At 34.4% G+C, this 144,179-nt stretch overlaps 11 protein-coding genes, 3 long non-coding RNA genes, 1 other non-coding gene and 4 pseudogenes across 21 annotated transcripts in view; 9 read left to right on the plus strand and 10 right to left on the minus strand.

The window, feature by feature from the left end:
• LOC108823974 (uncharacterized) overlaps positions 1-1,584 on the minus strand; it is a 2,173-nt gene extending 589 nt beyond the window's left edge. The window contains exons 1-4 of the mRNA XM_056995113.1: positions 1,456-1,584; positions 864-1,007; positions 632-772; positions 80-188 (exon numbers count right to left, since the gene is read on the minus strand). Coding sequence (XP_056851093.1) covers positions 80-188; positions 632-772; positions 864-956 — 343 coding nt within the window. The 5' untranslated portion in view covers positions 957-1,007; positions 1,456-1,584. The remainder of the gene's footprint in view (positions 1-79; positions 189-631; positions 773-863; positions 1,008-1,455) is intronic.
• Positions 1,585-1,654: 70 nt separating this feature from the next.
• Positions 1,655-3,605, plus strand: LOC108826113 (protein phosphatase inhibitor 2). 2 transcript variants are annotated; one of them, XM_056995114.1, is made up of 4 exons: positions 1,655-1,800; positions 2,447-2,565; positions 2,880-3,067; positions 3,166-3,605. In XM_056995114.1, exons 1-4 carry the CDS (start codon positions 1,784-1,786, stop codon positions 3,397-3,399), a joined length of 558 nt encoding a protein of 185 aa, XP_056851094.1. In that variant the 5' UTR covers positions 1,655-1,783; the 3' UTR covers positions 3,400-3,605. The 2 variants fall into 2 exon arrangements, with proteins under 2 accessions (XP_056851094.1, XP_056851095.1); XM_056995115.1 differs by having other exon boundaries at positions 1,657-1,800; positions 2,880-3,068; positions 3,173-3,605.
• Positions 3,606-5,813: 2,208 nt separating this feature from the next.
• On the minus strand, positions 5,814-7,454 carry LOC130500277 (uncharacterized). Its single transcript, XR_008938891.1, has 2 exons — positions 6,130-7,454; positions 5,814-6,032 (listed from the first exon to the last, which is right to left on the minus strand). It is a non-coding gene; the product is annotated as an uncharacterized LOC130500277 (long non-coding RNA).
• Positions 7,455-10,224: 2,770 nt separating this feature from the next.
• On the minus strand, positions 10,225-11,546 carry LOC130500278 (uncharacterized). 4 transcript variants are annotated; one of them, XR_008938893.1, is made up of 5 exons: positions 11,259-11,546; positions 10,944-11,189; positions 10,686-10,862; positions 10,568-10,620; positions 10,225-10,455 (listed from the first exon to the last, which is right to left on the minus strand). XR_008938893.1 is itself a non-coding variant. In XM_056995117.1 (5 exons), the coding sequence occupies exons 2-5, from the start codon at positions 11,007-11,009 to the stop codon at positions 10,413-10,415; spliced, it is 348 nt and encodes a 115-aa protein (XP_056851097.1). In that variant the 5' UTR covers positions 11,010-11,184; positions 11,259-11,546; the 3' UTR covers positions 10,225-10,412. The 4 variants fall into 4 exon arrangements, 2 of the variants coding, with proteins under 2 accessions (XP_056851097.1, XP_056851096.1); XM_056995117.1 differs by having other exon boundaries at positions 10,225-10,464; positions 10,944-11,184; XM_056995116.1 differs by having other exon boundaries at positions 10,225-10,464.
• A 12,701-nt stretch (positions 11,547-24,247) lies between these two features.
• On the plus strand, positions 24,248-26,931 carry LOC108824747 (uncharacterized; the record flags this gene model as incomplete). The annotated part of the gene is made up of 11 exons (XM_018598140.2): positions 24,248-24,399; positions 24,488-24,574; positions 24,660-24,789; positions 24,864-25,103; positions 25,185-25,327; positions 25,432-25,623; positions 25,685-25,778; positions 25,860-26,028; positions 26,101-26,211; positions 26,294-26,390; positions 26,785-26,931. Coding segments are annotated over 11 exons (1,473 nt in total), but the record flags the coding sequence as incomplete, so codon positions are not given.
• A 3,531-nt stretch (positions 26,932-30,462) lies between these two features.
• On the plus strand, positions 30,463-32,162 carry LOC130499482 (uncharacterized). Of its 2 annotated transcripts, XR_008938346.1 has the most exons (5): positions 30,466-30,843; positions 30,930-31,402; positions 31,474-31,531; positions 31,681-31,800; positions 31,871-32,162. It is a non-coding gene; the product is annotated as an uncharacterized LOC130499482 (long non-coding RNA). The 2 variants fall into 2 exon arrangements; XR_008938345.1 differs by having other exon boundaries at positions 30,463-30,843; positions 31,474-31,800.
• Positions 32,163-39,097: 6,935 nt separating this feature from the next.
• On the plus strand, positions 39,098-40,567 carry LOC108827912 (uncharacterized). Its single transcript, XM_018601425.2, has one exon. The coding sequence runs from the start codon at positions 39,184-39,186 to the stop codon at positions 40,519-40,521; it is 1,338 nt and encodes a 445-aa protein (XP_018456927.1). The 5' UTR covers positions 39,098-39,183; the 3' UTR covers positions 40,522-40,567.
• Positions 40,568-40,611: 44 nt separating this feature from the next.
• LOC108827911 (homeobox-leucine zipper protein HDG7) lies at positions 40,612-43,985 on the minus strand. Its single transcript, XM_018601424.2, has 9 exons — positions 43,925-43,985; positions 43,543-43,727; positions 43,335-43,452; positions 42,701-43,249; positions 42,521-42,622; positions 42,215-42,427; positions 41,618-41,780; positions 41,158-41,513; positions 40,612-41,081 (listed from the first exon to the last, which is right to left on the minus strand). The coding sequence occupies exons 2-9, from the start codon at positions 43,716-43,718 to the stop codon at positions 40,689-40,691; spliced, it is 2,070 nt and encodes a 689-aa protein (XP_018456926.1). The 5' UTR covers positions 43,719-43,727; positions 43,925-43,985; the 3' UTR covers positions 40,612-40,688.
• A 2,258-nt stretch (positions 43,986-46,243) lies between these two features.
• On the minus strand, positions 46,244-47,926 carry LOC108827913 (uncharacterized). 2 transcript variants are annotated; one of them, XR_008938601.1, is made up of 5 exons: positions 47,706-47,926; positions 47,356-47,500; positions 47,123-47,226; positions 46,855-47,036; positions 46,244-46,598 (listed from the first exon to the last, which is right to left on the minus strand). It is a non-coding gene; the product is annotated as an uncharacterized LOC108827913 (long non-coding RNA). The 2 variants fall into 2 exon arrangements; XR_008938600.1 differs by having other exon boundaries at positions 46,244-47,036; positions 47,706-47,921.
• Positions 47,927-55,618: 7,692 nt separating this feature from the next.
• On the minus strand, positions 55,619-56,970 carry LOC108824748 (homeobox-leucine zipper protein HDG11-like; annotated as a pseudogene).
• Positions 56,971-61,552: 4,582 nt separating this feature from the next.
• Positions 61,553-62,211, minus strand: LOC108826307 (protein 108-like). Its single transcript, XM_056993739.1, has 2 exons — positions 61,812-62,211; positions 61,553-61,709 (listed from the first exon to the last, which is right to left on the minus strand). The coding sequence occupies exon 1, from the start codon at positions 62,121-62,123 to the stop codon at positions 61,836-61,838; it is 288 nt and encodes a 95-aa protein (XP_056849719.1). The 5' UTR covers positions 62,124-62,211; the 3' UTR covers positions 61,553-61,709; positions 61,812-61,835.
• Positions 62,212-69,164: 6,953 nt separating this feature from the next.
• LOC108826890 (E3 ubiquitin-protein ligase BIG BROTHER-like) lies at positions 69,165-73,250 on the plus strand (annotated as a pseudogene).
• An 18,206-nt stretch (positions 73,251-91,456) lies between these two features.
• On the plus strand, positions 91,457-91,975 carry LOC108824751 (uncharacterized). The gene has a single exon (XM_018598142.2). It carries the CDS (start codon positions 91,457-91,459, stop codon positions 91,973-91,975), a length of 519 nt encoding a protein of 172 aa, XP_018453644.2.
• A 2,108-nt stretch (positions 91,976-94,083) lies between these two features.
• Positions 94,084-95,109, plus strand: LOC108823994 (ethylene-responsive transcription factor ERF025). The gene has a single exon (XM_018597315.2). It carries the CDS (start codon positions 94,162-94,164, stop codon positions 94,849-94,851), a length of 690 nt encoding a protein of 229 aa, XP_018452817.1. The 5' UTR covers positions 94,084-94,161; the 3' UTR covers positions 94,852-95,109.
• A 4,425-nt stretch (positions 95,110-99,534) lies between these two features.
• LOC108823634 (dehydration-responsive element-binding protein 1D) lies at positions 99,535-100,531 on the plus strand. Its single transcript, XM_018596886.2, has one exon. It carries the CDS (start codon positions 99,631-99,633, stop codon positions 100,276-100,278), a length of 648 nt encoding a protein of 215 aa, XP_018452388.1. The 5' UTR covers positions 99,535-99,630; the 3' UTR covers positions 100,279-100,531.
• A 19,572-nt stretch (positions 100,532-120,103) lies between these two features.
• Positions 120,104-121,183, minus strand: LOC108824752 (uncharacterized). Its single transcript, XM_056994739.1, has 5 exons — positions 120,998-121,183; positions 120,880-120,886; positions 120,289-120,798; positions 120,214-120,218; positions 120,104-120,133 (listed from the first exon to the last, which is right to left on the minus strand). Exons 1-5 carry the CDS (start codon positions 121,181-121,183, stop codon positions 120,104-120,106), a joined length of 738 nt encoding a protein of 245 aa, XP_056850719.1.
• A 2,842-nt stretch (positions 121,184-124,025) lies between these two features.
• On the minus strand, positions 124,026-124,111 carry LOC130500521 (small nucleolar RNA Z195/SNORD33/SNORD32 family). Its single transcript, XR_008939142.1, has one exon. It is a non-coding gene; the product is annotated as a small nucleolar RNA Z195/SNORD33/SNORD32 family (small nucleolar RNA).
• Positions 124,112-124,185: 74 nt separating this feature from the next.
• Positions 124,186-124,257, minus strand: LOC130500557 (small nucleolar RNA U31b; annotated as a pseudogene).
• Positions 124,258-128,982: 4,725 nt separating this feature from the next.
• On the plus strand, positions 128,983-132,771 carry LOC130500042 (uncharacterized; annotated as a pseudogene).
• The last annotated feature ends 11,408 nt before the right edge of the window (positions 132,772-144,179 follow it).

The raw sequence follows: 144,179 nt of genomic DNA on the forward strand, positions 1-144,179 counted from the left end.
CTGGTGGATAGGCAATTTATATATTTTAGCGTTAGCTTTATAATGATGTTTGGAGTCAACATGCATGTGCAAAACTCACCTAGAGCAGATTTTGAGTCTTCAAAGCGAGATGGGCAAGCTGCGTCGATCAAATATATCAATGCGTGTGCTTCTTCATAATACTTCTCCCAAATCGAACGCAAACCAGGCTGCCATAAGGCATGGCTATTATTATTAGATTACAAAGACTACTTCTTTCACAATCAACAAGCAGTCTAAACAATGTTTTTTTTTCCTAGCTCTTATTCAAGATATCTCATACATTCTAACACCTATATGCTTTATCAATGATAAAATCTTGAGCTCTCTCTTGGCCCATCTAAGTCCATTGGCTGTAGCAACAGTAACAACGTTTACAATCGTTCAATGTGTGTGTGTGGGTTGGACATGCTCAAGATGAGATATAGTGGTAGGAGGGCTATAACTATGGTTCTTTGTGGTCCTCTAGTGACTAAACAAATGGGTAAACGTTGTTGATGTTGATGCTGCTGCTTTCTATGGCCTAAGCGGACCAAGAGAGAGCTCTTATGAAAGGCTCAAACACAATCAATCATATATATGTACCTCAAGGGATTGAACATTTCCGACTTACCTGACCACCAAGGTCCCAGAAGACGATTTTAGCATTGGCGACTTCAATACGACCGATGTTAAGGCCAACAGTAGGAACAATACGATCATGTGGAAGACCTTCAGAGATTGAGTAAATCGTCTTCAGTTTCTCCAAAAACGTCTACACAATCCAAAAAAACGAGCAATGCACATTTGAGATGAACCTTGAATATTTGTTGTTGGGAGGAGGAAATGTAGAAATGGTTATTTACCGTTTTGCCAGCTTTGTCGATACCAAGAATGAGGACATGGAACTCAGTCTTGCTGAACATGTAAGTCCAGAGTCCATGCATTAGAGAAAACATCACCTTCCTCTTCCTTGGGATTCTTTTAATTTACTTGGATCTTCTCTTTTGCTTTTACAGAACAAAATAGAAAAAAAATGGAGCTAAGAATGTAGCATCATTGTGGAGTGCGAGAGAGATCAAGAACATAACTTGGCTTCTTTAAAATAAGAATAAAAAGTAGAAGAATGAACAAGTAAAATGGTGGGATCTAACTCAGAGAGTACACAATGCAACATCAAATCTTCGCCCCCCCCCCCCCCCCACTAGTCCTAAATACATTACACAATTATTCAAAAAACCAAGTAGCAAGAGACATCAAACAACCAAAAATCCATTCGCGATATGAATAATAAAGGATAGATCTCTAAGGATTAGAAGAAGGAAAAAAAAGGGGTGAATCACGCAATGACCCATTCGCATTCTAACAACAGTAGCCTTAGTGAGCGAAGAGCTATAGATCAAGACAAGAATCTCTGGAGTCTGAAAAAGTAGAAAAGAAAAAATCGAAGATCCTTACAGGTGTGAAGAAGATCGGGAGAAGGACAAGGAGAGAAAGATCTGGTTTTGCACTCAACTCTGTCTTTGTTGGATCGATCGTCCCCTTTGAAAAAACTTGTAATCCCGAATTCCGAAACTACCCTTACTCGGGTCTCCAACGCGTTTCCATCTTGAATTGTAAAGGCAACACGTGGCGAGATCTTAAGTGCTGTGATAGTCAGAAAAAAAAAAGCGGACGGCTTCTCTTAGAATCTCTTTGATTAGGTAATCGTGCGTCTTCAACACGCCCGCTGAAGTCTTTAAAACTTTTGTTTGCGATCGAGAAAAAAAGTTTGTGGAAGAAGAAGATGGGTGATTCAAAAAAGTAAGTGTCTTCTCCGGAATTTATTATGCTCGGAGGATCGATTCGCAGTTCATTCTCTCTTTGCTGTTCTTTAAATTCGATCTGGTAGCTAGAAGGGGGGTTGTTTGTTTCTTACAAATCTTTCTCGGGATACTCTTCTCTTCTCCTTGTGGTTTCCTGTCGGAACTGCTGCTCGATTCTCTTTAAAAAAGTTTATGATTTGAGCTCTCGCTCGCTTGTATCAAAGTTAGCAGATTGGCTTTTGTTTATTCGCCTGTCAATAGTGAACAACCATACTTACTTGCTGTTTTAGAACGTTACCTTGCATAAGCGTATTTGAGCTTTATTTCGGACTTGTGTTAGTTTTGTATGATAGATGTCGATCTATTCTATGACTCCTTTGAAACTGAAATGGATGAGAGGGATGTATTATTGTTAGAGTTTATGGATTTTCAACTTTCTCTACTACTACTACTCTGTCAACTTCTCTTTATTAGTTTTATAGGTTCAGATATTGGCTTTGTTCTGTAATCAGAAATAACCTTTTGAATAATGTCGTTTGGTTTCTCATGGGGGTTGTTGTTTCTATAAGTCCTACTGAATATTATTATTAGTCTCTCGGGTGCATCATTAAAGATGTTTTTTTTTTCTTTTTGCTGTGTGGCAGGGGGCGTGTACAATGGGATGAAGCTAATATAGTGGAAATTGAATCTAACAAACCTGTTAGGCAGAAGATCACTGAACCTAAGACTCCCTACCACCCTATGATCGATGATGATGATGATGGTTTGTCTATTTCTCTTTCTTTTGCTTTACATCCAAGTTAATTCCAGATTTCATATATATATGCTTGTCATCATCTAAACCTAATCAGACTTAAAGCAAGTGTAAGTGAAAATTGTATGATTCTAAAAAGTCCTACTCATCTAGAAAGAGCTAAACTCTTTTCTAGGGGAAACTTGTTCTTACTATTGGTTGGTTGATTTGAAAGTCTGTCTTTCTAGGTGTATGATTAGCTCCAGATCGTTCTGATAGTTTTTAATCCACGAAACATAAATTTAACTTTGATGGTGTTTCCTGATTGATTGATTATATACCAGGTTCTCTGTCTCCTAGAGGAAGATCGTTTGACGAATGCGTTGATGATATGCAACGTGCGGAAGAACTGAGGAACGTTCTGAACGAGGCAGCAGCTTCGTCAAGCAGAAATACTAGTCAGGGGTCTGGTTCTGGTGGCTGGAGCTCGTCTGAGGAGGATGAAGCTGATCCAATGGATCAAGATGATGAAGGTGTTGTCCTCCTCGAAACTAAACAAACTATTAACTTCCATGTTTTTATTTCTTTTCTTTGATCTCATCTCCATATGTTTCTGTTTTTTGTGCAAATGACACAGATGTGGATGATGAGAAAAACGCACGTTTCAACGAACTTAGAAGAGTACATTACGATGAGTTTCGGAAGGTGAAGGAACTAAGGTCCTCAGGGTCGTTCTATGAAGAAGAAGAGGAAGAAGATGATGGCGCAAAAGGCGGTAAAACAGAGGCAACAACTTCACGTCACACTACTAAAGGCGTTAACAAAGAGGTAGATGCAGCCACTACTGTTTCATCCTTGAGTTGAGATCAACCTCTGCTCAATCAATTGTGTACTCTCTCCTCCATGTTTTACAGAGTTACCTCTCGATTAATCTGGGGTTTACACTAATGTTCAGCCTTTTAAAAAGAGAACAACAAAGAAAATGAGCAAAAAACATTCAGACTTCTTTACATAGCATTTTAGTGTAATTTGGTTCGGCAATGTCATTTTAATACATTTTGTTTTTATCACTTTCTGAAGGTTGTGTTTTCGTTTAAAATTGTGTATGAATGTGTTATTGTCTTTTAATTAAAAGGAAAATTTGACTTACATATTGATATCAACACCAAAAATTAAGTTTATAACCGTAACAACATTTTGGCTATAATATTTTTTGTATAATATGTATAATGACAAAAATTACTTTTCATTCTCTGTTTATTTTTACTCTCATTTCAATCGTTGATTTCTTTTTCCTAGGACTTTTTTATTTTCTAAAATCTTTGTTTTATTCTATAATCATTTGCAAGTTTTATGAAGTTTTTGGAAAATGCATTCTTCGGGACACTATATATTCATCATCAGATCTAATAACTGATCGGCTTATCACTTTTTTCATATATTTGTTTGGCTTTACAATTTGCTGATTTTCTGTATATGTGGATTAAGATTCAGAGAACGCGTCGGACTGTCGAAAAAGATAAACAGTATATGTTACTTGGTACTATTTTATTTTATAAACATAGAATAGACATGATTTCTTAATGTTTCAAGAAAATATGAATTTGATAGTGTGTTTGTTTAATTGATGGTGATTCAGTATAAAGTTTTATGTATCAAAACTTTATACTAATGTAAACACTTTTTTTCATGAATACTATACTATTCTATTCTATTATCTAAGAATAGTGTGATCATCTTCCTCCTCCTCCCCATCCCCCTCCCCTACTCCTCCTCCTCCTCTTCTTCCTCTCCTCTCGTCTTCCTCTTTTGTCGCGGCAAGGCATCACTATCACACTTTCTTAACCAATAAATGATTTACATTGTGATGTTTTTATGTATCAAGTTATTTATACTATTTATTTTATAGATATAGTATAGTATAATTTGTATTATATGGCTCAGAGGATGATCTGCGTGATGAAAACGTATTGGCTTGTAGTTTTCCTTCTTATTTTATTAGTTACCAAAAAACTTTTTTCCTTTTTTTATATTTTGGTGTTCTATTTTCAATATTTTGATGACATTGGTTTATAATTTTTTTAAGTTGATGTTTGAATAAAATTAACATTTTATAATCAATACTTTACAGTTCAATTTTAAAAATCTATTAATTAATATTATAATTGTTGAGGTATTTGGTTGGGGTATGATATATATAGGGTTTAGGGTTTGATTATAAAGATTAGATTGTATTTTTTGGTTTTATTATTTGGTGGTCTAATTTTATTTTGTTAATGTAGAATTTGAAATGTTATTAGTTAGGAGTAGTATATTTTTCTTATAAGAATATAATGTATTTAAAATTAAGATTTAATGTATTATGTATATATTAGTATGAGGTATTTGGTTTATGGTTTAGGGTTAAGATTTAGAATGAAATATATGATTAAGTTTTAGAATATATTGGGATTTAAGGTTTAAAATTTATATTATAAGTTTGAAATATTAGATTCATGACTTTATATGTAGGTTTAAGTTTAGGATTTTGGGTATTAAGATTAAGGTAGATTTAGTGTTTAAGATTTTGATTTTAAATTTGATATAAGATTTTCAAAAATAATTAAATTTTAGTTTAAGTTTAAGACTGAAGTTATATTATGAAAAGATTGAAGTTTAAAGCTTATGTTTAGGGTTTAGGGGTTTTTTTAGATCACAAAATAAACAAGAATCAGAATCAGAATCAGAAGACTAAGAGAGATTAACCATCATAAACAAAACTTTTTTTGTCATCTATATACTTTTGTTTAGTTATTAATTTCTACAAATGTTTTAGGATTAAGGTGTATATATAAGATTTAGTTTTTAAGATTTTGATTTTAAATTTGATATAAGATTTTCAAAAATAATTAAATTTTTAGTTTAAGTTTAAGATTGAAGTTATATTATGAAAATATTGAAGTTTAAAGCTTATGTTTAGGGCTTAAAACATGTTTAGAGTTTAGGTTTTTTTTTTGTTTTAAATCACAAAATAAACAAGAATCAGAACACTAAACGAGATTAACCATCATAAACATTTTGTCATCTATAACTTTTGTTTTAGTTGTTAATTTCTACAAATGTTCATTTTGAAATTATTGTAAGTGTTGGATGTTGGAATTTATGACATGTTTAGGGTCTAGAACTTGATATAAAAGTAGTTTTTATTGTTTTATTTTTAATCTATTATTGCCGAAATGTTAATTGGAACATAAATTGTAGTGCTAAAGGTAAATCAAAACGCTGAAATTTGATCTCTATATAAAAATTTAAATTTCATTAAATTTCCAAAATATAGACTATTTCATATATCATCCAAAATACACATAAACCAAAACAATTCCTAAGATTGCTAAATCTACGAACCAATGCCTCAACAAACTTTAACATATCAAAATCAAAAACCTAAATCATCCTTTGAAGTGAATGCAAGTCTTTGTGGTCTTCATCTAATGGGAAGTTGCTTTGAGACTAACGCACTGCCAATACAACAACAGAAGCAAGCACAAAGAAGAAAGTGATCATACAATCCCCAACATGTTCTTCTTTTCAAGTACACTTGAAGTCAGTACAAACTGAGAGGATGATGATGAGAATCCGAATCCACAGTCGCAGCCTTCATAATCTAAACCCGACGCCGAGACCCGGCAACGAAGATGCTCCGGAGCAAGGATTCTGTTTTCTGGTACCAGACCCTTGAAGCTTCGTCACTCATCAGGCTCTTCACCATTCCTATTGAATCAATACCTAGCAGCCTTTAATATGGGTTCAGTCATCTGCAAAAGATATGAAACTTAAACTCAGTAATAAGAGCTACGATCAGATCATCGAAAGACAATTAAGATCTCAACACAAGCTATCAAACTGCAGTTTCAATACAGTCCAGTCACAGAAAATGGCGATTCAGACACAAGACAAGCTCCTCTGATGCAAGTAACTCACCAAACAGCAACAAGTTTTGTGTATGAGAAAGCAATCTTGAAGAAAGAAAAAACAAACATTCATAATGATAATTAAGAGAGACATGAGCTTTCAAATTGGTTCAGACATGAGCTTTAAAATTGTTCTAAGCTAAAGGAACGAACTTTGGCCATCATCAATGAACAGAACAGCTTTACGCTCCCTAAAATCAAACATCAGCATAAGCTAATCCTTACAATGATACTAAAACTATCTCTTAGACAGAGATATTCATACAAAACATAACTCATTTTCTCAGGCAAGATATATACGATCTCAAACCTCCATAGAAACAGAAACGAACACAATGAAAAGCAATGCCAAATGCTTTGGCCTTTTTCAGATAATACGCTGGATTCATATATCTCCATAGCCCAGAACCAGTTATCGATCTACCTCTTGCAAACAAATCCAATTTCCCCTCAGATACAAACATCATAAGCCAGAGACTGTGTTCATGCTTAGAGGGTCAACGCTCAATTTCTTTCAATCAAGCTCAGAGCCAAAAGAAAAGAGTCTTACCTTAGAGGTAACATGTTCCCTGAAGTCTTACCTTCGAATCAGAAGCACCAGAAATGTCCGCTTCTTCTCAAAAGAAACAGAGTAACTAAAAGAAAAGGTGAGACCAAATCTAAGGGAGAAAAACTAAGCAAAGCCTCAAAGGTACAAGCTTTAGCTTATAAACATACAAGAGACGTTACCAGGCTTGCAGAAAGGTCGCCGATGTAACCGTCACTGAAACTAAGAATTGTGAGTTATGTGTCATATGAGAATAATGTAGTAGATAATGGAGAAATATTTTATGTGTCATATGAAAAAAATAGAGACTTGAGGTTTTTCTTTTCTTCTGAAGAAAAAAAAATGAAAAGACCAAAAGAAAATTTTTACTAAAACCAAATATTTTGGTGGCAAAAGTGATTTTCACTATCTGGCACTCATGAATGTTACAAGTATAAAAATTGGAATTTTGTCTTCCTGCTTCGTAAAAATCCTGAAAAATACTAGGTAGCCTTTATTTAAATGCTAATAGAGCTACACATCTAACCACCTTTTGTAGCAGTTTGTGAATTTGTGCTACTGTGATGTGCTATCAATACTCATATTTCTTGTAGTGAGAAAAGATGACTAAGCATTATATTATGTATTATACAAGGAATGTGTTTGTGCTGAGAAATAAAACAATCAGTTTGCATATCTTTCTCTCGTTGATAACAAGAAACAATGTGGAAGCATCGTAGCCTAGTGGTTAAGGTTTAAAGGCTTCTACATCCAAGTCTGAACTTCAAATCTCAGACTATGCAATTTCTTGCAGATTACAGTAAATCCAGGTTTTAAATCCGGGAGAGATTGATTTATTAATGCAGACCACAGAAAAAGATGTACAAGAGATCTTCAAGATAGTGCAAGTAAATATGGTCAATAGTTGATCTTCATAGGACGGTTCAGATGATGCAGTTATGCGTAAATCTCATAAGGCATATAGTATTATCGGTTGTTGAATCGTCTATGTAATACTTCTCATAGTTTCAATGTCATAATAAATCAGCGTTAAAAATAAAAACAAGAAACAATAAGAAACATATATATATATATATATATATTATCTCACTATCTTTGCTGACCCCACATACAACATAAAACTACTCTCTCATCTCTCTCTCACATCCCATTCATTCCGGATCTCCTTTTATTTCTTTTATACAAATATATATTATAACTAGGGTCGGCCCGCCCTACGGGCGGGATATAATTATTGTGTAATATATATAATTATATTATCGTATACTTTCTTTGCAATTTATATGTTTATATTCCTAAAATTTATTATTTAATGTTTACAAATTGATGAGTTTTGTTTTGGAGTATATGTGACTTATTAGTTTTGTGGCTGTCCTTTTGCTACTAAAGTTGTTTATTATGTTTCAATATATTATTTTTTAATATTTATCTTAAGTATAAATGATATTGTTTTACTTTTCTATGAAATGTTATTTTGTAATATCTTTTAAGATTTTTTATCATTTTTTCTGTTCAATTCTTTTGTTGTAAAAAATTCAAATTTACTTGCAGTTTTACTTTTTTTTCCGTTGAACTCCTTTATTTTAAGATAATCAAATTTTTTTTTTTGGAGTTAACTAAACCTTTTAATATGATTTTTGCGATTATCAATTCAGGTATGTTCTATTTTTTATTATGTCGGTATATATAGTTTGATTTGTTTGTTTTAAGTTAACTAATTTCATTGTGTTATTTTTGTTTGTTATTGAGCTATTTTACATTGTGTTTGTTAGACTATGCAAGAGTACATATTTTAAGTCTATCAAAATAATTGATTTGAATTTTTTTGTTAAAATATCTTTTATAGATATTCTAATGTAACTATTATATTTTTTGGCTTTGCGTATTTGATTAATGAAAACATAACCGTATTAATTTTTATGCGGTCTGCCATTTTGTCAATACAACAGTCGAAGCGAAAGTAATCTATGTTTTATTAGTATTTTCTATTTGATTTATTTGGGAATGCCGTTATTTTCTCCTCATGTGGTTCTATATATGTAGATTGTAAATTATTTAACTATGCTGATTTGTATGAATTTTATTTATTATGTCTGTTATGTTGATTTGTTGAGCGTGCAAGTCGGTTGGTTTTAGATATTGGAATGAATACACAATAGTTGGCAAAAAAAAAAAATACACAGTATTCTTAAACTTTTACTTAATTTCATGAATGCAAAATTTTCATTTATTTATAGTGATAATATTAGATTTGAGTGATCGTCGCAGAGGAGTCACATTTTTGCGGTAACATCTTTCTTCCCTTTCTTTGAGTTTTCACTTGTTGATGTTCTTTCGATAATCGTTGTACTAACTACTAACATTGGTCTTAAGTAATTGTAAATCAGATAGATATATCAATATAGTCGTCAGAAATTTGTAGACCTAGATAATATTTGTCTTCGATAAAAAAAAAGATAACATTTGTCTTTATATAAATGGTATCCCTTGCGTACTTTGTTATAATACCACAATCGTAGTGTAACATAAGTTAAATGCTAAGCATTAGACATACTAATTTACTTTTGATGTTACGTTGTTACATGCCTCAATAGTTTTCTCATAGAGTCCAAGTTTTTTTTTTGTTGATGAAAATTTTATTATAGAAATGTTAGATGACTGAATGCAGTTTAAAGATAAAGGCTTATAATACGTTAGTTATTTTACAATACTTAAAGAGTCTGCATTTTCACTTTTTTTAGTTACAGTAATAATATAGTGATTAGTGCCTTAGTGTGTAAGGCTAATTTTTGTTTTTTCTTCTTCAAAGTAAATGTGTGGTGCCTGCACTCTCTCTCTTGCCTTTTTGTGTTGGTTATACTATGTCTCTACGAAAAAATTGAAAGTTAGTGTTATTTCAGTCGAGGGTAAAATATACCTTTTTAAATGTTAAACTAAAATTTAAATAGTTTCTTCTCAGCGGTAATATGAACTTTAAATAATCTAGTATTTTATAAGGAAAAGGTTTATCTTTCCAGTAAGAAAAGAAAAATAGAAACATAAGAATAACCAATTGCTAAGATAAACTTAATCAGTACGTTTAAATATTTCTTATATATGATATTTTAACAGTTTATTTAATTACTCATTTATAGTTAAATTAGTAATTAACAGAAATAGAAACATAAGAACAAACAATCGCATATAGTTAAATTATAGCTATGAAGAAATGCACATAATCTGCTTCAACACCATTGAAACATAAGAATAATCGCCTGACAGTTTCATTAATTTCTTGATTTATAAACTCACTTGTACACAGATGATCCTCAAGATTAACCTTATGCATAAACTCGGACAGAAGAAGCCATTGTTGATCTTCCAAACGACAACCAATCAGTTTAACTAAGTTTGCGTGACTTAATTGCCCCAAGTAGTTGATCTCTGTCCGACCTCACAAGTCACAACAAATCACACAAACGGGTCACAGAATTAATCAATGAAAGTTTGAGATTGGAGTGACATAATAAAAGAACATAACCAAAGTTATGTGTACCAGCCATTCTTGGTGACCATGAAATCCATCAGAGTTAAGACGCTTGACAACAACTACAATATTAATGCTGGATTTAGAGTAGTCTCATCGATCAATCCTCTAGTCAGAACAAAACTACCTTCTCGGACAACACATTCTGTTCTGAAGTTTCTGGTTGCAAGTATGAGTTCGTTGAAGGTGTAGGTAAAGCTCCCACCGTGCACTTTGCTAAGTATCTCTCTTTCTCCCTTATGTGCTGCTGCTGATGATGATTGATCACTCTAAAGATGAAGGTAGTAGAGACCATTTCTCTTATCTGCACAAACACACACAAAGGTTGACTAAAGTCAAAACGAAGGACAACTGAAAAAGGTGGAGACTTTTTTATTTAGATCACCTGAAGATTCTCACAAAGTTCATTCCTTTTCTGAGAACCATCATTAATAAACTGTAAAAAGATCATATTTGCAGAGAAACAATTGAACACGGAAACTAAATCAAGAACCCATTAATATAAAATGGAAGTGAACGAAGAATAAAATCTTAAAAGGAGAAGCTTTTCCACACTGACAAACTCCTACGGTGGTGTTACATTGCTCGACCTTCAAGCAGCGAGGAGAAGAACAGAGTTTTCGATTCTAATCTGAAAAAGTTTTTCGATTAATATGAGTGTGAAGAAATGGAATGATGAATTTTGTGGGTACAAACTCACCTATTTATAGCTACATATTCAGAGAACAGGAGATAGTAACGGATGCAGTGAATGAGGAATCGTGGAAGGAGTGGAGAAAAGGAATTAAGAAGTTTGTAATGACAACGATTGAATGTACCCCGTAACGGTTCCGGTTTCCCTTTGTCGGCGAGAAGAAAGACAGACGAATCGACGCGAATGTCAGCTCGCAGCAGAGATAGGACGTGAATATTCATCTCCCATAACACTCTCGAAACTCCATGGTCAGTATTAGGAAAAAAAAACAGTATAAGGAAAGAAGTTGAGAACATGATGAACCCTAAAAAATCGATTGTAGGAAACGAAGACAGTGTCTATTAGGCTTTGATAAATATTAACCCACTTAAAAGGTCAGCCCATTGCAATTAAACCCAACAGAAGTCTATCGAGAAAAAGAAAAAGAACGACAGAAAGTTGGACACCGCTACGCATCGTTTCATTTAACTGGGACACGTGTCGCGCCATCGTCTCTCGAGTTTCCACGCTGGCGTCCTACGTGGCTGCACAGGAGAGAAGGAAACTGTATTATATACTAGGATAAGCCCGCCCTACGGGCGGGAAGTAGATCAGTAAATAATTTAAATAATCAGAATAAATATTTAATATTAGTTGTTATTATTTGAATTATACATATTTGTTAAAAATTATATGTTATTTGATTTGAAGACTAAATAAATCAAGTTATCTGAATAATTGGTTATACTTTTTTAAATATAAATACTACCTATTATGTTGGGTTAGAATATGTTTTTCTAATAAACCATGTTATCTGAATAACTGGCTATGATTTTTTAAAAAATATTATCTTCGTTCCTAAAAGACGTATGTTCTGGAAAAAAATTGTTTTAAAAAGATATATTTTTTACTTTTTTAATGAGTGATTTTATGAGAAATTGTAAGTTTCAAAAAAAATTAATAGTATTTATTGAATTTATATTGGTTAATAGTTATGGAAAATTGTTATTCATAAAAAAGTTGCATTTATAATCAAGATTTAGTGAATTTTCTTAATATATGAGAAAAATCTAGGATATTTATTTTTTAGAAACAGAGGGAGGACTACTTATTATTTTTAAAATGTTAAAATGTTTTCTTTTGTTTAGTAATTTATGTTTTAATTATAAATTAATAATTAGATGTGGTTTTACATCATTTCTTGTAATTTCCAGAAAACTTTTTCATTTTTGTTAGTAGAAAAGAAACAAACTTGTAAATGGATTCATAAATTTTTATTTCATTTACTTTTTGTTTCATTTATTTTTTTAATTTTTTTATTTTGTTTATTTCATTTAATTTTTGTTATGTTACACTTTTGTACTAAATTCAGTTTTACTGTAGGATTTTGATAGAATTTTATTTGTGTTAAAATATATAATTAATTATAAAATTATTTATGTAATATTAGATGTTTGCTTTCTACATGATGCGAGTACGCCTGCACTTGATATACACATTTTTTTGGTAACATGTTAAGCTAACTTGATATACATATGAACCCAAGTATGTCTATCTTTTTAACTTTTGCTATAAATCATCCAAGTATATCTACAAAAGGGTTATCCCATTTCTTTTTAAATACAACCCAAAACAACCGATAATATGATTCAGAATTTGACCAGCTTGTAGATATTGACGATGCAAAAATAGTAAGAAAGCCTGAGATGTAAAATGGCAGTGAGAGTGACTAAACTCTCACACTCAGGGGTAGAAACCTGATATCAATGCATATGAGCATGTGTTATACTCCATATTATTGTTTTCATTCCTGAACACAAATCAGGAAGAAAACATATTGATCTTCAAGTACAGAATCCTAACCAATGTAAGAGGATAACTCTTCCAAGATTCAGTACGCATGACCAGGGTCTTGATCAGATTCTTACAGTCATTCACTTCTTTTGAATGTCTGGCAGGAACCTGCAAATTCAAAACTGCATGTAATAAAAGTTGCTAGATAATCTGCAAGATAAGCTAATTGCTTATTAAACAACATATACAAAGCCATCAATAAGAATGCATAATGTTTTGTAAAAACACAAAAAGTGAAGTACGTAACCAAAGAATATAAGGAATAGACACTAATTACCTGGACAGGAAGTTAAAGTTGGCTCTCAAAGTGATCCGATCCTTTCCCATCTCACCCTCCCGAAAAAGCTATACATCACAAAGCAGGAATAGGTAAACAATTTAATGAAATAATATAGTAAAAGAAATAGTAATAATAATAATATAGTTGTGAAGAGAATTAGCTCAAGAACATAATTACCTGAGAGATAGTTCGCTTGAAAGTACTGAATTTTAACAAAGGCATCCAAGATGCGTCCCTATATACAATGTTGCATGAGAGTTAATGGGTGGTGAAGCCAACCAATTCTAAATTATGCGCTCAGTGAATGTTTACCAGTACAATCCGTGCTTCATCCATTAACTGCTGATCAACACCTTTCTCGTATTTTGGGTCTACCTGAATCCAAAACATCTATTTTAGCTGACACCCAGAGTGTGAGAGTGGACTTATGATATGGAAACATGGAGACAAATGTTTAGCTGACACAAACAAACATCTCAAGGAGATAGTGGACCTAACGTAAGTGAGATTCGTTTCTTACCTCCGACAATAGCAACAACCACCTTAGGATCAACACCAGAGTCAGGACTCAGGCGTGCAGCAAGCCCATTAAAAACACTTGGGCAGGCCGGAGTGTTCCTGCAGCAGAAAATAATAGTTACACATCATTTTAAAAACAGAGCAGTGACATGTATGTTCAAAAGGCACTCAACAAAATCGAGAAATTAGATATACCTATAAATCCAGAAGGTTGACATGCGGTGTTGAGTGCTCTGGGTCTCTTCGTTATAGATTGTTTCAAGAACATTGGCCAGTCCTGAAATCAGCGATGAGGATAGATGATTTCACAATTCTTCTGGGGAAAAAATTGAAGTGTTAGTTGTGATTATGATGTTCACGGTATGTAGACCGACCTTTTTATAGTTGTAGCTGCACCGCCTTGAACAGAGGGTAAGATTCATTGAATGATAAATCGTGCTAGCAGTGGATTGAAGGAGTTAAGAGGTCCTTAATGGCAGTGAATCAATGCATCCCGTAACTGTTTCGTGGAGACGAAACAACACCAGGGCATCTCGATCCAGGGAATCTTCTTCACGATTCTTCTCAAAACGATGATATGAACGCTAAAAATCTAAAAGTCGCCATTGTTGAAGAAGGAAAAATCGGACAATAAACTTAGCTTTTGATTTTCTTTGATTTCTTTTATCAGTCCAAATAACCTAATGTAAGCCCGACAATGAAAATAAAATAACCTGATACGAAGCCCAACATGAAAACGTGATAGTCCAAGTTGAAAGCAGCAATTTTTTAAAAGACAATGGACACGTGTCAGCGTCTCCTGCAGCTAATTGATGACGTGTCACGCTCTGGAGAGAGGGAACTCTATTATATATAAATAGATAGATAGATAAATCATCTCCTTTATTTTACAACACCATGTTATTTCTGAGTTTTTTCCCAATAATTATCGATGCCTTCTAAATTCCTTCTGGTTTTGGACGTTAGTACGCTAAGTTTGAGGATTATGATTCAGGTCAAATTCTGATTAACATGAAAAGATTTGTAACGGCCTAGAACCTCTAGCCCAAAGTTTCAATTGGTATAAAAGGAAAGCCGATAGGCCTACGACTAGAGATGGCAATTGGGCTCTCCCGTCCCGTACCGTCCCGTCCCGCTGCGGGTTCGTCTTCTGGCGGTACACGGCGGGCCTGTTCCGCGCGGGATGCGGTCCTCAACATAGCTGCCCAATCCCGTACCGCATTCCTAGCAAACCTTTGCGGGCCGTCCCGCGGGATAATAAATAATACACTGTCTCAGACAGTCTGTCTGCTTCTTCCTGCACTAACACACAAAAACAAAAATGAATTTTAGCAGACCACAAACATAAACGTCATTTACCATATAGTTATACGATCAGAACATTGAGTTAATGACAGTACAAAGTAAACAAGACTAGTCTTGTATCAAAAACATCCCTTTATGCGACTTTGTTATAACAAAGTAATACTGCATTGTTTTGCTATCTAATGTGTCGTGGTAGGGTTTTAAAAATATTAACTAATTTTTTTTTTAAATTGATAGTTTAAAATTTGAACGTGCAATGCCAAAAAAATAATTAAAACTTCCTATATTTTCTCAAACGATATTCATCAAACAACAGAATGACAGATCAAGGCAAGACATCAAGTTCTCCTATCAATTCTTAGTAGTTCTAAGCAAGGTAGCGAGTTCTCCTATCAATACATCAAGCTCTACGCAACACATCCAGTTCTCCTATCTATATACTGAGTTCTCCTACCAATTCTTAGTAGTTCTCCATTCAATTCTTACTAGTTCTATATACATCGAGCTCTAAGCAAGACATCCAGTTCTCCCTCTACACAAGACAGCGACTAACCTGAGGTCCTGAAGGCTGAAGCTGCTTCGGTGAAGAAAACGAGGTTTCATTGCTTTCTTTTTGTTTCAGGTGAAGAAGACGAGGATTCTAGATGCGGTACAGGTGGGATCCCGCAGATAAGGTGGGCTTTCCCGCTTTCAACCCGGCACCGCACAAGGCCCATCCCGCAACGCCCGCTTTTTTGCGGGTATTGAATACTTAGGCCCAAACCCGCCCCACACCAACCCTTAACGGGCTGGGCCCGCGGTCCAGTACCCAGTTTTCCATCCCTACCTATGACCCATTAAGATTAAATGCACGGTTTTCTATCATTTTCTTAATAAATGCTAGATTGCTAGATGTATATTTACATAGTGCATGAAAATGCTCATACTGTTAAAGGACTTAATAAATCATTGTATTGATATGAGAGTTTGTTTGTGAGCTAATCTGCTAGAAAGAACTAAACAACTAGGATATTAGATGCATGAAACGGATTAGATGAATGGTTTCTAGGATGAGACTATGTGTTGTATGTGGTTGGTCCTGAAGTGTTCAACAATGAAAAGGAAGTGTGTAAAGTGATGTGATGAGATGTGAGTGGACTGCCGGTTGGGCAGGGTGATAGGCGCTGTATGTATGGGCATCAGTCTTGGAGGGACAACAGAGGCTGTTTTGTGTTTGGGCAGTTGTCTCTTAGTAAGGACAACAATTATGTGTAAAATATATTAAGATGAAACATGTTAAGATGAAAAAAGATTCAGTTATTTCGGTAAAGTTGTAAAAGCCAAAATAACCGAAAACCAAACGGAATAGAACCAATTTTTTTCTGGTTCAGGACCAACCTAACTTACCGAAACCAAAAATGGCAGACCGAATAAACAAAAAAATGGAACTGCAAGACCAGTTCAAAAATCCAAAATAATCAAATATTTAACCCATGTTCAAAAAAATAATATTTAATATATATCTAATCTATTAAAACTGAAGTACAAATATTATTTAATCCTGAGTTTTGCACAATAATTACGATGACATGCCATTAGTTATAATTAAAGCACTGTTATTTAATACATTTAGTAACCGATTATTCCGGTGGCCAATACATTATTAATGCAATCTCATTCGCCAGCCCATTTTTGTTTCACAGAACAACTACCAGCCCATTTATATTTCAAACTCATAAAAATTTATATGTAATCCAGTATATTTTAGAAGTGAAAGATTTTAGCACTATTAAATTTTGAAAGTCTCAGATTCTCAACGTCTGTTTCCAAATGAAGTACCAAACTAAATAATTATATTTTTAATTTTTATATATGAAGATGATCCTGGGCCATGCACGTGGAGACTTGAACAAGTTAAACATCATTACATTTAATTTCAACACAACATTGAAACTAATAATACTCTTTTCCTTCCGAATTCAAGACTATTAGAAAAAACCCATTCCTACTTCTACGCAATGACAACTAACTAGATTATACCATAACAAAATTAAAGCTTTATATATATTTCAAATCAAAATAATAATTTAAAGTTATATCAAAAATTGATTCAACATATGCATATATTAAAAAATTTACTTTTACTAAAATATTTTCCAATAACCATTATTGAAGAATGTTTACAATATATATAAGAAAACTACAATAAAAAGTCAAATTTCATATACCAACTTAAATTATGATTTTTTTCATTTCACATTAAATTTTAAAAATATAATATATATAATTATTTGTATGATCGTACGTATAAAATACTATTAATTATATGTTTATTCTATTTTTAAAGGAAAAAATAGATTCTGAATTAGGGGTGGGCGTTCCGGTACACATTCAGGTTCGGTTCGGGTCTGTTTGGGTTTCGGATTGCCAGGGTCAAAGATTTCAATCTCATTCGGATATTTCTAAAATTTGGTTTGGATTCGTTTCAAATCTTTGCGGGTTCGTTCGGGTTCGGATATTTCAATCTCATTCGGATATTTCTAAAATTTGGTTTGGATTCGTTTCAAATCTTTGCGGGTTTGTTCGGGTTCGGATAACCCATTTAAACTATTTTAAAATTTATATGCTTTACATTTTTCAAAATATATAAACAAAATAATATGTTACATATAAATTTGAATAACATATGTTAGAATACCTAAACTTAACATATAAATTGGTTTGATTTAAATATTTGGATAGAGAATAAATAATTATTTTAAATATATTTGGTGTTTTGAGTATACTTTAACGACTGTAGATATTTACATATGACTATTTATATATATTATCAATTATTTAAACCAACTTAGTATCATATATATATATATACATATATAAATCTATTTCGAATGCATTCGGGTATCTGAAATACTTGATTCAGATGGAGTTCGGTTTCAGTTCTCTAAATACCAAAATTTTGAATAATTTAGATATTTAATCAATTTCGGTTAGGATTTGGTACTTCTTTTTGGATCGGGATCGGTTTGATTTTTTGGATTTGGAATTTTTGTCCAATTCTAATATTGACATGGAAAAAAAATAGTAACATATTTTATAGAAAATACACCCGCACGGGCGTGCGGGTCAAAATCTAGTCTATATTATTAAAATTGAAGTACACATTAAAGATGTTTGGAAACAAGGATAGTAGAATAAATGAGATATGTTCGGCAACATGAATAGTAGAAATGTGTACTTTCTTTTATTTACACATTTAACTCAATAAATTAATAACAAATGAGAATTACTTAGAAACATAAATAACATATTTAATACTTCTTTTTATTTAAACATTTAGCCATTGTTTTTATAATAAATTAAACAACTTTCTTTCTATATTTCTTTTTATTTACAATTCTGTCACTATATTTACAATTCTTTTTATTTACAATTCTTTATGGTGAAAATAAAAACACAAACTGAAATATAAATAGTATATTATATATATTTTTTTTAAAAAAAAATAGTTTTATTACCTTATTTAATTTACTCAAATATAAAAATTTCAAGAGTTTAATTTTCAAAATAAAATATCATAAAATTAATAATAATTCATAGAAAACTAATGCAAAAAAATTAAAACTTTGAAACATGGATAAAAGAAGAAAAAAATAATGGCTTATGTTATTAATAAAAATTGTAAATCCATTATATCAGTTTTTAAAATATACAAAATGGACTAATCTAATTACCTAAAAGTATTGTTTTATCTAAAATAATCATAAAATAAAATTAAAATTTTATATACATATTTCAAATCAAAAATAATAATTTAAAATTGATTTATATCAAAAATTGATTTAAAACATGCATGTATTCAAAAATTAATTTTAACTAAAATATTTTCCAATAACCATTTTCTAAAAAAATTTCAATATATATAAGAAAAATACAACAAAAAGATTAATTTTATATACCAACTTAAATTATGCTTTTTATATTTCACATTAAAATTTAAGAATATAATATATATGTTTATTTATAAGATGATACATATAAAATACAATTACTTATATGATTATTTATACGATGGACCAATTTTTTTGTTTTGACGTCGAAAGGCTATTCTATTATTTATATGATGGACCAATACAATTAACTATATGATGGCATATATACGATAAATATTGACTAGGGCTGGGCGTTTAGGTATCCATTCTGGTTCGTTTCAGATCTGTTTGAGTTTCGGGTTTCAAAGGTCAAAAATTTTGGCCCCATTCATATATTTTTAAATTTCAACTCGAAGTATGACTAGGGCTGGGCGTTCAGGTATCCATTCGGGTTCGTTTCAGATCTGCTTGGGTTTTGGGTTTCCTAGGTCAAAGATTTCAGCCTCATTCAGATATTTCTAAATTTCAGTTCGAATTATACTCAGATCTTTGCGGGTTCATTTCGGGTTCGGATAATCCATTTAGATTATTTTTCAAAATTCATTATATATTTTGAATTTCTTAAAATCTATAAATAAAATATTATATTGTATATAAATCTGAATAACATATGTCAGAATACCTAAACTTAACATATAAATTGGTTTGGTTTAAATTTTCGATCAAAAATCAATAATTATTTTAAATATTTTTGGTGTTTTGACTTTTGAGTGTACTTCCACTATGTTAGATATTTATATTTGACTATTTTATATATTTTCAAATATTTTAAACCAACCTAAAAGTATCATATGTATTCTGGGTGTTTTTATATACATTAAAATTAAAAATAATTAATATATATAAGTATATAAATCTTTTTCGGATACATTTTGATATCCAAAATACTTTGGTTCAAATTGGTTATGGTTCCGGTTATCTAAATATCAAAATTTTGAATAATTTGGATATTTAATCAATTTTGATTTGTGTTTGGTATTACTCTTTCGGATCGTGATCGGTTCGGTTCTTCATATTTGAATTTTTTATCCAGCTTTGATATTGACATGAAAAATAAATAACAATATATTTTTAAAATATACATCTGCACGGGCGTGCGGATCAAAACTTAGTTTAAATTACACTGTAAATATTTAATTAATATAGAAATATGTCACATTGTTTAAACAAAATATTAATGTAAAAGTATTGTACAGTTGCGTTCTAAAATTATTTATTTTAACAATAAATCAAATCAATATATTGATTGGAGAGGAAATAAAACAAAGCCAAAGAAGTACATAGTTTACCAGAGACACTCTATGTGTCGAATTTATTATAAAGAAAGTTTCACTAAGATAAATACATTCAATAACTACAAACAAATAATATATTTCATAAAAGTGAAAAATAATACATGTGCTTTCAAAGCGCGGATCAAAATCTAGTATATCTTATTAAAATCTAAACTATTAAAACTGAAGTACAAATAAATCTTAACCCTGAGTTTTAGTCAATAATTACAATCATATGCCACTGTCCTTAAACACAGTAGTTTTATACTTTCCTTAACCCATTTATTTCCTACTGAAACATACGCTAATAGTTTACAAAAAAAAAAGAAACATACGCTAATACCTTTCCTTTCTGTTACACCATAAATTCGTGGGATTGGTTTCGAATAATATAATATTGTTTCGGGCATATTACACCTACATGGTGCAGATCATAATCACTATCGTTTTTTTTTTCTTTTTTCTCGAAATCCATGAGCTATTATTTTTTTCGGGTAAAAGAAATGTTAAAAAATGTTTTCCAATAAACATTGTTAAAAAATGTTTTCAATATATATAAGAAAAATACAATAAAAAGATTAATTTCATATACTAACTTAAATTATGGTTTTTATATTTCACATTAAATTTAAGAATATAATATATATGATTATTTATAAGATGGTACATATAAAATACTACTAATTATATGATTATTTATATGATGGATCAATAATTAATTATATGATGACATATATATGATACATAATAGTACTAGGGCGGGACGTTCAGGTATTTCCGATTCGTTTTGGATCTGTTTGGATTTCGGGTTTCCGTAGTCAAAAACTTTAGTCTCATTCATATATTTCTAAATTTCAGTTCCAATTATGACTAGAGCTGGGCGTTCAAGTATCCATTCGGGTTCATTTCAGATCTATTTGGGTTTTGGATTTCCAGGGTCAAAGATTTCAGTCTCATTCAGATATTTCTAAATTTCAGTTCAAATTATATTCGGATCTTTGCGGGTTCAGTTTGGGTTCAGATAACTCATTTAAATTATTTTTTTAAAATTTATTATATATTTTGAATTTCTTAAAATCTATAATAAAATAATATATTGTATATAAATCTTAATAACATATGTCATAATACCTAAACTTAATATATAAATTGGTTTAGTTTAAATTTTGGATCAAAAATTAATAATTATTTAAATATTTTTGGTGTTTTGAGTGTACTTCCACTATGTTAGATATTTATATTTAACTATTTTTATATATTTTCAAGTATTTAAACCAATTTAAAAGTATCATATATATTCTGGATGTTTTTATATACATTAAAACTAAATATAATTAATATATATAAGTATATAAATCCTTTTTGGATACATTTTGATATCTAAAATACTTCGGTTCGAATTGGTTATAGTTTTGGTTGTCTAAATATCAAAATTTTGAATAATTTAGATATTTAATCAGTTTTGATTCAAGTTTGGTATTACTCTTTCGTATCGTGATCGGTTCGGTTCTTCAGATTTGATTTTTTTATCCAGCTTTAATATTGACATGAAAAAATAAATAAAAATATATTTTTGAAATATACACCCGCACGGGCGTGCGGGTCAAAATCTAGTATCTTATTAAAACTCAAGTACAAAATCGGAGTGTTTGAAGACTTAAATAGGAGAATAGCAAATTTAGTACTGTTTGAAAACTTGGATAGCAGATTAAATGAAAACTGTTTGGAAACTTGGATAGCAGATTAAATGAAAACTGTTTGGAAACTTGGATAGCAGATTAAATATTTTCTTTTATTTGCACATTTAACCAATATTTTTACAATAATTTAATTATTTCCTTTTTGTATTTCTTTTTATTTACATATTCTGCCTCTTCATTTAAAATCATTTTGAATTAATTAATTATAATTTCAAAGCTTACCTAAACAAATCAATATTCATATATTGACCAAATCGAAAATTATTTTCTTTGGGGTGAAAATAAAACACAAACTGAAATATATAATGTATATTATATAAAACAATTTTTAAATATAATATTACCTTATTTAGTTTAGTCAAATATAAAATTTCAAGAGTTCAATTTTCAAGAAAATAAAATATCATAAAATTAATAATAATTCATAGAAAATTAATGCAACAAATTAAAATTTTAATTTTTAGTATGTTGTTTCATTTTAAACTAAATTAACAAAAAATAACAGGTTAATATATGAATAGTAAATTACATTAAATTACATCAAGTGATAAAACTTTTAATATAATATTATGTACAAATAAAAAATAATCTTAAAACATCTATATTATAAAATAATATATTCTACTATATATGTCAATTATAAAACATTAAAAATATACATGAAACTTTTTTATAAAACCAGCGGGTTATGAGTTTACGTTGAACACAAGTCAAACTAAATATCTGTGCAGATTAATATATGATTTGTGGAATTTCCTTCTTTTTTAAAAAAAGTCTACACAAGTTATAAAATTATCGAAACAAACTGCACAAGTTATAAAATTTTAGATAGAATATTATGTACAAAAATACCTTTTGAAATAATTTAATAAAATAATATTTTATTTTTTCACTGAATCAGATTGATCAAGACATCAAAACACCCGTTCAAATACAAATCGTTATCTGGATATCGTGTTTATAGAGTTTTAAAATTAGGTAAATACAATTTGGATATTGTAAAATTTCCGAGGGTTTTAGTCGGATCATCTTCTGTCCGGGTAGGTTTCTAGGAGACAAAAATATGTAAATAAACGATGTGTTTAAAAGATCATTAAATACTTTATAAAAAAATCTTGTGAGGGTCAAAATCTAGTTTAATAATTAATAGTCAGTAACTGGACTAAGGAATTGTGACTGACCGGTCTACTTATGTGTATGAAATATAAGGATACAACTTTCAAAAAAAAAAAAAAATCCAAAATATGTAAACTCAAATTTGACCATTGCTTGCCATTTAGGACTGGGACGGATCGGATATCTGGGATATTTTAAGGTATCCGGATCCAAATCTTTATCTTGCGGATCCATATTTTTATTATCCTTATCCGGATCCAGGGTTCTCGGATATCCGGGTATCAGATATCCTTCTAAAAATTCTAATATCCGACGGATATCCAGATCCGGATTCAGATCTTTAAAATAAATAAAAATAATATTAAAATATATAAACTATTAACAATAATTTTAAAATAAAAGTATATATAATATTTTTAGTTATATCTATGTTTACTATTACAAAATTTATATAATTATATATATATGTATATATTTGTATAGAAATAAAAATATAATAAATAAAATTAGTTCTTTATATATATATATATATATTCTTATTTTGAAATAATTATTAATAAAAATTACGGATCCTGATATCCGGACTAAAATATCAAGATATCCGAATTCAGATTTGGTTTGACCGGATCCAACATTTTACTATCCGAATTCGGATCCGGCCTTTTATCTGGATATTCGGAGCGGATTTCGAATCAGATTCGGATTTAAATCCGAATCTGGGATAATAAGTCCAAGGCCATTAGTGGCCTTCAAAATGCTTTCGGTAGCCAAAAAGGAAAGAAATCTACAAATATTATTCTAAAATCTAAAATCTGTATAAACTCTGAATTTAACTGGTCCAAGCCTTAGACATCAGATTTGCTAGAAAGAAAAAAAGACAATTTCGTTTTTCCAGTTTCTGAGTAAATTTTGTTGAGAGTATGGCTACGGAAAACGAGAACGCAAAGACCAAAGAGATATATTGTCACCAAGTGATAGACCTTCATCTTTGTTTTTATATTACGATGGAACTTAAAATATCACTCGTCCAATTATACGTTTAGATTAATTTTTTTTTTCTTGTCATTTGAAGTTTTATTTTGATAAAGGAGAAGTGGTCTTTATTTTGCAGTGCCGTCAAAAGAGATCGGATGCTGTTGGAACTTGCGTGACCAAGGTGGGAACCAAGACATGTGTGTTGAAGTTTTGTCCTACGTGCCTGTTGAGCAGGTTTTGTTTTGATGTTTTGAGATTTATGTCTTTTGTTATGAGAAGAAACGTGTAAGCTCTGGTGATATGTATTGACTCGAATTAATAGGTACGGAGAGATTGGAGAGGAGGTTGCGTTGAATGATAACTGGGTTTGTCCCAGATGTAGGAAAATTTGCAATTGTAGTAGCTGCATGTAAGTCAAAATCATCCATTATATATATATATATATATATATTAAGGCACTTTTTACTGTTTTTGTTTTCTTTTTCTTTTTCCAGGATAAATAAAGGTGAGAAGCCTACTGGGATGTTGACAGCCACAGCTAAGAAAAATGGTTGCTCCAATGTCTATGAGTTCCTTAAGAAAGAGGGTTCTGACAAATACTTTTACAGGGGAAAGATGAAACCGGTACGCAGCTGTGATCCTTTGTATTGTGTCGATCATCGATTTTGTGTCTTGTTTGATGATATTGGTGTCTGCAGGAAAATGTTATTGGACAGGGGAATTGTGCTGAAGAGACAAATGATTCAAGTGCTGGCTGCAGCGAGGAGAATGCTGCGGCAAGAGCCAAACGAGTTCTCAAGGAGAAAGAGGAGTTTCAGCTTGAGGAGGTTAAGCTACCACAGGGCATCCAATCAATCACTGTTTCAAATGTTGACTTGGATCCTGATAATGCTGGAAGTGTGCTTCAGTTTTTAGAGTTCTGCTTGACTTTTAGAGAGGTATCATCTATATAATTAACCCTTTGAATATAAGAAAGGCTCACTAATAGTTCCTCTCACTTTGTATGATTTTATGAATAGGCTCTGGGTTTGAGGGACGGCCAGGCTCAATTGGTTGTACATGAGGTTCTATCTGGGAGAAGCACGGGGAGCCAAGAGTATTCGACGCTTACCCAGACGATAATCCAGTTACTGACTCTTATACTAGTAGACAGAGGAGATATGTAAGCATTCTTTTTCTTGAAAAGTATCAAACTTTCTCTAACAAATTATGCATATCATATCATATCATATCTGATCAATTTTTATTTTTAAAAATAAATTGTAGATCGGTTGGCATTGGTGCAACAGATGATAGGTGGTTCACTATTCTTGGAGAATGTCTTGCGGAATCAGAAGTTAAGCTTGATGACTTCCCTCCTCAGATGTTTCAGAAAGGCATTTCTGAGTATGCGGAGATGGATTCATTTCAAAAGCTTAAGCTTTTGAATTTTGTATGCGATGAAGCACTTGGCACATCGTAAGTTATAGAGATACATACATACATATATATGGGTTTTTTATGCTGATAATTTTTTCAGGGTGATGAGGAATTTCATTGAAAACTATGAAAACCCTAAATATGTTGAAAAGAAAAAGAAAGCAGAAGAAACATTGAATGCAGCAGAAGCTAAGGTAACAATAAAAAATCTACTTAGGTTTATACAGTTCAAGTTTAATAACGCTTAGATTCATTCTAAAACATTTCTGTTGTAGGAGAAACAACTGTATCAGAAGATAAAAGATGACTTTGCCAAAACTGAAGCAGATAATAATGGGGTTGCATTAACAATCGAACAACGGGTTGCAATTATATCGCAAATGTCTGATGAAACTGAAGAAGTTCATTTTGAAATGAAAAAGGCATTAGAAATGCAACCTAAAGGTATAAATTGGAACTCAGGTGATTGATTTTTATAACAATGTATTATGTACCTAATCTTATTGTTTTGCATAGGTCAAGAATATAACGATGCTCTTAGAACCAACCCGGTTGAACTCGATGACAATGGTCTTATTCTCTGGAATTTGAAGTCGTACAATGAAGAACCAACCATTTTGCTTCAAGGTGTGAAAGAAACATAGGAATTCTCCGTTTGTTGTGGCAAAGAGTATGTGCTGACTTTAATCTCTTCTATTTCTGGGTGCAGATTTGGGAAGCTGTAGTAACATATGCCCTCATGAAAAATGGTATTCTTTTAGCTCCCAGCAGAAACCACAGGTTGAGAAGTACATCACTTTCAAAAGGTAAATCATTTCATCTCTCTCTTAAAGTTTTTAGGTCAGGGAATTAATTATTAAGGTATGTGTAAGTTTTAAACTGCTTTTAGGTCAAAGAATTTTTGAATGCTTGTAAAGGTTTAAAATTGCTTTTATCAGTCGTAAACCAAAATGTTATATATAATATCCACAAATTCTTGCAACTAAATCATATAGTAGACTAAACTGATGCTTCACTTGAAATTAATGTAATTTCGAATGTCTTTGTTGCAGTCAAGCACTTTCTGAGCATGAAATTGTATTGTGATTTTCTTGACCTTCATGCATTGTGAACGTGTTCATGGGTTTCCATTTTCTGTTTTGCATATAGTTTGTTAGTTACATCTCAATTTTTCTTTTGAATCATGTGTTTAATATGTAGGAAGAAAAGTCTTATAGAAAAGAAGATGGAGAAGAAGAGAAAGGCTGTTACTGAGTAGTAGTGATGATTTTTTCCATTTGCCTGCAAGCACATAATACAAAAAATGTTTTTGCTAAGCAGAGGTAAAATGGTTGACTCATGCGCTCTTCTGGCATGCAATTTCAAAATTGCATTTGAATATGATCTGTTGTTTTAATTACATTTCTAAACAATCCAAAAACTCTTTCTGTACCATTTTATGCTAAAAATCTTTCTGAACAAACAATATATTTATTCATGTTATGAGTTTGATTAGTTACACTATAAACGTAGATCCATATATATATATATAAAACTTTTTATCTCACTAAAACTCAAAACCCTCTTTGCTCTGTCGTTGACCTTCGGCGCGTGCATGTTCCCTTGACGTCACTGGAGGGTTCTCTTCCTATACTCTCTTTGCTTTTCTTTGTTCTTTCTCGTCCTTTCATCTTTCCCTCTGATATGTCGGTGACCCTGGAGTATGAGCTCCATCGGTGAAGGAACTACAGCCAAAGCCGGCGCCTCGCTTAGATCTCTGGTGTTATCACGTGGCTGGAGAGGCGGTTGCAAGATAAAGGGTCGGATTCCAGGGTTTTCAGGAGGGCTGCGTTTTTCTCCTTTGTTTGGCTCTCCCTTCGATTCGGTTGCGGGTGGCGGCGCGGAACAGTTCCTCTATCAGATCCAGCTTTGATCTCCCAAACCTGTTTGCTAAGTTTGTTTTAGCGGTGTGTTTTCGGGTTTTTATTTGGGATGCTCCTTGGGGTATCTCTTCCGCTTCTTTGGTGTCAAGGAGTTCTTTGGAGGCCTCATTTTCCACAAATGCGCGTTTTTAGCAGGCGGCTTACTATAATGTGTGTTGGTGCCTTGGCGTAATGAGTGGTGATTGGATTTCTGCTGTAGGGTGTTGTTGTCTATGGCTCCACTCGAATCAGTTTTGTTGGTCTCCCTCTTTCTGTTCTCCTCTACCTGGCCTTGACTCTTTCCCATCCGAAGTTTTGTCAAAAAGCTTCATTGGGTTGCCCTCGTGATGTTTATTTTTTCTAGGGTGTTTTGTTGCCACCGGAATGTTCTCTCGACTTTCGGGTTCTCGGAAATGGGAAAAAGGCAATGTGTTTGGAGTCTTTATGCTGTCCTCAAGCTTCAGTGTCCCTCGGTGGCCCCTGTTGGAGTTTCATCATATCCCAGTGTCGATGCTGGTCCCTTGATCCCATCGGCAATTCTGTTACACTTTTGCAGGTTAAAAGAACTTAATTTGGAGTCAATGCTACTACTGTGTCAGGCCTGTGTTTATGCTTTGGGGACCGAATACTGATCATCTCCTTTACCAGTGGTAAGGAGCCACTCCGGGAATGAACACTTCCTTACATTTGCGGTCTTCGTATTGTTTTGTCTCGTAGATTATTGTGTCTGAAGTTTGACATAGATCGATAGGCGTCACTTAGTCTTTGTTGGAACAGTTGAAGCTTTTGTTTGTGCCTCTAGCAATTGTGTTGCTCAATCGGAAAAGATGGGTACCACGTGGTTAGAGCATCTTTAACGCTAAATCCCCTTTGGGGTCTCTTATTATTATTTTTTTTTACTTTTCTTTTCCGATTTAAAAAAAAATTAAAAAGGACCAATCGTGGATCACTCTGTGTTAGTGGGACCCACGAACAGCTCAAACAACTCTCAAAATACGTTTCTTCTTCCGAGACAAAAGCCAACTCTCAAAATACGTTTCTTCTTCCGAGACAAAAGCAGGCGTTTCTTCTTAATTTGCGGGACCCACCAATACCTTTTTGCTTAAAAACTCATATTAGAGACATAGATAAATATGGCCTTATTATTCCTTCCATTTCTAAATAAGTATTTTTGACACTTTTCGCGGAGACTAAGAAATTTATACAATTGACTAATATATTTCTATTTAATGTATAATTAATTAGATAAGAATGATTTAAATAAAAAAATAATTAGTTATTCAAATGCGTAAAAAAATAGATTTAATATACAAAATTACATTAAGATTGTATAATAACACTTATTTTGAAAAAAAAAATATAAAATGACACTTATTATGAAACAGAGAGTATCTTTTCTGTCGGCTTCTATTTTTTCTGTTTCTCTATGAGGTTTTCGCTAAGCTCCATTACTAGTTGTGAGGAATGCAAGTTACTTGTTTTAGTAATTTCTTGGTTTGGGATTGGCTTTGTTGATCTGTGTATATGTGCTTCAGTCCTCAGTGTTTCTGCTTTCTTTGTAAGTTTCAATTATTTATGAAAACCTTTATAAAAAACGTTATAAGTGTAAAATGTGGGAGTACTGTAATTTCCATATAACATATAGTATAATTTTCATATAGCTTTTTTTGGTGCAAGTTCTTTAAATATAGCTTTACAGAAATGAACAATACTAATAAAAACGCCTTATTATTAAAAAAAACACTGGTAAAAGATGGTATAAGTTTGCATGTTAAATGGGGTTGTACAGGAAAAAAAAAACATACACAAGGTAGTTTGCTCACCTTCAAAAAAAAAATCCAAGTTTTTCCTTCTATTGGATAATTACATTGACATGTATTTTGTAATAAGCATTATAATTGTGGAAAAAAATCATATATATATTTATGTTAATTGTTACAGAAGTTGAAAGAATATATATATATATATATATATATAGTTTCTTATAATTAGGATTATCATTCTCACCAATACAAACATGTAATAAGTTTTGTATTTACGAAGTATCTACAGTATCTAATGTATATAAATATTTTCATATCAGGTGTTCAAAAAAAGGTATCACAATAAGTTAATGAAAATATTACTTTTAAAAAAAATTGATAATAATGCTTAATTTCAAATAAATACATATCAGTATGTATAATATTTTCTAAACAGTGATGCATTGACTGTCATACCTTTTCATTTAGCAATATAATTTTGAAATTTATAATTATATTTTTAATAAACTTGGAAATATCTCAAAGGGTAATTCTCCTAAATATACATATACTATATATACAATATCAGTCGTCAAACATTTCTTTTAGATAATTTAGTTGCTAAAAATAAATTATTATCCCTTAAATATTTAGTATTGATGATATTAAATTCACCTTTAATTAGTAGATAAAATTTTATAATGCGTTAAATACTGTTACATATTATTTTTTTTGAACATCTGTTACATATTATTTAAGACTATCTAAACTATTAAAACAAAAATACAAATAGAAAACAGTCTTCAGTTTTTCTCAAAATTTACCATCTCATGCCATTTCATACGAAACACAGCCGTTTATTCGTAAAATTATTAAAGCATTGTAAACATTGCAAGACACACCCATTTGTTCTTAGTCATGAACCGTAAAATTACTTAACCATTAATAAACTCAAACATTACGAGACCATCAAAATAAAACAATTACTTTCCTACATATCTATTTATATAAAAAAATGTTTACTCTCTCCTGGTGATGCCACGTCATCAATTCGTGCACCCAGGGAGCAACACCTGTCCGCTTTAATAAAACTCAGCGTTTCATTTATTTTCGTTTCCGTTTGGGCCTCATTCTTTGTCATTGTTTTGGTTTATAAAGCCCAATCTTTGAAACACAGAGTAAATCATATGCCTGAAACGCAGAGTTTTTGATTCTATGGTTTCATCCCATTATCTTCTCCGCACAAAATTTAGGGTTCATGTTCAATCTCATTCTTATATCAACGGAAACGTCAACCGTTACACGTTCTTTAATGCATTTTTACTCCCTGCTCTATCACTCGGAATGTGTATATATATATATATATATCGCATGTGATATTTCTTGGAAAATCACTTTGAGATTTCCTATTATTAATTTATAGTTTCTAATTGCTTTGACACTGATTTCTGATTAAGCGATTCCTACTTTCATGTTTCCAGTTATATAAAGTGATTACTCTCTTTCGCTTCTCTTCTTTCCAATTTTTAAAATCCCAGGACATGGCGATGAGGTTCGATCGGTATGATCAGCTCCACAGGGACCTTCACGCCGCTCTCGCAACCACCAAATGGCAGGTTTCATTCTTTCTCTCCTTCTCTGCTCTCATACTCTCTCATTGTGTAACATTTATTAATTGTCAGTATCGTTTCTCTGTGGTCAGATGAGTTCCGACGAGCTGTTCAGTCTAGCTACGACAATGGTTTGAAAGGCGAAACTCGAGACAGGCATCGTGAGTTTACTTTCGCTATGGAGACTCGGGTTGTGAAGATAGAGAAGTCTCTCAGAGAAGCTAGCAAAGGAACTCCGAGACGGGTTTGTTTGGACGAAGATGATCAAGGTGATCATAATTAGCTTCCCCTTTCCTTGGCTGGACCATCTGACCATGAAAGGAAAAAACTTTCCAAAAGTAAATCAGCTTACGGCGAGTGCTACTGATGAGATCAGTGCTTAGATCATCATTTGTCCAACCTCCACAAAGCATTGGCGAGCCAAGTGTCCGACCTCCACTAAAAGTTCCCAGCTTCTCTGGCTTCTTGAACTATATGGAGTCTGGCTCCAAAAAATCCGTTAGAAAGTTGAAGACGTTAGATCGTCAAGGAGACTCTGATCTCTTACTAAGCAAGATCTTTCAACGTAAGATTTTTTCCCTTTTGTTTACAAGTTTCTTACTAAGAAGCTTTCTTACCTTTTAAGTCTGTATGTAGTGCGAAGAGGATTGTTATAAAAAGACACATATGGAGCAATGCAGAGGCAATCAAAATGGTTTCAATGTCAAATTCGTAGCAGATTCGTTCAAGCTGCAATTTAAATTCTTCTTGGACGTGTTCTTATAATATATCTTCTCTTTGCAATTAGACATGTGAAATAGAAACCAACGCTTAAGTATTAAGATATCCTGTTTGTCATTGCAGTAGTTGTGGAAGATCACATATGTAGAAAAAGATAGGTATGGAGGACCACTTAGAGGTCATTCGTATTCTGTATACCGAGTCTATCAACTGATACATTTGGCACCATCTACATTTTTAACCGTACGTAATAGTTCCTCTGTTATTGATTATATGTAACGTAGAAAACAATTTAACTTTTTCTTATGATCAGAACGATGTTTGACGATGAGATTCAAGGAGAAGAAAAGAAACTAAAAGACCAAGCTCTGCTCTTTCACCAAAACCAAAATATGGGAATTCTTTATCCTAAAAGAAGATGATCATGCGCAATGCAATTGTTTCTGTAAATTTGAAGGCACAGAAAGTAACACTTGAAACTCGTACGTGTTATCCACGTGAAATAGCCGAGTGTATCTTGGTTCTTTTTTGTATTTAATTCAGCTAGAGTTACAATATGTGTTTGTTTAAGACTTTTAGTGCAAGTTGTTTTCTCTTCTCTGTTATTGTTGTAAACTTGTGATGTGATCATCTTTGATAAATAAGTTAATACAACATGGATTTGAGTTTTCTTTTGAATATGGTGTAATATGTTTGAAACTGAATAGTTTACAACTATTTCTAATAGGTGAAGGAAAAACCGACAGGTCAGCCAATTATTTAAAGAATTATGTCCATAACTTTTGTTTAATTAACATCTAAACCAAATATTTTAACACAGTTTTATAAATATATTCCATAAATATTTATTCAATGGTAGATTTTGAACACAGAATATTTTTTTTTTGTCAAATGAATACAAAATAACAATAATTTCTAAAATCATGAATAAAATTTCAACACAAATCATAAAAATAAACTTTTTTAAACTTATTTTTATTATCAACTAAACGAAATATTTTAACAGTTACATCATATACATATTTCATAAATATGTTTTAACCATGAGTACGTTTTGAATCAAAACTAATTATCAATTTTAAAATCATAAATTAAAATTTCAAAGCTTTTTCTAATCATAGAAAAAAAACTATGGTAATAATACTAATATATCTAATACTTCTATATTCAATGGTACAAAATATTTTTTTCAATTGAATACAAAATAAAAATAATTGTTAAAATCATGAATGAAATTTTAACACAATTTTATAAAAATAAAATTAATATATATTTAATATTTTCAACATCATAAGAAGAGCATAAATTCAATAAAAATAGGATGTATATAGATATCATATTATCTTATTGTTTTTAATTATTTAAATACATATTAAAATTAAATTGAAATAAATATAAAATTTTATTATCATTTTTAATTTACTTATATGTTTATTTTTTAAATAACTTTTAAACCGTTGGTCGAAAAAATAGTAAAACAAAAACACATAACATAGGATTATTGACTTAATGGGGGAGGGGGGGGAGAAGAAGAGACCATTAAATTACTTAAAACTAATTTGAAACAAAAGTTATAAGAAATTACTAGATTTTGACCCGCGCTTAAAAGCGCGGGTTTTGTTTTTTTAATTAAAATCTAACTGAAAAGATATATACAGACTAACGATGCATTGATATTGGTTCGGATCCGAGTCCAAAGCAAAATACCTATTAAGATTTTTTGGATATGCGGGTCTCTGTTTGAGTCTGGATCTAACCCGAGACCGGACTGGATACTCAAAATAACCTGAATTAACATTTGTGTATATTAGATATATTTGGGTATTTCGGATATGTTTTGTATTACAATTATTATTTTTAAGTTTTGGGTCTTGGTTTTCGGTTATAGTTTCAAGCTTCAAGTAATTTGTTTTTAAATACAAATATTTTGGATATTTAGATGAAATTTTGGGTACTTTTTGGTTCATCGTATCAGATTTCAGGTCAATTTCTGACAATTTTGAGTATTCGATTATTTTGGGTATTTTTGTGTTTATTTTTGGAGTTTTTTGGATACTTTGAATATTTTTCGGGTTCTAAATATGAATCGATCCGATCCATTTGGTACCCAAAAATTACATGTAGTTTACGTGTATTTTATTATTCATCCAAACTCAAAAGAAACCAACACGTACACAAAAAAAACAAAATCAAATACCTACTTAGATCTAAATGTCAAGGATCTGAAAGATTCATACCGAAAGAAACCGATTGGTACCTGACCCAAAAATTTGCATGCCTAAATCTACTATCTCTTATTATATCTCTTATTATATCTTGTATGCATTTTATAAATTTACATTTATTATGTTTGGTGAGACTTAAGATTACTCACAGTGTTTTGGCTAATTTAATAATATAGATTTATGAGATTTTTGTAGTTTTTAAATTTATCTTAAATAACAATTCTATAAAAAAATTAGAAATCTGATTTCATTTTTTTATAAAAAGTGGTATTATATAAGATATTTATATAAATTGATAGTTAAAATTTGAATGAATAATTTTAACATCTGTTTATTTCAATATATAAATATTATTATTTTTTTAGAATTGAAAAATCCGGGATAGTTTAATAAAAATCTAAACAAACAAAATTAGTTTAAAACTCGATCAGATGTGAAATCCATACCACTAAAATAGGACAATTCTCAAATTTTAAAGAATGAAGGTATATTTATAATATTAGGGGTAAGATGGTATAGGCCATCGAAAATTAGGGTATAAGTTTTTAAATATCTTGGTTGTTACTAATAAGAGATCTTAAAAGAATATTTAGATTACGTTTTCTATAAAATCTACGATAATTATGTAAAGCTACATCAATTATTTTCAAAATCGTGTATAATACACAATCTAAAAACGTGCAGGTATTTAAGATTCCAAAAAAAAATCTCAATATTAAAGTAAAAAATATTTGTTTATTATTTCTGTTATAGGGTTTGGTTTTGTATTTGTAATTCAAAAAAATGTGACGAAAAACGCAATCTTAATTCTTATATCTAAATTTTTAATATGAATCGGATAAGATGGATAAAGAAATGAATGTATAAAATTGTTTTGATACATTAAATTAGACACTGATGCATCTCTGTTAAGAACTTGATGCTCTAATGGAAGAGATGAAATATAAGATTGCTTTATTCATGCCCCCTCTGAAAATCATTTGATCTCATTGAATAAAATGTGCGTGGAATAAACATTTGATAAAAAAAATATTAAACATCACATTGATGCCTCTCTGCAGAGAACTTGATGCTTTTAATGGAGGATGATGAGACAGATATGATGGACACATGACCCTTTTGTATTGGAACATTTGATCTCGTTTGATAAAATGTGTGTATGAAATATCAATCGCATAGGTTTGATAAAAGCAATTGTTTATACTTAATTTTTGGTTGATATAAACCGTTGGGTGTTGAAAATTATGCGGTGGGAGGTTAAATATAAGTTATGCATTTTGGTTTGTATATAGAAGGTTAGACTAAAAATGAATAGGTCCAACAACTTTGCATAAGTAGATTTTTTCAGAATGTTTTTCTTTTAATAGTATAGATAAGTGAGTTGAAACATTTCTAAAATCCAAACAATCTAACTAAAATTTAATTAAATTTCTGTTAAAAGTTTTATTTTGTATATTAAAAGTTATATTCTGTTATTCTCATCACCTTATATAAAAAAATTAATAACTAAAATATCAAAGTTCAGTTTTGTAAGACAAAATAAATGAATAATTTACAATAATTTAGAAACTGCCTGGCAACTTATATTTTAATGATAACTTTTAACATTTATATGCTAAAATGTTCGTATTTTGTTCATTCCATCGGTATACATACATACAAAATATATAACTAAATTTAAAATTTAAACATAAATCCCGGGCGTAGCCCGGGCCGACCCTAGTCATTGTATAAACTTGGGTTCCTCTAGATCTACAGAATCAAATGAGTCAATAGATACATTCCTACATACTTTTTCATAATTTTACTAAACCATCAAAATTCCATTATAATGATGCCTCGGTTAATCTTTCTCTTCATAATCAAACCCAGTATATTTTAACTTAACAAAATTTATTTGATTACATTTTAATACAAGATACCATATATTATTGTCCCACGTACTTTTAAAAAGCCTGAAGAAAACAATATTTTTATTTTATTATATATCATTATTACTAGAAATTATGTAATCTGTAATCAGTGCAAGATCAAAAATACGCATTAAGCACTAGAAATTAACAAATTCAAAATCAAAAATAATCATTTATTAGTTTTCTAAACGAAATTAGCTTGCAATATATTTTCCTATATATAATCTAAGCAATCATTATAGCAGTTACGATATCAATCAATTACCACACGATTCTTTCTTTTTAAATTCAAATCTTGAAAAAACATGTAGTCCTGTTATTACGATAATTTTTTAATAAACGAATGAATTTTCGAATAATCGATTAATGTTTAAGATAATTATTTTCGGAAACAATATAATGTACCAAATTTTGACCCGTAACAAAATGGTCCAATTAAAAAACAAATTTGGGTTCACCCAATAACTAATAGAATTTTGCTATTTCATATTCAACATTTTTATAAAGAAAACAAAAAATATCAAAAATATTATGTTTTTAAAATAAAAAGTTAAAAAATAATAGTATTTGCCAACGTCATCACCAAAATACTACTCCCTCTGTTTCATATTAGATGATGTTTTACATCAATGCACCCATATTAAGAAATCTATTTGTTTCCTTAAAATAACATTAAAATATAAGTTTATTTAATTATAAAAGTAAATATTAAAAATATAACTGTTTTTGATAAAGATAAAATTGCCTAAATATGTGAAAACATTATCTATTGTGAAACAACAAACTACACCTAAAACATCATGTAAATTGAAACAGAAGGAGTAAACACTAACCCTTGGATAAGTCAAAAACCATAAATTAAAAGTACTACACACTACATCTGAATAAATATCGGTAGGGATGCGCGAAACAAAGTCTATTTTTAATTTAAACTAGATATTGATCCGCGCGTCCGCGCGGGAGTATATTTAAAAAAATATTTTGCTATTTATTTTTCATGTCATTATTATATCATATATGTATCATCACATAGTTAATCATATTTTATACGTCTCATCTAGGGTTGGGAAAAATTCTAAATCCGAAGAACCGAACCCATTCAAAAAATAGTATCAAATCTGAACCAAAATTATTCAAACATGTTCAAAGTTTTGGTATTTAAAGAACCAAAACTGAACCCGGTTCGAACCGAAGTATTTCGTGTACCCGAATGTATATGAAATAAATTTATATACCTATATATATTAACTATTTTTAGATTAATGTTTATTAAAAACATCCAAAATATATATGATACTATTAAGTTATCCAAAATACTTGAAAATAGTCAAAAGAAAATATCTAAAATAGATAAATTATACTCAAAACAACAAAAATATTTAAATATTTATTGATTATCTATCAAATTATTCAAACCAATTTATATGTTAAATTTAAGTATTTAACATATGTTATTCAAATTTATATGTAATATATTATAGATGTTGAAAAATTTAAAGTATGTAGTGAATTATAAATTTTGAAAATAATTTAATTGAGTTCTAAACCCAAACCGTACCCACAAAGATCCGAACCAAAGCCAAACCAATATTAAAAAATTTAGAGATGCTCAAAGGGAGTGGAAATCTTTGAACATGAAAACTCGAAATCCGAATAGATCAGAACCAAACCCGAACGTCTATCCCTAATACCATCATATAGTTAATAGTATTTTATACGTACCTTCATATAAATAATCACAAATATTATACTTTAAAACATAATATGAAATATAAAAATTATATTTTTAAAATTTAATGTGAAATATAAAAATCATATTTATCAGTTATTTGGTAGTTAATTTTTTTGTTAATTATTGTAAATTTGATGGTAAAAGTTTTGGCAGGTGATTTTAGACTTAGAGGTTGATTGTTTCCAGTTTTTGAAATAGTTTTTGGCTTTTGTTTCTGAAAAAACCACTTTTTAGACAATCAGTTTTTTAGAAAAATAGATTCCCTAACATCTAGGGAAACTAGTTTTTTCAAATAACTGTATTTTCTAAAGAAAAACCAAAATCTATGTTTTTGTGGTTTTTGTGAAATCCAACGACAATTTTCTTTTTTTTTTTAATTTAAACTTTTACTATATTTATGCATTAACACATGAAAATAAATAAAAACAATAACTACTATAAACAAATCAGCTCTAGTAAAAGTCTTTGCTTAATAATATATTACTAAAATAATTTCTATTAAGAACATTTTTAAAACTTCTCAATAAAATAAAACTAGTTATTTAAATTTATTTTTATGTAAAGTTTATATGTTTTGTTGATAATCTACTTTTTCTTAAAAGACAAGATCTAAATTCTCTTGGTTTTCCCCTATGACAATATGCTTTTCTTTTTTTTTAAAAAAATCAATAATTTTAGTTATATTTTTGTGACATAATTTTCCCCTATGTATATTGTAAATCTGTTACACTTTAATTTTTTTTTGTATTTAAAAATTTAGTTATTAATTTTATATACAATAGTTGAATAAAATATAAAAATATACTCGCATATTAAAGATTATGTCTACACATAGAATTAATTTTTCATTTAAAATAGATTTATGGCATAGTATATGTATTATCAAATTTATGTATATATATGTAAGAATTACAATATTTTTATTTTGTATTTATATATTGTAGAAAAAAATTTATTAAAAATTTATATGTATTTTGATGACAGTATTTTATTACTATTTTAAAATATTTTTTTACTATTATTCTTATTTTATTCATTTTAAAAGGAAAAACCAAAAGCTAAAACCAAAAGCTAAAAAAACCAATCATGTTTTTAAAAAAAACTAAAATCTACAGAAAAATCAAAAACCAAAAATCAAAAACCAAAATCTAAAATCTAAAAATCAAAAGTCAAAAACTAGAAACCAAAATCCAAAAACTAGTAAAACAATCATCACCTTAGTTTCTTAATATTATATACAACAATTGTTGAAAATTTGGGAATGTGATACACGAAAAGTGGAGCACTAAAAAAATCCAATGAACATATGTTTATTGAGTTGAGAGATACAAATGCAGTTAGTGGGTAAATATACTTTAGTGGGCTTGTTGTTATTCATTATTGTAACAAACGTAAAAGTCTAATAATAATTAGTGAAAGTGTTAATTAAATATCAGTGGCATTTTATGGTAATTATTTTGAAAAAGTGAGGGTTAATTCTTATTTGTACTTCGCTTAATAGATTAGATGACAAACTTTGGAAAAAGGTAGGCTATTGGGTTAGATTGGTTTGAATATTGGGTCAGGCAAAAGAGAATGGGTTCGCAGTTTAACAATTTAATAGCCCATTAGATGTTTCACCAGTTAACGACTCAACCAATCCAATCCCCCCCCCAAATCACACTCTCAAAGACTGTTTTTAGTTACATCATCTCGAATCACAAAAGAAAGAAAGTAAAAGCAAAAAAGAAGAAGAGAGATCGAGCAGGAAAGCACAATGCTCGACCTCTTCGAAACCCACAGGAACCTCATCCTCCAAACCCTACTATCCCTCTCCTTAACCCTCATCCTCTACTTCCTCAGAATCCCAATCATCTTCCTCCACGGCCTCTGCACCTACATCCAACCCGAGAATCTCAACCAAAACAACTCCGGAGTCAGAGCCGCGATCCGACGTCCCTCGAACAACACAGACGATCATCCCAAACCCAACAACGAACAACTCAGACGAAGAAACAGATCCAAAGACAACAAATCCGAATTCGACGAGACCAACGCACAGATCTTCCGAATCAAACTCGACGAAGACCACCTCAGATCCCGCATCTACTTCACCGACTACAACTCTCTCTTGGTCGTATCTTCTCTATCTCTCTCCTCCTTCCTCCTCCAAAACTACTTCTCCCTAGACGACGACGATAACGGCCTTCTGTTCCCTCTCGTTCTCGGATCCATCGCCTTGTGCAAAGTCCTCGTCGCGTTAGCTAAGATCTCGATCGAGAGATCCGCGTCGAAGCGATCCGAGAAGAGACTTAGTTTGATCTTCGCGGGGTTAGGGTTTGTTTTCGGGATTATAATCAGCGCTGGTGTGTTCCCTAGAGGGTTTGACTTTCGGTTAGGCTCCGTTGACGCCTTCTCCTGTATTCTCGTGTCCTTCTCCATGGCTTGCATCGCTGGGTTCCTCTACATGCCCGCGGGAAGAAGCGCGAGGTCGTTTTGGGTTGGGACTGATCAGATCAGGAGTAATCTCTCCATCATATCTTGTGGATGGTTCGGTAGAATGATTCTTTACGTTAACTACGTTGTTTCGGTTTTCACTTCGTTGCTTTGGATCCTTCCTTTGGCTGAGATTCTAGTCAAGAGGAGTAGCAATGCTGGTGGGTTGGTTGGTAATGTAGGCTTCTCGAGTGGTGATTTCGGGAAGTTTCGTGTTTTGTGTTTGTGGCTGTCGGGTTTGTTACAAGCTATGGCGGTTCGTCCTAACCTTCAGATGTTTTTGAACGAAGCGGTGTTGTCTTGGTATCAGAGGTTACATGGGAGCAAGACTCCTGATTTGGAGTTTAGCAGGGCGAAGATGTTTCTTCATAACCATTACTTGTGTCTCGTTGCTTTGCAGTTTGTGGCGCCGTCGGTTCTTGTGATCGTCTTCCTCGGCTTGTCTCAGGTTGAACTAGGGTCTTTTGCTGTTTCGAGGCTTGTGTGTGGTTCTTTGCCTTGCAGCGAGTTCGTGGGACGAGTTGGTTTGTTGATGTCTTGGTGGGTTCTTTTTGTTTGGTCGGCTTTTGCTTCTGCGAGTCTTGTTTTCTATCGACGTGGTGTTTTGTATGTTTCTTGAGATTGAAACAAAAACAAAGAATCAGTTTTGCTAGACTTTTGGCCCATTTGTTTGTTTGTTTGTTTGTTTTGTTCTACTTACTACTTGTCTCAAATGTTACTCAACTTCTATTGTCTTCCACAAAATATTCCAGAAAGGGAAACAAGAATAGGTCTCTAGAAATTTAGTTAAGCAGGTATACTAAGAGCGGCTTTGATCTTGTGAATGGTGCAAGCGATGAGGTTGTTCACAGTTTGAACAGATTCCATGTTGAGCTTTGTCGTCGGTACGCTGTTCACTAAGATCTGAAACCCTACTGTCAGGAGACATCCTTTGCTTTCATGGTTCACAAAACCTCCATGGGTATCGATCTGATCATACCATGATGATGATGATGATGATGATCCATCAGGCGATATAGAGAAACCTGATGGAAGAAGTGCAACGTTAGCTGAATCTCCACCGCTCATTACCATATTCATAGATGGGACATCTACAGGTGCGTAAACCACAAGCGCACCAGAAGCATCACTCCATGTCTCTTGCAGGATAAGCATACTGTTCCCACTTTGATGCTTTCCCTGCGAATTGGAATTGGTCTCATTAGTAATCAAGTACCTAATGTACTGTGGAATTGACAATGGATAATAGACTCACAGCAGGTTGAAGGAGAGAGACACATCTTCCTTCACGTTGCCTTTTTGGGATGAGAAGCATGTTTTCCACTGAAGCACCATTACACAAAATATCCCACTGGTTTCTGCATTTACTATCACACAGAAACTCAAACAGTCTCTGCTGAGTAACCGGTAGCCACATAGACGTTGCAGCGCTTAAGACAACACCAGAAGGCTGAAGGCTCCTCCTGGTCAGTATCCTTGTGTCCTGTCCCACGTTCTCAGCTACAAGCTTCTCCCATTTGTGAATGGGTGATGCAGTTATGCCTGAATAGAAGCTGAGCTTCATACGCTGCGCGAGTGTTTGTGTGCTCTTGGTGCCAGCGAGTGACAAACCTATCAGAAAACATCAAAGAAAACAATCGGTTCTTACTATTGACTCTTTCTATAAAGTAACATTTCAAGATTCAAAAAGCAGCGAGAGAGAGAGAAAGAAAGACCTGTTTGGTCTTGAGAAGACAAAAGGGTTGTGTAGCTTTCACATCGTCTCTGCAGAGTTGCAAGCCACTTGGTTGCACCTAACCCAACCGAAGAACTGAGCAACTGTTGGTAAAGAGGATGGATATGACTCCCTTCATACTCTGAATGTTCAATCCACGTCACCTGTTTAAGTCAACAAGTGTTAAACCAAATGTAGTAACTAATAACAAGGTAACCCATTTTACTAAGAAAAGTTACATTGCAGATTCATTAATCCCAAGATTTTTAAGTAAACAAAACAAGATATTTTGTATTAATTATACATAGCCTAGAACTATTCCAGACAAGAACCAGGCTTTGCCTTGAAAAATGAAGCCTTGATCAGAGTTGATATTTTATTTTAATAAAAAGAAGATTCTTGTAGAGTTTTATATAAGATATACAGAAAGCCTTCAGGTTCTCAGGCTCATTGTCGACTCATTTGATATAAACAATTCAATAAAGAAAAAACTCGCACAAATCCAAGAGCCAACTAGTTCTCACAATTAGAAAAATGTCCTACAAGTTGAAAGAAAGTCAAGAAGTTACCAGAAAAAGTCAAAAAGTCAAGAAGTTACCTTGGAGCAACCATTGCCTATGTCTTCTATGATGCATCCTGAGGGGAGCCTCTTTAAGCCATCATAAGACTTCAAGTCCTGACTTTCTCTGTTTACATCATAAGAAACATCCACGACCGCCCATAAACCATCTCCATGTTGCTTGCAATATCTAAGAAACTTCACCTGTCTAATTGGAACTAATGGAGACATCACTTGAAACTCTGCTTCCATCTGTCCCAAACAAAAAGAAACATCAGCAGTCACCAATGAATCATAAATATTAACGTTTATGTTTTATTTTTTTAACGTTTATGATGAACATACCAATTGAAGAGAGCCGTTTCTAGATCCACCGCTACCGTTAGATATCACTTCCACGGTTGATGCAGCAGCTACAATACACTCAAACATCTCTGCCCATCGGTTCTGTAAAACCCCAAAATTAAGATATGTTTATTAGTGAACGTGTGTGTGTGTATTGACATGCATACGAGTTTCTCATACCGTGTTCATTAGAGTCTCCACAAGAGTCAAGCTATTGATTAGAACTAAACCAGTTTCTCTTGAACCTTCAGCTGCAAAACCTGGATGTTTACTACCCGCAAAAAGGCTTGTATACTCGTCATGCTTCATTGAATCTCTCTCACTCTTTGAACATTTTATCCATAAAGGATTATCCACTTCAGCTAGCCTTATCAACTCATCCATAGCCACCACAGCAAGATCCATAAACGTGGAAGTACCTCTGGTGAAACCATGTCCTAAAGACAAATCCTGTGATCCAACCCCACCACCATTTGAAGGCTGCTCGAGTGAGATAGAACCGCCAATGAATCTGTTTGCTAAAGCGCAAAGCTTATCGAGCTCGTACTTAAGCTTAGCATTCTCCATCCTAAGCTGTTGCTGCTCATGTGAGACCTCGCCAGGTGTAGCTGCTCCACCACAGTTGGTGCATGTAGGACTTCTCATTGCTTCTTTAAGGATACCGTTTTCTACACGCAGTTTTTCATTCTCTTGTCTGAGAATCGCATTCTCATGCCTCTCTAGTTGCGTCTGGTAAAAGACAAAAAATCAAAAAAATTTATCAGTAAAAAAAATAAAAGCTTTTTGTTCCATAATAATCCTAACTTTCTAGTACCTTCATTTGTGTTCTTCTGTTCTGAAACCAAAACTTGATTTGCTTACTCTCCAAAGAAAGTTTGCTTCCAAGTTCAAGCCTTTGCTTTTCATTAGGATGAGGACACACTTTGAAGAAACTGCAACACAACATTAGCAAACAAACACACATAAATATTTAAAGAATTTTTATTCAAAAATAAATATTTAAAGAAGCAGAGACTTCTTACGATTCGAGTTCTTGAATCTGGTAAGAAGTGTGTCTACGGTACTTTGACATCTTCTTCTTCTTCTTCTTTTTAGGGCGTTGTTCATGTTTATTATCATCATCATCACCAGACATTTCTTCTAAGCTATCACTCTCGAACTCATCGTCTCCTTTAGTAATATCAAGATCACCATTCATTTTCGCTCTCTGCAGCAATAAAAAGGACCAAGACAATATAATCTAAGTTATAGAGTGAAAAAGAAGTCACCAATGGCAGGACATAGTGCAAGAATCGACAACATTTATATTATCACTGTTTGTACTATTCAAACCATGGAAACTCATCATCACATTCGCACACTACACGAAAGCTCTTGTCAGTGTTTATCCATCAAGTATCATACCTTTCAAGATTTTCTGATGACTAGACAAAGAAAAAGTTGTCTTCTTATCGTAAGAGTGAGATCAGCAAAGTGAAAGAGAAAGGTGTCTCCTTTCCTAGTTATATATATCATATGACTTGTCCCTTTTTTGTCTCATTCCGAAGGTCCCAAGAAATCAGGTTATAACTTTGACCTTTTGATCTACTTTCTTCGAAGAATATCTTCAGATTTGACCAATTTGGTTTCTCTTTGTCATTTTCCCTCGAGATTTAGACAAAATAGAAAGGGTCGACAGTTTACAAAGTTAATTAAAAAAAGGTTTATAAGATAAAAGGGCAACTTTTGCAAATGGTCCAGAGCTAGAAGCCTAAAAAGATCTATTTTGACTCAGCACCATTTTGTATATTATTTTATTAACCTATCAATAACTGTAGCAAAATATAGTATAAAATAAATTTGAATGTACGATCAATTTAAGCTATAAACATTTTTTGCTTTACTGTAAATTTTCATAATTATTTTATAATTTATAGGCTTTAGAATGTTATATATTTTATTTTAAAAAGTTTAGAGATCAAAATAATTATTCTTTGAGGTTTGTCCAAAAAAAAAAGACAATCAATTATACAAAGAAAAAACTGTGAAAACTGTGATATTGGTAGAAAGTCTTGTTTGAATTGACTGTGAATTTATCGCCAAAAATTAAAATTTGTGTATTATTTAATATTTAAATTATAGTGTGAGAGGAGTGCATAGCCCTAAATGTTTCCAAGCTGTTCAACCTCAATGCTCTAATATTTCCGGCAGACTCACTATCCATTTTATTTTTCATTCAATAATGCGATATAATTATATTAGTTTTATTAATACTAGAATCCATTTTCGCGCTACGCGCGGATAAGTGTTATCTAAGTGCCGATTATGATATTTGATATTTCTTGTTTAGAATGATTGTAATATTATTATAATGTTCGGTCAAAATAATTTTAGAATATTTGGCAAAAAAGAAATTGACGATAGTTTTTTGGTAACTTTTTGTCATGGTTTATTGACGAAGTTATGTTTGAATAGAGCTTAATGTTCAACACTTAATTACTATAGGTAAGTATATTTTATTTTATTCCTCTTTCTGAAATTTCCGATTATGTCAATTGTGTTGTTGGAATAAAATTATGTCGCCAGTATTAAAGCGAGTAATAATTTGCATTTAATTATTAAGGAATATGGTTAGAATTCATTGTACACTTATGATAGGTGTTTTTTTAATAATTATATGTTTTTGGATTGTGAATTGTTACGACAATGATATGGTATTTTAAATTTCAATTTGGATAAATAAATTATGTATACAAAAATAAATATACAAATAAAAACATAAAATTAATAATAATTTTAAAAACCCCAAAAAACTTGCAAGTGTGAAAGGTTTGTGAGGATGGATTTTAAAACTCATGTTTTGTCAATTTGCCGGTTCATCTCAAATTTTAACAATATAGTAATGTGAAGTGAAGAGTTAATCTTCATCTGATTGTGTGTGTACGTTGTCTGATCATAAAATTTGATTCTCTCAGTCTTGATGACTGATATTATGCTTAACCATCACTCGTGCATTTAACAAACTTGGTGATTTTCTATGTGCATTCAATAAATAATAAATTGATATATATATATGAGCTAATGTGTAAGAACTTATACTCTGTTTCTGAAGTTCTGAACATAAGGAGACTGAACACTCTAAATATATAGCATATAGCACATGGGAGAACTCTGATGAGGTTACATCATTATCCCTACTAAGATTGAGAACAATAGTCTTTCTCAAATCTTTTTTGATTCGCCAACATACCCAACGCACAACATGAAAGCTAGTAGTATGCGTCATATTCATCGTAAAAGTCCGTGCTTGTTCATAAGCAGCTCTAAAAAAAAAATTTTCCTCTAGATAAAGCCTATCCTCAAAAAAAATATTTCTTCTGCTCTTCTATGAGCTTTTCCTCCACAAACTCTCTCTCTTGAAACACTATAAAGCTGGAGACCTCATTAGCCCTGTAGAAGAATCAAACCAGAAGAATTTAGTTACCCTTGTATTTCACCAGAAACGAAAGATTTCTGTAAGTATGTATGCATATATCTTGTGCAAATCAAGCACGCTCCTGCTGCTATGGCATCTCGAAAGTTCTCCTCCTTTGTATCTGTCAGATTAGTCTTTGGAAAACTTGTCTTGTTAATCCACCTTCAAACCACCAATGTTTTTTTTTTCAAAATTAAAAAAAGTTTCAGTAGGAAATTCAATACAGCAAGTGTGTATCTTCCACGATATAAACATACCTTAGAAAATACTCATTCAATTTGTAGTGTTGCTTCTTCTTCCCAGAGCAAAAAGGGCATCTGAAAATATCATCCTTCATCTTAACCTTGTACTCCCCCATTCCTCAGTCTCTTGTAAGTTTTTTCAGCATAGTCAAATTAGAAATGTTTCGGAATCCGTTGCAATAACCCAAGTTCTTCCATGTTCAAGGCATACTTCCATTGCAATACATAAGATTCAGAGAGACGAAACACAACATACTTGAAAAGCAAATAATATATGTGTCTCTGTGACTTAAACAAACTTACCCGGTCATAAACTCTTCGAAGATCTCGTAAAACTTCTGCTTCAGCTCGGTTCTCGCTTCCATCTCTCTCGTCTTGAATTCTGAAAGACACATGTAAACACATCTGTTGAAGTCAAAACCAGAAGAAAGTTGAGAGGCACAACACAAGAGTCGATTTGGTCTAATTCAACTGAGAAAGTATCCATTTTCTTCCGTGAGCATTTGAAGTAGATGAACATGGCAATCAACTGCTTAAACAAACTAACACGTTTTCTCATCTAATCCCAACCAGATAGCAGACTTCGGACAACCAATTAACTAAAACAACACAAGAGACATAGAGAGCATTCGACAAACCAGAGTTCTGTTTTTTTTAAAGGAGACTATGAGACGTTCGGTGTGGTGGTGGCCGACAAAGCTCGGAGGAAGTCAGGGAGACGCCGGAGAAAGCTAATTCGGCGGTGGAGAGTTTCCCTCTCATAACTTGATTTTGCTTATGTTGCCTTCTTTTTACTTCAATCTCCAGAACTGCATGGGACCTGGCAATTGACAGGCACATTTATAAAGGGTAATGGACCACTGCGAGTTTGTTTTCAAGAAAAAAAAAAGTTTCATTGCAGTGGACCTTGATTGATCGCATGCCTGCAACAACTACTCCCTGCTCTGGATCCTCTCTGAGCTAGTGAGCTCCAAATGACCGGATGATTTTTCAAGCAGATCGTATATAACCTGAATTTCAATTGAAACATATTATTACGTGAGAAAGAGTAACTCTCGTCGCTAAAAGAGCACCACTACATATACACAGAAAAAACAAAGACAAAGGAGAACAACCAAATTTATCAGAGGGAGGCTTACTTCATTGTAGACTTCAAGATAGGAGCAAGTCACTTCGAAGTCATCAGAGCTCTTGTCACTCTTAATCATGTCAAATACGGTATTCAAGCTGAGAACCATCAATCCAGGGTCACTTCGTGTTCCAACCATTGTATAGGTTTTGCCACTAATAGCAAAAAAAAAACGATGCATCACTGAGTCAGATAACAAAAAAAAAGGAGAGGCCATACTGCAATAGTTTTCCTGAGATATAAGGCCTAATCAAAGCCAATTTAAGCTCTAGATTACTTTAGCCAGGATATTTTTGGCAGCTAAGAGACACATTCACTTGTAGTGTTTGCAAAATGAATACAGGCTACATCACTGCATACCTTCCAGTGGAACCATAGGCAAAGACTGTAGCGTTGAGTCCATGAACAACCCTAGAGATCACAGAATAAATACTCTTATATACATTCTGAAAAGAGAAAAAAAATATATACATGTTTTAAGATTCATAGCTCACTATTCAAAATCACCAACCTTAAACCACAAGTCAAACTTCTCACAAGTTCAGTCACAAACACTCTACAAACCAAATAATTTTCCAGAAAATTCCTAGATTCTTTTTCCCTGCACTGTAGTGCGGTTGATCGAAGCAATGAAAGCAAAGGATTCATTTTTCTCACATCCTTAGTTTTACTTGCTAAACAGCTTACAAAACCAAATGATAAGAGTGTGTTTCTAAGTTTAGTTTCAGGTTCCAAACTAAAACCAAGAACACTAACAAAATCAAGTTATGAAACCATTAAGAGAACTAAGAACTCACCAGTTCCCATTGAGCTTGACAGCTTCCCCACCCTTACTCTGATCCACCAAACGCAAACCAAAACTGTAACCTCCAGCGACAAACTCACGTCCCCACCCTTCCTCTCCCACACAGCAAGATTAAGGAAAAAAATCAAGAAGCAACAGAATCGTATACACCTGAGGAAGCAACACACATAAGCAAGCAGGCGTTAGTAACCAAAATGAAACAGTAACTTCATAGGTGTTGGTTTAACCCCAACGACACTTAAACACGCAGCCTGCAACGTTAATGGTTAATCAAATCTACAACCTTGCTTTGATGTAAGAAACCCTTTTCCGTCTTAGTAAGCTCAAGTGGCTGAGACTCTTTAGACAGAGTACTTTTCAGTCTTAAGCTCAAGGAAGGAAATAGTTTAAGCAAACCAGACACAAAGTGAACAACAAAGGTATCAAAAGACAATAAGCATATAAAACAAAGAAGAAAGTTGATACCTTTAGTAGAATAATAACCTTGAATCTGGTTACCCGAGTGATGTCGTTAAGCAAGAATCTCTAAGATTCTCCAGATAGCAAGTTGGGTTTAATATCCACCACCAAAATCAACCACTGAAAATTTGACAAACAGAAGCTGAACACATGATTGATGATCAAATATAATCTGAACAGACAGGAATACACAAAAGATAAGTAAGAAAAAATTATAATCAAAATCTCAGTCACCAAAAAGAGACAGAAATCTGGGTAAAATACCGTAGAGCAGATCCAAGAGGATTAACCACGATTTCTGGCGATAGTAAGAGAAGGAAAAGAAATCTTGTTGATCTAAGCTTGTAGATAACTTAGACCTTAAGTTATCCTAATGAGATTAGGATTAGAAAGATTGAGAGTTATCTATAACAATTGTATTTACTAATGAGTTTAGGAAAATACATTAGCTATATAAAGAGGTGCCATGATGTGGTACAACTTATTAGTTTGAGAGCTTAAGTTTTTGAGGTTGTTTCTTAAGCAATAATAAAGTGTGTTCTTGAGTTTGAAGCTTATACTTTGGTCTTGAGGTTTACGGTTTCAATACGTGGTATCAGAGCCATAATAATTGAAACTATAAACAAAGATTGAAGTTACAGGAACCATGGGAGATAAGGATGATAAGGGAATCGTTGTGTCGACTAAACCCAAAGAAGGCAGCCGCTCAAGTATTCAATGTCCGATGCTAACTACTACGAACTATACGGTCTGGAATATGCGCATGAAGGCAGCCCTCAAGGTACACAAGGTGTGGGAGGCTTGTGAACCGGGTACGAAGGACGATGAGAAGAACAATATGGCACAAGCTTTGCTGTTTCAAAGTATACCTGAGGCGTTAATGTTAACAGTTGGTAACCTAGATACAGCAAAAGAAGTTTGGGAAGCTATAAAATCGAGATATGTCGGAGCTGAGAGAGTTCGAGAAGCTCGATTACAAACACTAATGGATGAGTTTGCCAAGATAAAGATGAAGGATACAGAGACAGTTGATGACTTCTCTGCAAAGTTGGCTGAGATGTCATCAAAATCAGCATCCTTGGGAATAGATATTGATGAAACCAAGCTCGTGAAGAAGTTCTTGAGCAGTCTTCCTCGCAAGAAGTTCATTCACATCACTGCTGCCCTTGAACAGGTGCTAGATCTTAATACTACAAGCTTTGAGGATATAGTGGGAAGGCTGAAAGCTTATGAGGAGAGGACTAAGGATGAGGAGCAAGATGAAAATCAAGGGAAGCTCATGTATGCTAATAGCGACTCGCAAACTCATCAAGGAGGAACCTATACTCGTGGAAGAGGTCAAGGAGGAAGGTTTGGTAACAGAGGAAGAGGTCGAGGACGATACAATAACCAAAGAGAAGGTAAAGACACATCAAACCGTGGTGATTGGAAGGACGGTAGAGATACATCAAGAGTGGTGTGTTTCAGGTGTGATAAGACTGGACATTATGCCTATAACTGTCCAGATCGTTTACTCAAGATACAGGAGACACAAGAGAACGATGACGAGAGTACGCGTGAAGCTGAGGAGTTGATGCTTCACAATGTGAGTGAAGAGAACAAACCTGAGACTGAGGAGTTGATGATTGCTCAGACGGATAACGAGAACACATACGAGGGTGAGAATCTGATGATTCACGAGATTGTGTATCTCAATGAAGAGAATATAATGCCTAGTAAGTTGGAGAGCAGTAAAGACAGAGATGAACTATGATATCTAGACAATGGAGCATCTAATCACATGACAGGGACTAGGGAGTACTTCTCAAGTCTTGACGAAATTGTTACAGGAAAGGTGAGATTTGGTGATGATACTCACATTGACATAAAAGGCAAAGGCACAATTCTCTTCATATGCAAAGATGGGAAGAAGAAATTCTTGAGTGATGTGTATTACATCCCCAATCTCAAGAGCAATATCATTAGCTTAGGACAAGCTACGGAATCTGGATGTGATGTCAGAATGAGAGAAGACTATTTGACATTATATGATCGCAATGGGAGCTTATTGGTTAAAGCAGCTAGAGCTAAGAACCGGTTATACAAGGTAACTATGAAGGTTGATAATGGAGACTACCTCCAATACGCAAGTCTTAATGATGATTCGAAGACTTGGCATGCAAGGCTGGGACATACAGGTCTAGAGAACATGATGAGAAAGAAGCTAGTTACAGGGATACCTGACATTGTGATTGAGAAAGAAGTATGCAATTCCTGTATGTTAGGAAAACAGCAACGTCTTCCGTATCCAAAGTCTACACTTTACCGAGCTACACAAATCTTAGAGCTTGTTCATGGAGATCTTTGTGGGCCAATTTCTCCCGAAACATCTGCCAAGAATAGATACATCTTCGTCTTAATAGATGATCACAGCCGCTATATGTGGTCTATTTTGATGAGAGAGAAGGGAGAAGCGTTTGATAAGTTTAAAACCTTCAAAAACAGTGTTGAGAAAGAGACAAGGAAGAGAATCAAGACGCTTCGAACTGACAGAGGTGGGGAGTTCACTTCCTGTGAATTCAATGAGTTTTGTAGCTTGCATGGGATCACACGACATCTAACGGCGCCATACTCGCCACAGCAGAATGGAGTTGTGGAGCGTCGGAACAGAACTTTGCTTGAGATGACTAGGAGCACGATGAAGCATATGTCTGTACCCAACTATCTCTGGGGAGAAGCAGTTAGGCACTCAACATATCTTATTAACCGAGTGGCGACCAGAACGTTAAAGGAACTAACACCGTATGAGAGCTACAAAGGAAGGAAACCTAATATTGAGCATCTTCGTGTTTTCGGATGTGTCTGCTACACGAAGAAAGATGCACCATTCCTGAAGAAGCTTGAGGATAGATCACGTGCTCTAGTTCATCTGGGAACTGAGCCAGGCTCGAAAGCATACCGGTTATATGACCCAACTAATCGCAAGATTGTAGTAAGCAGAGATGTTCTGTTTTGTGAAGATACAAAGTGGAAGTGGGATGAAACAGAAAAGGAATACGGTACAGGACAAGAGTTGATTACACTTGGCTTTAAATTATATGGTGAAGAGAAGGAGGAAAACAATAGTAGTAAAGGATCAGTTGAGCACAGTAGCGATGAAAGTGATGATGAAGCAGAGGAAACAGAGGAAACAGAGGAGGAGACAGGTTTGCGGAGATCAACTAGACAGAGTCAACGCCCAAGTTACCTAAGTGATTATGTACTCATGACAGAGAGCGTAGAGAATGAAAGAATGCTCATGTTGCTTGATGACGAGCCTTGGGACTGGAACGAAGCCAAGACCGAGAAAGTTTGGAGAGAAGCGTGTGAAGATGAGCTCTCTTCTATCAAAAAGAACAAGACTTGGACACTTATGGAACTACCTGATGGATGCAAAGCCATAGGGCTTAAGTGGGTTTTTAAAGTCAAGAGGAATGCAGACGGGAGTATAAATAAGCACAAAGCACGGCTTGTAGCCAAAGGCTATGTGCAGCGTTACATGATTGACTATGAAGAGGTGTTTGCGCCTGTTGCAAGACTTGAGACAGTACGGGTACTTGTGGCATTAGCAGCCTCCAATGAGTGGGAAATTCACCATCTTGATGTGAAAACAGCATTCCTCCATGGAGACTTGCAGGAAGAAGTTTATGTATCACAACCGGAGGGGTTCAAAGTGAAAGGCAGTGAGAACAAGGTGTATAAGCTTCACAAGGCTCTGTACGGTTTGAAACAAGCTCCTAGAGCTTGGAACATCAAACTAAAAGGAATTCTTAAGGAGCTGAACTTTGCTAAGTGTTCAAAGGAGCCATCACTCTTCCATCGGAGAACAAAGGGATCCGTGTTACTTGTTGCTGTTTATGTTGATGATCTGTTGATCACGGGAAGCAACATCGAGAAGATTCAAGAATTCAAAGCAGAGATGGCGAGTAAATTTGAGATGACTGATCTAGGCAAGCTGACATATTATCTTGGAATTGAGGTTTTGCAGTTTGATGGTGGGATCATATTAAAGCAGGAGAGATATGCGGCTAAGATACTCGAAGAAGCAGGGATGATGGACTGTAACGCAGCTCACGTTCCGTTGGATCCTGGACTAAAATTGTCTAAAGCAGAGAAGGAAGAAGGGATAAACGACAAGGAGTTTCGACGCAATATCGGTTGTCTGAGATACCTGATACACACACGACCTGATCTTGCTCAGTGTGTAGGAGTTGTGAGTCGTTATATGCATGAACCAAAGACGTCACACGGTGCAGCGATGAAGCAGATTCTTAGGTATCTAAAAGGTACTATGTCGTATGGTTTGTGTTATAAGAAGGATGAAGGGACTAAAGAACTTATAGGCTTCAGCGACGCAAGCTACAATGTTGATCCAGATGATGGGAAGAGCACTACTGGTCATGTCTTTTATGTGAATCAATGTCCGGTTACTTGGTGCTCTCAGAAGCAGGAAATCGTGGCACTGTCGTCATGTGAAGCCGAGTTCATGGCAGCTACAGAGACAGCAAAACAGGGAATTTGGTTGCAGGATTTACTCAGTGAAATCATGCAAGGAGAAGTCGAGAAAGCAGTCATCTACATTGACAATAAATCAGCCATTGCCCTCACCAAGAATCCGGTCTTCCATGGGCGTAGCAAACACATTCATAGGCGGTTCCATTTTATCAGAGAATGCATTGAAAATGGGCTTCTTACCGTAGAGTATGTTGCAGGAAGTGAGCAAAAGGCTGATATATTGACTAAGGCACTTGGAAGGTTAAAGTTCAAAGAGATGAGGGATCTCATTGGAGTAGAAGATGTGAAAGGTTGTGTTTACAAGCTTAAGGGGGAGATTGTTGATCTAAGCTTGTAGATAACTTAGACCTTAAGTTATCCTAATGAGATTAGGATTAGAAAGATTGAGAGTTATCTATAACAATTGTATTTACTAATGAGTTTAGGAAAATACATTAGCTATATAAGGAGGTGCCATGATGTGGTACAACTTATTAGTTTGAGAGCTTAAGTTTTTGAGGTTGTTTCTTAAGAAATAATAAAGTGTGTTCTTGAGTTTGAAGCTTATACTTTGGTCTTGAGGTTTACGGTTTCAATAAATCTTGAGTCGCATATGATGATGAGGCCGAGGAGGAGATATATGGACCCGCTCGCAAAGGAGGGGATGCAGCGCAGAGTCTTCGGAGGCGCAGTGGCGGAGTCAGAGACGCAGCAGCATCGAGAGAGGTCCTAGACGATTTGAGAAGCAGAACTCGAGATGGAGAAACCTCTGAGACTTCAAAGGAGAAGCTTGTTTATGAGAGAAGACGAAAAGCTCGTCGAAGAAGACAACGTATGAAAAAAAAATTGTTTTAAGGAAACGCAGAGATTAAGAAGGCAAGCGTCGCATATAGGTTGTCTGAATTGATGATGTGGCCGAATAGCTCTTTTTTATTGGTTGATTTAATCTGTCGACGTGGACAGGCTCATGGAGCTTGATATCCTCCTTTTAATAGTGTTACTACATAATAAAAGTTATTTCATATTAATTTATGAATTATTTAAAAACTATTATAGATTAAAAATATTATAAATAAACAAATTATAAAACAATTATGATAAATAGCATTATATTTTAATATTTATTTTAGTTTCAATATTTGGATTTTTAATATTCTTCATTAAACTAACTTATTAAAATATTTTTTTTTGCAAATATGAAACAAAACTTCAAGTCATCCCTAAAGTAATTGATGTTTTTTAGTATTTTTTGTGTTTTACAGATTATGTAATTGTATATTTTTTTGTGTGTGTTTTGTAAACTTTTGATAAGCTAAGTACATAATAGTGTTTATGGTTTTTGAGAATGTTAGGGTGTTGGAGGATTATGTATGTTAAGATTAGTTATATTTGAGTTTGGTGTTTGTGTCTATATTAATAGATGTACGTGGTGCTCTCTTTGTATGGTTTTTGATAATTTTGAATCTATAATTGGTTGGTTAATTGTGGTTTACTATATTTTAGGTTCTTAAGAATAAGTATGTGGCTCTAATAATTTATCATTTGTATGAATGGATTGGCGTCAACATGATTGTATTTCGTTATGGTATATGTTAGGCTAGAAATAAAATTTCCTTGGTAAAATAGTGAAAGTATAAATCTAATTGTTTATAATCTAAATTAACACTTAAATATATAACTATAAAATTATGTTTCAAATATTTTAGTTCGTTTAAGGTCGTTGCATAGGTGTAAAGCAGATATTTTTGATGCAATATGTAATCTATATCTTTGTTTACTATTATGTAATAGTAATCTACGTCTTTGTTTACTATTAATGCTTATTTTTCTATTAGTTTCTTAATTTTAACAGTTTTAATTCAATATTTTGTAGTTCTTTGTAAATGAATAAAATTATTTTAGTTTGTTTGTGCTAAGTTTAAGTGATTTAGTTTACTAATTTTTTATTTATATATAGATATATATATATATATATAAATTACTTCATTATACATTTTTTGTATTTAATATTATATTAAAATATGTTTTTGAAGAGTTACAATATTTATAATATTTTTATAATTTATTTATATAAATGAGAAAAAGAAGTTTCTAATTTTCTATTGTAGCATGAAATTTATGATATTGTAAAAATGGGTATTGTAAAACAAAAACGAATAATTATTACCTAAAGGTTAATTTTTTCTTATGATTTGCATAACATTTTTTTATGATGTATTCACGTGCTACGATGAATACAATTTTCATAAGAAATGGTCCTTGATTCATTCATTCAAATCAATCTATTCCATATACTTATTGGTCAAAAGCTCTCATGACTGAATTCATTTAAAGTTCATGAAAATAACCATGACATTTTATCTTTACATTGATACAACAAATAGTAGCGACAAAAGGGATTAGAGATTGATAAAAAAATAAAGAAAAGGGATTAGAGATTTTCGTGCATGTGAGCCTGATAGACAAAGATATAATTAGTGCGAAGGTTCAAAACGTATAACCATAAACTGATTTCATCATTCTTCAAAAATCTGACAGTCTCTTTATAATCTTCTATAATCTTCTGAAGTCAAGTACTATTATACATGCACAATTGAGAACCTAAAGATCACGATGTTGTTGCTTTTCATGATCGTAACTAACAGACTATTATTTGAGCAACTTAGTTACTGAGGAAGCATCAACCAGCACCGATTGCATAGTCAAACTCTAAAAACATATAAACCTGAGCATCAAACTGAGAACGTCTCTGCCGTCGCCACAATCGATCAGCTCTAGTCCAGAGAGGTTCGTTTGTGCTAAAAAGCCTAAGCAATTCTTCCGTCGCAGTCAAAGCAATGTCGTTCATAAGAGGCTTGTCCATGCCTGATATAGTAGCCAAGTTATTATGCTGAGAATGCATAGAACTCCCTGGAAGAAGATCAAAATCCAGTGAAGGACCAGTCATGGACAGATCCAACGGTGAGATGTGCATTGGCTGTAGCGTTGAGAGGTAGGAGGAGATTAGTCTTCCCATGTACTTTGATGCAACTGTTGACATTCTTTCAAGCTGTGCAATAAAGATCAGATTTAGAAAAGAGGAGGGGGCTTGAATGATTAAACCATAATCGATAAACAAAACCTTGTCTCTAAGATGTGTATTCTCGATCCGGAGCTTATGCTCATCGAAGTAAGGATCTTCACTAACGGGAGGACCTCCACAGTAGGGCATATAGCATGCTTGAGTGCTTCTCTAATGCCTATGTTCTCACATCAAATCTTGTTGTTCTCTGCCTTTAGTGCATTGTTATATGCCTCTCATGTTGCGCCTACAGAAACAGTATCAAAAAATCTTATTCAGACAAAATTTCAAACACACAAATGAGAGTGAGATTAGGAAACATAACCTTAAGCTGAGTTCTTCTGTTCTGGAACCAGAACTTGATTTGTCTTGGAGCCAAACCCAATTCCCTGCTAATTTGGTTCCTCTGCTTATCATCTGGATGAGGATACTCCTTGAAACTCCTGCAAGAGACTCAAACCATTTATAAGAGTGTCTGAATCAAAAAGAAAAAAAAAAGAAAAGAGAAGAAAATACGATTCAAGTCGTTGAATCTGTTGAGCGGTGTGACGATGGTAATGTTTCTTCTTCCTATCAGTTTCAGTGCCGTCATGATGTTGTCTACCACCACCACCACCACCACCACCACCGTCTCCTCCACTAACCTTTTCCAAACACCCTAGTCGGTGTCAATCCATATATAAAAAATTGTACTGAGACATTTCTATTGATATTGGAATGTGAAGATGATTTTCAAGGGATGAGGCTTACCTTTTTTTATGAGTGGAGATTGTGGTTGGATGAGGGATACAATATTGTCAAGTTATGGATCCAAGCATTGTGGCAGGCTATTGATATATAGACCTATATAGACCTAAAGAGACATATCTGACAAAACCAATCAATACAAATTCAAAACCTAAACCACAAAGCACAACCAACAAAAAATCTAATTAAGATTATAGCAAGAACGCACTTAGATTGGATGGTGAGGTGATCTTTGTGATGGGCTTGGGCAAGACAAAGAGAGCAAAGCTAGCTGTTGGTGCAGGCTAAGTAATACAGATTGCAATCTTGTGAGAATCTACATGAAACATGCAGTGAACATGCGCCATCAATTATCTTCCTCCTCTTGTCCACCAGCTCCTTACACCAAAACCAATGGAGATTTGATTACCTACTCCAGAACATAAAAATTTGGTATACGATTATATATATATATATATATATATATATACTCCAAGAGAACTTTTAAACATATCTATTAAACCACAATTGAACTGAAAATTTTAGAAAAAAGAATATATTAAGTTGAATTGAACAATTGTACTTTCACAATTTTTTGGTTTGTGAAAGACTGTTTATACGGATCTGATTAAGATACCTGAGAAGTGAGAACCGAGAAGGAGCAACTGGCAACTGGACTCGAACAGTGGAGGTGGAGCGGCCATGGGTGCTGGGATCGGAGAGGAAGAAGATTAAAGAGCTATTGGGATATGGGAAACCTAATCGACATGGGTGCTGAAGAGGCGAAGAAGCAACACAACTTTCTATGAGAACGACATAATTAAATGACACGTCAAAAGCGCTGAAGTCTTAAGCAACCACTAAGCCCAGTAAAAATAGAAGCCCAACCGAGATACACAAATCTTTTAATGAAACGGTGTGTTTTGGATGCCTGGGACACGTGTCACGCCTACAGTACTCGAATTTCTGACCTATCTGCTGATGTGGCAGCACAGGAGGGATACACCATACTTTATAGTAATAGATTATAGAAATCTACATTGTAAAAATTCATATATTATACTAATTTATATTTTTATGTTAAAATTTTGAAATTATCATATTATATATGATTTAAAATTTAATGATATATTAAATTACTATTTAATTAAATAGTTAAAGTTGTAAGTAAAAATAAATTTACATATTATTTTATATTTTTATAAAATATATAGTATTTCAAAACAAAATAGTTTTACCTTTTCAATGCAATATTTAATGTCAAATTATAAATTTCAAAAGAAAATTATGTATAAAAATTATATTAGTTAAAAAATAGTTAACTACCGTAAATAATGTATTAGCAATTAGTCCCTCTTTTTAAAAATGCATGTCATTTTAGTTTTTTTCTTGTTTTTAAAAAATGTCATTCAACATTTATAGTATAACTTTTTATACATAATCTCTTTCTTATTATTTTAACTAACCAATATATGAATTTTTAAATAATTATACATTTAATTAGGGTATCTTACTATATCTTATCAGTTTTAATCAGTGTGGAATATGCCAAAAGTGATATTTTACGGGAAATGAGATTGAAAAAAATAATATATTTTAATACATATGATTCTTCTTTATAGGTAACACAAAATCGAGTTGTAAGATTCTTTTTAAAAGCCCTAGAAAATTTGAACTTCGCGTGACTTTCCAAAGATAACATGTAGATATCCTGATGAATTATTCAACCCAATAGGTAGATAGTTCAATTCCCATACACCACGTGAGGCATAGATATTCATCATGGAAAAAAGTTTGTGAAATTTTTTTGATTCTTTTTTGTGAAAAATCCAGGGAATTGTTTATATTTATCCGTAGAATCTGCATTCTATTATATGTAGAATAAAGTTAAAATGTTTGAATTCTATTTCTACATGTTTAGAATCCTGAGACGATTGTACATGGATTATTCTGCAAATTTTAGAGCTACAAGTTAATCGTAGAATGTATTCCAAATATATTTAGAAAACTTTTATATAAGTACATTATATATTCTAGGCAAAGTGGATTCGTAAACAAAACCTGGATTTACACCCTAATACACCTTTCGTAGAACCAAAAATTTGCAGTCCATATAAAAAAATCTGAAAGTTTTATTTAACAAATCTTAGAATCCAAAAAAAATACCACTACATTGGTATAAGTATATTTTTCAATTGTTAGTGTTTTTCATAATTTTGTTGTGTGTCCAGTCTCTACCCTGCTCTTCTATCACATTCGTTCAAAAATATTTATTTTTATTTATTTAGGAAAATATAAAGGGCATTATAGATAAAAATTAGGTTTTAGCCTAAAGGAAAAATGTATGTGTTTTTTGGTCCAAAAAATAACTTTCCCAAAAATCATATCCGATATTAAAGAAAATTAAACTTGTGGTAATTAATGTATATTAGAATTTATAGAAACAAGTAAATGCAATTGTATGTATAATGAAGAAGACGAAGTCGAAACCAGAGAGGGTGTTTCACGATTCACGATTCTGCCACATAGATCTCAAGCGGAGGAAGAGAGAAAAACTTTGATTTGCATATCTTATTGTGGGAGAGATGAATGACATTCTTTCTTACGAAAATAGCGAGAGATATAGAACATAATTCTCTTCAAATAACACCTATTAAAAAAAAAATATATATATAACAGATATATTTAAAAATAGGTTTAATAGTTAAAAAGTAATATTCACTTGTAAACGCTCCATCTTCTCACTAAACTTCTTCAAAACATAAATCGTGTTTCGGTGGCTGGTGAGCACTTTCGCCGCCGGTCACCACCCCTTTTGTTTTTTGTTAACTCCCACTAAGTTCGGATCTATCTTCGGCGTTGTCCGGTTGTAAATTCCAGTTTATCGGACTTCCCTTTTTTTGTATGCTTGGTTTAGTGTTTTATTTTCTTTTGCTCGTTTCATTACTCTTAATCCCGAAGATATTCTTAGATCTTTTCTTTTCTTCAGTATATGATTGTCTCTTCTCTCATGAGTTTGTAAGTCCTTACTCATTATAGATGTTTGCATAGAGTTTAGGCTTTCTCTATTTGAAGATTTAAGGTGTGTCGGCTGTTTGAAGGAGATTTCGCAGATTTGGGGCTCTGGTCATGTTTTGACGGCGTTCCAAAGAGATCTTCGACTTTAATCATCCATGGGATTATAAAACTGAAGCTCAAAACCAAAGATCTAATCATCTCTTGGGTTGTTAGCGAAAGGAAATAGCAGAGATTTAGTCAAAGCATTTTGGCAGTGATGTACAGTCGCCGGCGGCCAAGCAAACAGACCTAAAAAGGAGGCGGAAGAAACTAGAACAACCCAGAAATTTTCCTCTCTGCCATGTGGATTCCACTACAACTTTATAGCACATGTTTTTATAATCTCTTATCTTCTTGATGCTATAGTATTGGATCCATGATAAACTTTGTAATCTCTGTAATTGCCTTTAATGGACCTTTAAATGGTCGACATAAAAGAAGAAAGTAATAATCACTTCATTTTAATAGAATTGACTAGATGATAACCCGTGCGCATGTGCGGGGTGAATTTTTATACTTATATTTGTTTATTAAATGGTTTTAACATTTTGCAACACCTATAATTTTTATCGATTGTACAGTAACGAATACAAATGTTGGTTTCTCCTTGTCGAAGAGTTAACATATTATAGCTCATTTTAATTATTTTTAATGACTTTATATGCACAAAAAAAATTAAGGTTTGCGGCTGATGCAAATCACTGAAATCAGATAGTCGATATTGGTTGTAAAATGACGAAAGTGGGTTAGATTTTCTTCTCTCGATTTGTTTACTCTTGACTCTCCATAAGTGATTTCATTTTCTACCTCTACAAAATTGTGCTTTCATTCTCGTTTCGATTTCACTAATATGAGTTTTGTTTTTTTTTTTCAACTTATTCTATGACTTTCGGTGAATTACATAAGTGTTAATTTAAAAAGATAGACATCTGTAAAAATTAGTTACACTCAAGATACATATCTAAGAATTAAAGTTTCACTTGTAATTCTAGAGCCAGCTGGTCTATAGAACACACGTCAAATTCATCGACGATGAAAAATCCAAACAAAGGGTATCGAGATCGGTTGAAACTGTCTCTAAAGATGCATGGATCTCCCGACGTTGCAATGAGATTTTTACCTTTCTTGTAATTTATAGTCGTTTTAAAAAAATCAAAATACAACATATGAGAAAAAATTTAATTTTTTATATGATTAAAGTGATTGTTTAATTTAATTTAATAATATAAAACTAAACCAAAAAAAAAGGATACAAAAATCGTTATAAAATATATATATGATTCATAATCATTAATTATCATATATATATTAATCATATTAAGTAATTATGTAACTTTTATTTAAGGAAATAATCTATTTAAGGCAATTCCGTAGTTTTTAATTTAATAGTTAGTTTAACTAAAACTATAATATAGATTTATACAATTTATTTTTTTAAGGATTCTAAAAATCATTTTAGTGATAACAAGTGTCTACACAAAAACATGTTGTAATGCTTCATGATTAATATACAGGGGATATGACCACCCAATTTGCTGTCGTTGTTATTTTATTGATTAGGTTACTCATAGGAATATGACCACCCAATTTGCTGAAGATTTATAATTTCACTTCAAGATTATTCAGTTTCTATTTTTTATTCGAAACCCATTGGTTTTACAGCAACTGGCAGAACGAAACAAGAAAACTTCGAGTTTTTATTCATTAAATACTATATTGTCGTTGATCTCCCTCCCTGCTTCTCCTGTTATCAGAAAAATACAATTGAGAGCTTAGTACAAGGTGGTTAATTAGATACATTACTACTCATGTACAAAGCAGTTAACGTTATTGAATGCTCTCTTACATAGATATAACAACGTCCATATCATCAGTTGCATGAAAGTGTAGGGATGTTGCAGCGAGTGGGAAGCCTAGAGGCAATGCGAAATGTGTTGCAAATGCAGTCGCTCGGCACTGCCTCAAGAGCATTGCAACACTCGGCACTCGGGTTCGTCGTGTCTGCTCCTGGAACTACAAACTCACCACACACGTTCAGTCCACTCAAGTGGGTATTGCAGCTCTGTCCATCCACCACCGTCACCACCAAGACCACAGCCACCATCACCACCAGCTTCATGATTGTGGAAGATTTGGAAGAGCTGGAAATTGATACCATCTTCTTCTTCTTCTTTATCTTTTATGTATTCTAAAAATATATGATTTTAGAAGTGAGACTGTTGTTTGTTAGATATATTTAGGATGCTAAGGGTTTGCTTATGTTTATATAGAGTCGAGGACGGTTCGAACGGTATATGGCGAAGAGGGTTTAGGATCATTTATTCGTGAACTACCTAACTAGAGGGATCACGTTAAGCTGCACTTTTTCTTGCGTGTGTGTGTGCGCAGGGGGGACGGGGAGCCTAGAGAATATGCATGCTTGTGATTCCTCAATGTATGATATATAAATTGATACACGTATATTGAAGAAATATATACATGCTAATATTGTGACATCCGTTCCCCGGGTCTTTCCAAAGATTTGACACCACATCAATAAGTATTACTTCTACGACTTCTTGAACTAAACCTGCAAAAACGAGAAGGAAGTAATTGGATTACTAAGAGAGGACGGATTCTACAAACTCGCAAGCTCATCTCAAACAAGAAACATTGTAAGCACAAGTCATAACCTAATTTCACCTAGCATGCATTAATCAACCAAGATCATTCTTGCTACTTTCGAATTATAGATTAACAAGTTAATTTAGGGTCACTACATTGGGTGTCGAACACTTGTGAGCCAAATAATTATTCAAGTTCAATTTAAAATAAGTCTAGAATTCGGATCATTCAGGTTAGATCAACCCATTTTCGTGGAGCCTTTCCTTGTGCAGATCCATCTTGATACCTAAACTCTCGATTGGTTCAAGATATGGTAACACACTATAAGCTCGGGTTCAATAGGTTCACATAACATCCTAATATCTACTTTCGCTGATTAGGGATGCAATGTTCATTATAACAGATCTAACAACCTATTTCATGGTTAATGAATAGATTAAACTTAAGTTCATACACCAACTGACCAGTTTAATGCAAGCAGTAAGAGCTGGTATGGATGAAGAGTAGATACTCATTGTTCCAACACCCTAGAACCCTAGACTAAGCAAGCATACTACTCAGCCATAACACGAGAAAACACAAAAAATCGATTTTGAATAACACAGCATGCTGTTGAATAGAATAAAAATAGGGTTGAGGGTAATCTTTTCTATGGCGAGAGATATGGAGTCTTCTCCCTTACAAAGTGCAAATCTCAAATTAAAAGTCTTGTTTCTTGCAAAAATCTAGTGTAGAAAAACAAAGAGAAATAGGTAGAGTATATATAGGGAGGTGATGTCGACTAGGGTTGAGAGATAGAGGAGGTAGGGAAAATCCCAAAATAGTATCTTGGTTTTATTAAATATCGGGGAAAACAGGGCTGCTCTGCTTCGGGAACACCCATCGGTTTCTCCGATAGTTTATGCATTGGAAACACCAATTTGACATATTTTCCTCACTCGTTTCGTCTCTCCAGAGGCCTCATACTCCACATCTAAGATGGCTCCAAAAAGACTAAAATGACTCAGTAAAGACTCTAAAACTTTTTAGAAAATTACAATGAGTCAAAAACACAACATATCAATTCCCCCAAACTTAAATCCTTGTTTGTCCTCAAACAATGTCAAGTGTCAAGCACAGGGAGAAATGTTTGAAAGTATGAGAACTCCTATTCTCAACAACCATACGTACTTAACCACGAATCTCTAAACCATACAACCATTAAACTAGGACAACACACCCTTACCGGAACCCCACTGACTGCTGTTCAAAACCGACTCCATACTCTACATCTCAAACCTGCAAAAGCCACACTTTCGAGACAAAAACTCCTTATGTTCAGTTAAGAGTCGCGTGAGCTTCTCATCAAAGGCATGATTTAGTATGGATGGTCTAGGTGTTGAACATGATATTTAAATGGTGAATGTAAGAGTGTTTAGGAGATACCATATTTTAGACGATGCATAATATCACGCAAAGCTATCTGCAGGAGAGGACAGATCCATTGATGTCCATAGCCTCTACTCGTTTTTGCTTTCTCTCGAACTACTGCTATGCTCAGGATCAGCCATCAGGCTTCTCTGTTCATCCTTCTTCTCTTCATCCCTTCAATTTGGTATCCACTCTTTTGCTCGACCTTCCTAGTGGCTCATGTTTTCTTGAATTCTTCTCCTTCTCCATCAACTTATACTATGAAAATATATATAATAATAAATTTTGTATCAAAGAGTAAAAGATATGATGATGTGATGAAGAAGGAGGTAACATGTGATGTCTATGTATGCCACTGGAGGTTCTGATTCGCACCCATTCTGGTTCTCCATCTATGCTCTTGCGCAGTTTGTTGGTTCTGGAGCGGTTGCTCCCTTAATCCGCTTGCTCTCCTTTCATATTGAATTTCTATAGCATTAATGAGTAAGAGGCTGCGTTCATACTTTCCTCTCCAACTTTTTTGCACATATGACACTGAAAAACAAGTGCATAAAGATAGAAAAAAGATTAAGGTGCAAGGTGAGAACTAGTTAAAAATGAGCTAACCACTCAAGATCAGCAAGATGGATAAAAGGAATAAGAAGTCATAAGTGTAGTTCTCGTTTCCCTGATCTAGTTCCCATAACAAAAAGAACTGTAGTAAAGATTAGGTTCAAATTAAATAGAGTTAAGTCTACCCAGTGTAACTTTGACAAGCCGAAAACTTCTGGAGAATCAAGTGAGATAATTTCATGATGTTCCAGGTCCATATGTGTGTCTTTCGTCACTGCTAAGCTCACTGAATAAGATACACTAGTAAAAATCTTTCGAATAGCCACGGTAGTACCACTGTAAAACCGTGGCTAATTTGAAAAAGCCACTGTTTAGCCACAGTCAGCCACGACTCTTTAAAAAGGCAAGGTTATTTTTTCCTAGCCCCGATTTAGTCACTAAAAATCATGGTTACTTTAATAACCACAATTTAGCAACGAAAGAACAGTGGCTAATCATTAGCCACGAATCAGCCACTTTATTTATGTGGCTATTTAGTTTTTCTATATCCTAATCCCTAAACCCTAAACCTCAAATTTAGATTATTTATCCTAAATATTGAAATCAAAATACAAAGATAATATTTTCAACTTTAATTCTAATTTTAAATTTAAACTCTAAATATAAATTTCTTTAAACTCCATTATAAATCTAAACCCTAAATCTAATATCATAAACCCTTAAATTAAACCTTACATACAAAAACCATAAATCTAATGTTTTCAAACCACAAACCTTATATCACAAATTAAATAATAAATATTTAAATCTAATTAAACCTAAATAAACCTAAATATTATATATTTCAAAATCCAAAACATTTATACTTTAAATTATTTAATCTTAGCATTTACATTTAATCCTTAAGAAATATACTCAGATCCTATTTCTCAAACTATAAACTCTATATTGTACATTATCATTAAACCATGAAGTAATATATCTTAAATTCAAAATATTGAAATTGCAAATCTTATCAATTTTCTTTAGGTTGTGCACTATAATCATAAAGCTAACAACTATAATAAAAAAAGAGAAGAAATACTGAAGTTTAATGATAACTCATAAACTAACTTCTCATTGGTCAAAAAAAGAAAGGCACGGATTACCTCATGTTAGATCACAACCATTCACAAAGATCCATCGAACGGCCACAACTATACACACACTTTTTATTTTTATTTTTAATTTATTTTCTTATTCTTCCTCTTTTCTCGTCTCTGATTTTTCTAGATCTAAGTTTAAAAAAAAAACTGAATCGGAACCAAATAGAATCAAACCGGAATCAAAACCAATAACTAAATGCCCAGGACTAATCTGAATAATTTTGATAAAGATTTAACAAAAATAATATTCGTGCACAGCGCGGGATTGTATCTAGTTACACTTTAAAGGTTACTTATTAAAAGTGCTCATTTTAAATATATGTTAGGGATTTCTAACTAATTATTTAGATTGTATCTAATTTATATTTAGAAAGACCAGAACATATTATCTAGGTGTAAACCGAACTAACCGGTTAATACTCAAATAATTGTAGTAGTTATATTCTTCAATTGTTAAGATTTACAGAAAAATCGTTGGTTCGTATTTTTTCTAATGTCTGATTAATTATGCATTACACCAATGAGAAATCTTACATAGACGATTATACAAGCCGAAAATTCTACCACCATACGAGAATACACGTCTGACTGCATCTCTCCGAGCCGTCCTATGAGATCCATGTCCGATAATACATCATGCACCATGATGAAGATCTCTTGTAATTATTTACTCCATAATCTGTATAATTTGCATTTTCTGAGGTTTGAACTCTATACTCTTGGTATAGAATCATCGATGAACTCTTAGTCAAATTGTTGGTTAGTAGTTATCCTAAGTTTTTTCAGTGTAATATTATATTTTTGGGTTGACTCACTAACATTTCCGGTCAGACTTACAATCATCTGACCGATTCTGAGAACATTGTAACAATAATTAGTTTATTATATTAAACCAGCCAGACTCGCTAGGACAGATTTGGTGTCTTCGTAAATTTAAAGGTCACATCCTTTATATATTAATAGATAAATATTTAAAAAGTTGTAACATGTATTTATAATAATTACAAAAGATCTTTTCTGAATTTTCACTACATTAAGATGTCAATTAATTTTACGTGGCAGCTTAATAATCTATTGAAAAAATATTGGTCTAAAATCTAATTGCTAGAGAATATTATATTAACCAAAAATATAAGAAGTTTATATTGTTTTCTTAAATAAAATCTACGAAGTTACTTAATATGATTAACATATGAGGCAATTAATGATTATGAATAATAAAGACTGATAATAATTTTTTGCATCATTCTTCATTTTTGTTAAATTTTATATTATTTAAATAAATTAAAAAATAACATTAACCATATAACTAAAAAACTTTAGATTTTTTCTTATATGTTATATTTTTTATATGTTATATTTTGAAATTTTTAAAACGACTTTAAATTACAACACATGTTATAATATTGTGACCAATGGCTTAATGTTTTGGTTATAACAAGATACAAAAGATCATAAAATTGTAATATGAATTTTTATTTAATAGATATTCATACTATATATATATATATATATATATATATATATATATTAATATCGTTTAAAATTAAACTATGTACCATTTTGTTTTGAGCACAAAACTATTTACCATTTAAAAATACATAAATATGTCAAATTTTAAATTTTCATTGAAAAAGTATTGAGGCTTTAATATTTTAATTCTTAAATTTGCTTCAAAAAAATACCACATCAAATTTTTTGAGATTAATGGTTTAATTTTTTGTTACATCAAATATAGAAATGTTATTAAAATATACTATATATTTATGTAAATAACTTTGAAATATAATTATATACCATATAAAATAAATAAAATGATTATTTTGATTTATTTACCATAATTATATTGTAAATAAACAAGAGGTATTATTTTTATTTATGTAATTACTCTAATTTCTTATATATTAATTGAGAAACAATTGATTACTCTATTAAGTGTAAGATCTTTAGCACTGTTCGAAAATCTTAGAAAAGATTGATAAACTAAGATTTATTTAGAAGTTGTTGAAATCACCTAGCAAGAACATGGATTGCACAACAAATTTGATTTCCTTTCTAACCATCTTTCTATTCGTCACAACACCGACAAAGAATATTTTAAGTTCAGCTCATTATTTTTCTTAGAACTTTTTTTAATGATTAACTAAATATGCCACATACATAGTAAAATGTGCTTTTGTTAAAAACTTGCTGCATACTCAAAATGAATACAAATCATCATCATTTTTGTTTAAAATTTTTTCACAATTAAAAATGTAAGGTTGGGCAAAAAATTTGAATCCAAAAAACGGAACAAAGCCGATCCAAAAATAGTACTGAACTTAAACCATAATTGGTTAGATATCCGAGTGAATTCAAAAATTTGGTATCTAGAGAAGTGGAACCGAATCCGATCTAAACAAAATATTTTGGGTATCCGAATATATCTGAACAATATTTATATACTTAAATATATTAATTATTTTAAATTTAATATATAAAAGAATATAAAATATATAATATGTTTAAAATTGTCCGAAATAATTAGAAATATATAAAATTAATAGTTATAAATACATGTTTAAAATAGCTAAGCGATACATAAAATACCTAAAATACTTAAAATATCTATTGATGTATTATTCAAATATTTAAGTTAAACTAATTTTATATTAAGTTTAAGTATTTGGCATACATTATTTAAATTTATATGTTCTATAATATTTTTATTTTTAGATTTTGAAAAATTTAAATTATATATGAACTAAATTAAATAGATTATCTGAACCGAAACCTGAACCAAATTCACAAATATCCAAACCGAACCTAATCCGCAAGAATCCGAATCGAACCAAATGGTATTCGAATACCCACCTCTAATAAAATGTAAAAAAGTTATTGATAACAAAATGTATATTGTTTATAATATTTAAGTACAATATATTTTTACAAAATTCACTCCGCGCAGGGTACAGATTATCATCTAGTGTATAATATTAAGGTTTTGGTTAGATAATCTTTGTAATTTAAATTAATCATTTGTTTTAAATGCAATGATAGAAATTGTAATTAAAAAGATAAAATCAAGTCTAATTTCAAAAGGTAGTTCAATTTAATAATAAAGATATGTGTCAACAACTTAGAAAGAAACATATCATACTGTGGGAAAGAAATCTGAAAGTTGGATTATAATTTTACAATTATGAATTTTCAAAGAAAAAGTAGATGTATTGGAGCAAAAATATTTAAATACACTTAATCAGATAAATGCAACAGGCACGCAAAGAAACTTTTCAAATTGGTACAATGTTCTGGTGCTACCTTAATTTACCATAATATCTCACAGCAAAAACCTTCTTTTTTTTTAAAGCAAAAACCTTCTTTCAAGTGGTTAAATAATTGAGAGATAGGTAATGGTAACACTACTTTTCTGTTGACTGAGAGAAATTATAGATCTCATTCATTGTCAAAAGCACCAAATTTTTCTTTGAAAACTCGACAGAATAACTATGCCTCGACTCGTTAACCAGCCATCTGTCGATGAGGATATTGCAATGTTCTTACAATTTGGTTTATCAGAAGACTCAGACCTGACGGTTAATGATGATGTTATTGCTCGGGAAATTCAACAACAATATCAAAATAACTCGACACTTAACGATGCTGCTATTGCCTTGGAGATTCAGCAACAAGAAGGTACATAAATGATATATTGATATAATTGTTGGTTTGAATAGATTTTTTTGTGTTTTTGATGCGTATAGTTCAGTTATCATTTGTTTCTTATAAAATAGTGTCTGTACTGTAACAAATATCTTGTGTTCACTGATTTTTAACAAAACAAACTAAGTTTTTTTAATTAAATGTAAAAAATTTTCATATAACTAAAAATTAATGTTGTATTGAAATTTTTTTTAAAATCTTATTTACATGATGAAGAAGGACTAGCAAGAACATTACAAACTTTAGAGGGTAAATTTTTTTTTTTTTGAACTGTGGTAGTGTGGTAATCTTGTCATGCTTCTACATACTATACACCTAGTGATATAGTTTTTTACGTAATAAGTCTTGTGGTCCCTTTCTTAAAAGTAATATAGTCAACAACATAGAAAGAAATAGTAACGTCTTGATCACCCATATCCCCTATCTCGGTCAGTGTGTGTTCCATTTTATCCGACTAACGGTGCATTAATTTATAAAAGGTTCGAAAGTCTTATTTACTGATCATACAATTACCATATGACATTTTTCCTGTCAAAACCGATATAGCAAACCAACTTTGATATTATTTGTAATGCCCTGACCGCCTACGATTAATAAGCCACCCACATCTAGAATTTGAAATAATTTAAAGGCTAAACTGTTTTTAGTGATAATCTAGATTTTTTTTAGTTCATATGGTTATAAAAGAACATGTAATATACATTTAATTAACATAGGTATGGAAAAATGATTCAAAAACTGTAAATGCGTGGTTTTCAGAAAAAAAAACTGTAAATGCGTATATTAGTCATATTTTTTTTTATATGTAAAAGTATAATATCGATAGAAAATTCATATTTGTAAGTTATTCAGGCAATCTACCTACCTCTCTAAGCGATGATGAAAAACTTGCTAGATATTTGCAGCAACAAGATGAATGTAAGTATATAACTTCCACCTGATGTTTTAATTTTATAATTTTTATACTTGACGAATATTTTTCTTATTTACCAATTGAAATTAATTTACTACATTTTATTGCTTTTGATCCCCGGACTCTAGCGGAAAATAGCACGGATGAAGAAATACAAGGTACTTATATCATGATTTTGTAGACTGTACTCTTACATCTATGCTTATGTTTGTATAAGATAAAAACTCCAATTAAGTTGGAATTTTAAGTTTCTAATTATTTTTCTATTTAAAATCTATATTATTAAAAGAGAAGTATAAAATAGAAATACTCCTTAATTTTACTACTTATTTACATTAGAATACCATTGAAATATTTATTGAACCTATATTTAAGTATGTTTGTCTTAATCTAATTTAAATAATAGATTTAAACATTTAATGTTTTTTCTAATTTAAATAATAGACTTCCTTGATAAATATTAACCAAAATAGATTTCATAATATATTTCGTATTAACATATTAAATATTTTAAATATTTATTAGTAATAAATAATAAAATAAAAACCCCACATCATAATCAATTTATATAACATATAATATAAAATAATTTATTCATATATTATTAGTTTAGTGCTTTCATAATATAAGTCGAAATAGTTACAAAATATTTGTTTATATGATACATTGTGATATAATAGACGATTAAAATAATAAAATATAATTATTTTAAAGTAATAAATAAAATTGTTATGTTAAAATTTATATCAACAATTATGTGATCAACTTTAATTTACAGATATATATATATAGTGTACCATTAGGACAAAGAAAAAAATTAAAGTGAAAGCAAATATTTATACGGTCACGGGTTAAGCTCTAGAAATAAACAAAAACACTGTAAGATTATTTTTATTTAACAAATTCATTTTAATAGAAATTATATTTTCAAATATTTTTATATATTTTATGTATTTAGAAATTTATTTTCTTTGTTTTTGTGGGATGCTAAGATTTTGGAATTTGAAAACATTATGACCCATCGTTATATTATTTTAATTAGGAATTTAAAATTTATATCAGAATATTTTATTAAACTTTTAATTTTAACTTTATTATAACTGTAAAGATTAATTTTCAATCTAAATTTATATTTAAATATTACAAATATTTCTTTTAATATAAACAAAAGATAACTAAAAACATAAAATAAATACCAGTGTGGTCGGACGGGTCAAGATATAGTAGTATTTAATTAATTTACTTCCAATTATTAATTTATTTATTCAAAAGCATTAATGTGAAATAGAAGCATTATTTTTAAAAGTACTTTCTCACGAATTTGTTCTAACTTATGATTTTATATTTGTTTCAATCTATAGGGAACAATTCATACATACCTGAACGTGATGCTCCCTCGGTAATAATGATTTTTGTTACTTTTTGAATTTTATTAATCATAAGGTTATAGGAGTATATGTTTCATAAACCGAGATAAATCAACTAGCGTGTCATTATTTTCATCAAATTAATGGTTAACAATAAAACTACACATAGTTTTATTTAATTTTCTTAATCCTGCAAACTAACAAACATATTATTGACGTAAAATTACTTACATGTATTGCAATTATTTTTTGTTTTGGATTATGTTTTAGACTAGCAGAACAATTATTCAGTATGATGATGATGATGATGATGATGATGATGATGATCACTTCTTGGGTCATCATACACATACTCGTACCCCGTCAAACAGCCTGTCAATTAGTGACCTTAATCTTTCTACTAATGAGAACATTGAACCCGCAAATATGACGTATGAGGTATGTACCGTGTCAGCTCAATGTTTTCATCCAAATATTTATATGGTTTATGATCTTGAAAAGAAAACTCATATATCAATATTCTATTTCTTCATATTTGGATGAAAAGGAATTGAATGAGTTAGAAGACTCAATGGGGAATGTCGATAGAGGTTTATCGCAAAGGAGGATTTCAAAATTACCCACTTATAAATATGGTGCGGAAACTAAAACTTGCTGCTGGCAAATTAAGAAAAAGAAGTTCATCGCAACTGATACTCAGTAAGATCATAGCTGTATATCTTTTAGTTTGTTTATAAGCTTCAATCCTCACTCCTCATTTGGATCTTTGCTTTACAAACTGTATTGAGTATCTTAAAGTAAAGAAAATAAGAATTTTATTTAGAAAATAAAACTATCCAGTAAGAAAAGAACACAAAATGGAAAGGGGTTTTAATGCTAAGAGAAAAGTTTATATGCGCCGATACTGCCTGTCTTTTCATTTCATCTTTTTCAATATTTTTTTATTTTTTTAATCCTAACATATTTGCTTAGAAACCACCATTGGACTTGGCCACAAACCACATTAAAATATAACCGATGGTGTTTACTATTAGATACAAATTTACGTTTAAAACATGATTCTAATTTTGATTTGGTTATTATTAATTGTAGGTGTACCGGCGGACCCACTAAAAGATTAGGTGGGTCAGCTGACACAGGTTAAATGATAATAAATAACTGTTTTGTATGTACAACAGTGTTGATTTAGTAGCGTAAATGGCAATATAGCAGGTTTTGACACCCTTCAACCCGGGTTCAATCCTTCCAAATGACACTCTTTTACAATTTTTTCAAAAAATCTATATTATGACACAGGTAAACTTAAGTGCTGGGTCCGCCACAATATGTCTAGCTGACTATGTGATGGGTGATAAAATAACAACATTGCCATGCAAACATATCTACCATAAGGATTGCATTTCACAATGGTTGACACAAAGCAATGTACGAACAAAACTCGCTTTGATCTTTTTTTTTTTATCTTTCATTAAAGATGAATGCATGCATATTTTGTTATAGATTGTAGTTGTTGCATGCGAAAGTTATTCTGTTAATTAATAGTACTAATTTTATTTATGCAGGTATGTTGCGTTTGCAAAGCCGAGGTTTAATCCATAATGTTGTTTTTAGTAAAAATTTAATCCCTATGTTAGTTTTTGTTGGACTACAATGTTGATCAATCAACACTGTTTAGATTTAAAATTTATTTGTCGTGCAATCACCTCCCCTATGTTTAAATTTTTATTGTTAATTTAGATAAATACTTATGCATGCGTGAGTTTATATATATAAATATATATATATATATATATATATAGGTGAGTTTCCTGTATTAATGCACGGATATAAATATTTATAAAGAAAATATATTATGATTGCTATTTACTTTTAATTTTATTAATTTATAATTTTATACATAATTATAATAATAATATTATATTAATTTAATTAAACAATTTTATTAATTTAATTAAACATATGATTTTAGATTTGTTATATCTAGTCGGTTTTATGTGTTTAGGGTATAGACAGGGTTTCAGGTTTAGTTAGATTTTAGAAAAACGTATTTTTTATGAAATCTCAAAACTAATAATTAGAATTTGAGAATATAATAAACTAAAAACTTAAATATATATGTTAATTATGATTAGGAACTAAGTTCATTTGTTTATGTTTGGACAAAATATATTGACATTTTAAAACTAAGAAATCTAGTTATTTTATATTTTAAATTTTTAAAATTTCATAAATTACAAATTTATTAAGATCTTCACTTATTATATATTACAAATTTAGAAACTATCAACCTCAAGTTACTAAGTGTTTACTTATTTATATTACAAATTTTAAAAACTTCATAAACTACAAGTTACTAAGTGTTTACTTTTTCATACTACAATTTCTTAATCTTCATAAACGACAAACTTACTAATAACTTCAATCAGATTCCGAATCCGAATCAGTACAAGATTCGTCTAATTCATCTTCTGAAACGTTTCGTCACCCTGAAACGTATTCGTCATTAGGAAGAACAACTGGCGTGGATAATCTGAATCATCTTCGACAACACCTCATTGCGCAATCTCGCGCTCTGTGCAACAACACTGGTTTTGATTTTTGGCGACCTAGCTTTAGGCATAATGGGGGAAGTGAAATAGTGAGGAAGGACATTTACACACACAAAATATATAGTAGGGAAGAACATCAGAGAGTACAGATTTGTTTTAGGAATTATGGTGAGGGCTGCAGACGTTTCATGATAACTGAAACGGCAGGAGAAGGAACCTGTGGAGGCATGCATATTTCATGAGTAGTAGTCAAGAATAATAATAACAGTTCATGTCGATCGTGGATGTAACGGAGGCTGGTTTAACTCCTTAAGAACTAAATTAGGGTTCATCTTAAGCGTTCACCATAATTGACAGAAAAGGGACGACGCTATGAATTCTTTAATTAAACGGTGGACGCTAACAAAGCCCTGGAAAAGCTTCTAGTTATAGGTGAAGGTTTTCTAGTTACCATGGCAGGTTGGGAAGCTAATCGTTGGCAATGAGTGTTGTTAAGGCTGTTAATTCAATCATATCATTACAGAGATTGACTGAATGAAAGGAAAAGGCGTTACTCGCCTGTGTTTTTATGGTCGGTGTATTGTAGACGGAACAACGAAGAGTCACGGTGTCGACTACAGAATTCAGCTGATTATAAGAAAGACGATGATGGGCTTCAACTGTTACATTTAGTCCACAAATTAAAATAAATAGACCATGTGTGCTGTCAGCTCAGTTATATTTTTAGTTTAGTGTTCGAGGCTCAGTAATATAAGTCAGCCCCCATTCAAAACAATACGAAGAATCGACGTAAAGCTTTGGTAGAATAAGTAGATGACGTGTCACAATTTGCCCATCCCTTTCTGATGACGTGGAGGAAGGAGAAGCCAGAAAAGGCTCCTTTATTTATATAGATAGATAGATATATAGATATTGTCTTTATTCGGTCGATTTCAGCATAAACGGTTGAGAAAGTATATATTTACAATCAATTTTTAGTTCATCTATGCACAAAAACCGAAAATGAAAATAGGTAGAATAGAAAAGTACGAAAATTGAAAAAAAAAAAAATCTTCTCTCTCGCTTCGCTTTGTGCCGTCGTTCTTTCAACTCCGATGGCTTACACAACATCGGAGCTGAATCTCTAGTTTCTTTTGTAGTTTGGTTCATCTACTCTCTCTTCATCAACTGCTCATCTTTGCTTCTTTTGCAGATCTGGATTTTTAGGGTTTTGATTTCCTTTAGATCTCTAGATCTTGAGTGGTCGCTCTGTTAAAATCCGATTCATATGTTGTTGTTTTGGGTTAATCATGTCTGATTGCTTCGGCTTGGTTTGTGCTTCATCATTTGTTCCACCTGATATTTGTTATTTGGCATAAAGATTGAATATGTAGCATCTTGGTTGGTTTTTAGTGTTTGTCCTCTGTCTAGTTTCAGCTACGGTGTAAGTGGTGGTGTGATGGTGTTCTGGTTGTGTGTGGGGAGCAGAACAGGCGTATTGTTCTTCAGAAGTTTTAGGGATTTTGTCACCTTGCATCTCTCTTGAAGGAGTCCTTATCGCAGCCTTGTAATAAGTGTGTTCCGGTTGTTCTTCTGATTCTCTCTCCCTCGGTGGCTTCTGTCCGGTGAAGCAGTATGAAGAGGTTGGGGTTTTAGGTCTACTGATGAAGGCTCGCTAGAGGAGGAGGCTTTTAGTTTCAGGTGTTGGTCTCTTCTCGTTTTGGAGTTGTGTTCTAGGCGTTTTGGTTCTGGCTCGGTACCGTGAACTGATAGTTCAGATATGTTTGGTCTTGTGTTGCTGTGTTGGCCACTACATCACTTACTCTCTCTTGTGCTTGATTGGTTCTTGGCAAGAGTGCCGGCAGTTCTATGATTGGTCGACTTACTTCTATTCTCCTTCTCAAGGATTGTCTACGGATTCAGATGTAAGAGTATAGTTTTATTTAAGTGATTGATGTAGATTTTGTATGTGTTGTCCTTGGTATGGACTTGAGATTCCCTTGTGTGGGATATGTTTCCGGGGATTTTAATGCGTTTTCGCCGGCTGTTGGATTTCACCCTTGTATGTTTTCAGTTTCATCAATCAAAGCAACGGGTAGCGCAGCCAAGCTTGATATCTTCGGTTCTCCTTCTTCAGATAGGAAAAAAAAATAGTTAGAATAGTACATTTGTCAAGAAATTCTGTTGATCAAGCGTTTTGTTGCTCTCAAGACAATTTTCATAGCATAGGCAGGTAGCACGTGATGGGTAACAAACAACACACATGAAAATGAAAAGGTTAGGAACAAAGCAAAAAACATGTAAAGCAATTAGTCAGATCACAGAATAAAGAAGCAAGAAAGAGAAAATATAAGAAGCTAAGGACCGGAAGTTGTCGTCGGCGACATATGACTTTTAGTTAACATTAGTACTATTGTAGTAGGGGCCTGCCTTGCAAACTATAGTTATTACTCTCTAGTTATAAGATCTTTACATCTGCATTATATTATGATATACTTGTAGTTACTGTAGATGCTCGATAACCGGGTTTGATTAAAATTTAATTTGAGGTTGAGCTGTCCCTGATAAAGATAGCTCAAGTTTTTGGTAGACTAAACAACAAACAAATGAGAACATGTATTATATGTTTCATTGTGATTTATTGATGAATACGACAAAATTGATTAGACAAGTGATAAATTTAAAACTAATTTTTATTTTACAGGATCTTTTTGAGTTAAAAATGTTAAAATTGATGTGTACAAGATAATAACACATTAAGATATTTATTTAGATGAGGCACGATAACACGACTTTCTTTTGTGCACTGGATGTAATAAGCTACTGAGAAGATCAACCAAAAAGATTTAGCTGAGATGTTACATGATTTATTCACCATTGATCTTATTGCTATATTTATTTATCTTGGAATCTGTATTTAGTACTGGAGTTCAGATTTTGATCTCATATAGAAACCGCTTGCTTCTAAAAATATATTTAAGTTGCACACAGTGAAATGCTCTAAGAGTATCTCCAACCATAACACTATTTTGGTGTGAAAACTACACTATTTTAATGTAATTATAGTACTAAAACTTTTTCCTTCTCCAACCATAACACCAAAATTTACACCAAAACTATATTTTTTATTTTTATATTATTAAACTAAAAGAATTATTATTAATTAATATATATAATAAATAAAAAAATTATGTAATTATATTGAACAAAAATATATCACACATAATTATTTTTTTAAAAAAATATCTACAATTTTACATATAACAATATTAAAATAGTAAACTAAAATAAACTGTTTCACTATATGTAATATAATGATTTATATACTTATTTACTATTTTATATGTATTTATTTTGTCACTAGTAATTATAAAACTAATATTTTACTAATAAAAGTAAGTTAATGATGTTTAATGTAGTGAATAATACTGCGTGAACAGTGTTTAGCGTTGTGAACAGTAACACACAAAATTTAGTATAGTACTGTAACTCTACATCAAAATAGTGTGACTTTTGCAGTTAGATTGTGGAGAGATTTTAGTGTAAAAAATACATTAAAACTGTGTGTTACAGTTGGGTTGAAGATGGTCTTGGCAATGGCAAGTATGAATGCATTCAACTATTTGTAGTCTTTCTTGAATTTATTTTAGGTTTAGCTTTAGGAGTTTCCACGAGAGAAAAAAGAAAGGAGTTAAAATATGTAAATCGATTTTGACTATTATTTTTAATCAGAATATTTTGTCTATCTTTTAGGTAATTTTTTTGGGGGTCTAAATGTTAAGAGGTATTTTTTTCTTATTATTAGGTTAGGGAGTTTAACAGTTTCTCAAAAGATACTGTGCTAAACTAAAACATGTTTACGCAGCTAATAAAAGATATGTTGACTATCTAAACGTTTGACGTTCACAAAACAGTTTGATTTTCTATACAATTAGTATAGAATTAAGTAGTAAGACGTTTGGAAAATTCCAGAAATATGGATCAGGTCCACTGCACGGTTAATAAACTAGAGAAATATGTCGATGTCTACGTTGCATCTAGACAGAAATATGTCGATATCGACTTTGCATTTAGCCTACGATCTACTGCCAATGACTATCTCTTTTGTTTTGAATGATTTTGTGGGATGTAATTATAAAATCAAAAAAGATATGAAAAACAAGCCTATGAGACAGTCCTACCGGGAATCTCATCGTGTGTGGGACTTCCACACTCATCGTCCTCTGACCAAAGCTTGGCTGGCTTTCTTAAGTGCTCAACATTACCCCATTAATACTATATTTTGACTGTTGATACTTTCTTTGCCTTTTTAGTTCACCCTAATTATTTCATAAGAAAGGATGATCATTGTTTTGCTTGTTGTATTAGTTTAATTTTATTTTAAAATAAATGAAATCGCGCAGAATACGTGTTCCATTCGCAGCCTCGCTTCTGGATTGATTTTTAAAACTCGTCCAGACGTGGAAATAAATACATTCTGGAACAAGTACAACTCATTGAACTGGAGTTTATACGGAAGGCTATACCAACCACTATCTTCCAACAACAACAGGTTCTGATTTGTTCAATTTATTTATGTATTCTATTATGATATATAGATTGGTTATTGATATCGGTTTATTCCGGTTATCTTTGGTTAGTGATTATACTTAATATATAAGTGAAACTGTAACTGACTTTAACGTTTATGTTGATTGTGAATAACAAACTTTACACTTCATCATCTTTCTCTCTCAATCTCTCGATCTATCTCTGCAACTTGATCTTCCTTATTCAGCTGGAATCAAACCTTAATATGGTATCAGAGCTTTCAATCATCACTTCCGCTTCTTCTGCTTTCCAATGAGCTCTTCGATTCCTCTGTATCTTCGTTTTGTGGAGATTTTCCTCGGCGTTTTCCAGGAATTGGTTCTTGGAGTCCAGATTTGTTTCTTCCTCTTGGTTCTCCGTTTCTCGTCCTGAGAATCGATCACTCATTTTCACTATTCTCTGGTTTATCTCTTGATTTCTTGAAGATTTGGAGTTTGCGACGATGGTGACTTCGTCAGATCTCAATCCTGATCTCCAATCTCAGCGATCTGGTCCTACAGATTCTCGATTCACGGCTGATCATTACGAGAATCCGTATTACTTGCATCATACAGATCATCCAGGCCTTGTTTTGGTTTCGGATCGCTTGACTACTGCTGCGGAGTTTCATTCTTGGCGTCGTTCCGTTCGAATGGCATTGAATGTGCGTAACAAATTAGGGTTCATTGATGGTACGGTTCCTAAACCTCTCAGTACTCATCGAGATTATGGAGCGTGGTCAAGATGCAACGATATTGTAGCTACATGGTTGATGAACTCTGTTTCCAAGAAGATTGGACAGAGCTTATTGTTCATCTCTACTGCTGAAGGGATCTGGAATAATCTCATTTCTAGATTCAAACAGGATGATGCACCAAGGATTTACGACTTGGAGCAGCGCCTTAGTAAGATTGAACAAGGTTCGATGGATGTATCCGCTTATTATACTGAGTTGATTACTCTATGGGAAGAACATCGAAATTATGTGGATTTGCCTGTTTGTACTTGTGGACATTGTGAGTGTGATGCAGCTGCACTTTGGGAGAAGTTACAACAGAGAAGTAGAGTCACTAAATTTCTCATGGGCTTGAATGAGTCATATGAGCAAATTCGACGTCATATTCTGATGCTGAAGCCAATTCCTACTATTGAAGAGGTCTTTAATATGGTCACACAGGATGAACGTCAACGAGTTATGCGTCCATCTAGTAAGACTGATAGTATGGCTTTTCAGACTCTTGCTCCTCTGCAGTCTGATATTGTGCAGTCTAACGCAAATATGAATGATGAGAATGCGTATGTTGCTGCTTATAACACTCGAGGTCAATATCAGAAACCTGTATGTACACATTGTGGGAAGATTGGTCATACTGTACATAAATGCTTCAAGCTTCATGGTTTTCCACCCGGCTACAAGACTCATGGCGGTGGTTACAAGAATCAATCTGTACAGAAACCTCAACAAATTCAATCTTCTCAGCATGTTCGTGTACAACAGATGCCGATGTCTTCTCAATCTCCGGCTAATGCCATTGCTAATGTGCATTCTGATCTTGGTACTGGTCAGTATGTCTATGCACCACCATCTTATCCTTCGGTGACAAGTGCTAGTACAATTATGCCTATGCAGAGCTTTACACCGCAACAAATTCAACATCTCATTTCGCAATTCAATTCTCAAGTTCGAGTTCCAGAGCCTCCGACTCCTTCCTCACATGCAACGATTTCAGAGAATGGTGTCATGGCAACTACTTCTAACTCTGGTATTCCTTTTCCTTCGGTTTCTCTTCAATCACAAAACAACATTTTAACCTTTCAAAATCATTGCCTTTCTACCCTTCAAACCCTTTTACCTCGTGATGCTTGGATAATAGATAGTGGAGCCTCTAGTCATGTTTGTTCAGATTTAGGGATGTTTACTGAAATATCTTCTGTTTCTAGTGTCACAGTAACATTGCCAAATGGTACTAGAGTTCCCATTACGCATACGGGTACTATTAAGATCACTGATACTTTGATTTTACATGATGTTTTACATGTTCCTGATTTTAAGTTCAACTTGATCAGTGTTAGTCGTTTAGTTCAAACTCTCTTTTGTTCTGCTCACTTCTTTCCAAATGTTTGTTATATTCAGGATCTTTCTCGGGCATTGATGATTGGGAAGGGTAATCTTTGCTGCAATCTTTACATTTTGGAACAACCTGCTAGTTCTATGTCTTCTTCATCTACTTTGTTATGTGGCTCTGTCGTTCCTGATATTCATTTGTGGCATCAAAGATTGGGACATCCGTCATCTGCTGTTTTACAAAAGTTAGTTCCATGCATTTCTCCTTTGAAGACTGTTTCTTCTTCCACTTCACATTGCTCAGTTTGTCCGTTGGCTAAGCAGAAACGTCTTGCTTTTGTTTCTCAGAATAAATTGTCTTCTCATCCGTTTGATCTTGTCCATATAGATATATGGGGTCCTTCTAGTGTTGAGTCTGTTGAAGGTTTCAAATATTTCTTTACTATTGTTGATGATTGTACAAGGATGACTTGGGTTTACATGATGAGAAATAAAAGTGATGTTCTTGAAATTTTTCCGGCTTTTCTTACGCTTATTCAAAATCAATTTCAGAAAACCATTAAAAGCAATCCGTTCTGATAATGCTCCTGAGTTAGCATTCTCTTCTTTGACTCGTGAATTTGGTATTATCCATCATTTTTCATGTGCTTATACACCTCAGCAAAACTCGGTAGTAGAACGCAAGCATCAACATCTTTTAAATGTTGCAAGAGCGCTGTTATATCAGTCTAATGTGCCATTATCTTACTGGTGTGATTGTGTTCTTACTGCTACTTTTCTTATCAATAGGCTTCCTTCCCCATTACTTGATTTTAAGTCGCCTTTTGAACTGTTGTTAGGCAAGCTTCCAGAATATTCTTCACTCAAGAACTTTGGTTGTTTGTGTTATGTTTCAACTTACATCAAGGATATGAACAAGTTTTCTCCTCGTGCAAAACCATGTGTCTTTTTGGGTTATCCCATGGGTTATAAAGGTTACAAGGTTTTGGATTTAGAATCCCGTGCTACTCTGATTTCTCGAAATGTGATTTTTCATGAACAGGATTTTCCTTTTAAAACAAGTGAATTGCTTTCTGAAGCTGTTGATATGTTTCCAAATCATATTTTACCTCTTCCTGTACCTTTTCATTTTGTGGATACAATGCCTTGTCCTCCTATGCCTTCGGTTCCTACTGTTCCGGCTACGAGTTCTTTACCTTCTGTTCCTGTGATTCCTTCTGCATCTAGTTCTATTCCATCTGCATCTAGTCCTGTCTCGCTGCATCCATCTGCATCTCGTTCTGTTCCATCTGATAGGTTACCTAGTGCAAGTGTTCCTTCTGTTTCAACTAGGACTGCAGATATTTCTTTACCTGTTTCTAGATCTAAGCGAACAACTAAGGCTCCTAGCTATCTGTCTGAGTATCACTGCAACCTTGTTTCTTATAACTCTCCTATTGAACCTCCACCCGTTTATTGCTTTTCCTCTGTTTCCTCTTCTTCACCCGTTCACAAAACACCTTACCCTTTGTCTTCGGTTCTCTCTTATGATAAACTCACCCCTACATATCAATCCTATATCTTTGCCTATACTGCTGAGACAGAACCAAAATCTTTTCGTCAAGCCATGACATCAGACAAATGGAAGACTTCTGTGAATGTGGAATTTGAGGCTCTTGAACAAAACAGGACTTGGGATATTGAATCATTGCCTCCGGGAAAGAATGTTGTTGGGTGTAAATGGGTGTTTACCATTAAGTACAATCCTGATGGTACTGTGGAGAGATATAAGTCTCGACTTGTTGCTCAAGGCTTCACGCAGCAGGAAGGTCTTGACTACTTGGATACTTTTTCTCCTGTTGCCAAGTTAACTAGTGTCAAACTTCTTCTAGGCTTGGCTGCAGCAAAGGGATTCAAGCTTACTCAGATGGATGTCTCTAATGCTTTCTTGCATGGTGACTTAGAAGAAGAAATCTATATGAGTCTACCGCAGGGATATACACCACCTCCTGGAGTTGTGCTTCCTCCTAATCCCGTGTGTCGCTTAAGAAAGTCGTTATATGGTCTTAAACAGGCATCAAGACAGTGGTATAAGCGACTTTCTTCGGTGCTTTTGGGGGCTAACTTCATTCAATCTCCTGCTGATAACACTCTGTTTGTTAAAGCTACTGCAACATCATATCTTGCGGTCCTTGTGTACGTTGATGATATCATGATAGCTTCGAATGATGATGCTGCACTTACTCAGTTACAAGACCTGCTGCGTTCTGAGTTCAAGATCAAGGATTTGGGTCAGGCACGGTTTTTTCTAGGCTTGGAGATTGCACGTTCCTCTGCTGGGATTTCTGTGTGTCAGAGAAAATATGCTCTCAATTTGCTTGAGGATGCAGGTCTCCTTGGGTGCAAGCCTAGCTCTATTCCAATGGATCCTTCTTTACATCTCATGAAGGATCTTGGTACTCCTTTGCCTAGTCCAACTGTTTACAGGGAGCTTATTGGTCGACTTCTCTATCTGACCATTACGCGCCCTGATATCACATTTGCGGTTCATCAACTGAGTCAATTCCTCTCGACTCCAACGGATGTTCATCTTCAAGCAGCTCATAAAGTCTTACGCTATATCAAGAATAACCCTGGCCAAGGTTTGATGTATGCTGCTGAGAATGAAATCTGTTTGAACGCCTTTGCAGATGCTGATTGGGCTACATGTAAAGAGACGAGGCGTTCCATTACTGGTTTCTGTATCTACTTGGGTACTTCTTTGATATCTTGGAAGTCAAAGAAGCCATCCGTGGTGAGTCGTAGTAGCACTGAAGCTGAGTATAGAAGCATGGCGTTGGCAACTTGTGAACTCATCTGGTTGCAACAGCTGCTCGTTGACTTGCGTGTGAAGACAACCTCTCCGGCCAAGCTTTTCTGCGATAACAAGTCTGCTCTGCATATCGCGATGAACCCAGTCTTCCATGAACGCACCAAACATATTGACATTGACTGTCATACGGTGCGTGATCAGATCAAGGCGGGCAAGCTCAAGACTTTCCATGTTTCTACGACTGCTCAACTTGCTGATATACTAACCAAGGCTCTTCATCCGGGTCCATTCCATTCTCTGCTCAGACGTATGTCCATTTCAAGTCTTTACCATCTCGAACCAGACACTTCGACGGTCAAGACTTGAGGGGGGCGTATTATGATATATAGATTGGTTATTGATATCGGTTTATTCCGGTTATCTTTGGTTAGTGATTATACTTAATATATAAGTGAAACTGTAACTGACTTTAACGTTTATGTTGATTGTGAATAACAAACTTTACACTTCATCATCTTTCTCTCTCAATCTCTCGATCTATCTCTGCAACTTGATCTTCCTTATTCAGCTGAAATCGAACCTTAATATATTCCTTAATACTAGATTTAAATACAATATAGAAAAGCATATGCAAATGTAGTTCAATGGCCGTTTTTGTTTTTCTTTTCTGCTCAATGCTTTTGAATAGGCTTTGAATAATGGCATTTTGTTGCTTTTGTTAGAAGTCACCACAACCACATTATCATCATTGACAATATTTTATTCAACTGTTATACTATTTTCTATTTGCTAAAGAATATTTTGTTTAGGATTTCTAAAGGTTTAAATAGTCACTTAATATTGTGTTATTGTTTTATATTCTATAATTTTGAGATATTCTTTCTTACTTTCCTTAATTATTAATTATAAATTATGTGCGTAAAAATTCAAATGAGTAAAAAGTCAACTACTTAAGTGTACTGGATAGTTTTATCGACAATTGTTTCACAAAAAGTTATGTTTAATACTAAATAATCCTAAGTTCGTAGTTATGTATGCGCCATTATCATATAGTTATTGAAAACAAATGAGTTTTTTCTAAAATTAAAAAAAAAATGATTTTTTTGCTTGTTTGCTTTCTTCACTTTATTTCGTACTTCTTCCTCAAATGTATACCATTTGTACTGCCCATTAACTCTGGACGGTTGGAACGTTGCAAATGGTGTCACAACTAGTTAACCATCTCGGTTCTGATCCGAAAAACGTTTTAAAATCTGATACCACTTATTCACTAAATAAAAATACGACTAGTTACACAAAAAACAAAGAGAGATGTAATTTTTTAAAATAATAATTTTTTATTATTTAATTAATAAAATCTAGTAACAATAGAAAATAATTAATAAATAATAAAAATTAGATAAAAATAAACTAAAATTTAGAGTCTTTTAAAAATAAAAAGAAAATTAATTTTCAATTTAAAAAAATTCCATTTTTACAGAAAATAAAATAAAGCTTAAAATTCTGAAAATATTTTATTTTTTGAAAAATCAATATCATCACTCACGGTGATGATTTTGACATAATAACAGTCACGGTTTTATATATATCCACTAACAGTATAATTTTGAACATTTTATATATATTAAAACAGAAGTCATGACTTCTTTCACATGTGATTTTTTAATTTGGATCATCTTTTAATTTTTAAATGTATTTTATTAAGATTAATAATATATAGAATCTTTTAACTACTTTAGTTATAATATCTTTTGATATCTTTTTATTTTAAATATAAATATATATTTTAAAAATTCTAACAAATCTTTTTAAAAGATTCTAACAAGATCTTAATTTTTCAAATATGTAATTTTTAGTTTTTCACTAATTTCGAGATTAGTTATGGAATATTATCAATACAATTAAAACAGCAGCCTTTTCCTTGACATCTCCTTAGTTTTTTTGAAATATTTACAGAAGTGCCACTGGCATTTAATTTTAATTAAAATTTGTGGAAATTAATTATAACAACCTAATAATTAACTGATAAAAAATAGGAAAATTATGGAACCTACCTTATTTACCATCGAAAATATATGGTAAGCAAAACATATCAAATTCAACGTTTTGTAATATGTTAAATTTTGTGTTTAATGTCCACCTCACAATACATTATATCAAATATTCTCGATATGTAATCCTAATTACATGAATAATTGAATACATATTTCTACGAATATAATAATATTTCTATTATTGTAGACTTATTTGATATAATATTTACCAAACATTTAAAATGATTTTAATTTATTATTATGTTCTAAATAATAATATTTTCCAAATAAAAAAACAAAATCAACACCAAATTAATATTTATAAATATCTGAAGAGTTCCTATACATTGGGGACAGAAAAAAAAACTAAAATCAAATCAGAGCGAAAATAGAAACCGAATTCCAAATATTCAAAATACAGTTTATATACTTTAAATATTAATTATTTTAATTTTAAAATAATCAAGTATTTTAAAACTACTACCTATAAACCGAACTATCCAAAAATGGATTATCCTACTATTTGTATCCAAAATATTTAAAATTATTTTAATTTTATGCTATAATAGAATCACCTGAATTATCTGTTATTTTATCTAAAAATTCAAAATATCATTTAACCCCAATTACTCTAAATTTTCTTTAAAAAAAAGAATTGGACCATGGTTGAATTGAACTCCAAATTTTAACGGGTTCCTAACATTGTTATCCAAACCAAACCAGAAATCAAATCCAAATTCATAAATAATCGAACGGTTCCCAAAACTGAAAACCATATTTTTATGTTTTGGTAACAATTAGATTTTTCTAAAGATATTTTTCTGCAATAATTTTTAAAAGGAATATTAGATATAGAAATTTTGCATCAAAAAGATTTTACTAATTTATCACATAAACGAATAAAAATATATCCACTTTATATGTTTAGAAATTTTTTATGGACAATATAATTGGTAAATCTAAGTAACAAAAAACATATTCGTGTAATTGAACTTGATCACGTGACAGTTTATATAATCAAAATAAAAGATATACCAATCTATTTATAGAAAAAACAACAACAAAAAATCTATCCGCGTTTTTAAACGCGGGTCAAAAATCTAGTTATACATTAAAGAGGTGTTAGTGGGAGTTAGATTCATATAGAGTTTATTGGTTTTAAAAGTTGATAGATTTGTTAAATTTAGAAACAGTTGTAGAAAATTTTGTATATTGTGAAAATATGTAGAAATAAATTATTGTAATGATTTTAGGAATCTAAGGTAAATATGTAGTATTCTCCAAATCTTGTTTCATGAGTTAAATGGCTAAGAATCTAGTTCCCAATAAGACTAACTTTAATAGATTTATGGAATCATTAAAATCTGAACATTTTGAATAACAAAATATTTGTAGAGAATTGTAAAATCATTCTACCAATAATAAAAGATTTGTATAGAATTGTATAATCATCATACCAATAACACTAGACTTTATAAATTCTTAAGATCATTAAAAGTATACTTCCCACTAACACCCCCTAATATAATTTAGAAAAAAAATTAATATATTTAATCTATTGTAAAAAAAATTATTATATCGAGCTAAATATGATAAATTATACTAAACTGTTAAATTTTTACTTTTTATTTTTTTAAGTATTTATGTTCAAAATATAATATGTTGATAAAATGGGTTAAGATTAACAAATTACATAATACATGTATAACAATTAACATGTATTTCATTAAATCTAATAATATAAGATATTTATTTTGATCATGATATCTTTTCATTTTAAATATAAATATTTATTTTAAAAAATCTGGTGAAAAATATTTTAACAATATCTTAATTTTCAAAATTTTTATGTAAATATTTAAACTAATTTCGTAATTAGCAATGAATTTTTATTATACATTAATATATATTCAGTTATTATTTATAAAATGAAAAATAAAAATTATCTTATTTTTCTATTTCATAATAATAATTCATGTTAAATAAAATTATTTATATTGAACTAAATATGATAAAGTTATTAAGTTGATAAATTTACAAATTTTATTTTCTAGATATAAATATTTATGCTAAAAATATAATACGATGACATAATGACTTAACATTCACAAACTACATAATACATGTATAAAAACCGATATATCTTAGACTTTTGTATATATAATAATATATTATCTAAAATGAATAAACATAAAAAAATATTGCTAATAGGAAATTCAGTTTTAAAGGTCGGCGGGTCAAAATTAGCATATATTTAATATAAAATAATTTTGAATATGTTGTTTAATACATATATTAATTTATTCTATAAATAAATGTAAATACAATAAGATAAGTATATAAGAAGAAGCGACAAGTACATGTGACAATTTTAACCAATTGATTAATTATAACATGTAAACTATAAAATTATTGTATTTAGTTATATAAAAATTTAGATATATGACTAATATTAAAACAAATATACCACAAAAAGTATAAAATAAATATATATTTATATAAAACTGAAAACAAATATCTGTGCGGTTGCGCGGATTAAAATCTAGTAAAGCTATTAATTTGACACTTTTCGCATATCGCCAAATGATAGAGGCATCAAAAACTATTATCTCCTATAAAATATGTAATAAGGGAATCTCCGATCCACGATGCAATTTTAGTGTCAAAATCATACTATTTTAGTATTAATTGTTTTTGCATCTCCAACCACAACATCAAATATTACACTAAAAAGAATATTTTTTATTATTATATTATTAATTAAGATTTTTTTGTTTTTAATAGTTTTACTATATACTTATTAATATATAGATATATTAAATAACAAAATGTTATGTTAAAATTTTAATAGTTTTCAAATATAAATATATTATAACAAACTATTATATTAAACTATTAATTTTAATTTTTCAGTGTTTAAGTTAAACTTTTTATGGTTTTAAAATTAAGTTTCATATAAATTTATAGTTTATATTAAATCACTTACAGGATAATAAAATAGTTATGGTATATTTATTTTTTATTTAAAACAACTAATGCAATTACCAGTTTATAGTTATGGTATATATTTATTTGACAAAAAAACAGTTCTGAAAAGAAAAAAAGGTTTGTCGTCGTCTACGGTACAACAACAAATATAGCGTGGTACTGTAGCAAGAAAGAGAAGCACACAATAATGCCATCCTTTTTACATTATGGTTGGAGAGAGAAAATTTTAAATTTGTCACTATCTTACCGTTCTACTGTGCGATTGGAGTTGGCCTAAACACAGTCATCAGCGATATGACGAAAACTTTTACTGTTAGGGGTGACATGACAAAAGTATAACTTTTAATGGCAAAATGTGAATTAACTTTTTGAAAAAAAATTGAGTTTTGATTTGATTTTTTTGAACAAAATGAAAAGTCTTATTTAAAAAAAAAAAAAATTTAAAGTTAGAAAACCTTTTCATTTTTAAGAAATTTTTTTAGTTAATTTTTATTTAGTTTTTTATTTATTGTTAATTGGCATGTTACCTTAATTACCAATAAACCAATCACATTCTTTTACTTAATGAACAAGTACATCAGGTTGAATATTTTTTTGTCATCTTCCAAGACAGACTTATGTTGATTCTGTGAACCACACTGGTAGCTTTGCATCCATGTGAACGAAGAAATATGGTTTTTTGTGACACTTTATGCTAAACTATCCACATTATAATTCTGCGTTTGTGGTATATAAATGATCTCAGAACTGAAAAAAAAAACTCTCTTGTAAGGTCTTAATATCTTCCAAATAACTTGTAAAAGTATGTCATTTTTTTGTTCTGAAATCATCTTCATAAATTGAGAACAATCTGTTGTAAATGTGACCCAAAAATAGCGCAAATTCTTCATACATTCTATAGTCCAAAGTAATGCTTCAATCTTCGAGTATAGATGAAAGAGACTAGTCCTGGTATTCCTTACTCTCATCAAACCATCAAAACTTTGGAGAATACTATACCAACCTTGTAAGTTGAATTTTTTTTTATTATACGAAACAACTTGATAGTTTAATATTCTAGTTAAATAACTTCAAATTTTAATATTTTTATGCAAATTCCTATTTTTTATTTGGTACAAAATAAATTATCTCTAAACTACTACTTCTTTTGTTTCATATTAAGTATCATTTTAATGTTTTTTACTACACAAGAAGTGTTATTTTATAATTGGGAATTCAGCCAAAAAAATCATGAACTTTGCACGAATTGCCATAATAAATACGAACATATTGGCTGGCCAAAAAAACACCAAACTATATTTGACTTTAAACTTTAATCAGTAAGTTATCGCTGACTCGCCAAATTAAACACACCGTTATAGAATGATTAAACGACGTTTGCAAAGATCGTTAAGTAAAACGACGTCGTTTTACTTATTTTTATTATCAAAAATATGTTGTTCGCGTGGATCGAACCTGAGAACTCATGGCCAAAATGACGAGGTTTCTTGCCACTAGACTACTGTCACTTTTAAAAATATTCATAACATATTTTCTTTTATTGAGTATCAAACAAATCTCAAAAATCTAAATTTTTTTAAAAAAATTCCAAAAAATCTTAAAAATTCAAGAAAATTCTGAAAAGTAAAATTAAAATTGAAATTACAAATAAGTTTTTTTTTAAAAAAAAATCAATACATTAAGAATTTCAAAAAAATCTAAAATAATTCAAAAAATGCAACGAAATAAATTTAATGATTAAAAAACTTGAAACATATTTTTAAATAAATTAACGTATGTAATATAAAATAAAAAAGATACTTATCACACTATAGATTTTAGTATGAATAATGTATTTAAGATAAAATAGACAAATGATAATTAAGATACAATAAACAAATGATATTATCACAATTTTTTTCTAAAATATGATAATAATTAAATAAAAAAATTGTAGTGTGATAAATATCATTTTTATATTTTATCTCAAATATATTAATTTTTATAAGAAAAGTATGATTAATGTATTTAAGATAAAAAAAACTCAAATGATCTTAGATACATTAATTTTTATTAAAAAAAATTAATGTTTTGATTTTTTTAATATTTATAATTTTAATTTTAATTTTCAAAATTTTCTTGAATTTTTAAGATTTTTTGGAATTTTTTTAAAAAGAATTTAGATTTTTCGATCCGGTGGAAGGTGGATTTGCTTAATACATATATCCATCCAGAGGATGTAATCCTCATTCAAGGTTTGGCAATCAGTCCCTTTGGTAGACCAGACTCTTCTGGCTGGGCGTTCACAGATACTGGTCAATATACGGTTAAATCGGGATATAAGATTGAATCTAAATTTCCAGATAGAGATTCTCAGGTGATTCCTTATGGCCCAGACACGACCGCATTATTAAGTTATACTTGGAAATTGAATTGTTCGCCTAAGTTAAGGCATTTTATTTGGCAAGCCATTAAGGGAATCTTGCCGGTGGCAAAAAATTTAAGGTCGCGAGGTATCACGTGTGATTTACGGTGTAGTTTATGTGGAGCAGAGGAGGAATCCATTAATCATATTCTTTTTGAATGCCCGCCAGCGTTACAAATATGGGCACTGTCGAAAATACCTTCTGCCCCGGGATTTTTTCCCAGTCCGTCCTTGTTCTCGAATTTCGATTATTTATTTTGGAGACTTCCGAGAGATAATAACTTTGATTCTTTCTCTTGGATATTATGGTATATTTGGAAGAATAGAAATAATAAAATCTATACTAACAAAACGGACGATCCGCAGGAGATACTTAGAAGAGCGGAAGTGGAAGCGGAAGTTTGGGCAGATGCCCAGAAGATGATACCAAATCCTGGTTCGATTGATAACTCGTCGGCTGACTGGCTATATGTAGAGACTTCTAGAGTCTGTTTAATTGATGGTGCATGGAGTACAGACGACAAATTTACCGGCCAAGGCTGGTTCTGCAGGAAAAATGGAGTAACCGAGAAGATGATGGGCGCCATGAGTCTCCGCCGAAGCTTATCCGCTTTACATGCTGAATGTGAAGCTTTGATATGGGCGATGGAGTGCATGAAGGTTCTCAACTTCTCAGACGTAGTCTTTGCAACGGACTGTTCTCAATTGGTGAAGATGGTGTCATCACCTGGAGAATGGCCAGCTTTTGCTACACATTTGGAGGAATTTCAACGCAGTAAGACTTTCTTCCCTACTTTCACAATCCGACATATTCCGAGGGCGCAAAATCAAGTGGCGGACAGGCTGGCACGAGGTGCTAGACGTTCCCCTTCAGCTGTGTTTTATGTCGACACTATGCCTCCGGCTTGGTTCTCTGAGTCCGGCGCGCATACTTCGTAGTTGTTAGTTTTTTCAGTTGTTGTCAAAAAAAAAAAAAAATTTAGATTTTTCGAGATTTGTTTGATACTCAATAAAAGAAAACATGTTATAGATATTCTTAAAAGTGACAGTAGTCTAGTGGCAAGAAACCTCGTCATTTAGCCATGAGTTCTCAAGTTCAACCAACACCAACAACATATTTTGATAATAAAAATAGGTAAAACGACACCTTAACGATCATATTTAACGGTGTTAACGGTGTTTTAATCTGGTCGGTCAATCAAAGTTTCTTAATAAACTGTAAAAGTCAACAAAAGTTCAGGCTTTTTTTTTGCCAGCCTTAAGTCCATATTTCTTTTGGCCATTCTTGCCATATTCAGTGTTTTTTTGGCCGAATTCCTTTTATAATTTCAATGCAATTTATAATTGTTTTCACCTCAATATTAATTGAAAATGTACTCGAACTTTTAAATAAAATTATTTATCTAAAATGATATTGGTAAAATATATGATGTTAATGAAAACATTAATAAATTTTAGTTAGTTTTTTTAAATATGTGTGAAAATTTTTAAGTGATTTTTTGTGAGATGGAGGGAGTAATAAGTATCTAATCAAGAAGTGTTAAATTAGCGATTTGGTCATTTCAAGTGGCTGTAGCCTGTAGAGCTAAATTAATATTACTCTATGAATCGTGGTTGACATTTTAAGCAATGAATCTAAATTAATATTACTCTATATAGTTACGATCATAAAGAAATAATCCAATTTCGTATTTACAAAAATGTTTTAAATTAATACTACTCTATATAGTTAGTCTAACATAATCATTCAAACACAAACATAAAACGGATGATCTCACGAATTCCCCACGGGTTTTCTCTCTCTCCTCCATGAACACATTTATATAAATATACAAACAGATACAAAAAAACACAGAACACAGACACATTTTACATAAGTTTTAATTATCAGACAAAACTTAAGCTTTTTTGTGTTTAATATGTCGAGCAGTAATGATTCTCCGAAAACTTAAGCTTCTTTGACACTTTTCGTCATATCGCCAAAAACTATTATTGTCAAGATGTAATAAACTGCCACCATCATTAGCGATATGATGTAAAAAGTATAAAGTTTAATGGCAAAATATGAATTAATTTTTTCATAAAGAAATTAGAGTTTTTATTCGATTTTTCTGAACAAAATGAAAAGTATTCTTTTAAAAAAAATTAATTTTAAAAAGTTAGAAAACCTTTTCATTTTTAAGAAATGTTTTTAATTAATTTTTATTTAGTTTTTATTCATTTTATTCTATTTATTGTTAATTGGCATGTTATCTTAATTACCGATAAACCAATCACATTTTTTACTTAATGAAAAAAGTAAATAAGGTTGAATGTTTTTTTATCATACAAAATCAACTTGATAGTTTAATATTCTAGTTAATATTACTTCAAAATTTAAATTATAAGTGAATGTCACTTTAATATTTTTGTGCAATTTCCCATTTTTTAGTTGGTACAAAAATAAATTATCTATAAAGTACTACTTCTTCTGTTTCATATTAAATATCATTTTAACATTTTTTGTTATACATTGTTATACAAAATATCATTTTATAATTTCAATATAATCTATACTTGTTTTAAGTTTAATATCAATTGAAAATGCATTTTTAAATAAATTTATTTATCTAAAATGTAATTGGTTAAATATATGATACTAATGAAACATTAATGGATTTTAATTTGAAAATGTTTAAGTGGTTTTTTGTGAGATGGAAGGGAGTAATAAGTATCGAATCAAGAAGTGTTAAATTAGCGATTTGGTTATTTTTAAATGGCTGCCTCTACATGGGGTTCACATATCTACTACTTTTAATTGGCAAATCGTGGTTGACATTTTAAGCCATGAGTATAAAAATGTTTTAAATTAATACTACTCTATATAGTTACGAGCATAAAGAAAATATAATTTCGTATTATTAAAATGTTTTAAATTAATAGTACTCTATATAGTTAGTCTAACATAATCATTCAAACACAAACATAAAACGGATGATCTCACGAATTCCCCACGGGTTTTCTCTCTCTCCTCCATGAACACATTTATATAAATATACAAACAGATACAAAAAAAACACAGAACACAGACACATTTTACATAAGTTTTAATTATCAGACAAAACTTAAGCTTCTTTGTGTTTATTATGTCGAGCAGTACTGATTCTCCGACAACAGGGAATAAACAAACGACGACGTTCCGCCTAGATTCAATCGCATTGCCTTCTAAATCTTCTGATCATCAGTCTCCTCAATCCTCTCCAGGCTCATCTTCTTCCCCATCTCCGACACCGAGACCTTCCACGAAGAGAACGACGACCGGATTATCCGGCCGGCACTCATTTTTCAGGGGGATTCGGTTACGGAACGGAAAATGGGTATCGGAGATTCGAGAGCCACGTAAAACGACAAGAATTTGGCTCGGGACTTACCCCGTACCAGAGATGGCTGCCGCCGCTTACGACGTTGCGGCGCTGGCTCTGAAAGGCCCCGACGCCGTTTTGAATTTTCCCGGGTTGGCTTTGACTTATGTGGCTCCGGCTACGAACTCTGCTGCGGAGATAAGAGCTGCCGCTGCGAGAGCCGCCGAGATGAAGCAACCGGACCCGGTTGAGAAGGTAATGGATCCGGGTCAACACGGAAAGGAGGAGGAGGAAAAAGCAATGCAGCTTTCTTCGTTGGAGTTTATGGACGAGGAAGACATGTTGGATATGCCGAATTTGTTGACGGAGATGGCGGAAGGGATGCTGATGAGTCCACCGAGAATGACAAATCCGACGATGGATGATGATTCGCCGGAGAATCATGTAGGAGATAGTCTCTGGAGTTACAAATGATTCTATCTAAGCTGTCTTTTCTTTCTTCCCTCTTCTTTTTTCATGTCCGATGAGATTTTTGTTTTTGTTTTTTTTGCTTTTTGGGTCTTTGTTATTAAGATCTAATATGCTGCGTGCTGAATTGCTCTGATTGTTATATTTTTTCTACTTTTTCCTTAAAGACTTATGATTTATATGAGGCAAATATAGTCAGAGAATTAAAAAATTTGGTAGACTATGTGTTTCTTTTTGTGTATAAAAGTTCTGCTAAGTTGTGTTTTTGTTTTTGCTGGTCAATTGTTTATGATGCCTCTGGATAGAGAAATGTCTCTTTTAGGAAACAAAAGTATCAAATTCTAGAAGCAACATTAAATTGTTGTGTACACGGAATAGTTATCATGCTCTGCTATGTTTGTATTATTGTATAGGGTGTGAAATAGTGTATATCAAGCACTGAACGAGTTTTCTGGCGGATTAACTCTTACTTGGCTGAATGGACCAAGATAAGGGAATAAATCACGTCTAACTTGAGCCGAGTCAACCAAGTCAAGTGGACTGATCAAGTCTTACCGAGCTAATGAGTTAATTTTGATAGGTTGTTTCAGAGCAATGTGCAGAGCTGAGTAATAGCCGTTAAACGGTTACTAGAACCTAAGCAACGCGCAAACACCCAGTAAACGAATGGAATAATACACTTTGCTGAGGACAAATTGCTTGTTCTCTTACATTAAATGGAGTACAAAATCCTTACCCTCCTCTCTCATGATCTCTAGACCCCTTTATGTTGGAACTAGAGTTTGGTTAGTCTTTTTTGAAATTTAGGTTGATAGATCATTATGAGAGTAAGAATGTTAGATGAATTGATTATGATGCATAAGAACCTTCACACTTTTAAATGACTAATTGGATAGCCTTGTGTTGATGTGGACGATTGTTTGTGTGTTTGGTTGCCTTGATGGTTGAGATGATTGTTCAAGAAATCTAAGTTCCTAGAAAGAATCGCACGACTAGGTTAATAGTGGATATTGCCATCAGTATCAGATGAGAATGGATGATGTCTAATGAATGAGTTAATGGATAACGTCTAATGAATGAGTTAATGAGAACGAGAATGATGAGTTAATGAGAATGTGATATTAAAACACCGAGAACGGGTGTTATCTAGAAAAAGAAATGTGATGAGTTAATGTGAAAGGCCTACCGCAAAAGGTGGGATATAAAATGTGAAGGACGTTGTAAGATCGAGTCATGCCAAATAGTGGCAGATGTGGCTATTATGACCGTGGTGGCAGAAAGTGTCGGAAGGGGCCAAGGAGCTGCAACAAAAATAGCCATTTAGGAAGCCTCGATACACTGGTTCATGTAAGATCTCGTGGGATAGGCCGACACAAGGAGGGACGTCCATGAGCATTCCATAGGTCCTTACGTCTCGGTTGCTTGGAGTCGAGTATGTCGTGTCAGTCGAGTCCATGTGTAACAATAACTAAGTGCTTGCAATTATTGATTCTAGGTGGATAGAAAATGTATGGAAATGTTGATGTTATGTTATCGAATGGTACATATGAATTATTATAGTGGCTAGCCAGCCCTCTTTTCTGCATCGAGTAGTGTTGAATGTCATATGGGAAGACTGGTATAGAACCGGCTCATGGAGTAACCCATTTTCTCATGCCCTCATTTTCATGGAAGATGGATATGGGTGTGTTGGTATTTCACGGAACGCAGTGCGTCTGTGACTCATAGACCACTAACGGGACATGTTGGGCTGTCTAAAATAAGTAGACGTGTGTCCATAACGTCCGCTCGAAGCCACGATTGGACGTCTGGGGAGCAGGCTGTTACATTATCAATTCTAGTTGATAAACTGACAGAAGATTCATTGACATATTTGGTGTAAATACATCATGTGTTGCATGTGTACTTGAAGTGAGAACAATTGGTTCCAGTTGTTAGAAATTTTGTCAAATGTCTTCGCTTTTTACTTATAAAGATAAAAAGTAAACTTGCAATTTTAACGAAGAATTATAGATATTTATACAAAAAAATTACTAAGCTGATGTTAAAAAATTGTTATTTTGTAGTTGTCTTTAGAGAATAGGTATGTTTATATGCTCCTCTAGGTTGTGCTGTCTCTTTCCCATCCTAGTGACCTCTTGAGCTTCCGGAGTCATATCGGTAGTGAGCGAGAGGTGGTGAATCGTTACGCTGGGGAGGTTTTGGTGATGTTTGAACTGCAGGTTTCTTATGTCCTTTAGAGCAAGAGCATCAGTGAACTGTTGGGGTTCGATTCCCTATGTCCAATTTTAATTATTTTATTTCTTTTTTCGTTTGATTTTTCTATAAAGAAAAATTAATAAAGGTATCAATCGCGGGCCGTCACATGGCGTGGGGTCCGCAAAACAGTCTTGAACTCGCCTCTTACCAGCGACTCCCCAAGGCCCAGGTTCATAAAATTTGTATTATTATATTATTGTTTTCTCTTGGAAATTGCGTGAACTTGGGGAGTGGACCTCCAATGCTCATGCCCTTATATAACAAAATAAGCCAAAAATTAATATGAAATTTTTTAAAATAAATTAAAGTAACTTAAAAATTTAAAGTAAATATTTACTCTATATTAACCACAGTCAAATTCTGAACTAGATTCTAAAGATAAGAGTAGATTGATTCTATTTGTATGCTTTTCCGATTTAAAATATCAAAGCTCCATATTCTAGCTAAGAAAAGTTCCCCAAACAAAAAAATTTACAATGATAGTAGGAGTAATTATTTGGGTTGTAGGAGGTGATTTTAACTTTAATTTTTACTTGCGGCCTTTAAAATTAACATTCATGCTTTATATTGGTTTTAAAATCTACAGCCCAAAAGAATTAAATAATGGATGTAACATCCTTATTTTCTAAAACTCCATCTTTTTAGCTGTAGGAAATATATTGATGTATTAATAAGTTTTAAAAATGTATCCCTTAAAACTAAATAAAAAATCATGCAGCCTAAATTCTACAATAAATTTTCTATAGTTACAACTGAACCAATCATCCCTAGTATATATCCTCCTATTTGGCTTACCCATCTTTGTATTATGATAGACAATTTTCAAGTTAAATAAATTATTGTTTTGTCTGAAAAAAACATTAAGCGCCAAATTTAAACAAAAAGAACATAGTTTTTCATGCGAGTCCAAAGCTAATATAATCCTCATAGTGCAAGAAAACAATAAAATGGCTTTCTTACCCTAACCAAATCAAACCGAACCGATTTACACGATTTTACTTCTGGATGTATATTAGTATGTGCATACACATTGTATAGTTGGTTAACGTTTACGGTTTAGACTCGGTTCATTAGTGAGTTATTGAGTTGTATATAAACCATACCTGTAAATAATTTACAATTAATGAGAATGTTAATCTTTACTCATAATGTATGTTCAAAAAGTGAACTATACAGTATAAACTGAAAAGCTCAATGTCAAATTTATTCCAGTCTTAACAAAAGAAACTCAACCAGACCCGTACCCTACACGTGATAAGTTGGGAAAATCCGAATCTGAAAAACCAAATCGAATCCGATCCAAAAAATAGTACCGAACCCGAACCGAAATTGATTAAATATCTGAATGGGTTCAAAATTTTGGTATCTAGAGAACCAAAACCGAACCCGACCCAAACTGAAGTATTTTGCGTACCCGAATGTATGCAAAATAGATTTCTATGTCTAAAAATATTAATTATTTTTAAATACTGTATATTGAAAATCTAAATATATAAGATACTTTTAAGTTATCCAAAATATTTTAAAATATATACAAATAGTCAAAGTAAATGTCTAAAATAGCTAAAATATACTCAAAACACCAAAAATACTTGAAATATCTATTGATTTTCTATCTAAATATTCAAACTATATGTAAAATATTTTGACATATGTTATTCTATGTTTTTAAAATATCTATTGATTTTCTATCTTAAAATATCTATTGATTTTCTATCTAAAATATCTATTGATTTTCTATCTAAAATATTTTGACATATGTTATTCTAATTTATATGTAATATGTTATTATAAAAAATTTAAAATAGTTGTAAATGGATTATCCGAATTTGAACCAAGTCCGAAAAAATTCAAATAAAGCTAAAATTTTTTACCTCAAAAATTCAACACCTAAATAGATCTGAACCGAAACTGAATAGAAAACCTAAAGCCCACACTTAACGTCTGTATAGTATTCTAGTTGACTATTAGATACCAAAAAGATCCATAAAACTATAATAATATCTCAAAGATAAACAATACCGGTCCCACAAGAAAAAGCGCGTGGGGTCAGGCTCAAAAAACAAAACCCCAAACCGTGGTTTGACAGCGAACGCACCGTCCATCTTAACGTGGCGCACCTCCCGAACCAAAGAGAAGCAGTTACAATCCAACTGTCAAAACCGTGTTCCATGACGTCATTTTCTTTCTTTTCGTTTTAACTAAAGCCTCTTTTGTCTTTTTCTCCAAAGCGTCCCCTTTCCACGAACATAACTATTAAATAAAACTGAATCATCAAATAGCTGCATCACACAGTATACAATAGCTATACATATACACAAGACTAAGTAAATAAAGGACACGTGTTAGCCGATAGACATGGGACAGCTGTCGGTACCAGATACTCTCCGTGTTCCCCTTTTTAACACCTTATAAAAACAACAAAATCTTCCCCTCTTTCTCCATAAAACACTTTAAAATCCAAAAAGAAAGAAAGAGAAATTAAACACCTTATCCAAAATCAAGACTCTGTTTTCGTTTTACTCGATGGATCCATTTTACACTTCTTTCTCAGACTCCTTCCTCTCGATCCCAGACCACAGATCTCCTGTTTCCGACAGTAGTGAGTGTTCTCCTAAGCTAGCCTCGAGCTGTCCGAAGAAACGAGCAGGGAGGAAGAAGTTTCGTGAGACACGTCATCCGATTTACAGAGGAGTTCGTCAGAGAAACTCAGGGAAATGGGTTTGTGAAGTTAGGGAGCCTAATAAGAAATCTAGGATCTGGTTGGGTACTTTTCCGACCGTCGAAATGGCCGCTCGTGCTCACGACGTCGCCGCTTTAGCCCTTCGTGGCCGCTCCGCTTGTCTTAATTTCGCCGACTCGGCGTGGCGTCTCCGGATTCCCGAGTCTACTTGTCCTAAAGAAATTCAGAAAGCTGCGGCTGAAGCTGCAATGGCGTTTCAGAACGAGACGGCTACAACTGAGATGATGACTGTGGTTGAGGGAGTGAAACCGGCGGAGGAGACGGTGGGGCAGACGCGTGGGGAGACCGCGGAGGAGAACGGTGTGTTTTATATGGACGATCTAAGGTTTCTTGAGGATATGGCGGAGGAGATGCTCTTGCCGCCGCCGGAACTTGGATGGAATCATAACGACTTGACCGGAGATGCTGACGTGTCACTCTGGAGTTTTTAGAGTTTGAATTTAATTTTCTTTTATTATTTAAATTTTTGTAAGAGTTTTAAATGTCTAGGATTGGTCAAAAGTTCAACTACCTATTTTTTATTGGTAGTACGATACGGAAAGAGAATAGAGATAGACGAGTCTAATAATAAATACTGTACTAGATATTTGTCCGCACTAATGGGCGGATCCAGTTTTTATTTTTTAATGCCTATTGCAATGTAAAATTAACTTTATTAGAAAATAAATCCATTATATTTACATACATAGTAAATACTTAAAAGTTATCTACTAAATCAAACATAGCTAAGTTACTTTCTACAATCATATTGACAACAATATAATGAAAGGAAAGCTTAACGTAATTGTTTGTTCCTAACATTTGCACTGAAAAAACATAAATGTTTGTTTTTAGGGTGTATTTGTCAAATAACAAAAAAAAAGAGATAACTAGATTTGTAGTAAGATGTTAGAGAGAGATAGGAAGAGAAATAAGAAGAGATAGTCTGTTTTTAGTTAGATAGTGTATTTGTTTTTTTTTGTATGGTTATTGGGGCAAATTTCCTTTGTTTTTAAGTATGAGCAAAGCTATGTCATTTACGTCTAAATGTGAGAAACAATTTTTATGTTTTACATTTAAATCAAAGGTCTTAAAACTGATCAATGCTACAAATATGGACATTTATTTTCTAGGAAATAATACTTTGATAAGTACCTATGAAAATTCTTTTTACCAATTTTTACTTGCATTTTAATTATTTTTTTCATATAAAATTGGGACCTATAAAGTTGTAATGTTCTTTGGTTTTTAATTAAAAGAAACATAACTATAGTCACAAATATGGATAACACATAAAATGCGTATTTTCTCTATTCAGTTTTATCTGTATTTGTTTTCTAAATAAATCTTTTCAAAATATATTTTTTGTTATAGTCGATATAATAAAAATAAAACAAATAAATTAAACGTCTGTAAAAATGACTCACCAGAAACCAATTTGATGTTACACAGATAGAATGCTCTCCCTCATTTGCCCTGAAATTTAAGAATTATATGTCCTGCAACTACACTTTCTTTTTTTTCACAAATTGGAATTATATTAATAGCCCAAAGCCCAAACGTTACAGGGCCGAAACTCACAAACCAAAACATACAAACAACGCTAAAGCCCATATCATACTTGGGCCAAACATACAGCGAAGGAAAATGGGCCACAGCCCAAATCCACAAAAATCTAAACTTCACCGACACCTCGGAAAGCCCTACAACGTGTCGCAATCCGCATCCTTTCGGACGCATGTGTCTCTCGATCCCTCCAAACCGACGAGCACCGCCGTTGCATGTTTTTTCCGGAGACCACGACCGGGACTCACCCGACGCCGCAAATCCTCGGAGCCAAGCCATCTTAAGACCATCGGCGAGATTCATCGGGATTCACCCGAGATCTCAAACCGCATCAACGCAACCCACATCTACTTCAACACCGCTTCCAAACACCGGAGAGCATCCATCGTCGACGCGAGAGCTCCTCTAGAACAGAAGCCGAAACCCACAAACTAGTCACCAAAGAGAGAGTTACCGGAGCATAAGAAGCCTCCTCCTACACACGCAACCTAAAACCGCTTGTTTTCCTTTAGACGGAAAGGACCAACAACGGAGAACTAGAGCCGACCGTCTACCGAGAAATCGGCGCGACGACGGAAGCTAAAAAAACAAACCGAAGATTAGAAAGATAAAACTTAGCAAACAGAGACGCAAACGGATAAGAAATCTGGACCGACGGTGACTGTGGAAGCCCACGCCGTCGGCCGGAAGCGGTGGGAATGACGATGGATTTTTCTCTCTCTTTTCCTCGCTTCTTCTGTTTGGCCTTCTCACGCTTGTACCATGTGGGTGACCTGCAACTACACTTTCTTAGTCTTTTTTTTCTGTCTTCATTTTTACTTTTTAAATGTAGATCATTCTCATGTGTTCTAAAAGCCTATTTTCGCTCTCATATTCGATTCCTAAACAATAATTTGTAATATTCATTTTTTGTTGGTGTAAACTTAACATTTCAACAAAAAAAAAAGATTCTAACATAGTGTAATATGTGTAATGGTCAAACCAAAACCAAACAATTTTTTTACCAATTTGCACCATTATAGTTGTTTTTTTTTTTGAAACACATTTCTATTAAATAGGGGGGTGAAAGTTTGGTGGAAGCTATAACAGCATCACCAACCATTTGTTGTTTTGATACATTCAATGCATCTTTTGCTAAGCTATCAGCAATGAAATTCCTCTCTCGAGGTATCCAAGCGAAGGAAACATAATCGAAAGCTGATACAAAAACAGAGACATCAGCGATTACACTATAAAGCTCTTTGGAGGGAGTCCCCAAGTTGATAGCCTTCACGAACTGAGCAGAGTCCGATTCGAAGACTGCCATCTTCAAGTCTTCTCCGCTACATAGCCGCACAGCTTCCCGAAGAGCGAGTCCTTCAGCCGCTAGAGGAGATGGGACACGATTCGTTGATAGAATGTTGAGTTTTTTTTGTTGTATTTCCCCATTTTTGATCATTATTTGTTAGCTGTGGGATAGACTACAAAAACAAAATGTTAAAGAGCAACATAAGAGAGAGAATCAGAAAACCAATATGTATACATTTTTTTTCTTGTTCGTCTGTTGGCAGTATAATGATTCTTTCTTGTTAAAATCTTGTTTGTCTTTTGTCTTCTTCCTTCTTATCATTTCTGTTTTGGTTAGATGCAAAACAATGCAAGTAATTTATCATAGAAAGAACAGCCAGTTTTGTAGATAGCATAGTTGAACTTGAACATACCTATCTTATCCTTGTTGCTGTTAAAGCTATAAAACAATTACTCAAGTGACATTTTAACCTGAAATAAACAGTTAATAGATTTTTAATAGAAATAAGAAGAAACCATATCTTAACCAAGCGTGATCATAAACTTGTATGAAATATATTGGTATCGGTAGAAGATCTCAATAGAAAGAGAAAAACTCAAAGTACAGAGCAATAGAGATTAAGAAAGAAAGATGAAAAGAGACCGATGAAACATTCATCTAACGTGAAATAGAAGAAAAAAAACAGTTTCAAAACGTGATATTCATCTTTGAACGCAGTGCTGATGATGTGAAAAAATTCAGGGATTTAGATATTTGGAAATCAACCAAAAACTTGATCAAATGAATTTTGTTTGAATGAGAAATTTGTTATTTTATTTATTGTTTTTAAGTTTTGCCAAATGTCAAATTATGATTACATAGGTGACTTGTACTTTAGTATATTATGAATTATTATTCTTTTTAGGCCTAATTAGCTAGAAAACCATGAATAAGAAGATATTTAGGTATGTATGCAATAAAAATGTTATTTGCAGAATCATGCAAGGAGGATGGGTGAAATTACATAAAACTCCACAACAACATAGAGCTAATATTTTATGAGTTACTGTTCATCGTCTTTTTAATTACTGGCTCGGCACATTCTCCACGGCTGAGATGGCGGCGCTTGCACACGACGCAGCTGCTCTCACCATCAAAGGAGCCTCCTGAAGGTGTATGGGAAGACGATGCTGTAGCAGAGCTGAAGTAGTTCATGAAGTGTGACATGAACTACTACATCAGAGAGGTGGTTCGTGAGAAGCATGTATCAAGACCGATGCATTAAAAGAAGATTTAATGAAGAGGAACATTAAAGGAAGACTTGAAGAAGAGGCAATCGAACTAAAGAGAAAAGGAAGATTGGCTTATTCGCTGAAGTAGAAGAAATGGAAAGTTTCCATTGAGTAGATAGATTAGATCTAGGGCTTCCTCAAAGATATATAAAGGAAGCGTTGGCACTGTGTTGCCGGTTAACACACAGGGAGAGCTTTTAGCAATAGAGAGTTTTGTACGTTCTAAGAAGGAGAAGCAAAGCATCTAGGGGTTAAGAGCTTAGGTGGTTCAGAGTCTGTCTTAGATCTCTGAACGAGTTGACTAGCAAACAAGTCGAGGTTTGTCTTGAGCTTGTTTGTTTTATTGCTTTTAAGAAGAACTTGTAAGAGCTTTTGAAAGAATAAATATAGTCGTATTTCTTGGATTTGAATAACCCTGTACTACTGTGTGTTCTACATAGCGTAGCTTGCTTATCTTACATTAACAATTGGTATCAGAGCAGGTATCTGTGCTTTGTTATTTAAACAGGTAGATCCTGCGGAGTAAGATGGATAGCTATCGCGAGTTGGTGATAAGTTCCAAGGTGATCCTTGAAGTAGGAAACTATGGATTCTGGAAGGCGCGCATGAAGGCTACAATCAAGGGTATTGACCCATTGGCGTGGAAAGCTGTGGAATCTGGTTGGAAGTCACCTGTTGCAAGAGCCGAGGATGGGACAGATGTTCCAAAACTGGAGGAGCTCTGGACTGATGATGAGAACAAGATGGCTAAGTTCAATGCTCGTGCACTAACTGTCATACATTGCAGTGTAGCAAGGAAGCAGTTTGAACTAATTCAAGGATGCGAGGCAGCAAAGGATGCATGGGATATTCTGCAGAAGCATTTTGAAGGAACCTCAAAGGTTCAGAGTTCTAGAAAGGATATGCTTGCAACAAGATTTGAAGAGCTAAAGATGGAAGAGAATGAATCTGTTGGAGATTTCAGCTCAAAGATTAGCTCACTGGCACAAGAAGCACTTACGCTTGGGAAGAAATATAAAGAGAAGAAACTTGTGAAGAATTTCCTGAGGTGCTTGCCGTCTAAGTTCATGGCATACAAAGCAGCTATGACCGTCTCCTGTAACACTGACGAGATGACATTTGATGAAGTGGTTGGAATGTTACAAGCTCATGAGATGGAAGTGGCTGGTGTGTCTGGTGGAATGAAGGAAAAAGGAATTGCGCTTGCATCAGTTGAAAAGGAGCATACGGATGATAACGATCCTGTGAGTCTTCTGGTCAGAAGGTTTGATAGAGCTCTACGAAAAGTGGAGAATGGGCAGAAGAAGTTTGGCCAAGGTAGGAAGACGTCTGAGCCAGAGAAGAACTACAGGAAGAATGATGCTAAGTGCTATGAATGCAAGGGGTATGGTCATTTTCGAACTGAGTGTCCCACTGTGAAAAGAAGAGAGATTCAGTGTCATAACTGCAAGGGATATGGACACACTCAAGCTGAGTGCGAGTCGGATGGTAGAAGAAAGCCAGAAAAATCCATGATAGGAATCAATGACAGTGAGTCCGACAGCGAAAGTGAAGAGGAAGTGAACAACTTTGTGGCGTTTCTAGGAATCGTGGAGTGTGACTCAGGATCTGAGAGTGATGCTGAGCAAGAAAATGACTTAGATGAAAGCTACAAGGAAGTTCGAGAGACACTAGTGAAGCTGGGAACGGAGAATTTGGCATTGGCTAAAGAGAAGGCACGGCTGGAAGTTGAAGTACAAGTGTTGAAGGATGACCTCAACAGAGAAGCTGAGTTGGCTAAGGAAAGTGTGAATCTGATCAAAGAAAAATTGGTTCTGTCTAAACAAGCGGATGAGCTCAGAGAAGAGTTACTGGCTGAAAGAAAGAAAGCAGCTGATCTTCAAGCTGAATTAGATCAGCAATATCGGAAGATTAAGATGCTCACTGGAACCAAGCAACTTGACAAGATTCTGAGCAGTGGAAGAACGGAAAACTCATTGATGGGACTTGGTTACACTGGAAGACAGAGTAGCTCAACAGGTACAACGCGCTTTGTGTCTGGAGGTTTTGCGTATCCTGAAGAAACTAAGACACAAACTACTCCAGCCCAGATGAGTGGATGTTTCTTCTGTGGGAAGTTTGGTCATTACAAGAGATATTGCTACAAGTATCTGGAACGAGTCAAACAAGTATGGAGACAACACAAGTTTTGGAGAATAGGGAAGACTTCTCGAGGCTGGATGAAGAAAACCGACTTGTATCCTAAGATAGTGACTGACCCAAGAAGTACCATACGATGTAACATGGCGCGAGTGTCAAGTGAGTCTGAATCTGAGGAACCATGGTACTTCGACAGTGGGTGCTCTAGACACATGACGGGAAACATTGAGTATCTAGACAAAGTGTCAAAGGTAAAAGGAGGAAAGGTAACCTTTGGAGATGGAGGCTGTGGTGTCATTCAAGGAAAAGGTACGACGTGTAACTCAGAAGTACCAAAATTGGTGAATGTCTACTTTGTCAAAGGATTAAAGGCTAATTTAATCAGCGTGAGTCAACTGTGTGATGATGGACTTACCGTGTGCTTCTCAGCAATTGATTGCCGTGCTATAAATCAACATGGTATAACAGTGCTACAAGGTGTGAGATCTGGCAATAACTGCTACATGTGGGAAAAGAAGGTCAAGTGCTTGTCAGCTCAAGGGAATATTGATCTATGGCACAGACGTTTGGGACATATGAACTTCAGGAATCTAACGAATCTAGTATGCAACGACTTGGTTCGAGGAGTACCCAAACTCAAGATCGATGACAAGATTGTGTGTGGTGCATGCAATGAGGGAAAGCAAGTCAAGATACAACACAAAAAGGTACCAGATGTTCAGGCAAAGGCACCATTGGATCTAGTTCACATGGATCTCATGGGTCCTATGCAAACCGAGAGTATCGGAGGAAAGAAGTACGTGTTTGTGCTAGTGGATGACTACACCAGGTTCACTTGGGTTCGTTTTCTCAGAGAAAAGTCAGAAGTGTCTGAGAGTTTCAAAATCTGGGCACTTCAACTCATAAATGAAAAGGGAGGAATCAAGAAGATACGCAGTGATCATGGAGGTGAATTCGAGAATGAAGCCATGACTACCTTTCTTGAATCAAGAGGAATAGCTCACCAGTTTGCAGCACCTTGGACACCTCAGCAAAATGGAGTGGTTGAACGAAAGAATAGAACACTACAGGAAATGGGAAGAGCAATGCTCCATGGTAACAAGATAGCCAAGAGGTTCTGGGCTGAAGCACTCAGCACGGCGTGTTACACAATCAACCGTGTGTATGTTAGAAAAGGGACAACAAAGACACCGTATGAGATGTGGACAGGCAAAACTCCTAATCTTAGTTACTTTCATGTTTTTGGATGCAGGTGCTACATACTGAATGACAAGGACTACCTTGGGAAGTTTGACTCAAGAAGTGATGAAGGATTCTTTCTGGGTTATGCACAGTCTAGTTCAGCATACCGAGTTTACAACAAGCGGACAGAATCAATTAAAGAATCAGTTAATGTTGTATTTGATGATTTGTCTGTGGTTGTAGGTGATGACATGGGATCAGATGAAGAGGAAGAAGGTGGATCATCCGTAGCTGCTACTGAAGCCATTGAGGAAGGTCCGATCTCAGATACAGTACCGCAACCAGTGATTCAGCAAGTTCATCGCAATCATTCGAAGTCTGATGTGATTGGAGGGATTGAAGAAGGACGAAAAACGCGTGGAAAGGTGATCAACTTTAAAGAAATGGTGCAGTTCGCATGTTTCGTTTCATCAATAGAACCTAAGACACACACTGAAGCACTACGTGATGAATATTGGATTGTCGCAATGGAGGAAGAACTTGAGCAATTCACTAGGAACGATGTGTGGGAACTGGTTGTTAGACCTAAAGGAGTAAACGTGGTTGGCACTAAATGGATCTTCAAGAACAAGACTGATGAGCATGGAGAAGTAGTTCGTAACAAGGCAAGGCTTGTAGCTCAAGGATACTCGCAGATTGAAGGAGTAGACTTTGAAGAAACCTTTGCCCCAGTTGCAAGATTGGAATCCATTCGGTTGTTTCTGGGAATGGCGTGCATTCTGAACTTCAAAGTGCATCAAATGGATGTGAAAAGTGCCTTCCTCAATGGAGTCCTTCAGGAGGAAGTCTATGTTGAGCAGCCAAAGGGATTTGAGGATCCAGTGCATCATGATTATGTGTACCGACTGAAGAAGGCACTATATGGGTTGAAACAAGCACCGCGTGCATGGTATGAACGACTCACAAAGTTTCTGTTAGAAGCAGAGTACATCAGAGGGAGTATAGACAAGACGCTGTTCTTCAAGGAAGTTGGAAAAGAGATAATCATTGTTCAAATCTATGTGGATGACATTATCTTTGGAGGCACGTCACAGAAGCTGGTAGATGAGTTTGTTCAGAATATGACTCAAGAGTTTGAGATGAGCATGTGTGGTGAACTGAAGTACTTTCTTGGACTTCAAGTGTCTCAGTCAGAGAAAGGTGTCTTCATTTCTCAGAGTGCTTACGCTAACAGTTTGGTAAAGCGATTTGGTATGGAGAATTCCAAAAGTTCTAAGACACCCATGAGTACATCACTGAAGCTGGCACGAGATGAAGCAGGAGAAGATGTGGATGTCAAGCTCTATCGAGGGATGATTGGCAGTCTATTGTACTTAACTGCGAGTCGACCAGATTTGTCATTCAGTGTTGGTGTGTGTGCACGATATCAAGCTAAGCCAAAGGTATCACACCTGAATGCAGTAAAGAGGATTATCAAGTATGTCAAAGGAACAGAGAACTTGGGCGTGTATTACTCGAAGAATTCCAACAAAAACTTGATGGGATACTGTGATGCTGATTGGGCAGGATGTGCTGATGATAGAAAGAGTACCAGTGGAGGATGTTTCTTTCTTGGAAACAATCTTATCTCGTGGCTGAGCAAGAAGCAGAACTCTGTATCACTCTCTACGGCGGAAGCAGAATATATTGCCATGGGCAGCTGTTGCTCACAACTTATCTGGATGAAGCAGATGTCAGCTGATTATGGAATGCAATCGGGTCCCTTTCTTGTGTATTGTGACAACAAAAGTGCAATTGATATCTCGAGGAATCCTGTCCAACATTCAAGGACGAAGCACATTGACATAAGGCACCACTTCATCAGAGAATTAGTTGAAGACAATCAGGTAGTAATAGAACATGTAGTCACTGATTTGCAGTTGGCTGATATATTCACTAAACCTCTCGAATTTAATCGATTTATCACATTAAGAAATGCAATTGGTGTGTGTAATCTTGATTGTTGAGTCAAGTTGTGCAGAGAGTAGTGCAGGTGCTGATTCGGGATGTACATATGATTCAGATTGGTTTTGGAACCCGAGAACGCTGTGGAAAAGAGCTGCTTGATATGCCGTCAATGTTGTAATGGTACAGGTTTCACGTCAATCTGTGGCCCCCCCCTCTCAATAAAAAGAGCCAGCAATGATACAGAAAGATGCTCAGAAAATAAAATAAAAAGGGTTTTGATACATTCATGATGGGAAACAACAGGGGTTTCACAGCACGAGAATAAAGAATGAAAACCGGCAACATTGATAAAGGCATATCAATGTGAAAGCTAGCCATAAAAAGACAATCGGCTGCACCAGAATATAAGATCTAGAAAGAGTTATATGTGCAACTTGAATCAAGTACTGAAGCAACTCGTGAAGCACTTCACACAAATGGTAACTGAACTGAATTGATCTAATGCTGTACAGTAATTTTGATTCAGCCAATTGTGAGTTGTGACTCGTGTTTTATTACTATCTTGAAAGTCTGATGATACATTAATAATTCACGAATGTGCCTAATGATTGTGTGTTTGGATGAGAGAAATTAAATGTTGTAGGCATGCAAAGGAGAGGATAAAAAGTTAGGGACCAGATCTGCAATATCAGAAAAAGTTGATTCAGTTTTATTCCGTTAAGGGAAGTAGTGGGGAACAAGCCCTAGAAAATCTCCATCGTGCTTAAGAAGCTCAATCTCGCAGCCTCTCTTCATCTCTCACACGATTCTCATACAGAAACCGACATCTACCATGGTGAAAGCAAAGAAAGCAGCTCAACAAGTCGAATCATCCAAGGGAGAGGCACATGCAGTGCCTGAAGAAAGTCGAAGGTCACTCACTGATGGTGAACCTGAATCGCCTCCGCCGAGAAACGATATGCCCGTTTCTGATGTTCTACCTGAGGTTACTGAGGAGCTTGACTCGTTCAACACCGCGAATGAGAAAGCTGCTTCAGAGGATAGCGATGAAAGAACTCCGGGTCTTAGGGAAGAACCATCAACAAAAGTGCCTGAAGCAGATCCGCAACCGCAACTTGGATCTCCTAATGCTGACATTCAAGATGTGCCGGTCTCTGATAAATCGTTGGAAGAGAAGGATGAGTCTCCTCTACCGCTGGTTGTCTTTGAAGACGAGAAGGAACAGAGTGGAGCCGAGGCTGAGTCAGGCAAGCCGGTGGATGACGAACCCATAGATGTTGAAGCTTCACAGAAGGAAGTGAGAAAGAAACGAGTGCTGCAGCAATTAGGGTTGCGTTCCGCAAAACAGAGGAAGACAGGGGAGTCGAGTACACCAACTCAATCTCAGTTTCTCACACCAGAAGATGCAGCCAAGTCTCCATATTTGGCTAAGGAAGCAGGAGCCTCGCCTCAGCTGAGATCGAGAAGGTCTGGTGACAAAAGTGCTGAACCAATGTCTCCTCTCATCAAGAAAAGGTATGATCAGTTCCTTAAGCGTAAAGTACTTGCTGAGCGTTCGGTAGATATGAAGGAAGCTGATCAGTGGGGTTACTTGGCCATTATCAAGAAAGGATCTATGGAATCAACTGTCTCGAGTCTTGCAGTGTATGTTGAGCAAGTTGTAGCTGAGTTCTATGCAGGTCTGCCGAGTACTAAAGCTGAAGCGGATGTTGATGAAGTGGTTGTCTCTGTGCGGGGACAAGAGTACAAGTTCTCACCTGCGCACATCAATAATGCCATAGATTGGGAACCACTTACTGAGGAAGAAGAGGAGGAAGCCGCAACGTTGGATGATATCTCGGTAACTGAGTTGGCTTCATTCATCACCGGAGATACAAAGACAGAATGGGATGGTCTCACTACAGCGGATCTTACTCCATGCTACGGGGCTTTGATGATCATAGCTGCATACAACTGGATTCCCTCGACTCACAAGACATATGTCTCACTTGAGAGAGCAAGACTGATCTACAAGATGGCTCATGGAGTCCGTGTTGATTTGGGGAAGATGATGTTCAGACAGATTCTTAATCTTGGAGTGATTCAAGTCAATGATGCCCGCTGGTTGATCTTCCCTCGCTTGATCATGGCACTTCTTCAATGTCAGCAGGCGGTTCCATCCTATCCCAGTGACAAGCTCCAACGTCCGGTTCTCTACAAGAAGGATAAACGAGTGGGCGAGATCTATGAGCAGAGACTAGCGAAAGGAAAGGGACCAGCTAAAGCTGAACCAAAGAGAAGCTCTGCAAGGACAACCCGTCAGGCATCTCCTGCTCCGATTCCTGCTCCACGAACTGCTACACCAAGCTCCAGAACTGCACCACGTCGTGTATCCCTTTATGAACTTGGATCAGTTGCCATCCCTCAAGGACCACTCAGCCGTGTTGATTTGCAAGTGGCACTACAGGACACAACACGAGCCCTTCAAGCGCTAGCTGAGATAGTTCAGGATCTTCAGAGCGCTGTGGCAGGTTAGTATTCCTATCCTTATGCATATGTGAGGTATTTTTCTTGGTGTTTTTAATCCGTGTGCTCACAAGCAGGGGGAGAAGACGAAGACTAGGATGTAGAAGACCAAGATTGTGGGGGAGCTGTGTTCTGTTGCTTTGTTTTATGTCTATGTTATTTCAATTGCACCACTTGTTGCAATTTCTTGTTATTCATGTTTTCAGACTGGCTAAGATTATGGGGGAGCATTTGCATATGCTATCTTTTGATATTATGTATTAATTTGCTTGAACCCGTTTTTAGGATAATATAAGTATGTTCTTAATTGTCTTGAGTTGGTTGAATTAATGTTTAGACATATGTACTGGTGCTGTTGTGTGTGGTATGTTCTTGTCTTCTATCTCAGGTACTTGTGAGACGACGAATTAAAAAGGGGGAGATTGAAGGTGTATGGGAAGACGATGCTGTAGCAGAGCTGAAGTAGTTCATGAAGTGTGACATGAACTACTACATCAGAGAGGTGGTTCGTGAGAAGCACGTATCAAGACCGATGCATTAAAAGAAGATTTAATGAAGAGGAACATTAAAGGAAGACTTGAAGAAGAGGCAATCGAACTAAAGAGAAAAGGAAGATTGGCTTATTCGCTGAAGTAGAAGAAATGGAAAGTTTCCATTGAGTAGATAGATTAGATCTAGGGCTTCCTCAAAGATATATAAAGGAAGCGTTGGCACTGTGTTGCCGGTTAACACACAGGGAGAGCTTTTAGCAATAGAGAGTTTTGTACGTTCTAAGAAGGAGAAGCAAAGCATCTAGGGGTTAAGAGCTTAGGTGGTTCAGAGTCTGTCTTAGATCTCTGAACGAGTTGACTAGCAAACAAGTCGAGGTTTGTCTTGAGCTTGTTTGTTTTATTGCTTTTAAGAAGAACTTGTAAGAGCTTTTGAAAGAATAAATATAGTCGTATTTCTTGGATTTGAATAACCCTGTACTACTGTGTGTTCTACATAGCGTAGCTTGCTTATCTTACATTAACACCTCCGCCGTCCTCAACTTCCCAGAACTCGCCACTTTACTTCCTCGTCCAGCTTCCTCCTCTCCCCACGACGTCCAAGCGCAGCCGCCATAGCCGCCGCCATGGACTTCTCCTCCTCTTCCGTCGTGACCTCCGATCCCACCACCGCCGTCCCGGGGATGCAGTTATCTTCCTCGAGTAGCTACTCGACATCTACGTCGTCTTCATCACCATCGAGCGAAGAAACAGCTTCGTCGACGGCAGAAGAAATGGCGATGGAATTTCAGCAAACTGGGATAGAGACCAAACCAGGGGAGTATCAACAGTTTCTAGAGCAGGTTCAGTACTATAATGATCATCATCATCAGCAGCAGCAACAACCAAACAATGTTCTTCAGCTAGCTACGCTTCCTTCGGAGATTGATCCTAATTACCATCTCCAGCTTGTAATACCTGATGGATTTATAAAGGATTCTCACTAAAAATAGTTTTTAATGGATTCAGACAGATTGGATTACGGTTTCCGGAAATAGCTTTTAATAAACTCAGCCAAGATTGAAAAAAAAAAGAAGTAAATATACAGATAACCTTTTACAAACGAATGCAAGAAACCATATTTGTCATGTTCTCTGCTTTATTATGTTCTCATATTTGTTTGTAGGAGGAGTGACATCAATGGAGGACTCTCTCTTCCCGGACATGCTTCGTCAAATGCAAAACGAAACAGGGCGTGAAACAGAGTACTGTAGGATCTTTTTAGGGATATTTGAAATGTGCACAGTACTTTACCAAAGAACTAAATTATCTTTTTTCCTTGTATATCTGATGCAATTGCCCTTCTTTTTAGCACAATTTGAGTATCAAATTATTATTTTTAACTGAAACTTTCAAGATAGTAGTTATCTTGGTTTCCATGTAATATATTCAGAAGTAATGTTACCAACCGTAGCCCTGTTATTTTGATTAACGCTGCTTCTAGCATCCGGAGTCTCTAAAACATCTGCATTTCCAAAAAAAAAAAATCTGTATTTCCGTTGATTTTGAAGCAAGAATGCAGAGCAACCACTGAGCCAGTGTTAATTATAAGAGACGCAGCGTTTGATTTCCGATGATAATTGATCGCTTGAAATTCTAGCGACAGTTATGATTCACAGCGGCAACTGCTTTTACCGTTACGACGAGAGTTTTTATGTCGTCATCATTTTCCGCGTCAGTTTTACAAAAAGTAGTTGCTGTGATGCTTGACGCAGCGTTAATCAAAAGAAAGGGGCTTGTATTGATGAAAGGGAAAATTGTCATTTAAATTACCAACTTTCAAATTTGGTTGAAAAAAAGCCTGAACTTTCCCTTGAACCATTTAAAACACCAACTTAATTTGACTAGCCATTTTAAACATCAATTTAGTTTGACTAAACCAAATTAAGCACGACGTTAACTCGGGTAACATAATGATTAAACGGAGTTAAATATCGTCTCTAGTCTCTAATCTCCGTTAAGTCCAAAACGACATCGTTTAAAAATCTTTTTAAAAATAGCATCCAGGTGAATCAAACCTGTGACCAAAGACACACACATGTAACATTCAAACCACTAGACCACTTGCATTTTTTTAACTACTAATACTTATTATTGTGAAACCTCCAAATCATCTTCTTCAACCCTAAATCCCTAAATAATTTTATAAATATTAAAACTTGTAAATAAATTATTAACTAGTCAAAATTTTGTGAACATTATTAAAAATATTAAAACTTATAATAATTATTAACTTAATTATAATATTAAGTTTTATTTACAAGTATTATTAAAACTACTACTTATAAATAACTATATGATACTAAATGATTTTTAATTATAATTTTTAATTAATAGCAATACTAAATGATTTTGAATTATGATTTTTAATTATAATTTCTCATAATACTAAAATATTTTTAATTAAAAATCACAATTAAAAATCATTTTGTTTTATTAGTAATTAAAAATTATAATTAAAAATCATCTAGTAATTAAAATTATAATTAACAATCATTTAGTATTACTAGTAATTAAAAATTATAATTAATTATTATTATAAATCAGACAAGTTATTATTAACTATAATTTTTAATTATAATTTTTAATAATACTAAAAGATTTTTTTTAAAAATCATAATTAAAAATCATTTTGTATTATTATTAAAAATTAGAATTAAAAATCATTTAGTTATTTATACTCACAAAATTTCGAATAACTAATAAGCTATTTACAAGTTTTAATATTTATAAAATCATTTATGGATTTAGAAAGAAAGAAGATGATTTGGAGGTTTCACAATAATAGGTATTAGTAGTCAATCAATTTAAAAAAAGTGCAAGTGGTCTAGTGGTTTGAGCGTTACATGTGTGTGTCTCTGGTCACAGGTTCGATCCACCCGGATTTGATTTTTTAAAAGATTTTTAAACGATGTCGTTTTGAACTTAAAGTTTAAAATGGCTAGTCAAATTAAGTTGGTGCTTTAAATGGTCCAAAAGAAAATTCAGACTTTTTTTCAACCAAATTTGAAAGTTGGTGATTTAAATGACAATTTTCCCATTTGATGAAATCTTAAAAGCTTAGAGCAACCTCAAAGGTGTTAATATCCATTTGAGTTTCTTGCTACTAGAATTTTAACACTTCTATAATTATTTTTAGTTTCTATTTAAATGTTACCTTCTTTAGAAAAGTTATTCAATCGAAAACATACACCTGTCTTTACAGGTTCGGTTTTAAGAACTTTTCTGATTTATTTTTCTGATTTATTTTTCCGACATTTGCATTTTTTTTTAATCTGTTAAATACTTACACCTCATATCATCGTTGGAGGTGGCCTTAGAGCTACACCACTGTTTCTTTAAAGATGTCATGATTGTTGTCTTTCTATGCTCATGGAAGAACATGAGCGGAGACTGACGGATCCAAATCCGATTACTGATAGGCAGAGCAAGCTAAAATGAGAGAAAAACAGTGCGACCGCCTCGCCTTCAAGTCCAAATCCGTATCTTAATAGCTAAGGGGCTTAATATTTTTGTAAATATAGGAAAATGTAAATATTCAATAAATTTGATTGAAAGGGTCTTAAAATATTTTACATGTACATGATTTCTGTCTTTATAAATTTTATAAAGATGTTAATGATAAAAAGATAAAAACATATTTAAATTTTAAATAGACATAAATATTAAGAACTTAAAAAAAAATTCCCAGGCCCAAGTGAATGTTGATCCGACACTGCTATTACGATAAACACAGGAGGATATGGTCAGATGTTCGCTTGTGTGAGGTTTGTTGATCAAACAACATACTTACATTCCTTTTCTTTATACATGCTCATATTTTGGTTCAAACTCAAAAGCTATAAAATCTCATTGGCTACAACACACTCGCACTCTTTATTTATGCCTGCTTATAGTTTCTTTGGACCACAATCTGTTGTTAAAATTAATATTTGGTTTGGACTAGACGAAGCGTATATCTGTATCCTATAATATTTGTGGGCGGATTGTGTTACTGTTAGATTCATATATTGTTTTGTAACGGGAAGGATATATCCAGTGCCGTGCGAAGGAGTTTGGGAGCCTGAGGCAAATAATATAGTTTTATCTAGGTTCAAAATTTTAAATTTTATTTATAAAATAAAATATATAATTTTAATTTAATATATATTAAAAATAAAATAAAATAAATATAAAGTAGTAAATTTTAATATTTATATTTATCTACAAACATGATAAATTATCTGATTATAAATTAAATAGTTAATTCATAAATATAAATAGATAAAATTAGTTGTAAGTATATTTTTTAAAACATATATAAACAAAAATAACTAAAAAGGTAAATACATAACCTTAGCATATAAATAAGTTTATAATAATCTATACTATTAAAAGTACAGTTTTGAGGCACCAAGGAGCGTCCACATCAGCGTTAAATAATAGCTCCTTTTAGAACACGTGGCATTATACATTTTTCAATCAATATGCAATATAAAAAATAGAAATATTACATTTAACATTTATATATAGATTGTATAGTTTTACATTTTTATACGAATATCCTAAAAAATACATCGCTATAAAACCTAATATCCTAACAACGTCCACCTCACACCAATCAAAGAAGACTAAAGAAAACTCCAGCAGAGAAACAATGGCTCCACCATCAACCATTGATTCTGTGATTGCTTTACAACTTTTGAGTTGACAATTTTATTGTAATTCTTTTCTTCGGGATCTGGTGAAGCTCACATAGGCAAAAACAGCAAAAACACTAGAACAAGATAAGCATTTTTAATGATGTTAACGGCATATAAACCGGGAAGGTTAACATTGTTGCTTGTGGCTTCTGGGTGTGGAAACCAGACTCTGTTAAAGGCCTTATCATGTGGAAACAAACTCTGATAACTTTTAGCCTGATTCGGATTAAAGATATACTCGAATATACTATTATTTCAGAGCTTAACCTTTCAAAAGACCGGAAAATCAGAGCACTGTTCACAGAAAAGGTAACCTAGATTACATTCAGTTCTACTATATATATAGAATCACTGTGATATGTGGCTATTTACTATAGGGAGAATCTACAGCCCTGTCACTATTTACTATATAAGAATCACTGTTTGTGCTCTATGACAGGTTCACTACTTTGTGGCTATTTACAAATCAGTTTTGTTTGGACTATCTTCAGAAAGGTAAATAAGTAAATCAAATATACTGAAAGCTAATAGACTGTTTGCATGTTTTGCTGATGATTCCATAGAAAACGAGTAAACGGGTAACTAGCAGGCCCTAATACAACTTTATACAATGTTGAAAGTCGACTAAAAACCAAAACCAAGTAAGGCTACATACCTGGGTTTTACCATCCTTTTTAATTTATTTTACATTTTAATTATGGAATCATGTAAAGAAATTATGGAAATGTTATGGAAATGTTATTGTTTAATTGCTGAAATTTATTGTTTAAGTTTACTAATTAATAAACATGCCACGTGTCCTATAAAGGAGCTATTATTAAACGATGAGGTGGACGCTCCCTGGTGCCTCAAAACTGTATCACATAGGCAAAAACAGCAAAAACACGAGAACAAGATAAGCATTTTTAATGATGTTAACGGCATATAAACCGGGAAGGTTAACATTGTTGCTTGTGGCTTCTGGGTGTGGAAACCAGACTCTGTTAAAGGCCTTATCATGTGGAAACAACTCTGATAACTTTTAGCCTGATTCGGATTAAAGATATATTCGAATATACTATTATTTCAGAGCTTAACCTTTCAAAAGACCGGAAAACCAGAGCACTGTTCACAGAAAAGGTAACCTAGATTACATTCAGTTCTACTATATATATAGAATCACTGTGATATGTGGCTATTTACTATAGGGAGAATCTACAGCCCTGTCACTATTTACTATATAAGAATCACTGTTTGTGCTCTATGACAGGTTCACTACTTTGTGGCTATTTACAAATCAGTTTTGTTTGGACTATCTTTAGAAAGGTAAATAAGTAAATCAAATATACTGAAAGCTAATAGACTGTTTGCATGTTTTGCTGATGATTCCATAAAAAACGAGTAAACGGGTAACTAGCAGGCCCTAATACAACTTTATACAATGTTGAAAGTCGACTAAAAACCAAAACCAAGTAAGGCTACATACCTGGGTTTTACCATCCTTTTTAATTTATTTTACATTTTAATTATGGAATCATGTAAAGAAATTATGGAAATGTTATGGAAATGTTATTGTTTAATTGCTGAAATTTATTGTTTAAGTTTACTAATTAATAAACATGACACGTGTCCTATAAAGAAGCTATTATTAAACGATGAGGTGGACGCTCCCTGGTGCCTCAAAACTGTACTTTTAATAATAATTTCAACCAAAACCAAGTAAGGCTACATACCTGGGTTTTACCGATATGCAAAACTAGAAGGTGGCTAGCCTTCCAAAGAACATGAACAAAAAGTATTAGATATTTGATTATGTTCTGCAGTTTTTTTGGACGCATTACGTAGCAAAAGAAATTCATAGAACTGATTCTTCAAACTTGCATATACATCTTTGCTTATTTTTCATTACTTTGCTTCAAAGCATTTATCTTCATTTTTTTTTTTGATATTTTATAATTTTTTAGTGTGATTATCCAGTTACCCTTGCCACCTTTTCATACAGTCTTCATCATATTTCTCTGCAACAGCTGAAATAAATCATGATGCATTACAGCCTATGAGGTCTCGATCGTGAAACAAAATATTCTCTTAACCATTGGTGCAAGAAAGATGTGACAGAAATAAAATCAGATTGACTCATTTTGAAGCTGGTGCAAGATGGTGTTATAAGATATTCAGAACGATGTCAATGCAAGTCAGTGAGAGAATGCAGAGAAACTGACTTGATCAGATTAGAACATCAGTAACTCAAGATTTTTTTGTTGCGGCTCTCATCAATGAACTTATTCGATCTATATTATCTTAAAAGCTATGAACCAAATAAAGCCTACATATTCAAGTTTTATCAGTCAAGCATAGTACATAACATAATGAACGTGGCGTTAGCGTCACACTTAATTATATTATTTGTCCGTTGGTTTCTTACACCCAGAAAACTCGTGAGGATGACATTGACGTCAGGCCTTCAGGGCAAGGATATCTGTTGTATTTGGTATAACCAATAAAAATGACACAAAGTAAAGATATACTAGTTGACCGGTTCACACCCTGTGTGGACATTGTACATTTTCAAATTATGGATAAAATAGTGGTCAGGTTTGGAAGTAACGGATTTTAAATCATAAGACCACTGTCTTTGGGATAAAGCATTAGGCACAGAAAAAATGCTGGTATTCAATATTTTAAAAAGACGAGATGAAATAAAGTAACTTCGGTATCAAGAGTTAGTTATTGTATATATGTATAATTGCAATGTCCCAAAATAATTTTTGTGTTTAAGAAAATATTTTATTTTCCAAATCTAGAATTAATAGTGTATAGTTTGAGAAGTAACATATTTTACATTATCACTAATTAGAATTGTATTGTATATGTGTTGTAATTCTTTATTTTAGGTGAAAAAAAATTTATGCATAATTTTACTCGTAAAATTTATGTAGACATATTAAAAGAAAATATAATAAAATTGAAAATATTATCCATAAATTATATAAAGTATGAAGTACAATTCTCGATAAAGAAAACAACTTCCATTAGAAACCCGGCAAAAAATAAATTTAATTTTGTAAGCAAGTAGACGGGTTAACATAATTTGAAAGATTTATAAATTTGTAAATTTTATTGAACATAAAAGAATATTAAATTGACGTACCATGATCGGAATAGTCAGAAAACTGATTGGCAATGAAATACTATCGATCTTCATACTCATCATTACCCATCTGGCAAATACAAAAAAAAATTGTAACCATTTATATACTTTTAAAAAAATATTGGAAAAAAGTAGATAACAATTACGTACCCTCCCTACAGAATTTCTGAAAAACTTGTTTGTATACAACACTCAATGTTTTTGTCTCCGGCTTCCTTTATTTACCAGTTATTAGAATTTTTAATCCAGCTCTCGACTTAACTCTTGAAAGTGCAACGTAGAGCTGACCATGAGAGAACACTGGCCTAGGCAGAAACAAATCAACACTTTCTAGTGTTTGACCTTGGCTTTTGTTGATGGCCATCGCGAAAGCCAATGTAACGGGAAACTGTCTTCGACGCATTCTGAAGGGAAACATTGTGTCAGGTGGGATGACATACATTCTAGGAATCCAGACTTTGTCTCCAGCAATAGTGTTTCCGGTTATAATTCTACCTTTTATCACATGGGATAGTAACTGAGTAACAGTTAGCCTATTACCATTGCATAAGTCATCTGCAAGATCCATGTTATAGAGACACATAATATGAGCACCAACCTTCAGCTTCAAATAATGTCTAGGCAGTCCAACCACTTTAACACTGTTCAAAAACTCTGGAGAATATACTACATTTTCTTCTACGTCAACATCGGATGGGATAATACTGTCAGAGCTAAGGTAAACCTTCTCTTCACCTGAAAGCATATGTAAATCCTTTACTTTAGTGACATGTAAAAAGTCACTGGAACATAAGAGTAAACACAAAAATATGTTACCTGGCAACTGCGAAAACACACTAATAATTTTATCCACTTCATCATTTGTGGGAGTGAGAATGGCTCGATGTCTATACAAATCCTTATCTGTTGAGGTTTGAAAAGCTTGTCCATAAACCTCTTTTGCCATAGTCTCAATAGAATCTTCTCCACTATTTTTTATCAGCAAATCAGAAGGTATGTCAATCTCAACTTGACCGTCGTTATGCAAATTTATTTTTCCATCTCCAATATCCAAAATCCATTTTGAAAAGGATTGAAGCTCTTTTGCTGCATCATCAGTAAGACCAGCGAGCAATCTCATGTGCGGGCATTTATACAGTTCTTATGTTTTATGTATAAATATTATTAATATATAATCAAATGTTTTATGTATTATTAAAACTAAATTTGTTCTTCATATGTTTTATGTATTATTCATATAAATATGTATTATTCAAATACAATTCATATGTTTTATGTATTATTAAATCTAAATTTGTTCTTCATTCAGTCTTTGTGATTCAAAACTATAAGCATTTTAGACATTACTTAATTCAATCTACTTTGATGTTTAAATTATTATCATATACTTTGAAATATGAAATAAATAAATCATGCATGTGCAGGCATCAATATGATTTATATATTGCCTGTATAGCTATTATTATTAGTGCATAAGTGGATCCTAATTATATTTCACTCTTGTTGTATCTTTGTATCTTACTCATTTAGGTTTCTCCACATATTAGTCTCTCTCTCTCTCTCATCATAAGCCTTTTAATTTTTTGAAAAAGATAAAAAGGTAATTACGATCATATCGTGCGTGCGAGCATTCATATGATCCATATATTACCCGTCTAGCTATTATTATAAATATATAAGTAGATTATAATTCTTTCTCAATCTTTACGTATCATTATGTCTAATTCATATACTACATGTTACGTTATTATTATAAGTGCATAAGTGGATCGTAGTTATCTATCACTCTCTCTCTCTTTCTCTCTCTCTCTCTCTCTCTCTCTCTCTCTCTCTCTCTCTCTCATCGTAAACCTTTTTTTTTTGAAAAATATAAAAATGTAAACATTCTTTTGATTCATCGATTATCTTTAACTACCACAATTTTGATTTATATGGGAATGTTTCCTAGTTTAATATTTTATCATGACTTTGTCTTGGGTGAATTACCAACTAATCATAGTTTGCCAATTAATGTACAGTTTTCTTTAAAGATAATAAATAAAATAATAATAATTTGTGTTAAGTTTTAAAAATAAATGAAAAATATTAGTAGTTGCCAAAAGATGATTTTTTTTTTAACAATTTTTAAACAGTCACAAAAGAGTAAATCATAAACACTAAACACTATACCCTAAACCCTTGGACAAAGCTTAACCCCTTGGATAAAAATCCAAACACTAAACCCTAAATTCTTGGATATACCCTAATATTTTTCTTCTTTATTGTGAACATACATAAAGTAAATTTATTAATTTTATTTACACTACACATTTTAATTGAACCATTATAAATATTTTATGTAAGTTTTTTACAACAAATAGTACTTTCAAGATCATGAATAAACGTTTAAAAAAATTCTAATGAATCATGGCACAAAGTTGTGGTTTATGTAGTTTTTCGTTTTAAAGTTTAAAGAAAAATCTTTTAAGAAAATGTAAATTAGGGTTCAAATTCACGTTCAAAGATATTATCATAAGATCCAAGACTACTTTGGTAAAAGAAAAAAGATCCAAGACTAAAAAACCCTGTGATTCGGCTTGAATAGGTGGATCACTATGGAGATATTGTTCTTGTCAGCGAGCATTGGAACCATCTCAGGCAACTCTTCAAAAGTTTGCTCTTTAAGATAACTATAAAACCAAACGACCATCTTCTCTAATGTCTTTGTTTTTTTTTAACATAAGTTCCATGAAGGAAGCCACGTGTCTCGACTCTACATTTCAATGACTCAGTTTCTCAAAGATCCTCGCTTCCAAGCTCCAACGCTGATCCCGATTCAAGCTTTGCAAATCCAACTACGTGTCAATATACTCCTCCTGTACAACAGAAAAGGTCTTCCGTTATGCACACTGATAGTCAATATTTCAGGTTCTACAAACCCAAAGTGAAAGGACATGCATGGTTCTACGACTATATTTTAACTCGCTAATAGTTAGAATGGTCGAGGAAACTAAGAAAATAAAATAGGCTTATGGAAAAATACCGGTATGGTGCCAAACTCCATTTTGTGTATTGTTGATAGCTTCTTCAATTCAGGTGAGTTTTGTAGCACCCTGACTATACCAGGAATTGAATATTGAGAGATCATTGTCTCAAGTGTCAAATCTTTGACCTTGAAGCTCGGAATGGGAACACGGAGGAGCTCGGCAAGAGTTAGAACCTAACAAGAAGCATAGGTAGATAGTAAATACTGAAACCCAAACCTCTAAAAAAAATAAAAAGAGCTAAATAACTAAAGCATTTCAAGATAAGAAAATCAATGATGATTGTCACCTTTTACAAACATCTATAACTGACTTATCAAAAAGTGAATATAACATAGACCTAATGGAAACCAGAGATCAAGCTCTATAAAAAATGAAGCAAACAAAGTGGGTTTGGTTAATAAGTACCTCGTTGACACCAGAGATTCTTTGTGTGAAAACAAAGTGTATTCTTCAAGATTGCTCATTCATCAATGTATTTCTTTTCATTTTTTTGAAACAGTGTAACCGTACTTGGAACTGTATATTGATTTCCGTCGACGGACAAATCTTATTTTCAGGAGTCTATTGTAATACCTCGGTCTCTTGTTATTATTTTTGGGACTTTCCGGATTCTAGCTAACCAGAGTTATTAGGGAATACATAGTTCCTTGAAGGCACACCAACATGATTAACCAAAACATAGTAAAAACAAAACAAAGAATACATAAGTGGGAAGATATAAACAGGGGTACAGTAACAAAGAGCTTATCAAGAGAAAACAATCAGTTTCGCAAAACCTATTTTAATATTCAATCTACACCTTGAATTACGAAATGTCCAACTACTTTTATAACTTTGGACATCAGATACATCTAGGCATTCATTCATTCAACCAAACATTAATTAATGAAAACGAAAGAAAAAATAAAAAAGATTTTACTAAATTAATTTAGATAAAAGAAGTCAGATGGTAATGCATGTCATTGGTTCAACACTATTGTTCAAACTTAATAGACGTTGGATAAATTATCCTCATTCCTCTTCTTCTAAAAGATCAAATAAACCAAAATAAAATATAGAAATATTGAAACTATTGGATCAAGAAAACCATTTGATGAAATCAGATAATGAAAAGTCAATCACCATGTTACATCCATCGTAGGTGCGACAATTACGTATCATCACATTCCACCACTACCACCATCAAGAACAACAAAAGATAACATAGCAACAGAACAACATAACAACAAAACAGAAGAAGATCATAAAGCAATTAACTTTAGAGAATAGAGCTGACGACGCATGTTATTTTGTTTCGAAGCCAAGTCTGGCCGTTGTATATATAGTCAAGTCACACAAAGTTACTCGAGTCTAGGGTTTTACTGTGAAGCATAAACGGCGTCGTTCCAATATGGGCATGTGTCGAAAGATATTAAATTTGTATTGTCATAAAAGATATGTATATGATATGATTTTAACTTGCACAAGTAATCAATATTAATAAGATAAGTTAATAAAAATAAATTTTCTAATTAGATACAAATTGTTAAATGTCATTAAGCAATGTAATAAATGGTCGACATCAAGAGTGAATGATTTAACATATTTGCAATAAGGAAACTCATTAATACACATATTTATTAACATTCTTGCGCAAGTTATAATTAATGTGGAAACAAAATTAAAAAATCATTTCATGTGAGATCCAGTTGTTTACATAGCTAATTATGAGAGTTATGTACTAAATAATGAAGCAACAATGTAAGGTGGGGATAAATCATTAAAGTGGTTGCCGAACTGTATACTAATATGTGTTTATGGTTGACTCCAACCATTGAACATGAAAGGAAGGTCTTAAGCACCACATCTATCTTATTAAAACAGAAACATTCTGTTGGACCTAATATTTGTTTTGTAAGTTTTTAAATTAAATACACTTTTATACTTTATAGTTAAACATACATTTAATCACTAATGTTCCTTTCTTTATATTACTATCCATGTTTCCAAACAATATACTTATTTCTTTATACTACTATCAGTGTTTCCAAACAATATACTTATTTCTATATACTACTATCAATGTTTTCAAACAATATATTTTTATACTACCATCAATGTTTCCAAATAATACAATAATTAATCTTAGTTATTTTATATCTATCATTTTCTCTTTAAAATTTTGTAGAAACATCATAATTTCATAAATTGAAAAATAGTGAACTTTAAAATTTCGATTATAAGATTACAAATTATGCAACTATTACAGTTTAAATCCAATTAGATTACATATCGGTCATCCATCAGTTCAATCGGTTAGTCTCGGGTTTTAGTGATTTTTTAATATGAATATTTTAAAAACATAAATTAAATTGTCAGATCTCCGGATTAACCGGTATAATCACAATCGGGTTGAATTTAAAAATACTGATTTAAATGAAAAAGTATTTTAAATACACATTCTTTAAAAATTACCAAAATATTTATTAAATTATTAGTGAAATTTTTCATCGTAAAATATTCCGCGCTTCAAAAGCGCGGGTCAAAATCTAGTAAGAAGTAAATCACAAGATTCATTCACCACAGAAGAAGTAAACATAGGAGTTGACTACAATGTAAGAAGAAAACTAAAGAAATAATTTGTCAAAAAAGAAAAAAAAACTAAAAAAGAATTTGTAATGGAAGATTAAAAAAGTATCTACGGCCGGGTTTTGTATGTCCCCGAAGGTTCAGTTTGGTTTTCATTACCAAAATGGTATAATCATGGTGTACTTAGTAAAATACAACTAGAGAGACATAATGATATACTTCAGTTCAAAATTAGTTACTCAAAGGTTAGCAAAATCGCAGTTACATTATGAAGATATTTTTTTAACTGAGAAAAAAGATAAAATTTTCATTGGGATCATTGAAGATAAATGTGTACAAAACTATTTACACTAGATATATGAATAAATATGATTTTATATGATTCCAAGTGTTGATTATAACAACTAAACTAGAATTTGACATTGCCTGCAAGAATAATTAAAGTGATACTCTGATTTTTTAAAAACTCCATCTAATTAAAAATAAACATATACATAACAAACTTTTAAGGGATAAGTCGTTTTAGTATTTTCTTGAGCCCTCATATTCTAGATGAAGATTTTAATTCTCGATAAAATTTTATTTGTATGCGACTAGGTAGATAATGAATGTGTTTTTCTTTTTAGAATATACAAAATTAAAATTTTAAATTTTAAAATATTTAATTATTTATATTTTATTCTTTATCTTTTGTAGATGTTATTGTTAAGAACTAAATAATAATGTAGTCATGCATTTAAAAAGAAAATTTATTCAGTTACTTATCACTATGTAAAATAAAAAATAGAATCTTCTTGAAATATATAGTTGGTTATAATATATATTTAAAGAAATATAAATTCTCTACAATTTAGTTTTAATACTGAGATTTAACTCTTTCCACACAAAACAAAATTGGAATATTTTAGAAAGCATATGTGTTGAGTGATATATTAGAAATTTAAGATGGTGATACACAAGCTGACAAAAAAAGATGGCGATACACAAAAATATAAAATACAAACTCCTAAGAAAGTAATCAAAATAAAAACTCTGGTAATGAACCAACATAAGTGTGAAAATAAACTATAGAATCAATTTTATAATTAAGTTTATAAACATTTTAAATTTAGTATTAAACCAATGTTGATGTCATTTTTTTAAGGTTGTTTTACAACGGGCAGCAGTCATGAAAACATTGTAGTAACTGACATCAACTCATTTTAAATTCTAAACTCAGAAATGTTTTAATACTTTAATATTGAACTATATCGTAAGTTAAAATGTAAGTTTAGTGATCTAAAGTAAAAAAGTATAATTCAGTTAAGACTAATAATATATTTTCATAATAACTTACTTTTTTGTCATCATTTTCATAATAATTTACATATGTAAGATATATAATTAGTTTGGATAATAACTAAGGTTTAACAAATTATTTACTAATTTCACATTTTCTCACCATCATATACATATTTTAGATTGTAAAAATAATAAACTCAGGATAAAAGTTCACTCATATTCAAATCAATTTACTATTTATATTTTTATAACATAGATTAAATATATGTTTAACATATATATATATATATATATTAAAATAAAAATATATACAATGATATTTGTATAAGCCCGGGTGTAGGCAAAAAAGTGGGAGAATAAGACTGTTCAGATTTTTGTAAAGGTTGGTGGTAATGATAAGTAAAATGTTTTCATGGGAAACCTCTCTAAAAAGATTCCTCGAGTTTCTCTTGATCTCATGTTGGAACTCTATAGGGTGTCACATCATCGAATTTTTTTTTCCAAAAAATGCCACGTGGCATTAAGAAAATAAGTAAATAAATATACAATAAAAGAAATATAAATATAACATTAAACATCTATCGTAATATTATCAGTTAATATAAAAGCAAAAAAAATTAGAATAAGTAAATATACAATATAAAAATAGGGAGAATTACCAATTGTGACTCAAAACTTGGAGTCAAACCCAAAAGAATACCCCAACTTGGGTCAAAGGCAAAAGTAACCTAAAAGGCTATTGAAATTACAACTATCTCCTTGTGAACAAACAAAAAAACGGATTTTTTTTTACGTTTATACCCCTCGCAAGTCGTCTGTTTAGACGACTTGAAAATAAGTCGTCCAGACGACTTAAGTTAACGTCGTCTGGACAGTTATTCTTAAACATAATTTAAAAATTTTGTAAAAAATATTTTGATAAGTGAAAAATTGGAATTATGTAATTAACATATGTCTTAAGAGATATAAATTAATATATAACAAATTTCAATTGTTTTCAGCCCAGATGAGTGAAAGTAGTGAGTCATGATATTATTTAGTTTATGTTTCATCAACATATGTTGTAGTATTGTATGTGTTCTTAGGGTTAGAGTTTGGAAAACATTAAAACCGTTTTTGAAATTTTTTAAAATTACTTAAGCGTGTTCATTTCTGTGTATAGTAAACACTATTGAAGTATAATTTGATTTTATAACGTGGTTAGTAAGTTAATTTAGTCATTTTAGTTTAGGGGTTCATTTTAGGGTCTGGGACGACTTAATATTTAGTCTTCTGTGCCCAGACGACTAAATATTAGGTCGTCTGATGCACATTATCAGCCAGAATAAGTCGTCTAAACCGGACCAAACCTTAAAGTTTACCAATGTACTTTTAAAGCTAACCGGATCATTTACCCAATATATAAGGTGATTTTTTTTTTTCATTTTCCGTGAAATTCAGAAACCCTAACAGTTCTCTCTCACCGGCGATATCGAAGGCGATTCGAATTCCCACTATTTCCGAACAACCATCGTTCTCAACGTCGGCTATCTATCTCACTTCATTCTCACCGTTGTCGCCGCAGCTTCTTCTAACCCTAGCGCCGCCGATTCCTCTAAACCCTAGCGCCCCCGCTTCCACTATTTCCGAACAAACCGTCGCCCTCGCCACCGTGCTCACCAACGTTCTCACCGCCGCTTCCTCTAAACACTAGCTAGCACCGTCGCTTCTTCTAAACCCTAGCGCCGCCGCTTCTTCTCTGTAAACCGTAGCGCCGTTTCTCTGTAAACCCTAACGCCGGTAAGTCATCAAACTCGAGGAAAAGATGAACATAAAACGTTGTCTCTTTCAATTTACTCATTCTCACTATTTCACGTTTATTTTTTCAGATCTATAACCACAATGACGAGTACTCCAACTCCTTCTGCGACTAATCAGGTCCGCTTGAAATTTTTCTACTGGAAGACTTGTAAGTAAGTCGTCTGGAAAGTCTTCCAACTGGACGACTTAGTAGACGACTTAAATATAAGTCTTCTATTTGGAAGACTTTCCAGATGACTTAAATATAAGTCGTCAACTAAGTCGTCCAGTTGGACGACTTTCCAGACGACTTATATTAAAGTCGTCTACTAAGTCGTCTGGAGTAACAATTAAGGCGTGATTGATTTAGCTTGTGTTCTGACTTCTATTGTTGTCTTTGATTATTTTGCAGACAAAAAGGATGGATATTCCAGAACTCCCCCGTAGGTTATACACATTAGGGGAAGAGCCAGAACCCCACAATAGCATTTCGTATCATACGGATGACAAGAAGTTGCATACTGCTCTTAGGGAAGCTCTCACTGATGCTGAATTTGAAGAGCTCAAGGAGTCGAGATTGGGAGTTTTCATCAAGTTCAAGGAGCAGGGATTTGGTTGGGCTTCAAGGCTGGTTCACTACTTGCTCTGTTTAAAGCTGGACATTAAGAAGAAGTACGAGATGTGGTGTCTCGTTGGTCCAGAACCTGCGAGGTTTTCACTGTTAGAGTTTGAAAACATCACTGGTCTAAACTGCGAGTACATCGTGGACCTTGAGACACCAGAATGTGAAGTTACCCCAGAGATGGTTTCTTTCTGGGGGATGATGGGAGTTCATCTGGAAGCTGGGCCAACTACTGTTCAGATAATAGCAGCACTGAAGAGATGCGGGGATTGGTCCAGGGAAGATCGCAAGCGACTCGCGTACCTTTCCATCTTCACTGGATTCATTGAAGGGAAAAAGTTTTCAACCGCTACACGAGCTACTCTGGCAAGGCTAGTGATGGATTTAGAACGGTTTGAAAATTATCCATGGGGGAGAGTCGCGTTTAAGGTGCTGATGGACTCTTTGTGGAACAAAGATATTACTGGCTGTTACACCGTGGATGGGTTTATACAAGTTCTTCAGGTCTGGGCGTACACAGCTATTCCGGGATTGGGTGCTAGTATTGGTAGTCCCAGAGCAAACAGTCCGTCTCCACCGATTCTGGCTTACGAGGGCAGCAGAGGCCGCAGATTCATGAAAGCTGCTATCTTGAGTCAGGTACCTTTCCATTTTCACTTAATTAAGTTGTCTGGAAAGTCTTCCAGCTGGACGACTTAGTAGACGACTTATTATAAGTCGTCTGGAAGGTCTTCCAGCTGGACGACTTAGTAGACGACTTATAATAAGTCGTCTGGAAAGTCTTCCAGCTGGACGACTTAGTAGACGACTTATTATAAGTCGTCTGGAAGGTCTTCCATCTGGACGACTTAGTAGACGACTTATTATAAGTCGTCTGGAAGGTCGTCCAGCTGGAAGACTTAGCAGACGACTTATAATAAGTCGTCTGGAAGGTCGTCCAGCTGGACGACTTTGTAGATGACTTATAATTAAGTCGTCTATTTAGTATTTTGTTTCAAATATCTAACTCGATTCTTCTTCTATTTACTGCAGACCCGCGTGATCAACTTTGTTGAGAAGGACATTAGTGAAATGTGGCCAAAATGGGACTCTGAGGTTGAGGACGTGCCCGCGGAGAACATCATTAAAGTCATGTATGATCGGAGACCGTGGAAGTGGACCATGGATTGCTGGGAAGTCACTGGTACAAAACCTAAGTTTGTGACTCCATCGAAAAAAGCCAAAGAGATGGTTGTGGTGGAGGTGGAGGAGGAGGAGGAAGACAATCAGAGACCTCGGAAGAAAGCTCGTAAAGAGGGTCCTAAAGAGGCTCCTAAAGAGGCTAGAGAAGAGGCTAGAGAAGAGGCTAGCGAAGAGGCTAGAGAAGAGGCTAGAGAAGAGGCTAGTTGGGTGACCAGAGAGGAGTTGGAAAATATGTTCAAGGACTTAAGAAGTGGCTTAGGTGACATGATGAAAGATGGGTTTAAGAAGTGCATCAGGGAGATTAGGAAGTTGTCCGATAGATTGGAAGTTGTGGAGAAGAAGGTTGGTGTCACCAATCAGGCTACCCCTCAAGCCAAAGAAACCGGGGTTAGTAACAAACAACCTACCACTCAAGCCACCCCTCAAAAGGATCAGCCTACACTTCAAACCAATCATCCTACTCCTCCCACCAGACAGCCTGCTCCTCAAAAGGCAAAGCCTACTCCTCAAACGAAACAGCCTACTCCTCAAAAGAAACAGCCTTCTCCTCAAACGAAACAGCCTACTCCTCAAAAGAAACAGCCTTCTCCTCTGCCCAAAGAGGTTAGTATCAAATCCTCTCCCAACAAGAATTAAGTCGTCCAGGGTCTTCTAGTTGTCCAGACAACTTTTATTTAAGTCGTCCAGGGTCAACTAGTCGTCCAGACAACTTTTATTTAAGTCGTCCAGGGTTAACTTGTGTGCAACTTTTATTGCAGAGATTGTTGCCGGAGGATACAGCAGATGAGGCGATCTCGGTATATAAGATCTTGCCGGAGGATACAGCAGATAAAGCAGATGGTGTCACCTCCAAAGAGATTGTTCCTCTCACTTCCACTGACCATCCGAGCTTCGCTTCCAACGATCAACAACCGAGCTTCGCTTCCACCGATCCAAGCGTTCCAGTTTCAGAACCGAGCCTGGTTGTATTGGACAAAACAGCTCCCACTGCTTCTGTGCGTGCAAGGAGTGAACGAACGAAGAAACCTGCTCCCACGCAGATATCTCCTTATACGGCAGAGAGAAAGAAACTCCTTAGAGTGGGAAAGTATAATCCATTTCCCACACTAAACAGACCTAAGTTGAAGGAGCTCGCTGATTGGTTGAAAACTGATCCGTAAGTGATTGCTTTACCCATAATAGCTTGATTTAGTCTACCAAAACTGATTGCTTTTTTGTTTGCAGTGATTATTTCACTGCCCAAAAGGACAAACCACGTACATCACCAACTTGGTGGTATCATATCCTCCGGACACCCAAAGCATGGCTGGAAGACGTAGTAAGTCTTCTGCTTATCTTTAAGTCGTCTGGTAACTTGTCTTTGTATAGATTTGTAAATATATAAGTCGTCTGGAAGGTTTTCCAGCTGGACGACTTACAAATAAGTCGTCTGGAAGGTTTTCCAGCTGGACGACTTACAAATAAGTCGTCTGGAAGGTTTTCCAGCTGGACGACTTACAAATAAGTCGTCTGGAAGGTTCTAACTTGTATTATTTTATATGCAGCATATGGATGCTTGGATGAATGTGCTGAGGCAGAGGTATCAGGAGAACCCACAAGCTTTCCGGAGCGAGCGAATGTGCTTCCTGGATCACAACTTTCCCAGTCTTGGAGAGAGCAGTATCTGTTCTTCAAAGCATCGGCACCTGATCACAAAGGTTTAGGAAGAATGCTACCTAGTGGGGCGTCGACTTTTTATGACGGATCAATGCCTTCATTTTGCCAATCAAACAAGAAGTGGGGGAGGACATTGATGATATCTATGCGCCAGTGAACTTGGACAACAAACATTGGGTTGCTATCTGGATATCGATCCCTAAGAGGCACATAGTCGTCTGGGACAGCATACCTTCATCTAGCATACCAGAAGCATTGGATGAGATAATGAAGCCTTTTCTCGAGATGGTCCCTTATATGCTTGTTGAGTGCGCAGCCACCGAGGAATTACGGGTCAAATACGGGTTGGAGCGATACACATATGAGAGACTGCTGAAAGATGTACCCACGGCCAACAATGGTGATTGTGGCGTGTGCGCTCTAAAGTACATTGAATGTCATGCTCTTGGGGTCCCCTTTAGCCCTAAAGACTTTGCTAGGTCCAATGCGAAGACTATGAGGGATAATATGGCTGTGGTTATATGGACGGAGCTTGTTGATCAGCATTTGAAAGATAATGAGGATGGTGGTATGTTCGTGGGCATGTATGATTAGATACACAAATCTAACTTGTATAGATTTTCTAACTTGTGTATTTGTATATTTGTGTATTTTTATTTGAACTTGTCGTTGTATAGATTTTCTAACTTGTGTATGATTTATTTGTGTATTTGAACTTGTCTACTTAATATTGAATGAAGATTCATACACAACATATGATTTATTTGTGTATTTGAACTTGTCTACTTGTCGTTGTAAGTCGTCTGGAAGGTTTTCCAGCTGGACGACTTACAAATAAGTCGTCTGGAAGGTTTGGACGACTTACAAATAAGTCGTCTGGAAGGTTTGGACGACTTACAAATAAGGTAGTCTAAAAATAGTAGAAGGTAGTTGTTGGGGTCAAAAACGGTTATCTCGAAATCAACGGCTAAGTCTATTTGTCATACGAAAGTATAAGGAAGAAACGAGAAGTAATCTAAGTTTGGACAGGCCGAACGACAAGGAATCCTCCTTTAAACTTCAAAGAGCCCGTTCTCTCAAACCGTGAGGACCCAGAAAACGATCAAGATATCAAATCGAAGCCCTCGTGGAGACGCACGTGCTGGTCCTGGCCGCCGGCGGCTAGAGCCCGTGCTGGTCATGACCGCCGGGCGGCTAGCGCCCGTGCTGGTCCTGGCCGCCGGAAAGCTTCGAAGAGCCCGTTCTCTCAAACCGTGAGGACTCAGAAAACGATCAAGATATCGAATCGAAGCCCTCGTCAAGACGCACGTGCTGGTCCTGTCCGCCGGGCGGCTAGCCCCCGTGCTGGCCGTGGCCGCCGGCGGCTAGCACCCGTGCTGGCCGTGGCCGCCGGGCGGCTAGCCCCGTGCTGGCCGTGGCCGCCGGCGGCTAGCGCCCGTGCTGGCCGTGGCCGCCGGGCGGCTAGCCCCGTGCTGGCCGTGGCCGCCGGCGGCTAGCGCCCGTGCTGGCCGTGGCCGCCGGGCGGCTAGCCCGTGCTGGCCGTGGCCGCCGGCGGCTAGCGCCCGTGCTGGCCGTGGCCGCCGGGCGGCTAGCCCCGTGCTGGCCGTGGCCGCCGGCGGCTAGCGCCCGTGCTGGCCGTGGCCGCCGGGCGGCTAGCCCCGTGCTGGCTCGGGTCTTCGGACAACAATCTTCGGTACACGAATCCCAGTCCCCGGCAATCAGAAGTCCATACTTCGAGTCTTTCCCAAGTCCTCGCAGGACGAATCATCGAGATTCCGCGTACGAAACTCCGGTTCTTACTCCAATCTAAGACCGTCGGAAACATCTCGGAAACTCGTAAGATATCGGCGGGAAGGAAGATCTTAGATTCTTCGTACGAAACAGCGATGGTCATCTTAAGACACCACTCGTCTCAACTCTACGAACGAACGAAGAACTTCCAAAGAAATCGTAGAAAACAACAGAAGTCCTGGAAACGGCCCGAAAGGGACCAAACACGATCGGACAGTCCGTTTACGATTATCTGAGATAGATACGACGATTTACGTTTATCTTTGCATAGCAAGATAAATGCTAAATTTCCGGAAGGATAAATGTCAAGTTTCCCGAAGATAAATGTCAAGTTTCCCGATGAAAGCCGACGAAAATGGAAAGAAGCCCGCCTTGCGGCCCAGGAGGAGAATAGACCGTCATAAGAAGGAGTATATAAAGGAGCTTTGGGAGAGGAAGAAAGGCAGAGCGAAAATCATTAAGAGAGAGAAATCCGAGATTGGAGACCTAGAGAGCTCCTGTTAGGTTAAGAACTTAGAATTTAGGCGGTAGACTAGCAAGGTAGGACCTAGAACGTCCGGCCGCCTCTCGTTCTATTTTCATCTTGTCCGCAGGCTCCTGTCTCTCTCGGAAGGATCTAACAATCCTTTTACTTAGAGTTCCGCACATAGAAACCCTAGGCATTAATCTCGACATGCCTGTTTCAATGTCCAACGCTCATACTAGACGAACTCCGCCGAGGCAGTTCGATCTCTTGTTCAAATCTTTCTAACTGAACTACGTCCGACTTGATCCTCGAAAGGGGTACGTAGGCAGCCTTTCTCAAGGTCCAGTCCCAACTCTTAACAAAACCCTTGTTGTACTTAGAGTTCCGCACATAGAAACCCTAGGCATTATTCTCGACATGCCCGTTTCTATGACTAACGCTCGTACTAGACGAACTCCGTCAGGCAGTTCGATCTCTTGTTCAAACAACTCCAACTGAACTACGTCCGACTTGATCCTCGAAAGGGGTACGTAGGCAGCCTTCCTTAAGGTCCAGTCTCAAATCTTAATAAAACATTTCCGCATTTATTTGATCATTTGTCGTTGGTTGTCGCAGAGAATCCGGACCTTCAGGGAAAGTTAGGTTTACTTAGCTTTCCTCCGATTTACTTACTTAAAATCGACAGTGCGAATTTCGGTTCCCACAGTTTGGCGCTAGAAGGAGGGGGGGTCGGATTCTCTTACTCAAAAACCTACGATTGATAACAACAGCATGGCCACATCACCTGTCCGCAACATCGTGTCATTCGGGGATAGAGCAACGGCTGGTCAAGCCAAACCTCACGACGAACTCCTCGTTATCAGACTAACGATCCAGGACATCGACGTAGCGAGAATATTGGTCGACACCGGATGCTCGACAAATATTATATATAAAAACACCCTCGAGAGGATGGGAATCGACCTAAACGCTATCACGGACGATCCCAATCCGATAATCGGACTCTCAGGAAACATCACAATGACCCTCGGCTCGGTCGATCTCTCGGTCAGAGCCGGGAGCGTCACGAAGACGGTTGAATTTTTGGTAGTCGACGGTCCAGCAGCATATAACGCGATCGTCGGGACTCCGTGGTTAAATTCCATGCGAGCGATCCCCTCGACTTTCCATCTGTGCCTCAAATTTCCAACCCTCTCCGGAGTGGAAACAATACAAGGAGATCGTAAAGCGCCGCAAGTCTGCTTGGCCACTGGGTTAAAACGGAAAAACTCCGAGCCCGAAATTAAACCAAAAAAGCAAGCAACCCACGAACCAGCATCGCAGGACCCTCCAGAAATCTTCTGGCAATCGCAAAGAGCTGAGGTCCTAGAAGGGAAACGTGAGCCCACTTGCGAACCGGTAATTTCGGTCTGCCTCGACGAGACTAACCCAGAGCGGTGCGTGGAGATTGGAGCCAATCTCCGCGATCCGTTGAAAGCAGAACTCATCGCGTGTCTCAAGAAGAACCTTAACACGTTCGCTTGGACTGCGGAAGATATGCCGGGAATCGACATCAACATAACGAACACGAACACTCGTAAACCGAAGGAACCGAGCAGCCGACCCCGGCCTTGGCCGTAGACGCCGGGCGGCTAGCGCCCGTGCTGGCCGTGGCCGCCGGGCGGCTAGCCCCGTGCTGGCCGTGGCCGGCGGCGGCTAGCGCCCGTGCTGGCCATGGCCGCCGGGCGGCTAGCCCCGTGCTGGCCGTGGCCGGCGGCGGCTAGCGCCCGTGCTGGCCATGGCCGCCGGGCGGCTAGCCCCGTGCTGGCCGTGGCCGCCGGCGGCTAGCACCCGTGCTGGCCGTGGCCGCCGGGCAGCTAGCCCCGTGCTGGCCGTAGCCACCGGCGGCTAGCGTCCGTGCTGGCCGTGGCCGCCGGGCAGCTAGCCCCGTGCTGGCTCGGGTCTTCGGACAACAATCTCTGGGACACAAGTCCCAGGCCCCGGCCGTCAGAAATCTGTACTTCGAGTCTTTCCCAAAGTCCTCGCAGGACGAATCATTGAGATTCCGCGTACGAAACTCCGGTTCTTACTCCAAGCTAAGACCGTCGGAAACACTTCGGAAACTCGTAAGATATCAACGGGAAGGAAGATCTTAAATTCTTCGTACGAAACAGCGATGGTTATCTTAAGACACCACTCATCTCAACTCTACGAACGAATGAAGAACTTCCGAAGAAATCGTAGAAAACAACGGAAGTCCTAGAGACGGCCCGAAAGGGACCAAACGTGATCGGACAGTCCGTTACGATTATCTAAGATAGATACGACGATTTACATTTATCTTTACGCAACAAGATAAATGCTAAGTTTCCCGAAGATTAAGGTCAAGTTTCCCGATAAGTATGGAGGCCGACGAAAATCAGCGTTTCTAATGCTAAAGTTCGATAACATTTTACGGAACACCTTTCGTAAAATAAATTCTCGAAAATATTTCACGAGACAGCTTTTGCATGATTAAACTCGACAACATTTTACAAAACAGTTTCCGTAAAATTAACTCGACAACATTTTGTGAAATAACTCTCGTAAAATAAAAGGTCAACAACGTTCTAGGAAACGACTTCTTGCTGGGGGTCAAGATCGATCAAGATGAAATCGATACCTGAAAGTCCTCGGAAAAACCAAGTGTTAATCAAGAAACCTTGAGAAACCAAGTGTTAATCAAAAAACCTTGAGAGACCGAGTGTTGATCGAGAAAACGCACAAGTGACACGAGGAGAACGGTCCCGGGCGGCTAGACACAGCGTCCCGCTCTAGGCGCCCCCGGGCGGCTAGACGCAGACTCCTGCTCTAGGCGCCCCGGGAACTGTTCGGCGAACGCGGAAAATCCTCGCAAAACTATTCCGACGATAGTCCAATCCAATACTTTGCACCTTTCGTAAAATAATCCTAGACAATACTTCACGAGACAGCTTCTGCGCGATTAAACTCGACAACATTTTACGAAACAGTTTCCGTAAAATTAACTCGACAACATTTTGTTGAAAAACTCTCGTGAAGTAAAAGCTCGGCAATATTTTACGAAATATCATTTGTAAAGAAAAACAATATCATAAGCTTCTTGACCTGACCAGTTCACTCATAGCTTGACGAAATATCAAGCCTCACTCAAGTGACGTCTTGCCAATCATTTTCGCTTGTCCGCCCACCTTAGCCTTCTTCGAGTTTCGCCTACTTCTCCTCCCTTTGCTTCAACGATTCTGCACTATTCCTTCGGGTACATGGTCGATTTAACCAACAGTACGAAGAAACGAGGATATGAACTTAGGCGAAGACCTTTGACAATAAAACGTTAGAAGATAAAGAGGAACGGACATGAGGCAATCTCGAGTAATCAATGAGACTAAGGTACGTCCGACTTAGGAAATTTTATCATAGGAAAGGAATGGGAACGTCTTGTAAACTGCCGTAAAATTTAGGGAACTTAGAACCTAGGTGGAAAGTCTAGCAAGCTAAGTCTTAGGCATTTTCTTCCAGTTTTGTTCTATTGTTTCTTGACTGCCTAGGCAGAACACGCAAACCGATCTAATCTCTCGAAAATCCGAGAAACGATCGTCGCGCATTCTTGGCATACTCATTCCGCTTCCGTGAGACTAATGGCTCGACGGTGAGCTACAAAATTAACGAAATAACCTTCGGTAAAACTTCATGAGTAACCCGAAGCAACTTTCGCCAAAAAAAGACAATCCACGATTTGTCGTAAAACGTCAAACGGATATTATGCAAGCAGTTTGTCGTATAACCCAAAATCGGAAATCATACGATAACGAAACTAGATCCTAACAACCAAATGGTTAAACGGAAAATCTTAAACTTATCATCAAATCGATTAAGTTCTATACGCCCCATAAAACGCGGCACGAAAAGAAATGCTCGTAGCAAAGCTCCTAGAGCTATACGAGTCATTCTTACAAAAACAAATCTCAGAAGGCCAACACTTCACGAAACATAGTGAAGTTAGACGCTTCCCCCCTGGTAAAATTTACGCGACCCTTCGGTCCTAAATCCTCAACACAATTCGCCAACTACTAAACGGCTGCGACAACGGATCCAGTATCCATAAAACGATTATCACATCCAGACACATGTCTCTCATCGCTTACACCTAAAATCGCTCGCTAAAAAGTAGCATACGGACCAAGCGACAAAATCACAATCCGAAGTGACTACTCGGATTCTATCCTTAACACTTGACGAAAGTATAAATCAAATCATAAGCGAAAGCCCATAATCCTCTTATGGCATGAGAAAAATAAAATCACAGCACTGCGAGACGTCGCTTCGTGCTCGGATAAACATTTTTCGATAACAAATTCATACGCCTTCAAAACGGCATCATTTGTTGTTGCTGATCACAACAAACGAACTCTAACGTCCTAAACAGACAAGCCACCTAAGGGTAGGCTCTTTTACATCCGACAAGGATCCCATAGCGCGCTATACAAAAAATCCAAATTTGGTTCAGCACTTCGTAAAGGAAGTAGCTCGATTCGTGCCTAGACAAATCATATAAGCCGATACCACTTCGCGGATTTTAAAACGGTACGAATCAGGTTAAAATCACGAACAGGCAAAACGAAAGCCGATTTGTCATCGCACAGCCTCAGTCTGAGAGTAAACCTAGGTCTTGCCCTAAACCCAGCCTTGCTGGTATCTTAACATCTCATAGGCAAAGCGTCAACGACGCGAGATCCCAAAACTTGTCTCTTCACTCAAGTCTGTACGTTTTCACGAATTTTCGCGTAAATCGTAAACCGCAGGAAAATCTCGCTTTGTACAAACTACGGATACGGTGATCGTCAGGGAGGCAGGAATGAGACGACAACTCACACCCTGCCCCTCTAACTTCGACAAACAGAAGTTCTAAACGCAAAATATTTTATAAATGCATACCGCGAGTTCAATACAACGCCCTAAAAAGGGCAGGGACTCAAAGCCACCAACGGCCAGTCCCGAAATCATACATAATGGCCAACCAACGGCCGAAATGTAATCAAAATAAAAATCTCTAAAGGGATTGATAAACCTAGACGCTCCCCGGAGCATCACCTTCATCCTCAAAACTCACCCAAAGTAGGAACGGTCTCACCGTCGCCTCCATTGGTCGCACCACCACTGCATGTCTCATATGCGCCGGCTTCGCGATCCTTGACTGCGTGGTCCTGGTCCTCCGAACCCTCCGAATGCAGGACAAGGGTGCACACGGATTTCAGACCAGCAAGAATCGAGTCGAAGTTGAGCAACGAACTCACGGTCTTCCCGACGTCACGTTCAAGATCGCCAATCAAAGGTGATGTGGATTTCCGCAATGAAATACTCTTAGCCAAAAATTTCGATTTTCAACTCATAATCTTCCGCCCGCAAGATCGCTCCCGCATCTTGCATGCTGGGGGGCTAACTGTTGGGGTCAAAAACGGTTATCTCGAAATCAACGGCTAAGTCTATTTGTCATACGAAAGTATAAGGAAGAAACGAGAAGTAATCTAAGTTTGGACAGGCCGAACGACAAGGAATCCTCCTTTAAACTTCAAAGAGCCCGTTCTCTCAAACCGTGAGGACCCAGAAACGATCAAGATATCAAATCGAAGCCCTCGTCGAGACGCACGTGCTGGTCCTGGCCGCCGGATGCTAGAGCCCGTGCTGGTCATGACCGCCGGGCGGCTAGCGCCCGTGCTGGTCCTGGCCGCCGGAAAACTTCGAAGAGCCCGTTCTCTCAAACCGTGAGGACTCAGAAAACGATCAAGATATCGAATCGAAGCCCTCGTCAAGACGCACGTGCTGGTCCTGTCCGCCGGGCGGCTAGCCCCGTGCTGGCCGTGGCCGCCGGCGGCTAGCGCCCGTGCTGGCCGTGGCCGCCGGGCGGCTAGCCCCGTGCTGGCCGTGGCCGCCGGGCGGCTAGCCCCGTGCTGGCCGTGGCCGCCGGCGGCTAGCGCCCGTGCTGGCCGTGGCCGCCGGGCGGCTAGCCCCGTGCTGGCCGTGGCCGCCGGCGGCTAGCGCCCGTGCTGGCCGTGGCCGCCGGGCGGCTAGCCCCGTGCTGGCTCGGGTCTTCGGACAACAATCTTCGGTACACGAATCCCAGTCCCCGGCAATCAGAAGTCCATACTTCGAGTCTTTCCCAAGTCCTCGCAGGACGAATCATCGAGATTCCGCGTACGAAACTCCGGTTCTTACTCCAATCTAAGACCGTCGGAAACATCTCGGAAACTCGTAAGATATCGACGGGAAGGAAGATCTTAGATTCTTCGTACGAAACAGCGATGGTCATCTTAAGACACCACTCGTCTCAACTCTACGAACGAACGAAGAACTTCCAAAGAAATCGTAGAAAACAACAGAAGTCCTGGAAACGGCCCGAAAGGGACCAAACACGATTGGACAGTCCGTTTACGATTATCTGAGATAGATACGACGATTTACGTTTATCTTTGCATAGCAAGATAAATGCTAAATTTCCGGAAGGATAAATGTCAAGTTTCCCGAAGATAAATGTCAAGTTTCCCGATGAAAGCCGACGAAAATGGAAAGAAGCCCGCCTTGCGGCCCAGGAGGAGAATAGACCGTCATAAGAAGGAGTATATAAAGGAGCTTTGGGAGAGGAAGAAAGGCAGAGCGAAAATCATTAAGAGAGAGAAATCCGAGATTGGAGACCTAGAGAGCTCCTGTTAGGTTAAGAACTTAGAATTTAGGCGGTAGACTAGCAAGGTAGGACCTAGAACGTCCGGCCACCTCTCGTTCTATTTTCATCTTGTCCGCAGGCTCCTGTCTCTCTCGGAAGGATCTAACAATCCTTTTACTTAGAGTTCCGCACATAGAAACCCTAGGCATTAATCTCGACATGCCTGTTTCAATGTCCAACGCTCATACTAGACGAACTCCGCCGAGGCAGTTCGATCTCTTGTTCAAATCTTTCTAACTGAACTACGTCCGACTTGATCCTCGAAAGGGGTACGTAGGCAGCCTTTCTCAAGGTCCAGTCCCAACTCTTAACAAAACCCTTGTTGTACTTAGAGTTCCGCACATAGAAACCCTAGGCATTATTCTCGACATGCCCGTTTCTATGACTAACGCTCGTACTAGACGAACTCCGTCAGGCAGTTCGATCTCTTGTTCAAACAACTCCACCTGAACTACGTCCGACTTGATCCTCGAAAGGGGTACGTAGGCAGCCTTCCTTAAGGTCCAGTCTCAAATCTTAATAAAACATTTCCGCATTTATTTGATCATTTGTCGTTGGTTGTCGCAGAGAATCCGGACCTTCAGGGAAAGTTAGGTTTACTTAGCTTTCCTCCGATTTACTTACTTAAAATCGACAGTGCGAATTTCAGTTCCCAAAGTAGTCTAAAAATAAAATACACTGGACGACTTCGTAAAAGGTCGTCTAAAAAAATACACTTGAAGGGATAGTAGAAGGTAGTCTAAAAATAGTAGAAGGTAGTCAAAAAATAAAATACACTGGACGACTTCGTAAAAGGTCGTCTAAAAAAATACACTTGAAGGGATAGTAGAAGGTAGTCTAAAAATAAATAAAATACACTGGACGACTTAGTAGAAGGTTATCTGGTAGACGAAACACTGGACGACTTACAAATAAGTCGTCTGGACGACTTAACAATTAGTCGTTTGGACGGGTAATCAAGACGGGACGACTTAAATTTAGGTCGTCTGGACAACTAGTCAACTGGTTGTGTACATTGTGGTTTCGTATGGCCAGTTTCCTTGCAGTTTGAGCATCTCTGTGCCCTGTGTTTCTTCCTGGGTTTGTGTCCTCTCATCCTAGATAGCTCCAACCAAGATTGCCATCTTGATTTCTTCTGTCTCCCCGGACCACGCTTTACGTTTGGAGGAAAGCATTCTCGTTCCTCAATATGTTGTGACACGATAGGATATATATTCTCTGAGTATCCTGCATACAGATGATTCTTTGAGTAAAGTGGACATACAAGTGTGTCGATATGCACACCAGCATGTGTTCCAGCTGCTATAGCATGAGAGCAAGGTATTTTCTCCACTCCATAGACACCACAATCACACTTTACATGTTCCAAATCAACCACACAGTCCATTTTGCCACCTTTGACAAAGAAACGCCATCCATCAATTGGTTCGACCGTCATCGTATCCGCTATCTCTGATCGAACAGCAAGCAAGTATTCAACACCCCGGCTATGTTCAGTTGGGAGACTCAAAGCATCTTGTCTCCTTTTCCAATACCATTTTCCTAACTTCTGCCTTATGAACTCCAGCAGGAACGGAATCGGAAATCCTCTTGCTCGCTTCAGTGCGGAATTAATAGATTCAGCGATGTTGCTTGTTTTTATGTTGAACATGTTCCCCTTACAATAAACCCTTGACCATAGCCTGGCGTCGGCCTTCTCCAAATACGTTGCAAGTTCCGGGTTTGCACTCTGTATCTCAGCCATGTACCGGTCAAAATCGTAAACCGTGTGCGCATAAGCAGCCCCTTTCACCAAGTACATGAGATGTTTCCCTTTAAACTTTTTGACAATGTTATCTTGAAGGTGATAATAACATATTCCTCGGGTTGCCCAAGGAAACACCTTCTCACACGCACTTTTAATGGCCGCGTGCCGGTCAGAGACTATCACCAGAGGCTTGTCATGAGATATACAACTAGCCAATTTTGTGAAAAACCATTCCCAAGAAGGTTCATCTTCAGCATCCACGATCCCAAAAGCCAATGGGAATATCTGAAAATTGCCATCTTGTGCGGCTGCAACTAACATAACACCTCCATACTTTCCACTTAGGTGAGTTCCATCCACCACAATGACCCTTCTCTGATACTTAAAACCTTTGATAGAAGCTCCAAAAGAGAGAAATAGATACTTAAATCTTTTCTTAGAATCAAGTTCTATAGCCGTGATAGAATCAGGATTTGCAATGGAGATTTGCTCGAGATATGAAGGCAGACGCGAATACCCTTCTTCTGCTGATCCTCTCACCAATTTTTGTGCATATAACAGTGCTCTGTATGAAGTGGTGTAATCAAGCGTCATGCCAAACATGTTTTTCATTGCATCAGTGATATGATGTGGAGTTATCTCATCAATGATCCAACACGATCAATGAAAAGACTACCAACATACTTTGGAGTACAGTGTCTCCGCTGAGCGATTCGGTCTCCAATTGAGCATAAATGTTTTTCCACATACTTTGTTACCCAAAACGTGTTTGGCCCATGTTTCACACTCGCTCTGATCTTCCATCCACAACCGCTAACCCGACATATTGCCACAAGGAGAGTTTTTGTTGATTTGTATATTCTGAAAGAAAATTTACCCCTCACTGCTGTCAACCGCAGCTCTGAAAGCAGTGCATCCTTGCTAACAAAACTCTGGTTGACATAGATGCTGGTACAATCCGATTTTCCTCCTTCAATAGCATTTGTCTTAGCATATGTCTTTTCAATTCTTCAAAACAAATATTATCATCATCTTCCTCGTCCTCATCTAGAACCTTTCCATAAAGACTGTAATCCCCACCATTCTGATTCGTTTCACCAACAATAGTGTTATCAGCATCCTCCTCCCCATTTTCCTCCTCCCCATTTTCCTCCTCCCCATCTTGATTTTCATCTTCAACAGACTCATTATCACCAACATCTTCAGAACATTCATCAGCTTCATCATTATCACCAACATCTTCTTCCCATTCACCAGCTTCATCATTATCACCAACATCTTCT

This window comes from Raphanus sativus, chromosome 9, assembly GCF_000801105.2.
Source record: "Raphanus sativus cultivar WK10039 chromosome 9, ASM80110v3, whole genome shotgun sequence".
In the NCBI taxonomy this organism is placed as follows: domain Eukaryota; kingdom Viridiplantae; phylum Streptophyta; class Magnoliopsida; order Brassicales; family Brassicaceae; genus Raphanus; species Raphanus sativus.

Excerpts from the sequence above, each read along its gene's own strand:
- LOC108823634 (XM_018596886.2), top strand. The coding sequence starts at position 99,631 with ATGGATCCATTTTACACTTCTTTCTCAGACTCCTTCCTCTCGATCCCA.
- LOC108827911 (XM_018601424.2), bottom strand. The coding sequence starts at position 43,718 with ATGAATGGTGATCTTGATATTACTAAAGGAGACGATGAGTTCGAGAGT. Across the intron at positions 43,453-43,542 it reads CAGATTCAAGAACTCGAATC|TTTCTTCAAAGTGTGTCCTC; the intron begins GTAAGAAGTCTC and ends GTTGTGTTGCAG. Across the intron at positions 41,082-41,157 it reads TCTCTCTCCTTCAACCTGCT|GGAAAGCATCAAAGTGGGAA; the intron begins GTGAGTCTATTA and ends TCCAATTCGCAG.
- LOC130500278 (XM_056995117.1), bottom strand. The coding sequence starts at position 11,009 with ATGATCTTTTTACAGTTTATTAATGATGGTTCTCAGAAAAGGAATGAA. Across the intron at positions 10,863-10,943 it reads AACTTTGTGAGAATCTTCAG|ATAAGAGAAATGGTCTCTAC; the intron begins GTGATCTAAATA and ends GTGTTTGTGCAG. Across the intron at positions 10,465-10,567 it reads ATGGTCACCAAGAATGGCTG|GTCGGACAGAGATCAACTAC; the intron begins GTACACATAACT and ends GTGACTTGTGAG.
- LOC108827912 (XM_018601425.2), top strand. The coding sequence starts at position 39,184 with ATGCTCGACCTCTTCGAAACCCACAGGAACCTCATCCTCCAAACCCTA.
- LOC108824751 (XM_018598142.2), top strand. The coding sequence starts at position 91,457 with ATGATACCAAATCCTGGTTCGATTGATAACTCGTCGGCTGACTGGCTA.
- LOC108823994 (XM_018597315.2), top strand. The coding sequence starts at position 94,162 with ATGTCGAGCAGTACTGATTCTCCGACAACAGGGAATAAACAAACGACG.
- LOC108824752 (XM_056994739.1), bottom strand. The coding sequence starts at position 121,183 with ATGAGATTGCTCGCTGGTCTTACTGATGATGCAGCAAAAGAGCTTCAA.
- LOC108826113 (XM_056995114.1), top strand. Across the intron at positions 2,566-2,879 it reads GATCGATGATGATGATGATG|GTTCTCTGTCTCCTAGAGGA; the intron begins GTTTGTCTATTT and ends ATTATATACCAG. Across the intron at positions 3,068-3,165 it reads CAATGGATCAAGATGATGAA|GACACAGATGTGGATGATGA; the intron begins GGTGTTGTCCTC and ends TTTTGTGCAAAT.
- LOC108826307 (XM_056993739.1), bottom strand. The coding sequence starts at position 62,123 with ATGGTATCAATTTCCAGCTCTTCCAAATCTTCCACAATCATGAAGCTG.